The sequence below is a fragment of the Astatotilapia calliptera genome, chromosome 6, assembly GCF_964374335.1.
Source record: "Astatotilapia calliptera chromosome 6, fAstCal68.1, whole genome shotgun sequence".
Lineage (NCBI taxonomy): Eukaryota > Metazoa > Chordata > Actinopteri > Cichliformes > Cichlidae > Astatotilapia > Astatotilapia calliptera.
The window spans coordinates 12,759,686-12,903,864 of NC_137427.1; the positions used below are offsets into that span (position 1 = coordinate 12,759,686).

The 144,179-nt window shown below is 40.2% G+C and overlaps 4 protein-coding genes and 5 long non-coding RNA genes across 18 annotated transcripts; 3 read left to right on the top strand and 6 right to left on the bottom strand.

The window, feature by feature from the left end:
- Positions 1–24,983: 24,983 nt before the first annotated feature.
- On the top strand, positions 24,984–25,343 carry LOC113024591 (uncharacterized). Its single transcript, XR_003272687.2, has 2 exons — positions 24,984–25,106; positions 25,271–25,343. It is a non-coding gene; the product is annotated as an uncharacterized LOC113024591 (long non-coding RNA).
- Positions 25,344–31,725: 6,382 nt separating this feature from the next.
- Positions 31,726–32,085, top strand: LOC145429393 (uncharacterized). Its single transcript, XR_013909627.1, has 2 exons — positions 31,726–31,848; positions 32,013–32,085. It is a non-coding gene; the product is annotated as an uncharacterized LOC145429393 (long non-coding RNA).
- Positions 32,086–42,810: 10,725 nt separating this feature from the next.
- Positions 42,811–50,690, bottom strand: LOC113023912 (N-acetylneuraminate-9-phosphate synthase-like). Its single transcript, XM_026170372.2, has 6 exons — positions 50,458–50,690; positions 50,135–50,350; positions 49,595–49,694; positions 45,062–45,216; positions 43,753–44,019; positions 42,811–43,559 (listed from the first exon to the last, which is right to left on the bottom strand). The coding sequence occupies exons 1-6, from the start codon at positions 50,587–50,589 to the stop codon at positions 43,374–43,376; spliced, it is 1,056 nt and encodes a 351-aa protein (XP_026026157.1). The 5' UTR covers positions 50,590–50,690; the 3' UTR covers positions 42,811–43,373.
- Positions 50,523–96,469, top strand: LOC145429209 (uncharacterized). Of its 2 annotated transcripts, XR_013909433.1 has the most exons (3): positions 50,523–50,761; positions 79,848–79,939; positions 96,345–96,469. It is a non-coding gene; the product is annotated as an uncharacterized LOC145429209 (long non-coding RNA). The 2 variants fall into 2 exon arrangements; XR_013909432.1 differs by lacking the exon at positions 50,523–50,761 and having other exon boundaries at positions 79,813–79,939.
- LOC145429394 (uncharacterized) lies at positions 61,852–62,283 on the bottom strand. The gene is made up of 2 exons (XR_013909628.1): positions 62,073–62,283; positions 61,852–61,926 (listed from the first exon to the last, which is right to left on the bottom strand). It is a non-coding gene; the product is annotated as an uncharacterized LOC145429394 (long non-coding RNA).
- Positions 69,234–69,665, bottom strand: LOC145429288 (uncharacterized). Its single transcript, XR_013909531.1, has 2 exons — positions 69,455–69,665; positions 69,234–69,308 (listed from the first exon to the last, which is right to left on the bottom strand). It is a non-coding gene; the product is annotated as an uncharacterized LOC145429288 (long non-coding RNA).
- LOC113023913 (N-acetylneuraminate-9-phosphate synthase-like) lies at positions 77,292–80,805 on the bottom strand. Its single transcript, XM_026170373.2, has 6 exons — positions 80,563–80,805; positions 80,240–80,455; positions 79,826–79,925; positions 79,209–79,363; positions 78,223–78,489; positions 77,292–78,029 (listed from the first exon to the last, which is right to left on the bottom strand). Exons 1-6 carry the CDS (start codon positions 80,692–80,694, stop codon positions 77,844–77,846), a joined length of 1,056 nt encoding a protein of 351 aa, XP_026026158.2. The 5' UTR covers positions 80,695–80,805; the 3' UTR covers positions 77,292–77,843.
- On the bottom strand, positions 91,856–104,505 carry clta (clathrin, light chain A). Of its 4 annotated transcripts, XM_026170374.2 has the most exons (7): positions 104,217–104,500; positions 103,532–103,560; positions 102,373–102,490; positions 101,720–101,831; positions 97,205–97,258; positions 94,436–94,471; positions 92,389–93,047 (listed from the first exon to the last, which is right to left on the bottom strand). In XM_026170374.2, the coding sequence occupies exons 1-7, from the start codon at positions 104,392–104,394 to the stop codon at positions 92,876–92,878; spliced, it is 699 nt and encodes a 232-aa protein (XP_026026159.1). In that variant the 5' UTR covers positions 104,395–104,500; the 3' UTR covers positions 92,389–92,875. The 4 variants fall into 4 exon arrangements, with proteins under 4 accessions (XP_026026160.1, XP_026026159.1, XP_080158525.1 ...); XM_080302399.1 differs by lacking the exon at positions 94,436–94,471 and having other exon boundaries at positions 104,217–104,502; XM_080302400.1 differs by lacking the exon at positions 97,205–97,258 and having other exon boundaries at positions 104,217–104,501.
- Positions 104,506–113,055: 8,550 nt separating this feature from the next.
- gne (glucosamine (UDP-N-acetyl)-2-epimerase/N-acetylmannosamine kinase) lies at positions 113,056–138,595 on the bottom strand. Of its 6 annotated transcripts, none has more exons than XM_026170379.2 (15): positions 138,441–138,547; positions 127,532–127,555; positions 127,354–127,425; positions 126,968–127,116; positions 125,714–125,960; positions 125,009–125,216; positions 124,770–124,922; positions 124,451–124,663; positions 123,822–123,909; positions 121,897–122,107; positions 121,660–121,789; positions 121,351–121,572; positions 120,395–120,577; positions 118,049–118,165; positions 113,056–115,016 (listed from the first exon to the last, which is right to left on the bottom strand). In XM_026170379.2, the coding sequence occupies exons 1-15, from the start codon at positions 138,441–138,443 to the stop codon at positions 114,781–114,783; spliced, it is 2,256 nt and encodes a 751-aa protein (XP_026026164.1). In that variant the 5' UTR covers positions 138,444–138,547; the 3' UTR covers positions 113,056–114,780. The 6 variants fall into 6 exon arrangements, with proteins under 6 accessions (XP_026026164.1, XP_026026162.1, XP_026026165.1 ...); XM_026170377.2 differs by lacking the exon at positions 138,441–138,547 and adding an exon at positions 131,310–132,167; XM_026170380.2 differs by lacking the exon at positions 127,532–127,555 and having other exon boundaries at positions 138,441–138,595.
- Positions 138,596–144,179: the final 5,584 nt, after the last annotated feature.

The following is a 144,179-nucleotide window of genomic DNA, read 5'->3' on the forward strand; positions in this document are numbered from 1 at the left end:
TGCTATAAATGTAAACATTCATTCCTAACATGAGAATATGCAGATATTTTTGCCTTTACATGCAAACAGTGCATGGAAGCATACAGATAGAGCACCTTAAGCTGCATTCTAATTCTGAAGTACAGACATGTTCACATTTAATTTGCTTTATTTGTGCAAATTATGCAGAGGAATGACAATTCCGCTCTTCCCATTAATTTGACCAGATACACACCTTATCTTCATTTAAGCCCATATTTTCTTCCCTTATTTGTTGTTTCTCTATCTGTTCACATCACCTGTCCAATTTCTTTCTACATTTTCTAACCCTCTCTTTCTGGCTGCCTCTATTCCAACAGTTTTGAAGGTTATTCATTCTATCATGTCTGCCAAGATGCTGTCATCTTCCTTCACATCCACTTTGATCTTCTTGCCCACTAGGTTCTGCATGTTCTCTGGAGGGATGCCCTTTGGCTCACCAACCTTCACGGCAAACATGTCGGGGCTGAGCACTGTACCTTTGGAAATGGCCACCTTAGCTATCACTGACTTGCCCAGCTGTGTAGAAAACAAAGAATACAGAAATCACAGATAGATTAACAACATATAAATACTAAACATTTATCATTTTTATGGGAACAACTTGATCTATTTCACAAATAAGGTAAGAATTCAAACTGAAGAGGCATGCTGCTAACAGAGAAATTGAACAGATGATTCAAATTCAGATTGCAAACGACCAAAGCATTCGAGTTGCGAGAGGACAGGAAGTGGTTACTGCTGTATGTTGTACTTTATACACCCGAAGTACCGCCTCCACAAATTTTTTTTTTGGGCACATAGGCAAGAATTCTTATTTACTTATCCCTACCTTAACCTACACCAGATTTTTAACATTTTTCATAACACCAAGTTTGAACACTTAATTATATTTTGGTTCATTTCTGTATTTATCAGGGATTCTATAATAAGCTAAAAAAATTAAATAAATACTAACAGTGATTTTAATGGTTGTTGGCTTTGTTGTAGCCAATGAAGTTATCAGACGGAAGGTCACATGCTTGAATGATTGAATCCAAATATTTTCATTTTATTTGAACAAAATATTAAAAAAGAAATTCAAAAATGAATTTTGCACAACTGATTTTCCATCATTATCAGAGTTTTTTGAGCCACAATATGCTGTCTGCAATATGCACTTTAAATGGGAAAACAAAAATGAATTTTGTTGATGTTTTCATAAGTCGTGAATGTTATTATAAAACGTCCTCTATAAGTCCTCTTCAGCTAAACATTTTCATCAGACACACTTTTCACCACCTTAGGTGTACTATAACATAAAATTCAAGAATTACAAATAAGAAAAGAAATTTAGTAATTCAACAAAATGCTGATAATGTTTGACAGATACATTTCATGGTTTATTAGAAAATATGAAACTGAATAAGGTTACCAATAAATGTTGCAGTACTGCATTACTAAATGCTTTTGATTATGCCATATCTTAGGGGGGTTGCATCATAAATGTTCAACAATTTTGCGATGCTAGTATTTAGTGATAACAAAAATGTGCAATGTTTCCAACACTTTTGGAACCTACAGATCACTAGAAGCAATTACATCAGAGTACCGACTGCTTTAATAGTCTTTTAGATATTCATCCTCAAACATTTATGAGTGTTTAATGTGTGAAAGAAAGGCCAGTGGGTCAACTGACCATTTCTCATAAAAGTATATCTTAAAGTATTAGATACATGAAGCTAAAATTTCACAGCACTCATACATGTTAAAAATTGATACCATTATTTTTATGCAAATTTGAGACCGTTGAGCAGATGGCATGTGCTGCGATGGAACGCCTTTTTTGAAAAGCAAACAAAACTTTGTTTTTTACAGTGTATTCACCTCAAACAGACTGTTAAGTGGACAGCTGCATTTGCTTTTGGGTGTAGTAAACATATACCTTAGATGAAGAAAAGAGTTTATGATATGCAAATATTTTCCCAGTTTTATAATGGTTGTACCACTTGACATGCAATGCAACTGTCTATAATCTGAATTCAGCTATTTAGATCTATATTTGAGAGAGAGGTCCAAAATTCAACCAGTAATAAAGACCCCTCTGGATAGTAAAATATACTTTGCATTATTGTTATCTTTTTACTTCGAATTAAAAGTCTCATATGGCAACATCAATTTCATGACAAAATGCTTGCTTATTTTAATTATATCAACAGCTTTAAAACGGCTTATTTTTACATTTATATAAATTATACACATTTATTTAAAAATGAAATATTATATATAAAACATAATATAATAAGAAAAATAAAATAAACAGCTTATATTTTAAAATTACTATTATTATCACTTAAACACAATTTTAATACTCTCCATTGTCTTACTTTACATGGGCTGCCTCACTGTCTGACATGTTAGGGGATTTAGATATCAAAATCTGAAAGAATTTTATAAATGCACTGAAAAATTATTCAAACTAAAAATGTTTTATAGGTTAAACCCCTAGAATGTTTTGCTTGAAGTGAATTAAAAGTATTTATACAATTATGCATATCAGGTTATGCTATAAATATATGGAACGCCAGGACTGCCATAATGAATTAATTAAATACACCATTAAATAATTAATTAAATGTGGCAATAATTAATTACAATTGGAATTAATTAATTAAATAAATAGTTATGACACATGTAATTAATTAATTATTGACACATTTAATTAATTATTTATGTATTTCACATTTTAATTAATTATTGACACATTTAATTAATTAATTATTGACACATTTAATTAATTATTTATGTATTTCACATTTTAATTAATTATTGACACATTTAATTAATTATTGACACATTTAATTAATTATTTAATGATATATTTATTTATTTCATTTTGGCAGTCCTGACGCCTGGCTCTCGTCATGAAATAATTTTATCTGTCAGCCTCACCCATCAAACTCAGGGGGCGGGGTTAACGCTGCCCATGCAGCTTCTCTAACATTTGATTGGTTGCCGTGCAAAGTAAGTCAAAACAGGTCGATCCTAGATAATCGATTGCTTGTGTAGACTTGGGGCAGCCAGTTATCCCAGAATGCAGATCAAATCACAGGCCGTTTTTCTGTCACCAGCTACACTTTTAACAGTGTTTTAGCCGCGAATGTCGCGCCTTATGTCTGGTCAGGTTGTCAACATAGAACATGTTTGCAAAAGTGCTCAGATGTTTTCAGAGATTTCACTAGCTCTGCTAACAGTTAGCATGCAGAGCGCACCGAGGGGGTACATTAACCGGTTTGTTTACATATTCCACTCTCCGTGTTCCACATGTTGCATTCGCAGATTCTCATTTTCACCGAACGATCGTCTCTTTCCGCCTGGTCTTGTGTCTCTGTGCTTCTGTAACATAAAGAACGAGCTGACATTTTTCTCACGAAACCAGCGATCAGCTCAGCAGACCCTCAGTTTACCTGCATGCATCCTCCTCCTCATCTGTCAGCTGTTTAACACCTGCTGCTAATTCAAGAAACACGCCTAGTTACCTGGTGATAGTCACAGTTTAACTTCACAAGATAAGTAAATATAGTATTTTCCCCGAGCGCAGAGCTGCTGGAGCTTGTTTCCTTACAGAGCACTTTATAGGCGAACAGCTTCATCAGCGGCTGATGTCCAATCACCAGCACACAGCTTTCAAACCTCAGCTGAGTTTTAGCTCTCAGTGGTTAAACGCTGGACTTCATTCACTCAGGTTCTGTCTGTCGGGTCACGTTTACTTCGCTGTTTTATTTACAACTGAGCAAATCGGTTTGGCTGAGGTTAAAGTTACGTTTCATAACTGCATAGTTTCACAGACGTTTAATGAACCACTGGCACATGTGTTAGACTGAACTATCATCTAAATATCATCTGTTTTTTAATAGTTATTCAACTGTATTCTAAGCACCAGCTGTCTGTTAGAATGTGATTTTTTTTCTCTCTCTGTTGGCAGAGGTATAAAAATGCGCAGGAAAATCTGACGTGCATGGCGAACTTCACCGACGATATTTAGGGAGGAATAAACACACATCAAACATAAATGAACCATTTGCCTGTCTCCATAATTGAGAGCATTTTCTCTTCTTATGTCAACACTCTCTCTCTCTCTCTCTCTCTTTTTTTTTTTTTTTTTTTTTGCTTTTTCGGTCATGTTATGTTTACCTGTCAAAGGCTTGTTACAAACTATGAAACACATCGTGCAGACTTCTGGATGTTAGAAGAAAACGAATACTGCTCATGAATGAGACTAAAGGCAGGAAGGTGTCCTTTAACACTTACACCCCCGGAGAGCAGTCATTTCGGGGTAGTACCTTAGACCCCCGCGGAGTCATCATTTTGCGTTTCTACCTTTAAAAGCCGGAGAGCAGTCAAATGCTGGAAGTGGAAGCTAAATTGGCTAGTCATTCATATGTATATTGGGTCGTTACCTAGGAATTCTGGAGGGAGGGGATTGGGGGAGAAATCAACACACATGAGTCTAGGTCCTTTGTTGCTGACATTTATTGATAAAAACAGTAGTTTCATTTCATGTTATTTCCTTTTTCATTTCAAGCAAGGAAGTGGATGTAGTTAGTAAGTAAGATATTTCAGACATTATTCTGACACAGAGGAGGAGATACTGGAATTATAATTAGTATCTATGCATGCATTTGTGATTTTGTTTGACCTTCCCATTGCTCACAATTTGAATTTGTTCACACTGCAGATGAGTGTCTCAGTCCCCAAACAAGCTCTCTTTTTCGGTGGAGAAGCAGTCTCCTCATCCGCAGTGAGTGTGGAGAAATCAACACACATGAGTCTAGGTCCTTTGTTGCTGACATTTATTGATAAAAACAGTAGTTTCATTTCATGTTATTTCCTTTTTCATTTCAAGCAAGGAAGTGGATGTAGTTAGTAAGTAAGATATTTCAGACATTATTCTGACACAGAGGAGGAGATACTGGAATTATAATTAGTATCTATGCATGCATTTGTGATTTTGTTTGACCTTCCCATTGCTTACAGTACAAAAAACCAACCATTTGTACACATATGTACTAATAATAATAAAAAGTGAGTGCAACACTGCAACCCATCACCCCGTCGTTCAGTGGTCGTTGATCAGTGGTCCATTGTGGCACCATTCAGAGCACTGGTACAATAGTACCAGCAAGATATGGGAAGACATTGCAAATGTACTTGGATTTTAGGTTGCAAGCCACCCAAAACTTGATCCCAAACTTGTCAGGTTTACTTGCAAACACTTGGAGTGTTTCAGTATGCCATCTTAGGGAGAACTCAACACACATGTAGGTCCTTTGTTGCTGACATTTATTGATGAAAATAGAAAAAAAACCAACCGTTTGTACACATGTTTACAAATAATAACAAAAATTGAGTGAGTACATTACAACATTTTCAGCAATCACTCACAATCCTGGCACTGCCACGGTATCTGTCGCCTGCATTTACCACATGTGTACCTGTAGCAGTGAACACATCGCACAGTGGCCTGATTTTTTTTGCATCTGTGTTTGACCTGACACGTGGCCCTTTTTCCAGGGCTCGGTGTGGAGGGTTGTGTCCGAAGCAACTGTTCTTTTCTTTCCTTCTTCGCAGCTACATGAGAGTGAGCCAATTCGGTTGCAAGGGCTACCAGGAAGTCCACCCGTCTTTCCTTCGTCCCGGTGCATTCTTGATACAGCACATGTGCATTCAGTGCTGCCATGTCAATCATGTTATAAAACACGGCAACTGGCCAGCGCCGTGTTCCTTTGCGGACAGTGTACTCCCGAACCATCTGGTCCATCACATCCACGCCACACTTTGTCTTGTTGTAAAGGGTGACAGTGTTTGGCTTCCTTTTGGTAGTGTTTTCGGTCTGAACCACGCTGTGCATGCTGCTAAGAATATATACTGTCTTCTTCCGTTTGGCCGCATACGCCGTCAGCGTGGCGGCAGAGGTTGAAAACACCTAAGAAATAAGATAAATTGTTAATTCCATAGCCCTTTTACACACAATGAAACACATAAACATAGAACCACAAAAGACCTGCAACATACCTGAGTGGTGAATTCATTGCGATCTGTCTGTCTAGTGGATTGAGGAATTTCCCTGCGAATCTTGTTGACTGTGCCGAGGATGGTGGTTTTCCGTCTAAGAAGTTTTTGCGCAAGTGAAAGCGATGTGAAAAAATTGTCAGTGGTAACATTTCTGCCCTTGTCCAGGAATGGTTCCATCAGCCTCATAACTACATTTTCGGAAAGTCTCTCCCCAGTGGGACGATTGGGGTCCTTGCCAAGATATGGGAAGACATTGCAAATGTACTTGGATTTTAGGTCGCAAGCCACCCAAAACTTGATCCCAAACTTGTCCGGTTTACTGGCAATATACTGCAGGAAACTGCACCGAGTTTTTGATGGGAAAAGCTGTTCATCAACGGTGATATGTAGACCAGGGTTGTAGCACGTGATGCAGTTGGTGACAAATGATCCCCACACACTGGAAATTGCTGCGAACTTATCAGTCTTTGCTCGATCACAGCGGGTGGACTTGTCATCAAAGCGTAGGTGTTGCATGATGTCTTGGAAGCGGTTTCGTGCCATAGTTCCAATTATCTGTGGGTTTCCCAGGTTTGCTGACCAGCAGTCATTTACAGATGGAACCCTGTAAACCCCCCGCAAGATGACAATAGCAATAAATGCCATTAGTTCAGGGAGGTCCATGAACCAACAAACATGCTCCGTTTGCTGTGCATGTTGAATAGTCCATTCTTGAATGCTACGAAGCATGTCAAGAGTGATGAAACACAGGAAGCTCTGAAGGCGACTCAAGATACTTCTCCTGGCCTTAGCCGTTGGCTCTCCATCTGCAGCGTACGGTTCTATAGGGGTGAAAGGGAGACGGGTCCCCACATGTTCTTCACGCCACACTGTGCCATCTTTCGCTGTCTCAGTCCCCAAACAAGCTCTCTTTTTCGGTGGAGAAGCAGTCTCCTCATCTGCAGTGTGAACAAATTCAAATTGTGAGCAATGGGAAGGTCAAACAAAATCACAAATGCATGCATAGATACTAATTATAATTCCAGTATCTCCTCCTCTGTGTCAGAATAATGTCTGAAATATCTTACTTACTAACTACATCCACTTCCTTGCTTGAAATGAAAAAGGAAATAACATGAAATGAAACTAACCGGAAGACTGATCAGACAGCTCTGAGTCCGAATCCGGCTGAACTTCTAGGTCTTCTCCATCCGAGTCACAAGGGTCGACTTCCGCCAGGATCATTTCCAACGCCTGCTGGGTGGTGAGTCTTCTCTGCATTTTCTTTCCTTGGAGAGGAGGTCCGTACACCACAGGATTCTTCAGGGCAATGAAGGGTTAGGCTAAGTGCAGTGAGATTGTATCATATATATACCCTTGATCACAATTGATCAGTGGGGTCAGGTCACACTGATCAGCGGGGTCACACCCCCGTCGTTCAGTGGTCGTTGATCAGTGGTGCCACAATGGACCACAGAACGACGGGGTGACGGGTTTCCTGCAGTATATTGCAAGTAAACCTGACAAGTTTGGGATCAAGTTTTGGGTGGCTTGCAACCTAAAATCCAAGTACATTTGCAATGTCTTCCCATATCTTGCTGGTACTATTGTACCAGTGCTCTGAATGGTGCCACAATGGACCACTGATCAACGACGGGGGTGTGACCACATAACAATGCAACCCGTCACCCCGTCGTTCAGTGGTCGTTGATCAGTGGTGCCACAATGGACCACAGAACGACGGGGTGACGGGTTTCCTGCAGTATATTGCAAGTAAACCTGACAAGTTTGGGATCAAGTTTTGGGTGGCTTGCAACCTAAAATCCAAGTACATTTGCAATGTCTTCCCATATCTTGCTGGTACTATTGTACCAGTGCTCTGAATGGTGCCACAATGGACCACTGATCAACGACCACTGAACGACGGGGTGATGGGTTGCAGTGTTGCACTCACTTTTTATTATTATTAGTACATATGTGTACAAATGGTTGGTTTTTTGTACTGTAAGCAATGGGAAGGTCAAACAAAATCACAAATGCATGCATAGATACTAATTATAATTCCAGTATCTCCTCCTCTGTGTCAGAATAATGTCTGAAATATCTTACTTACTAACTACATCCACTTCCTTGCTTGAAATGAAAAAGGAAATAACATGAAATGAAACTACTGTTTTTATCAATAAATGTCAGCAACAAAGGACCTAGACTCATGTGTGTTGATTTCTCCACACTCACTGCGGATGAGGAGACTGCTTCTCCACCGAAAAAGAGAGCTTGTTTGGGGACTGAGACACTCATCTGCAGTGTGAACAAATTCAAATTGTGAGCAATGGGAAGGTCAAACAAAATCACAAATGCATGCATAGATACTAATTATAATTCCAGTATCTCCTCCTCTGTGTCAGAATAATGTCTGAAATATCTTACTTACTAACTACATCCACTTCCTTGCTTGAAATGAAAAAGGAAATAACATGAAATGAAACTACTGTTTTTATCAATAAATGTCAGCAACAAAGGACCTAGACTCATGTGTGTTGATTTCTCCCCCAATCCCCTCCCTCCAGAATTCCTAGGTAACGACCCAATATACATATGAATGACTAGCCAATTTAGCTTCCACTTCCAGCATTTGACTGCTCTCCGGCTTTTAAAGGTAGAAACGCAAAATGATGACTCCGCGGGGGTCTCAGGTAGAAGCCTTCTTGACTTGACTGCTCTCCGGCTTTTAAAGGTAGAACGGTAGAAGCTGGGAATTCCAGTGTTAAAACTAAACATGTTAATAGGACCTCCCTGTTTATATCATAGTTTATGATATAGCACGTGTATTTCAGTAATAGCCTGCTGAGGCCACTATACGTGCTGGCCTCATATCAAATGTGAAGGCAGACTGAGTCTATGTTTGACGTTTGTTTATATCTAATCTTCCTTTTCAAACATTTAAACAGCAGCGAGTCTGCAGCTGAGGGAATACAAATTCAAATTGTCGGAACAGGTTTGCTCGTTTCTTGGATTCATTTGGTGATTTATTAAATGTATAACTGTGTGGTGGGGCGTGGTCTGCGGTGCCGTGCAGGGAGGGCGGACGCACCTGCACGGCATCCTTAATCACGCCCGCCTAGTTAAAAACACGGGGACTGAGGGGTTTGGGGGTGTTGTGGTGTGGTGAGATGTAAATAAAGATGACTCTGAACGTTGCTCCGTGGTCCCGCCGTGTCTTATTCACGCCACAAACTGTTATTCTAATCTGCTGCTGAGTCTCTTACACTTTTCTTTATGCTGTATATTTTCACGTCTCTGGAATAGTTGGCAGTTAGATAGTCAGCTGGGAAACTTTGTTAACTCATGGAGCTGAGGATATCGTGGATATGCTGACCTCGCTGCGTGGTGTACAGAGCGAGGTCAGCATGATTAATATTCACAATAAAAATATTAGCCGAACATCATGAAGTCTGTATGTGTTTCATAGTGTCGAACAACCTTTGTACAGTTAAAGCCAGCAGTTACTACATGACGGAAACACCAACGTTATCTCTTTTATGTGTTTATACACAGGTCACGCTGATTACTGAACAAAAACCCAAAGATCAGATGTTAAACAGATTTATTTGCTCTCTCTCCTCCTTAAACATGTTTTTAATGTTAGTTATAATTCAGAATTGGCGACTGAAACACGTAGGACACATAAGAACATCAGGAAATAAAACACCGATAAATATAACCTCAGTAAAAGAAGTCAGCGGGGGTTACTACAGCTGTGTACCGGGGCCTGCGCTTTGTCGGTGGGATTGCTTGCGAGGCGAGCGGGTCTATCCCACGCTTTGCCGTGAGACTGGGCAGACATCTCCGAAATCATCGAAACACTTTTGCAAAGAGGCTGTATCTTGACAAACCGACCAGACACATGAAGATTAAACCACTACATTCTCGGCTAAAAAAAATATTAAAACGGTATTTGGTAACACACAAACAGGGTTTTTCAAAGCTCAGTTCTGTTAGCTTCCACATGCCGGTTGTTGTGTGCTAGAAACAATGGCCACCAGGCCAAAGCAATGGTTTTGACTCGATCAGCGTTAACCCCGCCCCCTGAGTTTGATGGGTGAGGCTGACAGATAAAATTATTTCATGATGAGAGCCAGGCGTCAGGACTGCCAAAATGAAATAAATAAATATATCATTAAATAATTAATTAAATGTGTCAATAATTAATTAAATGTGTCAATAATTAATTAAAATGTGAAATACATAAATAATTAATTAAATATGTCAATAATTAATTAATTAAATGTGTCAATAATTAATTAAAACGTGAAATACATAAATAATTAATTAAATGTGTCAATAATTAATTAATTACATATATCATAACTATTTATTTAATTAATTAATTCCAATTTTAATTAATTATTGCCACATTTAATTAATTATTTAATGGTGTATTTAATTAATTCATTATGGCAGTCCTGGCGTTCCATATAAATAACGATGACAAGGTTGAAATGTTATGCTTTAACACCAGTCTAAAACCTGCCACAATTGAAACCATGCCACATGAAATAGTAGCAAACTGGTGTGGCTTTATATTTGCCATTAAATCAAACAATAAGATAAGCTTATCTTGTCAAGATTTTTTATGTGGACCTTTAACTCTTGAAATTAGTTCCAGGAAAGACAGGCTATTCGTGTAAAGGACTAATGCAACATATGCGAATCTGTGGCGGGGCTTCGTCTGCGGTGCTGCTGGTGGACGCACCTGAGCGGTATCGGCAATCATGCTTCGCCGGCTTAAAGTCTGAATTGGGTCTTGCTGCAATTGTTGTTTGTTGGTGATGTGCGCGGCTGCAAGCTGCAAAGCTGCAGCCGATTGTAAAACAGCAACTGTAAGAATAAAGTGTATGTGAAAAGTGTTACCATATAGTTGGGTGTGCCGTGGTATTGTTACAGTGGTGTCAAAACCCAGAAGCGGGGCACGCAGACCCAGGACCGGGGCAGCCTGGGAAGGAGCTAGCCCGAATGGTGACCGAACTGGCGGCTGCACAGAGGGAGCAGGAGGAAGTGTTGTGCTGCCAGCATGAAGAACTCCAGGAGTGTATCGAGCGCCAGATGCAGAGGATTGAGAATCTGGCGGCTCGGCTCGCGGCCACGATTGCTCCGCCACCGGCGCAGCATACATCACCAACATATTTCAAATTCATGGCACTTCTGTTATTATAGTACATGTGCAGTATGTCAATGTCCAAACTGAAAGGTAGGATGGGAAAGAAAAAATAAAGAAAAAGGAACAGGGGAGAAAAAAGGAAGAATGCATAATAAAAGCATAGAGCAAAAATAGAAAAGTGCGGGCTTTTTTTTTTGTTGGTTTGTTTTTTTACAGGGATTTAAATGCACATGTTGCATTCAGCCCTTTCCAGGAATAACCTTCCCTTCCTCGAACTAATTTCAAAAGTTGCAGGCACACACAAAAGTGTTGCAGAGATAAGCTTATCTCAAGGTTCAAGAAGTTTATTGTCATGTACACAGCCCAACACAAATGGTTACACAGAGCAATGAAAGTCTAACTAAAAGCAAAGTATTAAATAGGTAAAACAATGTGTGGGTGTAATAAGAATTTAAAGTGCAAGTAGTTGCAACACTGTCACAGTGATAATATATACAGAGTATGCAATATTAAGATGTTTATGTAAAAATATATACAGAATTGCAGATTTACAGTTATGGATAATTAGTGAGGTTGCTATTCACCTCACTGATGCTGTTAGGAATCTTGGAGTTTTTATGGATAGTTCCTTCAAACTGGATAAACAGGTGTCTATTGTGGTAAAAAGTAGCTTCCATCAACTATGCCAAAAATCTAAGGCTACAGGGACCACTACAGGGAGTGCAGAATTATTAGGCAAGTTGTATTTTTGGGGAATAATTTTATTATTGAACAACAACCATGTTCTCAATGAACCCAAAAAAACTCATTAATATCAAAGCTGAATGTTTTTGGAAGTAGTTTTTTGTTTGTTTTTAGTTTTAGTTATTTTAGGGGGATATCTGTGTGTGCAGGTGACTATTACTGTGCATAATTATTAGGCAACTTAACAAAAAACAAATATATACCCATTTCAATTATTTATTTTTACCAGTGAAACCAATATAACATCTCCACATTCACAAATATACATTTCTGACATTCAAAAACAAAACAAAAACAAATCAGCGACCAATATAGCCACCTTTCTTTGCAAGGACACTCAAAAGCCTGCCATCCATGGATTCTGTCAGTGTTTTGATCTGTTCACCATGGTCAAAGGAGCTTGCAAAGAAAAGCGTCTGGACTTCTTTAAGTTACTTGAAGACGTTTCACCTCTCATCCAAGAAGCTTCTTCAGTTCTAAGGTCAAATGGTGGAGAGTCCCAGATATAAACCTAGTGGGAGTAACCCCCCACAGAGGGACAAACGGACCCCCTGATGATCCTCTAATCACCTGAGCCAAGGTGTGAAACTGGGTGTGGGTCCCAATCAGCCAGAGTTTCGGGTGTGTTCATTGTGAAACCTGGCCCCACCTTATCATGCGAATTCCTGAGGTCAGATGGCCCAGGATGTGAGTGGGCGTTAAGGCGTCTGGGAAGGGATCTCAAACTGGATTATAGATGGCAGAGAGTTGGTGTCGTAAACCCCCGCCACTGTTCAAAGATGGTCGCTCACAGTGGACATAGATGGTAATGGTAAATGGCCTGTATTTGTATAGCACTTTTCTAGTCCCTAAGGACCCCACCGGGCCCTCTGACCACCACCAGTAGGCAACGGGTGAAGTGTCTTGCCCAAGGACACAACGACCAAGACTGTCCAAGCCGGGGCTCGAACCAGCAACCTTCCGATTACAAGGCGAACTCCCAACTCTTGAGCCACGATCGCCAGATGGCTTCGTTCACTCCTCTTTCAAACCATCTGTCCTCTCTGTCCAAAATGTGAACATTGGCATCCTCGAAAGAGTGTCCTTAGGATGCAGATGGACTGCTGAGTCTTGTCCTGTGGAGGTGGCTCTTCTGTGTTGTGCCATGCGCTTGTGAAGTGGCTGTTTGGTCTCTCCAATGTAGAGGTCTGGGCATTCCTCGCTGCACTGTACAGCATACACCACATTGTTAAGTCTGTGTTTTGGCGTTTTGTTTTTCGGGTGAACCAGTTTTTGTCTGAGCGTGTTGCTGGGTCTGAAATGCACCGGGATGTCATGCTTGGAGAAAACTCTCCTGAGTTTTTCTGATACACCGGCTACATAGGGGATGACAATGTTGTTGCGTCTGTCCTTCTTATCCTCCCTCGCTGGTGTCTGGTCTTCTTTTCTGTGCCTCTTTGCTGACTTTAAGAATGCCTTCCCAGACGCCTTAACGCCCACTCACATCCTGGGCCATCTGACCCCAGGATGTGAGTGTGTGAACTCACCCGAAACTCTGGCTGACTGGGACCCACACCCAGTTTCACACCTTGGCTCAGGCGATTAGAGGATCATCAGGGGGTCCGTTTGTCCCTCTGTGGGGGGTTACTCCCACTAGGTTTATATCTGGGACTCTCCCCCATTTGACTGAACAGGGTGATCCGAAGGGCCAGCTCTGTTCTAGGATGCCCTCTGGACCCAGTGGAGGTGGTGAGTGACAGGAGAACGGCGGCTAAGCTGTCATCCCTGATGGACAACATCTCCCACCCCATGCAGCAGACTGTGACAGCACTGAGCAGCTCCTTCAGTGGGAGACTGCGGCACCCACGGTGTGGGACGGAGAGATTTCGCAGGTCTTTCCTCCCCACTGCTGTCAGACTCCATAATAAAGACTTTAACTGATCAAGCACACACATCCATACATATGCAATAATACTAAGTGCAATAATCCTTTCTGTCATCGTTGTATTTTTACTCAGTTGTATATAGTATTTGTATTTGTATTCTATTTTTATCTTATTGTATATTTATTTTATTTTATTCTACTGTATATAGTATTTTATTCTATTCTGTACAGTTGTGTACTGTATTTATTCTGTTTTTTTGTTTTTTTGTTTTTTTTTTCCTGTGTGAGTCTTTATTGTCTTAATTGGAAAACTACAGAGCCTTTTTTTTAAAAACTGATTTTTCATGTTGTGAGAATAGGACACATTCTGGGCGGGAGGTCTGTTCACTTTTTTTTTGCAACTAACTTTTATATCTGCTCATTAGATGTGAAGTTAAAATCCACAGCTAGTTAGCTTAAGTGATCAAAGACTGGAAAATTAGTGATGCACCAATTGCAATTTTCTTATCTGATTCCAATTTCCTTTTTTTTTTTTTTTGGCCTGTCCCGTTTGGCTCTTTTGCCCTCAGAATTGTTGTCTAAAGGCAAAGAAAGATGCCCAACGGATTTACTTTACCAAACTGACCATCCCAGCCTTGCCGTAATGGTCCATTTGATTCACCTTTTATTGTTTATTTTATTTTCACTTACTGAATACGGGACAGACTTGACTGGGGGAAAGAAGGGGAGAAAGAAAGAGGGAAAGAGAAACAGCTGAGAAGAGGGACGGGGGAGAAGGGCAAAAGACAAAAACCAACAGAACGGGCAGAGAAAAAAAAATGCATATATCAATCACCTGGGTCACCTGCTGAGAAAGAAAAAAGAAAGCAAGCAGAAGAGAACAAGAGTAATAGAATAAACAACATCACAATGATATATGGGAATATGACAGTAAATACTAAATGTTAAACATTATTGTGCAGCACAACAGAACACAGTGTGCTTTGAGGTAGGAGCCAGAAAGGGTGTAGTTTGTGGGTGTGATCACCCGTGTGTACACCTGTGAGCATGGACGCGCTTGTTTTTTGTTTTTTAAAAGGTTCCTTCATGTAATAATCTGCTAGAGGGTGTGGGGGGGCCACAGCCCCGTCCTCCAGGGCATGAAGCAGGTGTGGAGGAGATCAAAACTCCAGACATCCAGAGGCCCCCAGAACACAAGAGACCAAGGAAGACCAACAGAGGGGCAGCTGCGCCACTGTCCCGGAAAGAGCTGAGGAGAGTCCCAGATGAGGGCTCACTCAGCAGCCGCGGAGCAGAAGCCAGGGGGAGTTGCAGTGACGCGCCCGTGAGCTCCGCCGGCAGCCAGCTGCGCCTGAGTGACCGAGCCCCAGGCCGAGAGGCCGGGGGCACCCCACCTCCGAAGTGGCCCGAGCGAGCCCCAGGCTCCAGGCCCCGATAAGCGGCCGCCAAGGAGTGAGCCGGTGTGTACCTGGACGCCCATCCCCGGACACAAAGAACCACCAATGCACCGATGTCTGAGGGGGTCCGCCACTGGCAGGGGAAGTGGTGGTAGGGGGAGATAGGCCTCCAAACCTTGGAGGGCCTGAGATGTCCCCAGAGAGGTGGCGCCTGACACCCAACCTGACATATAGACACAGATATACAGGGACATACAGATACAAACATCCATTCCCACCCTCATGCTCTCATATGCACTTACTCCACACTCAACCAACCTGGAGACAGACATAAAGAGACGTTGTACACACGATCACACTCCCCAAGCGTACTCTACAAACTGGGTCTAGGTGCCCTTGCCCCTGGAGGGGGGAACTGCACCCAGACCCAGGTGGTGTTTCCCTTTTCCCTGCGGTGGGGGGAGGCAGACTGCCCCGACTCCGCAGCAGCAGGAAGGCTCCACACTCCAGACCGCAGTCGGACGGCCAACTCCTCCTCCTAGCCCCCCTGCTCCAGCAGGTCGCAGAGAATGGGGGTGAGAGGGGTATTCTAATTTTTGCCTCATAACTTTTGCACTGTCCACTCCTGCTGTGACAAAACAAATTTCCCACGTGTGGGACTAATAAAGGTTATCTTATCTTATCTTGACCTTAGAACTGAAGAAGCTTCTCTGATGAGAGGTGAAACGTCTTCAAGTAACTTAAAGAAGTCCAGACGCTTTTCTTTGCAAGCTCCTTTGACTACGATGACCTGGATGACTGAGAACCATCACAGACATCTGTTCACCATCAACATTGCGTGCAGCAGCAACCACAGCCTCCCAGACACTGTTCAGAGAGGTGTACTGTTTTCCCTCCTTGTAAAGCTCACATTTGATGATGGACCACAGGTTCTCAATGGGGTTCAGATCAGGTGAACAGGGTGGCCATGTCATTAGTTTTTCTTCTTTTATACCCTTTCTTGCCAGCCACGCTGTGGAGTACTTGGACGCGTGTGATGGAGCATTGTCCTGCATGAAAATCATGTTTTTCTTGAAGGATGCAGACTTCCTCCTGTACCACTGCTTGAAGAAGGTGTCTTCCAGAAACTGGCAGTAGGACTAGGAGTTGAGCTTGACTCCATCCTCAACCCGAAAAGGCCCCACAAGCTCATCTTTGATGATACCAGCCCAAACCAGTACTCCACCTCCACCTTGCTGGCGTCTGAGTCGGACTGGAGCTCTCTGCCCTTTACCAATCCAGCCACGGGCCCATCCATCTGGCCCATCAAGACTCACTCTCATTTCATCAGTCCATAAAACCTTAGAAAAAACAGTCTTGAGATATTTCTTGGCCCAGTCTTGACGTTTCAGCTTGTGTGTCTTGTTCAGTGGTGGTCGTCTTTCAGCCTTTCTTACCTTGGCCATGTCTCTGAGTATTGCACACCTTGTGCTTTTGGGCACTCCAGTGATGTTGCAGCTCTGAAATATGGCCAAACTGGTGGCAAGTGGCATCTTGGCAGCTGCACGCTTGACTTTTCTCAGTTCATGGGCAGTTATTTTGCGCCTTGGTTTTTCCACACGCTTCTTGCGACCCTGTTGACTATTTTGAATGAAACGCTTGATAGTTCGATGATCAAATCAAATCAAATCACTTTTATTGTCACATCACATGTGCAGGCACACTGGCACAGCACATGCGAGTGAAATTCTTGTGTGCGAGCCCCACAAGCAACAGAGATGTGCAAACACAACAACACAAACGAGCAAAATACAAGAATGGCCAACCTGAAACTAATAAATATATGTACAATATATAATAGTGTATGCATTTCTGGATGTGTATACTAAATATTTTCCTACGTGTGTGTGTGTGTGTGTGTGTGTGTGTGTGTGTGTGTGTGTGTGTGTATACACACATTTTTACAAATTAAATAGTAAAAAAAAAAAATCATGCTTCAGAAGCTTTGCAATTTTGAGACTGCTGCATCCCTCTGCAAGATATCTCACTATTTTTGACTTTTTTGAGCCTGTCAAGTCCTTCTTTTGACCCATTTTGCCAAAGGAAAGGACGTTGCCTGATAATTCTGCACACCTGATATAGGGTGTTGATGTCATTAGACAACACCCCTTCTCATTACTGAGATGCACATCACCTAATATGCTTAATTGGTAGTAGGCTGTTGAGTAAGACAACATGCATGAAGAGGATGATGTAGACAAAATTTTTGCTTATTTTGCTTGTTTACATTATTGTATTTTGCACAACTCTGTTGCTTGTGAAGCTCGCACACAAGAATTTCACTCACATGTGCTGTACCAATGTACCTGCACATGTGATGTGACAATAAAAGTGATTTGATTTGAAAATACTCATTTGCCTAATAATTCTGCACTCCCTGTACTGTATGTGTATGGTTTGTGTATTTATACACAAGCACTCATATATATTCAAATAATTAAAAAAAAAAAAAGTTCATTTACCTGCTACTACCACACACCAAATCCAGTCGTTGGTACTTGCTGGCTGGTGTAGCCACTAGGTAACAAAAGCTCAACACTGCTCCTAGCATCCTGGAGCACTTCTGTTGTGTTTTGTACATGTTTTGGAGTTTTTATCTCCTTTTGTCAAGAGATTTTCTACATTATACAATATAACCAAATCTCTATAATACAATATAATCAAGTGTGCCTTATGTTTTATGTGTTCATATATTTTCACATAACCAAGCTTATTGTTAAAGAGAACATAATGCATTCCTTACTTCAGTGTGTGATGTCAGATAAGCATGATATACTTCTGCATTGTTATTTTCAGTGTATGTGTGCAAGGTCAGATAAGCTGAGATAATGCCTGACCTCTCCCCTTTCTGTTAAAAGAGGAAGTACTATGTAAACTTACTTTCACTATAAATAAAGCAACCGAGCCTGCACTCGGTGTGTGTGTCTTCTCAGAGGCATTCACCCGTGTGCACGTTTCTAATACTCTCTGAGTCGGTCTGCAGTGTCTTATTTCTCTTACTTGTGTTTGAACAAATGTCTACCCCTGACACCTTTGTCTCTAGGGGCCACCGTAAATATACTTTTATTTATTCACTCCACATAAAATGTAATAAATAAATCATATAATACAAAAACCAACTAGTCACAGTTCAACTTTTAACTATTTAAATTTTCAGCTTTTTCCTTTTAAACAAATTTAACATGAAACACAAAAACTCGCTGTCTCTTTCTCTCTCTTTCCCTCCGGCTCTGTTCCTGTGCTACTGCGAGTGTAACCACCGCCTTTCCCCCCTCTGCTCAGCGAAAACACAATGGCCGTGAAGCAAAAAAAAGAGAGAGAGAGAGGGTGAGAAAAAAAAAAAAAATAAAATAAAATAAACACGGCTCCCAATAAGGAGCTGGCGCCCTTTGTTCACTTCAAAGACCCGATTCTGAGCAGTTTCGTTCGCGACCGACACTAATCACTAATTGTGACACACTGGGAACATGTCCAGGCTGTACCCTGCCTCTTGCCCAGTGATGGCTGGAAGAGACACAAGAAAATTGGGACAGAAAATTCAAAAGGTACTTTAAAAATTAATGGATGGACCTGACAAAAATCTATCACTATTGTTTTTTGCATGGAATGCCTGTATGACCGTTGTATGATTGTAACGGTCACACATTATCACACAATTTAACATCTAAACATAAAATCTGAGTGTAGATACTGCTCAACAAAAACACTGGTTTTGTTTAGTCTTTCATTGTCAGGTTCCTTCTGTCCAAACAATAGTACCTTACAAAGCTTTGTGATAGTGTAATGTCATATAAAATTTAAGGAATGGATTTAACTAACTGTTGAGCTAACTGTTCTGTCTAATTTACTGAGAGCAAGACCTAGACTCTTAATGTTTAAAAAAAAAAAAAGGAAAAAAAAGGACATTTAAAATGGTATCTTGATTTTCTTTACTGTACCTTTCCAATGTGACAACACCGTCACATTGGAAAGGTACAGTAAAGAAAATGAGTGACATCAAGAAAAGAAGCAAAGTCTGGAACCATTTCAATCTTATTGACAAAACAAAGGCAGAGTGTAGAGTCTACAAGAAAATTACATCATATAGAGCCGGCTCCACAAACAACATGCACAGGCACCTAAGAACTGTCCACCCATCAGTGCAATGGGAAGAAAACGCAGTCAGTTGAGTGTGATATTAATATTTCTAAATGCCAACCTTTGCCTTAATTAAAGATCTGGGCGTTCTTTTTCCCCCCCCTGTTTTTCCATATTTTAATTTAGATTTTATTGTGTTGTGGTTTGCAGTGTTTTGTGTTGTTTCACTTTAAATTTGTCTATAAGGAAAAAGCTGAAAATTTAAGTAGTTAAAAGTTGAAATGTATGAAACGTGAATAGTTGGTTTGTGTATTTTATAATTTATTTATTACATTTTATGTGGAGTGAATAAATCAAAGTATATTTACAGTGGCCCCTAGAGACAAAGCACGTACAAACTCCGGAGCACGTACAAACTCAAAAACACAACAGGAGTGCTCCAGGATGCTAGGGGCCATGTTGAGTTTTTGTTACCTAGTGGCTACACAAGCCAGGAAGTATCAACAATCAGATTGGGTGTGTGGTAGTAACAGGTAAATGAAGTTTTTTTTTTTTTTTAATTATTTGAATATATGAGTGTTTATGTATTAATACAAAAACAATAGACGTATGAATTTCAATTGTGTAATTTAAGTTATCTAGGTAGCTCTGTTTTGGAAGTTCAGTTAACGCTAGAAATGTGTTTTGGAGTTTGTACATGCTTCGTCTCTAGAGGCCCCCATAAATATTTATATATAAACATACATAAAGAAAACCACATTTTTTTACATTACTAATTCCTTTTGTGCATAATTTTATATTGTTGTTGATAATTAATTATTTAAAGCAACAAAACAACCTGAAGAGCCGGTTCGGAGCCAAAAGAGCCAGCTCTTTTCAGTGAGCCGAGCCGAAAGAGCCGGTTCTCTAAAAAGAGCCAGAAATCCCATCACTAATTACTTCTCAATGCACTCTGGGTAGTGACGTCTTACGGCTGCACCGCATCGAGTTCACAGTTAGCAGCGCACTGGAAATGGCTTCTGTTCAATCTTTCCAGTTTGAACCAGAGCAAACCGAGAGAGAGGATGAAAATAGTCAACCAGTACTTAGTTTAGATCAGTGGTTCCCAAACCTTTTTTGCTAGGCCCCCCTTTGTTTTACAAGAAAAATGTTTGCGCCCCCCATTACACGAGATGAATTGCAGAATGGCAGATAGAGACAAAATACTGTCAATCTGACAGGTTTTACACGCTTACATACACGCTTTTACACGCGCAATTACTGCCCCTCTATTTAGAAAGGCAGAGGCGTCACGGTGTAATTATTTTACATGTAGTTGTTTTTTTCCTGTGTAATAATATTCAACATTGCTATCAATACATTTTCAAAAAATGCCTCTCTGTGTAAAATGGGTTTAAAAACATAAACAACAATAGGATTCTGTTTGTCCGTAATTTAGACAGGAGGAACAAATCGTGGCAGGATCAGTCTGATATTATTTGTATCCCACTGTAATATAAAGAGCTAACATCTCCAAAAAGGCAGGAGTATTTAGTCATTACAACAAGTGTTTGTGAACTAAAAATCAAGAATGTGGGATACTGTTTGTCCGTGATTTGAAGAGCCCAACGCGTGCTCCCGACGAACTGAAACCCAATTATGCAGGGGAGACCTATCTTGGCACTTGTGCAGCCCTTGTTAACCTCCCGGTATAGTGCTGGTCTACCAAGTCGTAACCAGGTCACTAATAGGCAAGTTAATTAATACCGCTACACTATTTAAAAAAAAAAACAAAAAAAAAAACAGGTTAGGTGAACGAAAGCGCTTATACTGCCGACAACCAATACATGTCATCATCCCAGAATGCATTGTGCGCGAAAAAAAAACATGGCCGCTCCCACGGCTCCAAAATAGTTTTAAACAACAAAGATTTAATGAATAACAAAACAATTGTAGTTATTCTCAAGTATGTTTTTATGTAATGGAGATAATTTGTAACATATTTAGAGTAACTTGTCATAGTCGGGGTTTCTTTTAAGAAGGCATGCTAAGCCAATTGACCTTTATAACAGGCAAGGGTAGCACTCGTTTTGGCTCTGTTTTTTTCCCCATGCAGAAAACTGAAACATTTTTATTTTTAATAATACAACCTATTAATGGTATAACCATAGAGGAAAATAAATCTTTAAAAAAGCACCAGAGACTAAACTATTTGTGAAGAGTCAAGTACAAAGAGCCCAAACTGCACAGTACTAGAGCAGAACAATGTCAAAATTTATAGAAATGTATAAATTAGGGCACAGTAAAGAAAACATGAGATTTGTTTTATACATTGTGGATCTGTAGCTGACAGTTGATACCTCATGACCTTAGGCTAAGGTCTTGCAATGTTCACATTGTGACAGTTTGTGAATAGTTTGCTTTGTCTTTCATTATCTAAGAAAGCACCATGAGTAGATGTCACCAAGGACAGTGTTAATCTGAGTGGTGAAACTAAAGGCCATGAAATATTTGGGGAAATTCCTAACACCTGCCCTAACCTAAGATCAATAAAACTTTCATATGCAACTGTCGGTTTCCTGCCTCAACAGGGAGAGTGAACCTTCATGTAACCGCAACATTCCCTTTTTTACTACTACTATTACATACTACAATAAAAGCACATAATCTGTCATTGTGATGACTAAGCGCACACCTTGATCACATTGAGATTGACCACTTTAGGGTCCAAAGGGTAGGCACTGGTGTACCGCAGGAAGGTGGTGTTCTGCTTGCGCTCCTTGGAGACACAGTGTTTGGTTTCCATGGACTGCATCCCAGTGGAAATCACCATAGGTCAAAGATAAGCAACGTTTAACACCCAAAGAGTCATTTGGACCATGTTTCTATGGAAAAGAAAACACCGGGAGCCGCAAATACTTGTTGACATCTAAAATAAAAATAACTGTATATATTGGGGGTTTTGTTTTTTTAATCTTTATGCTTTGTATAAACAACTATAGTGTTCTGCTTATGAAATTCACAAAGTGCTACAGAGAAAATTAAAAGTTATTTATGTAATGAACACATTTTGAACTCTTAAAAAATGATAACAACAAAGTAAGACACCCAGTCGAAAGTCTCTTTTTAAAACCCTTGGAGGGTCTTAAGGACATTTATTGTCCTTAGGCCTAAAGGTGGATGTCTTTTTAAGGACCCTCCAAGGGTTAATTAATTAAGAAGCTGAACTTAAATTATCCATGTATCAAACAAAAAATTGTTGTAAACCATCATCATTATATCTCCTTTGGGCTTTCACAGCCTGTAGCGGAGCCTTGACCTGAATTTAAAAAATATATATTTGGAAAACAGCACTATGCTACTAAAAAATTAAACATAAATATTTGCAAAATAACTGCATAAATATTTATTTTACCTGGTTATTGTGTGTGGTGGGGCGTGGACTGCAGGGGAGGCGGACGCACCTGAGCGGCATCTGCAATCACATCTCGCCGGCTTAAAGTCTGTATGTGTCGGGCTGTGAGCTTGAAAGCTAAAGACAGCTGTGTGCACAGCAACTGTGTGAGAAAAGTGGTCAATAAAGAGATGCTGCTGAGCGTGTTCGTGCAAACATCGTCGAGTCTACCGTGGTATGTTTACAATGGGACTTTTGCCCCTAAACCTCTGCGCACACAATCTGCAAATCGGGGCTTTTATCTTTACGCAGGACTGTAAGCTGTCATCTGTGAGGTCTGAGCAGTGTTTGTTTTTAACATAGTTTATGGTGGAGAACAGCTACTTACTTTGTGGATCTGAACATCAACAATCCACAAATTAGGCATACTGATAGGCAACTCTCTGCCCAGGCATCATAATATATTCTAGTTTCATCAAATATTTTTCTTTTGTTACATTTCTCCATACAAATAAAAGAAAGTATTCTATTTATGTATTATAAGATTACAATGATCTAATTTAGAACTACAAGTAAAAAAAAAAAAAAAAAAAAAAAAAAAAAAGAACCAGACACTTCAGTTAAATACTTAATTTATTTTTCCAAACCACGCCGAGCTGCAGTATAAGGACTCAAGAGTCGGATGTGGCGCCTGCCATAGGTGGTCCTGATATTATAAGATGTATTATGTGATTCAGATGAACATGGGTGTGTACTTAAAATAATAAAAATTAGCCCATCATAACAGAGCAGACAAGAGAAGATTTGGGTGGTATTTTAAAAGAAATAAAAAATTCAGTTTTGCAGTATTTGTAATTTAGCTCTACATCTTACTGTTGTACTTCTTAATGCTTCACACTTTTTCAGCTTTCACATGCAGTCTACATCAAAGATAAGAGGTTTTTGTTTTTCAAACCAAGAACTACTCTCACAAGGTGGGATCAGCTATAAAATGCGCTTCAAACTGCAGATTTGTTGTTTCCCCACGTCAGTTCAGATAAGATTTGAGGTTTTCAATGAAAAGCCTTGTACCTTTTTTGGCTGTTTTTTCCAGTTCTCTCTCACATACAGCTCATGAATGAACTCCACAGCTATCTATAGATATCAGATACATGTATACACACTGAAAAATTCACACATAACAAAAAAAAAAAAAAAAAAAGCTATGATGGAGTATATCTGGTATAATGGCTATGTGTCTCGGCACTGAGTGTTTAAATCTCTACTAGTTGTACTTCTAGTTCTACTGGAAGGCCTGAACAGTATTCTGCAAAAGATATTGCCAATATCTTTCACAGTTGTTTAGATAGATTATGATTTGTTGACTGCATAGATCATTGCATAGGATTTACATCATTCTCAATAAATTGTGTGATTCATTGTGCTGTATGGATTGGGATTGTTATCTTGGAAGTCACCACAACGACCAGTACAGAGGTGCTTCAACGTAGGATAAAAGTAATTATTATCTTACTCAGTTGAATATAGCATTTCTATTCTATTGTACATAGTATTTTATTCTACTCCATTCCAGTGTTTTCTAATTTCTGCTACATAACTTTGCACTTTTGCTAACGAAACAAAATTTCCCACCTGTGGGACTAAAAGATCATATTATTCATTCATTGAATTGCATTAAACCTTCTTGTCCAGGAGGATAATCAACACAAACCATATATTTAAAATTCCACCCACAACACAGCAGAACCTCTTGACTGCAATGGCTTAAGTCTAAAGGTTTTTCCTGTAGTTTGGATCTCTGTATTTAAAACATGTTTTCTTTCATTGCAGCTTTAAGGAATATGGCAGTGCATCAATACTCAGTACCATACTGTCCTCTGTGGGTTGAAGTGAAATTTGCTGCACACAGGATTCATTTTTTCTTGTACCTCATCCATGCCAGAGGCTGTGAGAAAGATGCCTGTGCTGGTTTGTACACATACATGAGAGACACAAGAGTTCTTCTTTACAGATGTTTACTGTACTCCTTTTAACATACACAGGTATAACGTAGAACTGGTGAACATAAATGTACAATAAAATTATATTTCAACACTAAAACATCTTACAAAATTGTAATGTTATGTGCACATTGAGAATTTTAGCATCTCCTAGTGGTTAGCTTGGAGACTGCGGTCAAGTGAATTTTTATGTGGTTTGGCTTGTATTCCTATTGGATGTTTAGAGTCACATGAGTGGGGTGATACAGGAAGAGTTTCCTATTGGATGTTTAGAGTCACATGAGTGGGGTAATGCAGGAAGCCATTTTAGTATTGGGATTTGGACAATAAGGCGTACCAGAAGTCTCCCTGTTTAATCCTTAAGCATCCACCTGTGTTATGCCATGGAGAAGCATTGTTTGTAAGTTTGAATTGTGTTTCATCTTTATAAGTAGTGAGTGGTGTATATTTTATCGATTTTATGCATATTTGGAGAGATTTATATATAAATGCCTAGATCTGTTCGCCATGTGAAGCAAATGCATAATTCTTTATTGAGCATATTTCTTTTTGTATTTTTTGTAGTTTCACAAGTTCTGGGAAATCACTGTAAGTTGTACGTTGATGAAGACAAACAAGTAAACAGCCCTCAACTTTACTTTCACGCCTGACTCATCATTCAACGCTTTCAGTGCTTACGGCATATGTTTAGCTATCTGTCACTTCGTGTACCAGAACCACGCACGCAGGGGACAGAATAGTGAAAAAACAGCATCACACCAGGGATAATACAGCAAGTCTGGATAGCAGAGACCGCTAACGCTCATTAGTCTTCCTGCCTTGTTTAGTTGTACCTTGCATGCCGAATAGTCATCATGGACAATAAGCCAGATACAGAAGATCAACAGAAGACTAGCTCTCCAAGAACATCTGTGAAGTCATATGTGACTAGATCTGTTGCTAGTTCTTCTAACAGCTCCTGCAAGTCTTCTGCAAGCCTAGCAGCTGCTAAAGCACGTGCAAGAGCTGAAGCAGTGCGTGCTCGCTCCACCTTTGTCAAAAAAGAAACTGAACTCATGGTGGAAAAAGCCCAGTTGAGAGTAGAAGAGGCACGCATGGAGGCTGCTCTGGCCACACTGAAGCAAGAGAAAGAAGTTGCAGCGGCTTTAGCTGAGGCGGAGGTTTTGGAATCAGCCGTAGCAGAACTCGGCTCTAAACAAGATCTCAGGGCAGCGGACATCATAGGAATTCCCCCTGACTCCACAGAAAAAAGAACAAATGATTATGTTGAGTGTCACTCAAGAATGCACTCTAGTCAGCTGTCGTTGCCCGGCCTTGAGTCCCATATCACCTCCAGTCGGCCACGCGATTTCTCTCATGCGCCACCACTCCAGGACAACGAACTGAATCCCATTCGTACAGCCATTGATGGACTGAGCTCCACTCCAGCTCGTGTCAAGAGCCATACTACCTTTGAAGAAAATGGTATGAAGCATCCATCTGCTCAGAATTACCCTGGGATTTATCCATGTAGTGTCACCCCCCTGCAGGAACCTCAACCACACACACATCCTCTTAGAATGCAAGCAGCGCAGCCCTCTGCTCTGAACCATACCGGCATTAATGACTTTGCTGTATACATGGCTCGCCGGGAACTTGTGACATCCGGGATGACAAAGTTTGATGATCGTCCAGAGAATTATTGGGGCTGGAAGTCTACCTTCATGAACATCATTGAAGGGCTAAAACTCACCTGCAATGAAGAGCTTGACCTTCTCACTAGATGGTTAGATCCTCAATCATCTGAGCAAGTCAGGAGAATCAGAGCTGTTCATGTCAATGACCCCGCTGCAGGGCTCAGGATGGCGTGGATGCGACTTGAAGAGAACTACGGGTCTCCTGAAATAATTGAGAAAGCTCTGCTGGACAAACTGGAGAGATTTCCTAAGATCAGCAACAGGGACCCTCTCAACCTGAGAGAGCTTGGTGACTTGTTAAGGGAGTTGGGGTCAGCAAAGTTAGAAGGTTGTTTGCCTGGGCTCGCCTATCTGGATACCTCTCGCGGCATTAAACCAATAGTGGAGAAACTGCCGTATGGCCTTCAAGAAAAATGGATGACACAAGGCAGTGCGTACAAGCTGCAAAACCAAGGCCAGTTTCCACCATTCTCATTCTTCACTGACTTTGTCTGCAAAGAAGCCCGCACTCGTAATGATCCAAGTTTTGCATTTAGCTCATTTGGGATGACGACAGTGAAACCAGAAAACTCACCTAAAAGGTACACGCATTCCAGGAACCACGTCTCATCCAGCAAAACAGAGATTACATCAACATCTGCCATCAAGCCCACAGAGTCAGCTAGCAGTAAGTTGGATGTGGACAGACAGTGTCCGATTCACAAAAAACCCCACCCTCTCAAGCGGTGTAGGGGCTTCCGAGCTAAGACACTGGATGAACGCAAAACGTTCCTGCGAGATAGTGGAGTTTGTTTCAGATGCTGCTCCTCAACTGAACACGTTGCTAAAGACTGCAAAACAATTATTCACTGTAAAGAGTGTAACAGTGACAAGCACGTCACAGCACTTCATCCAGGACCAGCTCCATGGGCTGTCAAAGACCCTGAGGATGAGCATGGCGGGGAGGAAGATGAAGCGGCTTCTCCTGACATAATCTCCAAATGCACAGAAGTGTGTGGAATTGCCAATAACTCCCGCTCTTGCTCTAAAATCTGTCTCATAAAAGTGCATCCTAGAGGACAACCAGAAAGATCTATAAAAGTCTATGCCGTACTTGATGACCAGAGCAATAGGTCTCTTGCTCGGTCCAAATTCTTCGACCTGTTTGGCCTCAAGGGTAGCGATTCTCCCTACACGCTGCGCACATGTGCGGGAGTCACTGAGTTATCTGGCCGAAGAGGAGTTGGATTTGTTGCTCAGCCATTGGATGGACGTCTCAGCATTCCTCTTCCCACACTTATTGAGTGTAGCCATATCCCAGATGATAGATCGGAGATACCTACTCCTGATGTAGTCAAACACCACCCACACCTAAAGTCTATCACTCATCTCATCCCTGAACTTGATCCAAATGCGCAAATTCTCCTTCTGCTGTTACAAGTCCATAAAGTGAGAGACCAACGCAACGGGCCCAATAATGCACCCTATGCCCAAAGACTGGACCTTGGCTGGGTCGTAGTTGGAGATGTCTGTTTGGGTGCAGCTCACAAGCCGAAAGCAGTTAATGTCTACCGGACTAACGTTCTGGAGAATGGGCGTCACTCTCATTTCAGTCCATGTCCCAGCCACCTAGTTGTGAAAGAGAAGCTTACAACAAGGACAGGCATAAGACCTCTCAACTCTCAAACCCTGTCACACTTTCATCCTCTGGACAGCCTGTTTCAGAACTCTGATGATCATTTACTTGGCAACAAAATCTTCGAAAGAACAGAGAATGACAATGAAGTTGCCCCATCTATTGAGGACAAACGGTTCATTCAGTTGATGAATAATGAGATGTTCATAGATGATGCTAACAGTTGGGTAGCTCCCCTTCCCTTTCGCATGCCAAGACCACGGCTGCCTAACAACAGAGGACAAGCTCTGACTCGTTTCACCAGTCTCTGCAAAACTCTAGAAAGGAAACCTGAGATGAGGAGACATTTTCTGGCTTTCATGCAGAATATCTTTGATCGAGATCATGCTGAACCAGCTCCAGCACTCAACGATGGAGATGAATGCTGGTACCTTCCCAGTTTTGGCGTCTATCATCCACGCAAGCCTGGCCAGATCCGAGTTGTGTTTGATTCAAGCGCTCCTTATCTTGGCATCTCCTTGAACGATGTGCTGTTGACAGGGCCAGACTTAAATAACACTCTGCTGGGAGTCCTAATGCGGTTTAGGCATGAACAGGTAGCCATCACAGCAGATATTGAGCAGATGTTTCACAGCTTTGTTGTCAGGGAAGACCACAGGAACTTCCTCAGATTTCTGTGGTTTAAAGACAACGACATCACGAAGGAAGTTGTGGAATATCGTATGAGAGTCCATGTGTTTGGCAACCGCCCCTCTCCAGCTGTGGCTACTTATGGGCTTCGGAGAGCAGCTTTACATGGAGAGGGCGAGTTTGGGGAGGAGGCAAAGGAGTTCATACACAGGAACTTCTACGTTGATGATGCACTCAAGTCACTGCCATCTGCAACAGCAGCTATCAGTCTTCTCAAGGCAGCCCAAGGCATGCTTGCCATCTCCAACTTGAGACTTCATAAAATAGCATCCAATTGCCTAACTGTCATGCAGGCTTTCCCATCAACAGATCATGCAAAAGACTTGAAAAATCTCGACCTGGACAAAGATTCAACTCCTTTGCAGAGAAGTCTTGGATTAAGCTGGGACCTTGTGAATGACACTTTTACATTCCGTGTTGCCAAGAGCGAGAAGCCATTCACCCGAAGAGGAGTTCTTGCAACTATCAATAGTTTGTTTGATCCACTTGGTCTCGTAGCTCCCGTTACTATTCATGGAAAGCTCTTGTTGCGGCAGCTCACTCGTGACAGTAGTGACTGGGATGCTCCCCTCCCGTCTGAAAAGGCAACAGAGTGGATTACCTGGAGGGATTCACTGCAGGATTTGGAACAGTTTGCAATCTCCCGAGCCTACATTGCTACGTCCCTGTCCACTGCACAACGTACAGAGATCCATATCTTCTCGGATGCTTCCACCAAGGCCATTGCGGCTGTGGCATATCTCAAAGTGGAAGATGTGGAAGGTAAATGTCATGTAGGTTTCATAATGGGGAAAGCCAAGTTAGCCCCCGTGCCATTCCACACTATTCCCAGGCTGGAATTAGGTGCTGCTGTTCTGGCAGTGGAAATTGCTGAGCTGCTTGTGAAAGAGCTGGACGTTAGTCTTGATAGTCTGAAGTTCTATACTGACAGCAAGGTGGTGCTGGGGTATATTTACAATGAAAGCAGGAGATTTTATGTGTATGTCAGCAACAGAGTGGAACGGATAAGGATGTTCTCATGCCCTGAACAATGGCAATATGTCCACACTGATGAAAACCCTGCAGATGTTGCCACCAGGTCAGTGCATCCAGCTCGTCTCTTAAGCACCAACTGGCTTACAGGTCCACGTTTTCTGAGACGTTCTGGGGACATAGACTCAGGTAAAGAAACATCCTATGACCTCATTGATCCAGACTCTGATACAGAGGTCAGAAGCCACATTACTACTGTTGCAAACCCCCATAGGAGTATGGGGTCGCATCGATTTGAAAGATTTTCCATGTGGCAACCCCTTGTCAGAGCTGTGGCCTCCCTAATCCACATCGTCCAATCCTTCAGGTCTGAGAAGGATAGCAATGGGCAAGACTGCAAAGGTTGGCATCACTGTTTGAAGCCACACAAAATGGATACACTGTCGCAAGCAAGGCATACCATTATTGGATGTGTACAAAAGGAGACATACCAAGTGGAAGTGTCTTGTTTGGAGAAAGGCGAAATAATTCCCAAAAGCAGTCCTCTGAGGAAGCTCAGCCCAATTCTTGATGATAGCAAACTTTTAAGAGTTGGTGGGCGGCTCCAGCATGCTTCAATCGAGACACATGAAAAGCATCCTCTCATCATTCCTGGCCGCAGCCACATAGCTACTCTACTTGTAAACTACTACCATGAGCGGGTTCACCATCAAGGCAGAGTTTTTACTGAGGGAGCTATCCGCACGGCTGGCATCTGGATTGTAGGGGCAAAGAAATGTATCTCCAGAAACCTGCACAAGTGTGTTACATGCAACAGACTTCGTGGTAGACCCGCAGAGCAAAAGATGGCAAATCTTCCACCTGATCGTCTTAGCACTGAACCTCCATTTACAAATGTGGGCCTGGATGTATTCGGTCCCTGGAATGTCTCCACCCGTCGCACCCGAGGTGGTGCCGCAAACTCTAAAAGGTGGGCAGTACTCTTCACGTGTTTAAGTGTTCGTGCTGTACATATCGAGCTCATAGAGTCAATGGACACATCGAGCTTCATTAATGCTCTACGGCGGTTCTTTGCTATGCGTGGTCCTGTGAAGATGATCCGCTCTGACTGTGGCACAAACTTTAAGGGGGCTTGCAGAGAACTTCAAATTCTCCTACGGGATGAAACCGATATCTCAAGGTACCTCAGTGAGGAAGGATGCACATGGCTGTTCAACCCACCTCATTCTTCCCATATGGGAGGAGTATGGGAAAGAATGATTGGGGTTTCGAGACGGATTCTTGACTCTATGCTTTCTCAGATCAGTCCCTCGCATCTCACTCATGAAGTGCTTTCGACCCTTATGGCTGAAGTAGGAGCGATAATAAATGCAAGGCCTCTTGCTCCCATCTCAAGTGATCCAGATTCACCGTTTCTTCTGACTCCAGCAATGATCTTGACACAGAAGGTCTGCACCCCTCTTGCTCCTCCAGGATCATTTGAAGCTACAGATATGTATCGTCAGCAGTGGAAACGTGTTCAGCACTTGGCGAATACATTTTGGGAGAGATGGAGGCGAGAATATCTCTCTACTCTTCAAAATCGAAGCAAGTGGCAAAATAGTCAGCCCAATGTCAAGGAAGGGGACTTGGTGTTGCTCAAAGACCCTCAGGTAAAAAGAAATCAGTGGCCAATGGCTCTTGTCACCAAGGCTTACCCAGACAGCGATGGAAAGGTCAGGAAACTCGAACTGAGGGTCACGAAAGGAGGTACCATTAAGACCTTCTTTAGACCAGTAACCGAAGTAGTGGTACTTTTGTCTATCTGATTATCTACCATGGACAGTCAATGTGCTGTTTTCTTTAGCTGATTGAACTGCTAAGAAATTGATAGTGGTATTGTGTTCAATACCAGGCGGGGAGTGTAATGTTATGTGCACATTGAGAATTTTAGCATCTCCTAGTGGTTAGCTTGGAGACTGCGGTCAAGTGAATTTTTATGTGGTTTGGCTTGTATTCCTATTGGATGTTTAGAGTCACATGAGTGGGGTGATACAGGAAGAGTTTCCTATTGGATGTTTAGAGTCACATGAGTGGGGTAATGCAGGAAGCCATTTTAGTATTGGGATTTGGACAATAAGGCGTACCAGAAGTCTCCCTGTTTAATCCTTAAGCATCCACCTGTGTTATGCCATGGAGAAGCATTGTTTGTAAGTTTGAATTGTGTTTCATCTTTATAAGTAGTGAGTGGTGTATATTTTATCGATTTTATGCATATTTGGAGAGATTTATATATAAATGCCTAGATCTGTTCGCCATGTGAAGCAAATGCATAATTCTTTATTGAGCATATTTCTTTTTGTATTTTTTGTAGTTTCACAAGTTCTGGGAAATCACTGTAAGTTGTACGTTGATGAAGACAAACAAGTAAACAGCCCTCAACTTTACTTTCACGCCTGACTCATCATTCAACGCTTTCAGTGCTTACGGCATATGTTTAGCTATCTGTCACTTCGTGTACCAGAACCACGCACGCAGGGGACAGAATAAAAATACATTTCACAAAAATAAAACAAACATGACACTTTGGCCTGCAAGTGGACAAACCGGCGTATTTGGAAACTAAGTACTTATTTCTTTCTTGGCTTGATATTCAAAGGCTAGACCGTCACTATAGCTGTGTCTCAATTCAGGGGCTGCATCCTTCAGAGGACCTGGCCTTCGCGGTCTACATGGGCCAGGACCTCTGAAGACCGAGAAGGCTGGAAGTGTGAGGATGTGAAATGGGACGGTCTAGCCTTCAGATTTGCATCACTGCTGTAATAAACTCAGCTGTTGGCTCCTTGCTATATAAAATATAACAGGACATTGGAGTAAATTCTCTACCATCTCACACTTCTGTTTAATCCGTTTTCTGTTTGACATTTTATTCAGCTGTGTGAAAACTAACTTTAATCTCAGCCAAACAGATTTACTCAAGAATAAATAAAACACTGAAAAAAGCCAAACAATAACATTTTTAAGTTATTTAAGTGATTTATATATCATGTTTAACTTGAGTAGCAAAAGACGCCGTGGGGTCTGAAAACATTACTGATGAGGCACTCATCAGTAATGTTTGTATAGTGTGCCTAAAATGTTGCATAATTTTACTGAAAGATCTTTTACTTTGTGGTAATCTTAGATGAGTAGTTTTATGGACAAAACCCACCAGGTCATTCAGTGTTCCCTTAGTGCTAATCAGTGTTGGTCAAGTTACTTGAAAAACGTAATCAGTAACTAATTACTTTCCCCAAAAAAGTAATCCCGTTACTTTACTGATTACGTTTTTCAAAAGTAATTAATTACTTAGTTACTTTTGAAAAAAAAAAACCCACATGATTTACAACCTGAACAGGTGATAAAGCGATAGATCTCTCAGCCCAATTATACTTTTTCTGCCTAATCCATCATAAAAAATGTAATCAAATGGAAAAGTCTCTTTTTAAAACTCGTTTTATTAGTTTTAATCTTTTAGCTTTATGCATCAAGCAAACATTAAATTATATGCAACATTCACTCACTGGAAGAAATTTGTTTAACATTTGAACCTATTTTCTGCACAAATCTACGCCCTTGGTTTAGATACCTTGATTTCCTTTACTTACATTGTGAAGCCGGTGGCGTCCTCCCAACACCCGCTCTACATCACTCCTCTCCGGCACCCACCCACAAGGGCAGCGCTCCAAACTCCGCCCGCCTCTGCCTTAGGCTCAAGCGTGTACCAGGGCTCTCGTTTCCTTGTCCTCGGGTCTAGCCGCTGGCAAAATATCCTCTGGTTCTGCTCATCTCTGTCTCAGCCCAGGACGCCGGGCCTTCCACAACCTGCCACCACCACCAGTCGCACTCCACTCTCTCAGAATGTCCTCTGTCCTCTCACCTCCCAGGCTGCCTCTTTTGGCTTCTGTGCTGCTCCCCACGACAACTGCCTGCCACCAGCTACCACTCCATTTCTCGCCTTCTCTCTGCTCTGCCAGGCCCTTTTATTCACCTCTGTGCCTTCCGACTTTTACTTCCTCTAGATAGTCAAGTTTGATCGTCTTCTCGGCGCTCCGCCAGGGCCGTGACCGACCCCGGGAAGGCACAGGTATGTGCCTTCCCAGGTATGTCCAATTAGTGATTAGAAGTGGGCGGAGTCTCAACAGTGCACATCAACAAATATACGCAGTTAGAACATGCAATCACTGCAAGGATAACAACACTGAAAAAGAAAGAAAAAACGCAGAGCACTGCAACACATGCATAACAACATATGCAAAGTTAATACGGGTCAATTGCGCCCGGGGCGCAACTTCCTTTTTTTTAAAATCCAAAACAATTTGGATACTTTTCATCGGTCCCCTCCCCAGTCTTACAAGGCGTAACATGTTGCTGGCTGAGTGGCATCCAAAAATAAATGTGGGTTTTATAGATAATTGGATAACTTTCTGGGGAAAACCTTGTCTTGTTAAGTGAGACGGAATCCATCCCACTTTGGATAGAGCAGCTCGTTTTCTAAAAACCTGTTGAAATTTATTCTGTGGCACCAAAGAGTAAAACAGTTAAATGTGGACTATTAAACATGGGGTCTCTCTCTTTTAAGTCCCTGTTGGTATATGATTTAATAATTGATCAACATATTGATGTACTCTGCTTTACAGAAACCCAGTTACGGCACCATAATTATATTTGCTTAAATGATTCCAGACAAAGTTTCAATTAATTTGAAAGCCGAATTCTTAACCTTGTCCACCCTAACAAGATGTATTATGTAGCATAGCATAGCATAGCATCTTTATTTATAACGCACTTTACATCCAACAATGTTGACCAAAGTGCTACAAATATAAAACAGAGAGGAAACAGTTTAAATTACATATAAAATATCTTAAAATTAAAAATAATATAATTAATAAGAAACGTATTAAGAGACATCAACAAGTCCTGCTGTGCTAAAAGCCAAGGTAAATAAATATGTTTTAAGACGTGATTTAAAAACAGATAAGGAAGGTGCCTGTCTAACATGTAAAGGCAACTCATTCCACAATTTTGGTGCTGCCACAGCAAACGCCCGATCCCCTCTGAGCTTATTAGTCCTGGGCACGCTTAGGAGGAGCTGGTCTGCCGACCTGAGGGACCGGGAAGGTATGTATGGATGAAGAAGCTCAGAGAGGTACACAGGGGCAGCATTGGACAAACATTTAAAAACAAATAAAAGCAGCTTAAAATGGATCCTAAAATGCACGGGCAGCCAATGAAGTGAATATAAAACTGGGGTGATATGCTCATATCTACGAGTGCCAGTTAAAAGGCGTGCAGCAGCATTCTGGACTAACTGCAGTCGAAAAACAGAAGATCGACTCACCCCAAAATAAAGAGAATTACAGTAATCCAGCCGAACGGTTACAAAAGCGTGGATTACTGTTTCAAATTGCTGTCTCGTAAGAAAGTGCTTAATTTTGGCCAGTTGCCTCAGATGAAAGAAACTAGACCTTACAACCAACCCGATCTGGCTTTCAAGCTTAAACTCAGGATCCATTTTAAAACCCAGATTAACAATCTCTGGTTTACAGAATGATTTCAGGGATTGCAAATCAACATACGGAACAGCAGTGGAGGCAGGTCTGAACACCATTACTTCAGTTTTAGAAACATTAAAACAAAGAAAGTTTAGCGCCAACCACGACTTGACGTCCTCCAGACATATTTGTAAACGATTTACAGACGACCCATCTTTCTTTCTAAGAGGAACATAAATCTGGCAGTCATCTGCATAACAGTGAAACGAGAGTCTGTGTTTTCTAAAAATTGAGCCCAATGTAAGTAAATAAAGTGAAAACAGGATAGGGCCCAGAATGGAACCCTGTGGTACTCCATGAGACAACGGAGCACGGGAGGACTCACAGTTTCCTAAGCGAACTGAAAAGGTTTGTTTTGTTAAGTAAGACCTGAACCATTTCAGAGCCACACCTGTTATACCGACACACTGCTCCAAACGTGAGATTAAAATTTCATGGTCTACAGTGTCAAATGCAGCAGTTAAATCGAGTAAAATAAGAATGACACTTTCACCAGAATCACATGATAAAAATATATCATTAAAAATTCTTAAAAGTGCTGATTCAGTGCTATGCATTGCTTTAAAACCAGATTGAAAAATCTCCTGAACATTTTGTGCATTCAAGTATGAGATCAATTGGTCATATACAATATTTTCCAAGACTTTATGTAAAAAGGGCAGCTTAGATATTGGTCTAAAGTTCTCAAACGCTGTGTTTGTATCTAGCCCAGGTTTCTTAAGAAGTGGTTGCACAATTGCCAGAGGTGGGACCAAGTCATTGTTTTGCAAGTCTCAAGTAAGTCTCAAGTCTTTATCCTCAAGTCTCAAGTCAAGTCTCAAGTAATGTCAGGCAAGTCAGAGTCGAGTCTCAAGTCACTGGTGTAAAAGTCCGAGTCAAGTCACAAGTCTGAAACTTTGAATTTAAAGTCCTTTCGAGTCTTTAAAAAAAAAAAACGAAAAAATAATGTTGCAGTTATGCTAAATGTAAATATTAGACCATGTAATTTTAAAATCTGTGTTTTTCTCAACACATGACAAAATAGTGAACTTAGAAAATATACACAAATTGTGAAATTGCACCTCTTTAAAATGCAGCTCAATTAAACCTAGCTCCAAGAATAATTTTCACCGACAGTTCTGAGATAAGCTGCATGTTATTCTTGGATGCGGTTGTAGGACCAGCTTTAAAATCGCATGACAAAAATATCATACACATTAAAAAAAACTGCATCACCAACGTAGCCTGGACAACATTTGCTAGTTAGATGAAGTCAGCTATCTCATCTTAGCATATTTATATGCATATTTATAATTATACGGTTCTTGGAGTGAGTGCACACACTCATGAAGTTTAGTAACTTCAGGTCACTGCAACAAGCCCAGGTACAGTTTACCGACGGATGGGTGCAGGACCTTGAAATGCACCGTGTAGAACGAAAGACCATCGTACGTATCATAAGTTTACCAGTCTCACAAATTGTCGTCATAAATACACATTCCTTAACCGTTTATTAATAGGACCTTTGAGCTCAACGGTAATTAATTAGTAGTGGAAATAATTTCTGGTAGCGTTACAGAAATGTAGCAGTGACAACAATATTGTATGCTGTAATCACCGCGCGGATAGGAGGCGGCTGGCTTGACCGCGGCTCACAAATGACGGCTCACTTTACCGCAGTCTGTAATCGCACTGGGCAATTAGTGATACAAAAAACTTGTTTTATCCTGTGAATAAAAGTATATGTTTTTGTCAATGTACCATAATAACAGAAGCGAAACGCAATATTGTGTCAGGACAATTCACTATTTATGCACAATAAATAAAGGAGCATAGCGCGACAATTTCTGTTCAGCGCCAGACTTGCTTGTAACCTATATCACTAATTATGTTATGAAAATGACGTATTAACTACTAAAAAACACTGACCTTCGTGTAAATGCTTGGAGCAGACTAACCTGTGAGCTGGAGTGTTCTGGGACGTTATATTTGATCTTTGAATGGCTGCAATCCAGGCCATCCGTCGCGTCTTTGTTACTTCGGAAACATGGCTCGAACAATTTCTCTTCAACGACGTAATCCGATAACAACCGATCTCTTTACCCGTCGGCTTCCCGTGGCTGTCATGCGACCGGCTATTGCAGTTAATAATACAACGGCTTCTTGACATTTTTGTGTTTCTTTTTATCGCTGTTTAACTGATTTTAATTGAAAGCCTGCGTGCGCTAGTACCGCTTGCCACGAGTTCCCAGAATCCTTTGCGGTTCTACCCGTGAATGACGTCACATTTTCAATCTCTATATAATATGCATGTAAAATTTTATATTTGGGGTAAAATATCAAGTCTTTTCAAGTAAACCGGTTCAAGTCCAATTCAAGTCCCAAGTCATTGGTGTAAAAGTCCAAGTCAAGTCACAAGTCTTAGAACATTTTTTCAAGTCAAGTCTAAAGTCATAAAATTAATGACTCGAGTCTGACTCGAGTCCAAGTCATGTGACTCGAGTCCACACCTCTGACAATTGCATCTTTGAAATTCTTTGGAACCACACCTGAAGTAAGGCTGCTATTTAAAATGGTTAAAATAGTTGGACCTATGGTAGAAAAAACTTCTTTCAGAAAAAGGGGAGGGATAGGATCATAAGGTGAGCCTACAGGCTTTAAATGATCCACCACCTCCTGTAGCTGAGCAAGAGTAACCGACTCAAACTGTTGAAAGACAGCTGAGCAAATTGGAAGATCAGAGGGGTCAGATGTGGGCAAAATAATCTGCGCCCTAGCCGAGGCTACCTTGTTTATAAAGAAGTGCAGAAACCTTTCACACATTTACAGCGCTAATGCTTTAACGTGCTAACACGTTGACATTGTGCAGCCCCACGCACAGGGTGATCCGCACTAACTCGCTAACGGAGATTTGCAGCGTTATGCAGTTATGGCATTAACGTCATTTTAACGAGAGTAACGCTGGCAGCACTAATATTAAGTAATTCATAGTATTCAGAATACGTTACTCTCATTAAGTAACTTAACGGAATACGTTGCAAAATACATTTTGGGCCAAGTATTCTGTAATCTGTAGTGAAATACATTTTAAAAGTAACCTTCCCAACACTGGTTGTAAGGTAAGTGAGGTTCTTGTGATCTGTCACTATAGTAGGCTACTCGGCTCCCTACAGCTAGTGATGCCATTTCTCCAGCGCCAACTTCACTGTGAGCAGCCTCCGATGAGTCATGTCATAATTATGTTCTGTATGGGCATCTTATGTTTTGTGTTAATTCATATTTTGTATTAGTTCTTAGGGTTTGGTTTTTGTGTTTAGTGTTTTATCAGCCCTACCTGTGTCTGTCCTCTGTGCTCTGTTCGTGTCCCTGAGTTTGTGTTGTAAAACGGTCTGTGTGTTTCCTGTTTTACTTTGAAGGTTTGTGTCTTGTCTTGTGAATTAGGTTCAGCTGTGCTCCCCTCCTGTGTGTCATTCCCTTATTACCATGTGTGTATTTATAGTGTGTATTTGCCTGTGTTCCTTGTCGCATCGTCTGCATTACTCTGTGTTACTCAGTGTTTCTCTGCATATCTCTGTCCCTCTCTACCCCTCTCCGCACTGCTTTCTCCATGTCTTTTCTGTGTACCTTCATGAGTTATGGTTTTGTTATTATTAGCTTTTCCCAGTTTAGGTTTATGTTCATTTCTGCCCTCGCCATGGTTATTTTTCACTGTAAATAAACTCACTTGCACCTCTGCCGCTGTCTCCTATTTGGATCCTCCTTCTCACCTCCACACGACTGCTGCCCCAGCTGTGCCACCACCTGGGCATGACACAGAGTGTCTCTCTGATTTCTCAGACTTTTTATCTGATAGTGCTCAGCTCAGATCCATGCAGATGCTAAAAATGATAGCCTCAACACAGCACTTAATCTGTTATTAGACTTAATTGGCTTTTATCAAAATGTAAAAGAACCCACACACCACCTGATAACATTTACATTAACAATAATTGATTACAAACCAGTGGAGAGTAGATTTCTTCACAGACTATGTCTTTCTGAAAGTGTTGTAACTGAGTTTAAGAAAATAATTTGCATGCTGTTATCACTGTCAATACCCTGTACCAACACAGAGCAGAGCAGCTACCTGAACACTAAAACAGAGGTTGATTATGTTGTTACTGATTTTGCCTCCTCACTACGTATGACACTGGATACTGTAGCTGCTGTCAAGAATGAGCCTCAAATCAGAAGTACCTGACTCCCTGGTATAATTCTCAAAAATGTAGCCTAAAGCAGATAACTAGTAAGCTGGAGAGTAAATGGCGCGTCACAAATTTAGAAGGTCATCATTTAGCCTGCTTGTTGTTTTATAAGAAAATCCTAGAACATCTTACTATTCGTCACTGATTGAAGAAAATAAGAACAACCCTAGGTTTATCTTTAGCACTGCAGCCAGGCTGAATAAAAGTCATAGCACTGTTGAGCCAACCATCCCTTTAAATTTAACTAATAATGACTTGTCTGTCAAGGTTCTCAGTCATCCAGGTCATGAAGTTGCTTGAAGACGTTTCACCTCTCATCCGAGAAGGTGATAGGGTGGGGTGGGGCCTCACATATGATAGGGTGGGGCTAGGTTTCACAATGAGCTCACCCAAAACCTTGGCTGATTGTGATCTACACCCATTTTCACACCTTGGCTCAGAAATTACTCCTATCCATCTCACAGATGTAACATTATCTACAGCTACTCTTTCTCCAATTGATCTTCCTGAGTTAACTTCAGTAATTACTTCCTCCAAACCATTAACGTGTCTTTTAGACCCCATTCCTACAAAGAAGTTCTGCCATTAATGAATGCTTCAATCTTAAATAGGATCAACCAATCTCTAATAATCAGCTATGTACCACAGCCTTCAAGGTGGCAGCAGTAAAACCACTGCCTAAAAAGCCATGTTTTGACCCAGTGGTCATAGCTAATTATAGGCCAATCTCCAACTTTCCTTTCATGTCAAAAATTCAGAATCTGATTATTTTTTCAAGTAACGAGTAAAGTAAGGGATTACTTTTGAAAAAAAGTAATTAGATACTGTTAATTTCCCATAAGCACGCTGCAATGATGCGTTACTAAACTGTGATTTTGTTTCTGAGAATGTCTCATGATAATGAAGTACGAGCGTGCGACATCCGTGGTAGCAACAGATGTGTGTAGATCAACAATGCATAATAGGGAGTGTGGGGGAGAGTACGACCATGCAGCGTTTAAAGCTTTAGAGTACCAAAAAGTGATAAAAAAAACATTGGTGTCCGCTGTACACTCTGCGTGGGAAGAAAACTTCTTTCTACAGCGAAAAATTTCCAACACATCATAGAAAAAATACAGACTAAAAGTGGTGTCAAGCTGCCCCAGAGAAAGTGATTTGTAAGATACCTTGAGAGAGAATACGATATAATAAACTCTAATTTGAAGGCTACACTCTGAGAGGTAGACTTTGTTTCCACCACTGCTAACATCTTGACAGTAAATAATAAAAGTTTTATGGGTGTAACATTTTACTGGATTCATTCCACTTAACACTGCAACAAGGTCACCCTAGCATGCAAGAGAATCAGAGGCAGCCATACCTATGATGTAAATGGAGCAGAGATTCCCATCATATGGACTTCAAGGTTGCCACTGTAACTGTCAATGCATCCAATTTTGCCAAAGCATTTAGAGTATGTCAGCCCTGGATTTGGAGTCTGAATCTGAAAATGAAGAAGGTGATGACGATGAATCAACTTTTACTGATGTCATAGAAGCTCTTTCAACCTCATCTGGTTATTCACAGTTTAGCCGCCCTCCACAGTACAGATGTTCATCGCACACAATAAATCTGATTTCAACAAGTTGACAAACATCTAAATTCCCGTGCAGACAAAAAGGCTGTATATAGGAGTAGCATTGCAAAATGCTCTGCTCTGTGGCCTAAAGCATGTCAATCAACATTAGCCTCTGAACAGGTGGAGGAAGTCAGCTGCAGGAAGCTAATGGTACCCACATCCAAAAGGTGGAATTCCCTTTTGGGGCCATTGCCAGAATCATCACAATTCCCTTGAATTAACTTAATCCCCTGTGTCTAAAAATGAGAATTAAGTGCCTTAACGAAAGGAAGTACAAATTCTTGAAAGAGTACTGCACTGTGATGAAGTCCCTGACAGTAGCTCTGGACATCTTACAAGTGGATGAGTGACCTATGGAGCTTTACTACCAATACTCACAAGCATGATGTCAAAGACACTTGCCCTGAAAGATGACCCTCTCTAGAATAACCAGATGTCATTGTAAAGGTAAGATTGCTTTGAGTGGATTTGTTGAATTTATTAGTCCATTCATGGTGGGCGGATGTTACCCTTTGTTTTAAGCTGTGTGTGCAATTATAAGACAGAATAAACTAAATATCCACCCCTTGTTAAATATCAGGGATATTGATCATCATTAATCATGAATATTAATCATAATATCAACAGAAGCCTCAACAAAATTTAAATCTCATACAGTATTGAGAGCACAAAAGATGGTTTAGGGCAGTAAAACCTACAAAATAATTACAACAGCTAATTATATAGTAAATTATTGTTATTCTTAGTTGCATCATATTGTATGTTACAGGCAATCAAGACTTGTTTTGATGCTGTTCTGGATAGCTAAGAAGGACTTCTCGCAGCCGCCACTTGTCCCAAGTTTAAACTTCCTTGACTGAGAGATGACTGTTGGAGAGAGCATGTGAAGGAAGAAGGAAAGATGAAGGAACTTCTCACAGCAGAGTGTCATAAAGTTGCTCCTGCAACTGACAATGTTTATGTGTCCCAACGGCCAGCCAGCCCAGCCGGAATTGACTTGTTTGAATTTGAGAACCAGCCCTCAGTGTATGATCTTGAGATTCTGAATCTGTTCCCAAATCTCATAAAGATGTACATGCAATACAACACTCCAACTCCATCCAGTGCACCAGTGAAATGGCTGTTGAGTTTAGGTGGATTGGTGCTTTTCTTCGAAAGGTACAGACTATTTGATAGAAGGTTTGAGAAGCATCTGCAGATGCGATATAATCACTGTGATATAATCACCAAAAGAAAACAATAAAGCATAGGTAATTTTCTGGGTAGCCACAAAATGAGACTGTATCAACAGCCTGAATGTAGCATGCAATAGCATTTTCTGTTTTGTTAATTTGGTAAAGTTTGGGGGCAGCACGGTGGTTAGCACTGTTGCTGCCCAGCAAGAAGGTCCTGAGTTCAATTCTTTCTGTGTGGAGTTTGCATGTTCTCCCCGTGTTTGCATGGGTTCTCCTCAGGTACTCAGGCTTCCTCCCACCGTCCAAAGACATGCAGTTTGTGGGGATAGGTTAATTGATTAATCTAAATTGCCCATAGGTGTGAATGGTTGTCTGTCTCTGTGTGTTAGCCCTGCAACGGACTGGAGACTTGTCCAAGGTGTACCCCGCCTCTCGCCCTATGACGGCTGGGATAGGCTCCAGCGACTCTGAAAAGGATAAGCGGAAGCGAATGGATGGATGGCTGGATGGATTTCAGTGTTATTTGTAAACTGTTAATGAACAATCAAGAATACAGAGCTCTTTAAAGCCTTGTTTATTTGAAGTATTAAAATTACAGAAACATTTGATTACAGTTATAGCCCACATGTGACACCTGGATGATTAAGAGAAATTGTATATGAAGTCCCCTAGATGATTTCACAATATTTTTCCTGACACATGCGCTGCATACATATAGGTGTTTTGTATAATTGGGAGAAATTGTGTCAAACTGGATTAGTATGACAAATATGTGAATCTTATCACTGGTTGAGAAACTCTGATAGATGTCTCAATTTGGACAAGGCTGGTAGTGTGAGTATTTCCTCATGAAAGGCCTGTGGCCTTAAGAAAAAAGTGTTTACATTTATTCAAATTACATAAAGGTCATATAACTGCCATGTAACTTCACCCAGACATATGTTTCAAGTTCAATAATATTCACATTTGTCTTATCCCTCATTAAATGCATCATATCCCTTTCTGTTCACAAATGACATCATTATCTGTCCATTTTCTAGCTACCTGCCTATGTAACTCTATTTTATTTTCTACCCTTCTCTATTTGCCTGCCTCTCTGTCCCAATAGTTTGGGAAGATCCTTTATTCTATCATGTCTGCCAAGATGCTGTCATCTTCTTCAACGTCCACTTTGATCTTCTTCCCCACGAGCTGCTGCATATGTTCTGGAGGGATACCCTTTGGCTCACCAACCTTCACTGCAAACATGTCCAGGCTCAGCACTGTTCCTTTAGGGATTTTCACCTTAGCAATGACTGACTTGCCCAACTGGAGTAGAAAAAGAATAGAAATACATAAAAGATGTATTTTAATCCAGCTCATGTACGTTTTGCAAATTTGCACAGTTATGGATGTTCAGTGAACTGAAGAGGGTGGACGTAAACACAGTTAACAATGACTGGTTTGATAGTGTTATGACATGATAGAATTTCAAAACTCAAGTCAAATGACTCAAACTGACCTTATCATGGCAGGTCTTCTCGCATGGTAACATTTGCTTGACTGGTGACCCCATTGCTGTTTCCACCAGTCGTATTGCTCGGACCAGTTCTGCCAGCTCAGAGGGCTCCAGGGATGCCTCATGGTCGTTTCCCTTCCAGGTCTTATCCAGGGTCACATGGCGTTCCACAACTTTTGCTCCCATCGCCACAGCAGCCACAGTGATGTAGATCCCTTTCTCATGACCAGAATATCCAATTGGAACATCTGGAAATTCCTCCTGGTATTTCTTTAAAAAAAAAAAGGAAAAAGAAAAAAAAAAACCTATAGTATTACACAGACTAAGTCTGAGCATATTAAAGTCAAATGTCTTGTATTGCCCAACACGATCACTGGTTTTCATTGACAGGTGTCTTTGCTCCAGAATCAGCATCTACTTTGTGATTGTGTTATATGATACTGTAAAATCATATATCATTTAGGGGCTGGATTTGAAAGTAATTGTTCAGCTAGCTGTTGTGTACTATAAAACTGCTATGGTTTATAATAATGTGCCATGAAATGCCCGGTGCACTGGCCATTTGTATCCTCTGTATACTACGGCAATGAAGCTTTCATTCATGATATACGTTAATAATTATGTTCTAAGCATCTGTGAAAAACATTAATGTAGTTTGTCAACATCATCTGTCAACGGTGTTGGGGAGAAATGGAATATATGTACCGGTGTTACGTATTTAAAATACAAAATACGAGTAACTCTATTCAGTTACAGTTGCTATTTTAAAAGGTGATATTCAGAATACAATTATTTTGTTGAAATAAATTGATTACACAGTGGTCTTATACAATCATATGTGAGAAACAATATGATTGTATGTGAGAAACAATGCAAAAATATTTTCAATTACATTTCATATTGTTTCTGCCTCTTTTGGGAACGTCCATCATGATCCTGAAAGGATGTTTTTCACTGTCTACCAGTCTAACTAAAAAATAAAGTTGAACAATTATGTACCTGTAAGTGTTAACACTGGTTACTAATTGGATCTGTGTGATGTTCTACAAGGGAGTCACATCTGATACATCCCAGTAATTATAAAATCTGAAGTGGAAAATCAATCCTAAAATGGCAGTGGAAACTAAAGTGTCAAGTTCATAGGGTGGGTATCTTTTTAACATGTAAACTAAATTAGACAAAACAAAGGCAGAACACACAGTCAGAATGAATTACTGTATTAAAAAATGTAAAAAAGTGGGGAATAGGGGCATATTGATTTTTTCACCATAGTTGACCCAGAGGAGATGATGATGATGTTCATTCGTCTTACCCTGATCACACTGAGGTTGACCTCTTTAGGATCCAGAGGGTAGGCGCTGGTGCACTGCAGGAGAGTAAATTTATGGTTGTGCTCCTTTACTGTCTTGTAGACACGACGTATGGTTTCCATGGACTGCATCCCAGTGGATATCACCATGGGTCGCCCTGACATTGATAGAGTTGATATATATGTAACCGAACAGACTGAAAAAATGGGATAATAATAATAATAATGGATTGCATTTATATAGTGCTTTTCGGGACCCTCAAAGCACTTTACAATTCCACTATTCATTCACTCTCACATTCACACACTGGCAAAGGCAAGCTACAGTTGTAGCCACAGCTGCCCTGGGGCAGACTGACAAAAGCAAGGCTGCCATATTGCGCCATCGGCCCCTCTGGCCAACACCAGTAGGCGGTAGGTGAAGTGTCTTGCCCAAGGACACAACGACCGAGACTGTCCGAGTCGGGGCTCGAACCGGCAACCTCTGATTACAAGACGAACTGCCAACTCTTGAGCCACGGGATGTCATTAAAGTAAAGCAGGGCATAGACTGTGCAATTTTTTCAGTCGCGTTATGCTGGGCTTACACTGTGCGATTTTTGGCCCATTTGGGCCGATTTTTGAGTCGTGCGACCATTTTAGTGATCGGCCCGATTTTGGCCTTCATCGTGCGTTGTGCATCGTGTAGTATACGTGGGGTAATGAGAAGCGATTAACACCTCACGACCAGCTACCGATCATCAATTGCTTCCTCACGACCGTCGTGAGGGTGTTACTAGTGTGTGTGTCTGTCGCGAACGAAACGGCTCTTCGAGCCGGGTCTTTGAAGTGAACGACGCGAGCCGTGGGTTTTTTTTTCTCTCACCCTCTCTCTCACACTTTTTTCTGCTTCACTCCGAAGCACATTAGACACATTAGAAAGGTATAGTAATCATCCACAACTATTTTCAGTTGCAGATGATAAAGGATTCAGAAAGTTTATTAATGCAGGCCCATATGACAGAGAATATACATCTTCTTTCTGTTTTCATATTTTAATTTATATTTAATTGTGTTGTGGTTTGCAGTGTTTTGTGTTGTTTCACTTTAAATTTGTTTAAAAGGAAAAAGCTAAAAATTTAAATAGTTAAAAGTTGAAATGTGAATAGGTGGTTTTTGTATTGTATGATTTATTTGTTACATTTTATGTGGAGTGAATAAATAAAGGTATATTTACGGTGGCCCCTGGAGACAAAGCACGTACAAACTTCAAAACACTTAAAAACTCCAAAACAAGTACAAAAGAAAACAGAAGTGTTCCCATAGGCGCAGTTTTGAGCTTTTGTTACCTATGGCTACACAAGCCAGGAAATACCAATGACCGGATTTGGTGTGTGGTAATAACAGGTAAATGAACAGGGGTTTTTTTCAATTATTTGAATATATATAAGTGCTTGTGTATAAATACACAAACAATACACATATGCTTTCAATTGTGTAATTTAAGTGATCTAGGTAGCGCTGTTTTGGAAGTTCAGTTAAAGCTAGAAATGTGTTTTGGAATTTGTACATGCTTTGTCTCTAGGGGCCATCGCATATATTTATATCTAAACATATATAAATAAAACCACTTTTTTTTACACTAGTAATTCCTTTTGTGCATAATTTTATATTATTGTTAAAAACACACACACATAAAACATATTAAGGATTGTACATTGACATAAAACTGTTGTCGGAACCATACTGAATTTCACCAGAGAAACACACACATACATGAAGAGAGAGAGTATGCATAGTATGCACACGGATACCAAACAACCATCATTATTCGTCATACAATGAGAACAGGACAAATCAACAACTGACAATGACTAATTAATATTAAAATCTGTAACATAATGTATTGTTTGGAGTTTAGTCTGTTACTGTTACTATTTTTTCTTAAACCTTCTTAGACCAACTGTAACCCACATAATTTCCTTGGGGATTAATAAAGTATTCTGATTCTGATTGTTTCAGGATACATGACCTGCCATTATCTAATGACACATCTGCTTATCTGTATCTTTTGCTCGTTTCTCCTCCTCTTCTTTTCTCTTTTTTCTAAACTGAGCGCCTGATGGCTTTGAACTATTCTTGTCCATCTTCCATTGGTTTTAATTTTGCATTCCAGCTCTGTCACCGTTTTAGGGAACGTGTTTAGTTTTAAAGTAAGTTTCTGGGCATTTCCTGCCTTTCTGGAGGGATTATATTTCACTAAAAAACGATCTAATATGCATGTCCACATAATTATGCATTATTATAATTATAATATATTAAAAAACACACGCTGTATTTTAAAGAACATACATTAAGAAGCAGATTATATTAGATTTATATTTTAAATAAGACAAAAGTTGGATTTTACAGCAGTAAAATTATTGTATCTCTACAGTTTAAAGATGTAATAAGCTTTGCCCCTGCACAGAGTGGATAGTGAAACAAATGGAATCATCATAAATACATTATTTCATATTTATTACTTCCCCCTCCTCATTGCTTTATTATTGTAGCTCTAGTAATAAATAATAATGTAACGATTCTGGATCAGCACCGTGATGCCCATAGTATATACAGTATTCTGAAGAAGGTCTAAAATGTCACTGTGTGCGCGTGCATGTGTGTGTTTTATGTATATAGATTTTTTTTAATTATTACTCATGATATAACATTGTCCAGACATAGCTGGTAAGGACATGAGGAGGAAACAGCAGGAGCTGTGTGAGGCTACTAAAGGCAGGGCTATAACATTTTTCTGTCATCATTTATTATAGATTAAGTGCAAGAGTTGTTAGGTGTGGATAATTAGATTATAGTTTATTGCAATAACAAGTTGTGCCTTGTTCTCAGATAGACAGCAAGTGGAGAGTGATATATGAAATGATGGGATGGAAGGAAGAAGAGAAGCAAAGAGTGATTCACAGGCAGAGCCTAAATTATTTCTCACAGTTTTTTGTTGCCTTATGGTTCCAAGCGCTGTCACCAATCTTTGCATTTTGTTATTATCTCATGACACTTGTTTAATCAGCTACCATCTCTCCTATGGACATTTTAATGTCCACAGTCTCACATCAACACAGCCCTGCCCTTCCCATATTAGATTCTTGATGAATGTGTGTTGTTGTTATTCAACCTGGTTCAATGTGCCCCTTTTTAACTTTGAGCACCCGTCCCTTTAAACCTCTCTGCACGGCCCTGGTTCACAGATTCACTTTGTCTAGGGTTTATTTCTGGGATTTCTCTCTATATACTGTACTGTAGCGGAGATGAAAATAAAGTTTACTTTGACTTCAGCAGTAAGCAGGCGCACCGAGGGCTCTCGCGCTCACTTTTCGCGTATAGAATTTCGAAAAAACATCGGTGCAAATTATAAGTCTGTAACATAATGTCTGGTGTTTTCGTGTTTGTTGGTTGTATTTTGTTTTATTTTGTGAGTTGGCTATTAGATGTTGCTCCAGCCAGCCAGAGAATCCCCCGCCACCCCGCCCTCTTCTCCCTGTGCCGCAAGCAGCAGGCGCACCTCGCAAACGGAGGGCGCCCTTACTCCCGGCAAATGGGCGATAGAAAACCGATCGGTGCCTATGCCATTCCCAATATGCGCTGGCATGACGTCGGGGCAGCATCAGTGCGAGCATTTTTTTTTTTTTTGCCGATGCCTGTGATGCCGCCCAGTAGCGGTTTTAGATACGGTCAACACGGGCGGTTGCCCAGGGCAGCATCGTGGTGGGGGGTGGCATCACGGGCAAAAAAATGTGGATTACAGTTGCTCCAAGAAGAAATTGTAAAAAATAGTAACAGTATCAGACTAAACTCCAAACAATACATTATGTTACAGATTTTAATATTAATTAGTCATTGTCAATTGTTGATTTGTCCTGTTCTCATTGTATGACGAATTATAATGGCTGTTTGGCCGTTTGCATACTATGCATACTCTCTCTCTTTTCATATGTGAAAAAACATGCCACGTAAGAACAGAGACTGTGTGTGTGTGTGTGTGTGTGTGTGTGTGTGTGTGTGTGTGTGTGTGTGTGTGTGTGTGTGTGTGTGTGTGTGTGTGTGTGCGCATGCACATGGATGTATGTGGGGCGCCATGGGCCGGGGCACACACACACAAACACTCAAATTAGCATATATGGTCAGGCCTTTTTTTCCCTTCAGCTTGTAGAGACACATTCTCATGCATGACATCAGCTCACTGATTTTACACTGATGATCTGAATCAATAATTGAATAGAAAATAGCCACAAATAGCTTAAAAACTAGAGAACCGGTGAAGGAGACCATTGCTATTGTTTGAAATTTATCGCCGTTGTTACACTTTTAATCCTGCCCACTTTTATACCTGTCCAATGCAGTTTCTCATTTTTCTTTTCGTTCTTTTTTTTTTTTTTTTACAAAGGACCACACCCACCTTCTTACACAGTGTTTAACTCACTGCACACTGTCAGTTTCATGTTTCCTTAACATTGAAGCAAGAGTGCTGTTGAGGTGTAATACAACAAAGGCCTGTACCTTTTCTGGCTGTCTTTTCCAGATATGGGAAGTTGTTTGCATCGCAGGACGCAACTTTGAAGAACGGCACATCCAGCTCATGGAGAAACTCCACAGCCATCTATGAATATCAAGGTAATTGAGGCACAGAGTATCATCAGTGATCTGTGATATATGTACTGTTCTATGTGTTAGTTATTTAGCTACATTCATGTAAAAAAAATGTAAACATTCTATTAATTCTGAATTTTCAGGAAAGAATGAAAAAAAAAATCACTTGGTACTTGGCAGGTCTTAAAATTAGGTAAATACAACCTGATATTTAAGGAACAAAATATGATGTGGTAACTGTGAAGGTCATCTAATTCACTTCAGTTTGATCAAAACTCTCATTAATCGCTGATAGTCTATGCATGGTGACATTATCATCATATAAGACAACACTACACTACACTACACTGTACGTTTTGTTCTAAGTTTTGTTTATCAGGTTAAGAAAAACAGAAAGGTATCAGAAGTAATAAAACTTTAATGAAAATCATGGTTATTTGCAGCTCATACCTCATCCATACCAGAGGCGGTGAGAAAGATGCCGATGTCATCTGCATACTTTTTTAGTTCCCTGTATTGATCATGACTGAACTCCAAGTGACGCTTGTGGTCACCGTACGTTTTCCCCCAGGAATGCTTTGAATTGTAGGGGCGCTCCAAGGCTCGCTTGCTGAATTTGTACTCTAATTCACTTTTCTGGAATTTGGCACAGTCAGCACCACAGTCCTGTTGAGAGAAGAGATGAGAAGAGATAGCAAGGCAAGATAGTGATTTTACAGCCCAAATATTTTTTCATCATCATTCACAGGCAGACTATCACATCCTAAATTTACCTTTGCCATCTTGATCATTTTCTTGGCAATCTCAATGTCTCCCTGGTGGTTTTGTCCAATTTCAGCAATAATGAAACATGGATGGGAGCCCCCGATCATTCTGCCAGGACACAGTTCAAACTGCAGAGACATAGTGGCGACAGAAAGTTAACAGGCTAAAATTCTGAGTGGAGTCAAATTCACAGTTGAATCTCAAATGACGAACGCTTCCAGGTTGAAAGTAAGAGGAAGATGCTGTTGGATGCACTGTCTTTTATAGCCCTATGATGACCCACCTCTGCAACACCTGCAACATGCTTTTCAGGTTTGACTTCATGTTTTTTGTTTGATTAATCCATGAGAACTATCATTGAATTGAATTCCTTGCTTCAACCACTTGTCACGTTTATCTAAGTCAGATTTTGATCCTGAAGTCAGATCAAAATGCAAATCTCTTCATTCCATGTCTCAACACCTAAAAGTATCAACTAAAATAATAAACTGAAAATGTTACGTCCAGATCAAAATGATCAACTTAGGTTTGCAGAGCTGATTTTCTTTTTGCAGTAGTGTTTTTTTTTTTAAAGATGGATACTCTACTTTCTTTCTAATTCTTTTCATCTTTACATCAACTGATGTGCAAGTTGCTTGAACTGTAAAGGCACATCACCAAATGTGCAGCCAACACATGTATAAATACTAACAGTGGAGACCTGTCTAGGTTTTTGTGTAACTTCTACATAAAATCACACATAAAAGAAGTATAAAATATATGTTAATCCCAGATATTATTATATATCACTGACATACAATTTTCTAGTTTCTTGAAGTACTTTGAAAATTATCACTACTACTTTCTAATTTTGCTACTTTTAATTTCAGTATTTTTTATAACATTTTAAAGTATGCTAGGTTTATACTTAATTACAAATATTTACAGATAGTGTGCTCTGTGGTTTTGGGTTTGACTCTTGACTTGAATTCCAGAGTAGGGTGAAGAAGCATCACAAAAAGAAAATACCTACTGGAGTTATTTACAGGTTTAACAAGACACAAATTGTAGGTCTCTTTGTGATTCTTGCAAAGGAGAAACACTTGGTAACGACAGAATCTCAGCTAGGAACTGAAGCGCATTGTGTTGCCAACAATCTGCTGATTCGATAACTGCAAAGTTCCAAAACTCTGACAGTAACATCAACACAAAAGCTATGTGCCAGGACATTCATGGCATGGGTTTCCAGAGTCAAGCAGCTATTATAGGTGTAATGTGTAGCTGGCAAAGTACTTTTGTAGTGTAGTTCCTCATTTTCTTGGCTTAGAGGTAATTACTGGCAATTGACTAACAAGCAGCCTCATGCCCAATAGAAACCTGTTCTCTTGCTTTTCCACAACAACATATATAGAGAGCACTGAATTTGTATTTGGCTGCGATTCACTGGAACTCTTGATTTGCATTTTACAAATGTCAATCTAAATCAGGGGTAGGGAATATTAGTCCTCGAGAGTAGTGATGGGATTTCCGACTCTTTTTAGAGAACCGCCTCTTTCGGCTCGGCTCACTAAAAAGAAATTTTCAGCTTTTTCCTTATAAACAAATTTAAAGTGAAAGAACACAAAACACTGCAAACCACAACACAATTAAATATAAATTGAAATATGAAAACAAAAAGAAGATGCACATTCTCTGTCATATGGGCCTGCATCAATAAACTTTCTGAATCCTTTATCATCCGCAACTGAAAATAGTTGTGGATGATTACTATACCTTTCTAATGTGACGTTGTTGTCCCTGGCTTTCTTTCTCTCTCTCTCTCCCGCTCCGTTCCTGTGCTACTGCGAGTGTAACTACCGCCCGTCCCCCGTCATCCCAGGGCAAAGCACAAGGCTCGTGTGCAGAGTGAAGAGGAAAAAAAGTGCGAGAGAGAGGGTGAGAGAAAAGAAAAGAAAACCCAACGGCTCGCGATAAGGCTCGCATCGTTAACGTCAAAGATCCGGCTCTAAGAGCCATTTCGTTCACGACCGACACATCACTACTCGAGAGCCATGGTCCTGCAGGGTTTAGATCTCACCCTGGGTCACCACACCTGAATCAAATAATTTCTACCAGGCCTCTATTCTTACTCTGGATGACATTATCTTGGCCTCCAGTATCACTGTGAGAGCATTTCACTTACAGACTGCAGGCTTACTTGTGGTTCCTAAAGTGTTTTAAAGTGAAATGGGAGGGAAAGCCTTCAGCTTACAGGCCCCTCTTCTGTGGAACCAGCTCCCAATTTGGAAGAGAGATACCCTCTCTACTATTAAGATTAGGGTTAAAACTTTCCTTTTGACAAAGCCTATAGTTGGGACTGGAGCAATTGACCCAGAATTCTCCCTTAGTGACAATGCAATAGGTGTAGGCTTTTGGGGGCTTCCCATGATGAATTGAGAGCTTCTTCTTCAGTTGTTGTTGTGATTTGAAATTGTACACATAAAATGTAATAATAATAGAAATAATAATAACAATATAGAACAGACTGTCTGGCTAGTCACCTTGAAAAGTACTGGAAAGAAGAAAAAAACATTTTCTTTGTGTGACAAGAATGACAAGAATCACATTGGGTGGTGACAACAAATACTTTTTGTATTTCTAACCTATGACATTTTACTAACTATGTCATTAAACTGTCATGCCTTGGCTTCTTGTCACAATCATTTGAGCCACTGTCAGAGAAAGAAAACATTTAAAGCCTAAGTGTAGTTTGCAAACTATACTTTTTATCCTCTAAAATGTTTTAGTCTTTTTAAAGAAAAAAGTTTGTTCTATTTTGTTCTCTGAAACCAGTGCTGAGTATGTTGTGATGAGTGATTGGAGGTGATCATACCACACATAATCTATTAAAGCTTGTTTCTGTTTGCCAGTGTCAGTTTGATATTTCAATGTCTTGATCAGAATTTTCTGTCCTGAAGCAAACTTGTTAGTCTAGTTAGGCTGCATATCCATTCTTTAAGTGATCACGCGATGAACCGTGCTTCTGGGCCCAAACTACCCTGCGTTTATTAAGGTCTTTGTGTTTTTAAAATGTTTTAATGCTTTGTATCTTTTCCTATTTAATCTCAACAAGCCCTAAAACCAGTAAGCAATCACTGTTGGCCTCTGTCAGTTTTTATTACCTCTATTCTTTTTACAGTTCAGTTTTTAAAACCTTACGACGTAACTACAGCCCAGCATGCAGCAGTGAATTAATGACTAACCTGGTAATGTAGATGGATTATCTCAGTTGTTCTCCTGACTGAAGTTTCGTCCGTTTACAGCGTCCTGTCGTGCGATTGCATTTGTCCCTAACCATCAGGAACCCCACGTTAACGTTTATCGAGTGGAAAAATGTTAGCATCCTCCAGCTTCACACAAGGGAGTCTAAGACAAAATATACTGACGGCATCGATGGTTTGACTCATCCAGTGGAGCACAAATTGGGTGTCATCAGGAGTAGAAATGGAAATTAATAAGAATTTAGTAATTCTCATTTCATTATCAATATCACTTATCAATTCTCATTCTTACTGGTTTTGCTTTGAGTCACCACCCTCTCTAAGCAGCTTATCAAAGATATAGCAAGAAAGATATTCTTGCAAATGAACTTCTTTCACACGTTTGTGAATGTTGGAAGTATTACCGTTCTTTTTTGTGCTCAGTGTTAGGGTCATTACTCAACAAAAGTTATTATTACACATATCACACAGAATACCTTTCCAAAAGCAATGGCGTACATCTTTCTCTAAAAATGACCTCAAATTAATTATCTCATAATTACCAGTTAACAGTATAAATGTAAATACAGTGCCGTATGCCAACAGAAATCCCTATCCTGATGAGTAGATACAAATGATTTTTCTCTTAGTATTATTAAATCTGTTCTTTTATTCTTTTACTGGACAGAGAGAAGACGACTCAGTTAGTCAAAGTATTTATAATTATTTTATTCAGTCATCTTCCGGAAGAGAGACGTGCACAGCCAAAAGCCATTTACAGATCTCTGGCCTTAGAAGCCAAAATGTGTATATATACTTAGTCATATGCAGTGTTGGGTAAGTTACTTTAAAAAAGTAATTAATTACGAATTACTTAGTCAATATTGTATTTAAAATATTTATCTAATTACTGTGTCAGAAAAGTAAGTTAATTGCTAAATAAGTAATTTAACTAAATACTCCTTAAATTGGCAGCACGGTGGCACAGTGGTTAGCACTGTTGCCGCACAGCAAGACGGTCCTGAGTTCAATTCCACCATCAGGCTGGGGTCTTTCTGTGTGGAGTTTGCATGTTCTCCCCGGGTTCTCTCCGGGTACTCCGGCTTCCTCCCACCGTCCAAAGACATGCAGCTTGTGAGGATAGGTTAATTGATTAATCCAAATTGTCACTAGGTATGAATGTGAGTGTGAATGGTTGTCTGTCCCTGTGTGTTGGCCCTGCGACAGACTGGCGACCTGTCCAGGGTGTACCCCGCCTTTCGCCCTATGACAGCTGGGATAGGCTCCAGCGCCCCCCGCGACCCTGAAAAGGATAAGCGGAAGCGAATGGATGGATGGATGCACTTCTTAAATTCCCTATAAACCTGTAGTGGACAAACTTTTTTAATTAAAATTAAACTCTTTAAATAATAAATTTTTTTTTTAAAAGACGGAGACTCTACAGTACGCAGCGGTAGCATGTCTTCCACAATGTAGCCTGCAATCATTTTTTAAGCTCACCTACAGATGCTTTCTGTGCTGCTGAAGTAAAATCAAGTTTTGCCTGCTTAGCAGGAGTTGCTGCGGTGTTACCCATGGATGATGAACAAGGATCACTCAGAAGTGTTCGTCTATGCTTTCGTGTCAGACGCTTCAGTAGATTACTCGTGCTATTAACAGCAGCCGATAGTCTTTTCTCCCCAGGACATAGCTTACATATTACTGTAATGTTATTGTCTGCTTGTTTTAGAAAAGGGAAGAGATGTCCATTTCATAAAACAGCCACTAGCTTCAGCCGAGTCTGACATCTTCCGCTTTAGAATACGACTATGCAGCAAACTGGCACGAAATGACGTGGATGATGTTAAAGCAGCAGAGTTTACTTCTACGTTTAGAAGATAAATTATTGAAATTAAATAATGATATTCAGCGAGTTTAATTATTTTACAGTGTAACGCAAGTACATTGTAAGTAACTGTAATTAAAATACCTAAAAATGAACAGTAATTAGTTACTCTACTTTTTCAGTGGAAAAGTAATTTAATTACAGTAACGCGTTACTTAGTAACGCATTACACCCAACACTGGTCATATGTCACACAGTTTCAAACAAAACAACTTCTTCTGGCCTAACTTGGTGTGGGTGTGTGTGTGTGTGTGTGTGTGTGTGGGTGGGTGGGGGGGGGGGGGGGGGGGGGCTTAGTTCCACTTTTTTTCTGTCTGCATGTTCCTGTTCTTATTAATATGCCTCTGCAGCTCTGCACAAGACTTCCTGTTTTTCAGTCTGGCTGAGCACTTGGTTTGTGAGTCAAAGCTGGCCTTGCTTTAAACAGGCCTTTATTATTAAAATACATAAAACAATATGATCAGAAAATAAGTACTAAGAATATATATTTATTCTTTAACAGTATTTAGATATGAAGACAAAATACTTGTGTTATGTCCCCTGGCTAGTTTAGGGGGTTTGGAGGGACGAACATGAAGGTGGATAGTGAAGGAGGAGCCAAGATTATATTTTTAAAAAGGTTTAATTTAATGCTAGTGATGAAATTTGGGTTCCGACTGAGGTATAACTTCAGGGAGAGCCAAGGCCAACATAAACAAAACATCCCTGATGTGAAAATAAAATAAACGTACCTAACTCCAAAGAAAACAAAATATACAACCTATAACCATACCTAACAACACAAACAGGATTAAACAGGGTGTCAAAACAAAAGGCAGCTCTCCCCTACAAGCAGTCTGAACATGAAAACGAAAATGCACATACAAGTCACAAAGGCATGGTGCAACTTCCGTGATGTGGAACTGGTTTGGTGTTTGTCCGTCAGATACACAACAAAGCACATTTTTTTGCAGAACATGCAAGCGGCCGTTGTTATTGTCGTATTTGTCGGACTAAGATGCTCTTAAATCTGGGAGTAATCTGGGTCCCAAACTCCGTATATTTGACTTCAGGTCAAACGAACACTGCAGCATCACTGAGCGTTGAAAACTGTCTAAATTCTTTGATCTTTAATAAAACGATCAGCATTGCTGCTTTACCAGGTGTAACTATAAAGTTTAACTTCCAGGCATCCATGAAAACAAAAGTTATTACATTTAACGGAGTTAGAAGTTAGCAGGAAGCTAGCGGAAGTTAGCTCGCTAGTTTCGCTAGTTACCTAAGCATGATATTGCATGTTCTGACTGAGAGATTTCTGAAAAAATTCAAACGTACAGCTCTGCTATCACTTTCAACATAAATGAAGACAGGAAACTAAACAGCAGTGACGTTTGTAGGGTTACTGAAGTTGGGCTAGCTGGTATATAATGATGTGCTACGTGATCGCTAGCGACACAGCTATGTTAGCATAACATAAACAGTGAAGCTGGAGGACAAACACTAACACTTTTCCACTTATAAAAGTTAACGTGAAGGTTCCTCATGGTTAGAGACAAATGCAATCACATGGCAGGATGCTGTAAACGGACCAAACTTCAGTCAGGAGAACAACTGAGATAATCCATCCACAATACGAGGTTAGTCATTAATATACTGCAACAACATGGGAATAGAGCAGCTGCCAGAGAATTCAACATTAATGAATCAATGGTACAGAAGTGGAGGAAGCAAGAAGAATGAGTTTAATAAAGTTTGATTTATCTGACTGCTTTGTTTCGCTTAATGTGCCTTATAATCCCGTGTACCTTATGGTCCGAAAAATGCGTACTGCACACTGCAGTTTAATGTTGCAAAGCACCTCTTTTTAACTTCAGTGGATATTATACATGGTTATGCTCAGGATATGTCAGCCCATTTCTACTGGAAATGCCTTTGGGTTAAACTTTCAGCAAGGAATTTGCATTTGCACTGTTACATTTTTATAAAGCTTTAATGTACATAAAAACCAGCTTCTTGTTTACGTGAAAATAAATGGAAGGTTGTCTTTTTGCGCTAGTAATGTTGTGGAGTTGTATTTTGTCTCGCATCAATTATATCGTCAGTTATATCGTTATCGCAAATTTTCAAATATATATCGTGATAAATATTTTTGGCCATATCGCCCTGCTCTATACAGTACAATAAAATAGAATAAAATATACAATAGGCTAAAAATAGAATACAAATTCTATATACAACTTAGTAAAAATACAACTTTGTAAGAAAAGAGTATTGCACTTGGTCTTATTGCACATGTGTGGGTTTGTGTGGGTTTGATCAGTTGAAGTCTTTGTTGTGGAGTCTGACAGCAGTGGGGAGGAAAGACCTGCGAAATCTCTCCGTCCCACACCGTGGGTGCCGCAGCCACTGAAGGAGCTGCTCAGTGCTGTTAGAGTTTCCTGCATGGGGTGGGAGATGTTGTCCAACAGGAATGACAGCTTAGCCACCATTCTCCTGTCACTCACCACCTCCACTGGGTCCAGAGGGTATCCTAGAACAGAGCTGGCTCTGCAGATCAGCCTTCAGTCTCGTCCTATCCCCAGCTCTCTGCCGGGGATAGGACGAGACTGAGCCACCCCAGCAGACCACACCATAAAAGATGGCTGAGGCCACCACAGAGTCATAGAAGGTCTTCAGGAGTGGGCCCTCACTTCAAAAGACCTGAGTCTCCACAGCAGGTACAGCCTGCTCTGACCCTTCCTGTAGTGTCAAACTGGACTGAATTATGAGTCCAGTCCAGTTTGTTGTTCAGATGAACACCAAGGTACCTGTAGCTGTCCACAGCCTCGATGTCCATACCTTGGATGTTCAGTGGTTGCAGTGGAGGATGTTTGTGCCTGCGGAAGTCTACCACCAGCTTTTTGGTTTTACTAGTGTTGATCTGGAGGTAGTTCAGCTGGCACCAGTACACAAAGTCTTGGGTCAGTCCTCTGTACTTCTTGTCGTCCCCATCAGTGATGAGGCCAACTATTGCAGAGTCATCAGAGAACTGGGCAGAGTTGTGGGAAAAGGGGCGGGACCAAGCGATTCTGATGCTGACACTGCATGCGTGGATGAGGACGCTGACACTGAAGCTGCTGCTGCAGGCAAGGATGAAGCGGCAGACGACGGCGTGGGAGCCACAGGTGGTGGCGCTGCAGGCAACGCATGGGAGCCGCAGGTGGTGGCACTGCAGGCAACGGTGATGGTGGGACGGGCTCTTCGGACCCCTCAGCAAAAACAGTCACAGAACCAGCAGGCACAGGGGCCTTTGGCACACACAGAGCAGAACCAGCAGGTTTGGAGACCCCTGGCAGACACAGAACGGAACCAACTGATACAGAGGCCTCTGGCGGGGACAAAACAGAACAAGAAGGTGCGAATGCCTCTGGCAGGCACAAAACTGAACCAGCAGGTGCCGGGACCTCTGGCAAGGTTGACGCTGGACTGGAGCCGAGCAGCACATAGGTTTGATTCAGGCACCGACAGCAGGGTGCAGTCCTCTGCTGGCTGAAAGAGTTCGCAGAAACTCCCAACAGAGGGCGGAGGTGGCTGAGTTAACTCTCCCGGGCTCTCAGCAGAGAATGATTGCTGAGAGGGTTTTGAGTTCTCAGGTAACACGGGTTGTGCTAGCTTCTTGGTCTCCAGGGGTCCAGAGTCAGCTGAGGGTTGAAGCTCAGCCTCTGGGGAGGCCCTGGGGAGAGTTATAGTCTCTAGAGAAGCCAGATTTCGAGGGAACGACCGTCTTAATGAGTGCATCTCTTTGTTTAGCATGAATTAGAGATGGCACGATACCACTTTTTTATGTCCGATACCGATACCGATATCATAAATTTGGATATCTGCCGATACCGATATGAATCCGATATAGTGTTTTTTAATCAACAAAACTGTTTTTTAAATATCTTGCTGCATTTTGTATAAGTTCATACTCAAGTTTAAAACAACAACTACACTAAAGCTATTCTGTTATTAAACCTGTATGCAAAAAAAAAAAAATTTCATAGTTCAGCAATACTGATCAATCTAATAAACTTAAACCTACACCATCCTCCCTATTCTGGTATTTTAAAGAGTACTTAGCATAAATATTAAGCAACCTAACTAATAGGGTTCCAACTCCCAGCAACAACAAAAATAAATAAATAAAAAAATAGGGAACCACCCCTCACGCTCCACCTCATGATGCTTAATCGACGTAATCAACCTTAATTTGATGCAGTGTGAAAAAAAAATGCACAGAAATCAATTATTTTTCAAGAAATATTAAATAGATTCAACATCTTTCTTCAACAAAATTGCAGACTGCACAGATGGTACCTTCCCAAAGGAAAAAGTACTATAGCTTACTAGGAGATATATATATATATATATATATATATATATATATATATATATAATTTTTTTTTTTTTTTTTTTAGACTTAATAGTTACTATATACAGTAATGGACTTCTATTCATTTTGCATCAAATTAAAACTTTGGCTATCAGATAATTATTTATTAAAAGCTAGACATTTTAAATGAGAATAAGAAAGAAAAGTATGTCTTCTGCCCCCTTTTCCCTGTTCATGCCCTATCGGCCCCCCTGGCTAAACTTTGCTAGATCCGCCCCTGCACAGTTACCAGCGTCAGCTACGTAGAAAAAGATCCTGGAGTAGAAAGTAATATTAAATAAATTCTAACAACAGCTGATCAAGCTTAAACGTGCTGCTGTTGTTCAGCCGCTGGTTTCCTCTTTCTGGTGCAAAGTGGGCCAAAAGCAAACTAGAGACAGGGACTCGCAACAGAAAAGCCGATCAGCTGATCATAATTGAAGTAGCAGCCGGAGAGCGAGAGGCAGTCGCTCGTTAAGCTTAACGCAGGAATGCTTTACAAACATTCAGAGATGGACTTACACACTTGCTTTACTTCTCTCGGGGATAACTTTGTTGGAGATGAAATGCCGGGTTGCTAGCGAAGCTCCAAATGCTATCCAGACCACCGACAGGTCCCGCATGCCACAGCCGCTCTATCACGACGTGCTAACGTTCTGAGGTGAGTTACGGCGTGTTGCAAGTTTTGTGAGGTGCTTTCGTGATATTTAATGGATCGGATTACATTTTTTATTTTTCTCCGATATCCGATCCAGTAATTTAGGTCAGTATCGGACCGATACCGATACGTAATATCGGATCCGTCCATCTCTAGCATGAATGGGTGAAGAGCGTGGCTCAGCAGGAGACTGGGCTGCTGAAGGCTAAAGTGCTGGTTGAGGTGAGAATGAAACTGGTGGAGGAGCAGATGATTGAGCTAAGGGGTAGCAGGTACACTGCAGACTGAGCTACAGGTCGGGCGGCTAAGTGGGCTAACGGCTTTGCTGAAAGCAGTAATGATGGCTGTAAAGCAGGTGGCGGAGTGGAAAACTGAGCTGGCGGCTGCTGGGCAGCTAACTGAGGTAAAGACAGCTGAGCCTGAACCTGAGCTGATGATCAGAGTGACGGTTGTGTAATAGTAATATTCCCCGGCTCAGGAGGAGCAGAATACACACCGTCTCTTAACTCCAACGCAGCCTCAGGAAAAACAGTTTTTGACTTCCCCGGCAAAAAAAAAGTTTCTGGAATGATAGTTTTTATATTCCCAGGCTCCGAAAGAGCACAAGCAGAAGACTCTTTAACGTCCAAAGAATGGGAATAAACAGCATCTGAACTATCAGTGTCATGTCAGCTGAGACGGTCTTAAAACCTCTAAGTTCAGTTTTGCCACAGCCTGAAAAGTCAGATATGGGGTTGTCAGCTAGAGGAGAAACTGGCTCAGGGTAAACAAAGTCCGTTGAAGAAAGCTCCGTGTTCTGCCGCTGCTGTGTCGCAGGAAGCTCATGCAGCTTCACAGCGAGCTCCTTTCGCTGCTGCTGTGGCTGCTGCGACTTCAGCATGGAGTACTGGGAGCGAGCAAAGGCTGCTAGCTCCCGAGCTTGAAGAACCTCGCGGGCTTCGTGCAGCTCATCCAACGCAGGCAGGCAGGATTGGACCCAAACGCAGGACTCGCGGAGGCAGAGGTGACCTTAAGAAACTTGGTTTATTACAGTAAAATACTACAGAAAACTAACTGAACTGGGAAAACAAATAAACTAACAGGTAGGCAAACGGAACACACAGAGAGAATGAGGGTGAGCAGACGTTAAAGACGCGACAGAGAACAAAGGAAACACAGGGGAGTAATCAGGGAATGGAAAACAGGAGGGAGACACAGCTGGGAGGGATTGGGCTAACAAGACAGGAGGCAGGTAATGTAGCTCCCGTTAGCCACCACGCGGACAAGTTCTTGTTTACAGATGATTTATTCAATGTTCGGCGACAAGATCACTCAGCGTCGTCATCATCATCATCATCGTGAGAACTACCCAAAGAAAACAATTGCAATAAGCAACATGTTTACAATAACTCTTATCACAGTAAATCCAAACAATAAAGGTATAGACACATAAATGCCCTTTTATGGCACTTTCATTGAAACTGAAATTAACAGAGGCACCCTGAACACACCTCATTGCCTGCTGTAGCCAAACGGGAGAAAGTCCGTTCTTCGCGCGAGCCGCTACTCCTCTCAACGGTGAGTCCACAATTGGGTTTAATTTAACTTAACTTAACTTATGTGTTCTTTAAAACTTAAGTCCAGTTTAAAGCAGTAGGACGATGCAGCTGAACTCACAGAGCGCCATGCTTCTCTGCTCTAGTGTCACCACAAACTCAGTCCGTGCTGCACGTTACTTCCGCTACCACCAATTACAAAACAAAGTTCCACAATTAAAGGAAACTTACAAATATAAACACAAGAAAAACATTGGAACACTTCACTGTTAGTTACACTCCCACCAAATCACCTGTGATTTTCCCATAAAACGTAACATGTATGGATATAACAAGAAATCACATTTAACATTAATTGAACTTGTGGATTGGCAAAGTGGCTCTTCAATTAGCCTCCAGTAGAGTTACAGTCTTTTGAATAGGTCTCTCCAGATAGGTTGGTTTTGTGGTGCGCCTTCCTCTAGCATCTAGAGTTGAGTCACTGATCAACAACCTCACACTTCTCACCTTTCCATCCTGTCCCAGATAGACATCTATGATCCTTCCCATCTTCCATTGACTACGTGGAGCAGAATCATCCTTGAGAAGCACAATATCATTGACTTTCGCATTTCGTCTTGCTCTGTTCCATTTTTGTCTGCTCTGAAGATTCAACAGATATTCCCTTTTCCACCGTTCCCAGAAGCTGTTGGCTAAGAACTGTACTCTGCGCCATCGTTTTTGCAGGTACACATCTTCCTTGATAAACTTTCCAGGAGGTGGGGGAATAATGCTTGACTTCATTGTCAGAATGTGGTTAGGTGTCAAGGGTTCTGGACCAGATGGATTGTGCAAATGCTCTGATGTTAATGGCCTGCTATTCACAATTGCCATAACTTCGTAGAGGAAGGTTCTTAACGAACTGCTGTCGAGCCTTTTAACTGCTTGGTCGAGAACGGATGCCAGAACATTACGCACGGTGCGTATTTGGCGTTCCCAAACCCCACCTTTATGACTTGCAGATGGTGTGTTCATAACAAACTCACATCCAATTTTCTTGAGGTTCTCTCCATCCATCTCCTTCATGGCTTCAGCGAACTCGTGCCTTGCACCAATGAAATTGCTGCCTTGATCACATCGAATTTGCCTGACACTTCCACGCAATGCAATAAACGAACGCAAGGCATTGATGAATGCATCAGTTGTTAAGTCCTCAAGCATCTCAATATGTATGGCTCTTGAGCACATGCATGTGAGTAAAAGCCCATAACGCTTAAGCTCCTTTCTGCCATCCTTGACATAGATAGGCCCGAAGCAGTCCATCCCACAATATGTGAAGGGTGGAGACAACTCCGTGCGTTCTTGTGGGAGGTTCGCCATCCTTTGTCCTTCAGTGTTCCGTCTAAACTTCCTGCATTTTGTGCAGCTGTAAATATGAGAGGAGACTGCCTTACTGCATCCAAGAATCCAAACACCATTGGCTCGCAGCTCGTTAACAGTCATACCTCGACCTTGGTGCTGCACCTTTTCATGATGATGCTTGATGAGCAGTGTTGCCAAATGGCTTCCTTTAGGAAGGATAGCTGGGTGTTTCACATGGGGGTGAAGACTGGACATTGTTAAGCGCCCTCCAACCCTGAGTACACCCTGCTCATCAAGGAATGGGTTTAATTTGTGCAATTTATTTGCCTTGTCAATTGCCTTGATTTGCCCATTAAGCTTGAGACTCTTCATGGTTTCAGCAAGGTGTGTTGCTTGAACCAGTTTGATGAGAAAAACTTCTGCCTCCTTACGCTCCTGCAAAGTGGTGGGTTCACTAAACCTTGGTTTGTGGCCTTTAGCTGCCCTTGCTCTGCGTTTCAGTATGGCTACAGCTTGTACTGCTCTTGCCCAATCTGAAAACCTTTCAAGACGATCTAGCAGTGACCTCTCTTCCCTTGAGTGAATTTTGTGGACATGAGTCTTTCGTAACTCTGGGTCATCTTCTGATATTTCTCCCACTGTGAACACACTACTTGGGAGGTTTAGCTGCCACAGAAAATTTGGACCTCTAAACCAGTTAGATGCCTTGAGCTGTTCTGCTGTCTGTCCCCTAGAAGAGTGGTCAGCGGGGTTGTCTTCTGAAGCAATGTAGTTCCATTGGTCAGGATGTGTGCTCTGCTTGATACGTTGGACACGGTTTGCTACAAAAACATGAAATCTCCTTGCATCATTGTTGATGTAGCCAAGGACAACCCTTGAATCAGTCCAAAAGTATTCCTGCAGGCCTTCCATTTCAAGCTCTCTCTGGAGCATGTCACTTGTGCGCACTGCCACCACTGCTGCAGAGAGCTCAAGTCTTGGTATAGTTGTTACCTTTGAAGGAGCTACCCTTGCTTTCCCCATCACGAGGGAACAGTGCACTTCTCCCGATGCGCTTATTACTCTCAGGTATGAGCACTCTCCATAACCTGAGGCACTGGCATCTGAAAAATGATGCAGCTCGTATTTCACAACTTTGCCAAAGCTTCCTGGTAGGTAGCATCGTTGTACCTTTATGGTTGCTAGATCTTGCAGTCCTCTCAACCAGGATTCCCACTGGGGCAGCAGATGGTCTGGAAGAGGATCATCCCAACTAACTCTCTCGAGACACATTTGCTGGAGGATTTTCTTTCCTAAAAGGATGAAAGGTGCGACAAAGCCAAGCGGATCAAACACCGAGGCCACGGTGGACAATACCCCTCTTCTGCTCATGGGTTTTTCTTTCACCACCACTCTAAACTGGAAATCATCTGATGTGACACACCATTGTACACCAAGGGCTCTCTCCATGTGTGGTTCATGAAGAGCCATATCCAAGTTGTTGGCTCCTCCAGCACACTCTTCCTTTGGGATTGATGACAACACCTGCTTACTGTTGGAAATGAACTTATGCAACCTTAAGTTGCCAGTGTTGCAAAGCTCCCTTGCTTCATTCACTAGCTGGATTCCCTTTGCTTCGGTGGATACACTAGTCAAACCGTCATCAACATAAAAGTTTCTTTCTATGAAGCGGACGGATGCTTCGCTGAAATTCCCCCTTGCCATTGCAGCAAGATGTTTGAGGCCATAATTAGCACAGCCTGGAGACGAAGCAGCTCCAAACAAATGAACTCTCATGCGATAGACTGCTGGCTGTGCTTCTAAATCTCCATTCTCCCACCAGAGAAAGCGGAGGTAATCTTGGTCTTCTGCCCTCACGTGAAATTGGTGGAACATACGTTCTATGTCACACATGATTGCAACCTTTTCCTTGCGAAACCGACACAAGACACCAACAAGGGAATTTGTCAGCTCTGGCCCAGTCAATAGATGATCATTTAAAGATGTCCCCTGAAACCGGGCTGAACAGTCAAAAACAATGCGGATTTTCCCAGGCTTTTGCGGGTGATAAACACCATGGTGTGGGATGTACCACACTGGGTGTTTGTGGAGATCAGCCTTGGGGATCTTCTCAGCATCTCCACGCGCTATGGTCTCTTCCATGAAGGTTTTGTAGTCCTGGTAATATCTGCTGTTTCCCCTTAATTTCCTTTCTAGGTGCTTAAGGCGATGGATAGCACACACCATATTGTCTGGCAAGCTCGGCCTTTCTCGTTTAAATGGAAGAGGCATCTCAATATGACCATCTTCTTTGTGTTTGATTCCTTGTTTCAATTTCGACAAAAACTGGAGGTCATCTTGAGAGAAGTGATTGTCCTCAGCAACTCTCTCATTAAAGTCACATTCAAGCGCTTTAATTATGTCAGATGAGATGACTTCCTTGATCTGTGTTCTGCATACATAGTGAACTTCCTGTTTGGGACTTGATGGAAGCTGAAGTTCCGGTGTCACTTGCCTTGTGATGACTTGATGACTCACTCCAATAGTGTCTCCACAGTCTACGTATGGGCTGCCATGTCCAATAATGCTCCATCCCAAGTCTGTTCTCTGTGCAAATGGTTGATTTTCTTCACCGCACACCACCTCTCTAGGAAGAAGTGCCTGAGAACAGTTGTAGCCAATTAGTAGACCAACATCACACCCTTGACGAGGAGCAATCCTATCTGCAATCTGCTCAAGATGGGGCCATGCCATTGCTGTCTCTGGTGTGGGTATGTGGTCTCTGTTCGCCGGAATGAACTTTCTTGTGTAGGTTGTAGGAAGAGTTATTTTCTTCTCTGAGTTGAATCCTCTAACTTGCAACCCAGAGATCCTTTGGCAAGCTACAACTTTGTTTGTAGAGGCCATAGTAGATAACTTTAGCTTGACCTGTTCCCCCTTTGCATTTAGAGAATCTGCTGCCTCCTCAAGAATGAAAGTTGTGTCACTTTGCGTATCAAGGAGAGCATACACAAGTGTTTCTCTGTCAGGCTCTTTCATCATTGAAACCCACACAGGAATGATTGTAGATGTCTGAATGTTGGTGTTGTCATGCTGAACTCTGTTGGATGTTGCTTCACTTATTGCTATAGCTTCTCTTTCTTCTAGCTGTTCATTGCTTTGTTCTCTGTGTCTAGCTTCCTGCCTTATTCCTTCAGTCTTTCGTGTCTTTTGTTCTCTTTGATCATCGTGTAAGCAAGTTGGATGCCTTTTCTGGCATGTACTGCAAGTGCTTCTGTACTTACAGTCTCTCGAGTGATGTCCAGGCTTTAAGCAACCAAAGCATAGCTTATTATCTTGAACAAACCTGTGTCGTTCCAATATTGGTCGTTCCAAAAATTTTCTACATTTGTACAGACTGTGGCCTGGTCTTTCACAAAACAGACAACTGCTGGCAGCAATCTTCTCATCAGTGTTTGTTGTTAGAACTTTAGCTGCAGGAGTCTGGTTTCGTTGTGGCTTGACCTTTTCTCCATCGCACTGTTTCAAGGCATGGAGTGAAGTCACAGGATTGCATGCGATCCTGGCTTCCCTTATGAGAAACTGCACAAACTGGCTAAAGCTTGGAAATCTGCCAGTCTCCTCCTCTATCGTCAACACTTTCCTATTCCACCTTGATGTCAACCAATCGGGGAGCTTGGAGAGGATTTTTTGATTCTCATTGCAATCATTAAGAACCTCTAGACCTTTAATCTGGCTTTCCGCAGCTTCACAGCTCCGTAGAAAGTCCACAAATTCCTGAAGTTCCAGACTGTCCTTGGAGCCAATTCTGGGCCATGCACTGAGTTTGTCTCTGAAGGCTTTGGCAATAAGGAAGGAGTTTCCAAATCTCTCATCTAATACTTCCCATGCTGCCTTATAAGCAGCCTCAGTGCCTAACAGGAAATAGTTTTCAACAGCCTTCTTAGCTGGTCCACTAACGTACTTGCACAAATAGTAGATTTTCTCAGAGGCTGGTATGTTTTTTCTTTCGATTAAAGTTTGAAAGGCAGCCTTCCAGTTCTTATATTTTAGCGGGTCACCACTGAATGTTGTCGGCTCTGGCATAGGAAGACGACTGGCACTAATAGAATCTGCTAATAACATGGCAAGTGCTGCGATGCCACCATCATGCTGTTGATGTATAACAGCTTGTTGTGGTAAGTGTAACTCTGGTGAGTTATGTATGTGACTTGTGTGCTGAAATCGGTCCCCTTCCCTTTGGCTTTCAGTTTTACATCCATGCAGTAACTGCTTAATTTCTTCTTCTGAATCTTCATCTTGCTCTTGCTCATACACTTGCATGGTTGCCTTAGCCACCCTTAACTGTTTGAGTGCTTCCAATCGTTCCAGTTCCTTGCGTTTGTCTTCCAAAAGCTTTCGCCTGGCAGCATTTTCAACCTCAAGTTTTGCTTGTAACTGTGCTTCTTCTTCCTCCATTCTTAAACGTCGTCTGCAGGCTTCAGCTGTTTGTTCTGCAATCTGTCTTTTATCTTCAGCCTCCAGCTGCAGAAGCTCTGCTTGCTGACACTGTTGTTCATGAAGGATTTCCAGTGTTGCTTGGGCTGCAGCCATTTTAGCAGCAGCTTCTTGTCTGCTCATGGATGATGCACTGGAGGACTTAGAAGCGACTCTTGATGCAACGTGTGACTGTTTGTATTGACTGGAAACCTGTGAGTGCTTACTGACGCCATATGATTTCTCAGACATTAAAAAAGATTCATCTACATTAAACTGTGGTTTGACTGGTGCCTTTCCTCTCAAACGTCTTTGTGCAGTCTTAATAACAGTTCTTGTTACCTCCTTGCAAGTATCAATTCTGCGGCGTGCATTGTTATCAGGAATGTCCACCTGACGCCAGTTTTCATATGCTGTGTTTAGTTCGCTGGAAGCAGTATTAATGTTGTTTATTATTGCTTGCAGCTCTTCATCTGAACAATTGTCAGAAATTGAATGGTTAGCATCCTTTGCTAGAACCTTCCACTTTTCGTACTTGATCTTAAAACTTTGCTCCAACTCCTTAATCCTTTGGTTTAACATTCCTCTTCCCTTTTCAGTTAAGGTTCTTGACCTCTGGCTTTTACGAGGTGGGTTTTGAATTTTTTGTTGCGCACACTTACTTGTTGATGGATGAACATCTGATGTTACTCGAACTTCTTGTGGACCATCTGTATTTTGCAGAGGAGAACTGCACAGTGGAGGGTTTTGCTGAGGCCTGGTCACAGTCTCTGCCTCAGGATTGTCACTCAGTTTAGAGAGATTTGTGACTGACATGTTAGGCTAAGTAAAGGAGTCTGATAACATAAAATAACACTGCTTATAGCTTGTAACAAACTTGGTTACTTCCTTTGAATAAAACCTTGCATAAAATCCAGGACTGCTTTAGTAGCTTATTCTTATAACCCTTAAACACATGTCTGAAATCACTAACAACCCTTAAAGACACATATTTTTCAAACTCATGATCAATTGTAAACTTGAACCTTCTTGCTTGCAGCTACAATGAAGCCACTTCAGGACACCCTTATTAACACTTTAAAGCATCCAAACTTGCAAATGGTCTTCAGGTTAATTTTCTGCAGCACACTTGAGAAGATCAATATGTCCTTTCTTTGAATTGTTAGGATGAGCAAACCCGTTCTTGGCTTCTGGCAGGAGCTTGGGGACCCTTGTAGACACGCTAGAGATGACTTATGTTCCTTTCTTTCTCGCCCACTCACAAGGAGCAGGCAATGAGTTCTCACTGTAGCTCCCGTTAGCCACCACGCGGACAAGTTCTTGTTTACAGATGATTTATTCAATGTTCGGCGACAAGATCACTCAGCGTCGTCATCATCATCATCATCGTGAGAACTACCCAAAGAAAACAATTGCAATAAGCAACATGTTTACAATAACTCTTATCACAGTAAATCCAAACAATAAAGGTATAGACACATAAATGCCCTTTTATGGCACTTTCATTGAAACTGAAATTAACAGAGGCACCCTGAACACACCTCATTGCCTGCTGTAGCCAAACGGGAGAAAGTCCGTTCTTCGCGCGAGCCGCTACTCCTCTCAACGGTGAGTCCACAATTGGGTTTAATTTAACTTAACTTAACTTATGTGTTCTTTAAAACTTAAGTCCAGTTTAAAGCAGTAGGACGATGCAGCTGAACTCACAGAGCGCCATGCTTCTCTGCTCTAGTGTCACCACAAACTCAGTCCGTGCTGCACGTTACTTCCGCTACCACCAATTACAAAACAAAGTTCCACAATTAAAGGAAACTTACAAATATAAACACAAGAAAAACATTGGAACACTTCACTGTTAGTTACAGGTAAAACTGAACACCCTGACACCAGACACGAACTTTCAAAGTAAAACAGGAAACAAGAAATAAGGATGCAGACTGACACTGATCTAAATCTAGAATAATAATCAAAATAGCACAACTAAAGAACCAGAACATAAATCATAATACAGAAATATACCAAAATATAAGAAACTGTAAAAGCGGGGTCAAAATGACCCAGAACTGTGACACAAACTTTGATGTAAATGCATTAAAGTCACAATCCTTGCTGAGGGGGGGGAAAAAAAACTTTAAATCTTTGTATTTTATTTTATTTTTTCAGCTTAAATATCAAACTAACGGTACTTTTTGTTGACATTTTTGCTTTCTGTCTTTCCAACCTTTCGAAGGAACAGTTGGATTGCTTAATATTGGCAATTTATATTTTTTGGCTATTTCTGGCAATAGAGTGAAAAACTTTCATAAGGGGCTTGTTTACATTACATTACTCCTATTGACAAAGCACAGAAGAGCTGTATAATACAAAACATGTTTTTTTATCCAAAAGTTCATATTTACAGTAAATTATTGGCAGCTGTTTTAGCCAGAATGTCGTCTGAAAAATTTAGCTCCAACAAATGAGGCAATAAATATAATAGGGCTGATTGGCATAAAATTTACATTCTATGACTTTTTGTTATAATTTGTTCGAAACATTAATGAAAAACCAGTAGAGACAATGATTAAATTAAACAGTTAATATTAAATAATCAAATTAATGACTAAAAAGGCACTGATCTAATTAATATCAAACTTAATACAACCAAAACAAATAAGTACATAATAAACAGTCAAATAAAATTTAAAAAGCTTGATACTTGCAGTGGTTGACAAAGATTCTTTTTATCCAGACTTGATAGTAGAGGGCTTTCAAAACAGTCTCTGATGGTGTCTGAGGGATTGGAACAGGTTTTGGATCCAATGTGTTTGAGGAGTTGCATGTTGTTCTTCTGATGCTCGGTGTAGATTAGCATTCTTTCCTTGCAGTCTGAAAGCAAATACAAAGCACAATAAAGCAAACTGCCCATTTCAAAAACAAATAGACATGTATCAAGCATAAATACAATCTTACATTTAATAGAGCTGACCAATCGTATAATGATTTACAATTGTGATGCATTGCAATGCGGACAAAAAGCATTTTTAATCCATTCAGAAGAAACTAATCCATTATTAAATACGGTCCTGATCAAAAATTTAAGACCACTTGAAAAATGGCAAAAAATCATCTTTTGCATGGTTGGATCTTAACAGGGTTCCAACAACATGCAACAAGCAGAAATGGGAGGTAGACAACATTTAACTTACATTTAACAAACTTAAACTGAGACAGGCTGTTTTACAGCTGATCAAAAGTTTAGGACCACATGCCTTTAAAAGGCCTAATCTATGCAAATATGTGGATTCATTGTCATTTTCTGTCAGGTAGTCACAGAAAATGACAATGATGTTCTGATGCCAAAAGCAAAAAAACGTTCCTTTTTGAACGTGGTCAAACTGCATAAGCATGGTCTCTCACAGCGTGCCATCGCTGCTGAGGTGGGACGCAGTAAGACAGTCATTTGGAATTTCTTAAATGATCCTGGGGGTTATGGAACAAAAAAGTCAAGTGGAAGACCCAAAAAAATCCTCAACCCAAATTAAGGCCATTAGTGGTGATGACTGCAGCAAACAGCATCTGAGACTGAAGGGCTTCAAAAACAAATTCTCTGATGAGAAAACAATGTAAACTTGATGGCCCTGATGGTTTCCAACATTTCTGGCGTGACAAGCAGATCCCACCTGAGATGTTGTCTACGCGCCACAGTGGAGGGGGCGCCATAATGGTCTGGGGTGCTTTTTCCTTCAGTGGAACAATGGAGCTTCAGGAGTTGCATGGGCGTCAAACGGTTGCTGGTTATGTCCAGATGATGCAGAGAGCATCCCTCATGACTGAGGGCCCTCGTCTGTGTGGTAACGACTGGGTTTTTCAACAGGACAATGCTACAGTGCACAATGCCCATAGGACAAGGGACTTCTTCCAGGAGAATAACATCACTCTTATGGACCATCCTGCGTCTTTCCCTGATCTAAATCCAACTGAGAATGGACAACAGTTCCAGACAGTAGATGCCCTTCATGTGGCCATCTTCACCACTTGGAGAAGATGCATTGGGATATTGAATTGTATCGTTGACATGAAAATTGCAATTGAATTGAAATGCAAGTAGGGCTGGGTACCTAAACACGATACCTTTTTAGTACTGACTGAAAACATTCAGTAGGTATAGATACAGAAAAAAATAATATTTTTGGCGCAAAATTTACTTTTCTAATTAAATCTCTGTTATTGAGCCTCACAGGTCCTTTTCTTCTGCTGCTGCACATCACATGCCAGCAGTGGCTTCGCACATGTGCGATTCATTTGCAGTCTGGATGCAGTGGGGCAAAAATCATCTGTTCCATCTTCCACTTTGTCACCAATTATGAGAGACAAAAGCCTTAAAAATTTCGAGTTTGTATTAACTGTCCTGAGAGTTTGTTTGAGGACTGACCTCACACGGCTTTAAAGGGGTATCAGAGTCAGAGTATTTAAACTGTTTAATGCTCCAATTCAGAATGGAATGGGTGAACCAATCTTTTGTTTTTCACAAAAAAATTAAGAAACAGCGCAGCTTCATATGACAAAATGCCGTAATAGTCAGGATGGCAGAAGCAGGTCACAATGAAATACATAACCCTAAATAAATCAAAAAGGTACATTGTCTTACCTGCTCCTGGTAAATTAAACAGGTGTTTGTTTTACAGTAGAGCTAGCTAAAATCTTAAACCTGCTGCATTAGCATGAACTTTCCAGAAAACTAACAGGACTGAAGGCAAAGCCTGTGACAGAGGAACACTTTCAACGCAACAAGAAAACTGACCAAGCGAACTATAGTTACAGTTGATATTTCATGTCTAATGTTATACTTGCATTGAAATAGAAGGTTGTTGGCAGTGGCGGTCCTAGCCTGTTTGGCGCCCTGGGCAAACACTCCCTCTGGCGCCCCCCCCCCCTTACTATGCAAATGCAAACGGAGGGCGCCCTTACTCCCAGCAAATGGGCGATAGAAACCCAATCGGTGCCTACGACATTCCCGATATGCACTGGCATGATATCGGGGCAGCATGAGTACGAGTAATTAATTTTTTTTGCCAATGCCAATGATGCCGCCCCCCACCATGATGCCACCCCGGGTAACCACCCATGTCGCCCGTATCAAAAACCGCTATTGGTTGTTGGTTCAGTGCAGGGTGCTGCTGGTACTCCCTTGCTAAGCTGAGTCAGTCTGGACCGTTAGAAGTGGCACTGTCTTGGTTTGGCGGACTACACGCCACCAAGGAGTATTGGTGCCCTCTGCTGTTGCAGTACCTCACAGTCAGACAGCTATCTCTTTGTGACAATAATAGTACCCTCCTCGTCTAAGCTTCTTCTTTTTTTTAATGTAAAGGTAACGGTTTAGACACGTGATGCAATATCTCCAAAATGTGCATATAAATGAGACTTTTTAAAGAAACTGATTGTTACAGCTTTAATAATATACTCTTTGACTGCTCTTGACCTTGCAAGCTACACCAGTTATTTTATTAACATTATTTCATTATTTTTTGGGGCATTTCATTTTTATCAATTAATTTTAATTTCAGCAGGTGGTACCACACTCAAACAGATTGAACAGTGGTAAATTCATGATTTAAATCTCCTGTTCCACCACATCCCAAAGGTGCCCTTGGTTTGGGATCTGGTGAATGTGGAGGTTGATGGAGTTCAGTGAAGTCATTGTGATGTTTAAGAACCCAGTTTAACATGATCACAGTTTCGTGATATGGTGCATCATCCTTCTGGGAGTAGTCATCAGAAGATGGGTACACAGTGGTCATAAACGGATAGACATGAATGGTGGAAGTTCGAGGAGAGGAGTAAGCAATTAACTAATAAGAAAAAATATGTTTAATGATCAAACCAAGTTAACTGATGAATCCCCGAGATTCTAAATTTGAATGTATTTTTTTTTTTGCAATGATAAGGAAGATTAAAAAACAATCACTTGTGACTCATGCTGTGCATTAAAGGGTTAAAAAAACACTGTAGGCGAAGAAAGATACCCAACGGATTTACTTTACCAAATGGACCATCCCAGCCTTGCTGTATTGGTCTATTTGATTCACCTTTTATTGTTTTTTTATTTATTTTTTTTATTTTCACTTGCTAAGTACGGGACAGACTTGACTGGGGAAAAGAAAGGGGAGAAAGAAAGAGGGAAAGAAAAACAGCGGGGTAGAGGAACAGAGATAAAGGGCACAAAAACAAAAAACTAAATAAGCAGACAAAAAATACATCTATCAATCACCTGGATCACCTGTTGAGAAGGAAAACAGAGAAAACAAGCAGAGAAAAAAAAGAGCAATATAATAAACAACATCATTGCGATGATCTATGTGAATATAACAGTAAATACTAAATATTAAACATCATTGTGCAGCACGTAAGATCGACAGCGCACAGTGTGCTTTTGAGGTAGGAGCCAAAAAGGGTGTAGTTTGTGTGTGTGAGCACCCGTGTGTACACCTCTGAGCATGTGCGCGCTTGTATTTAAAACGTTCCTTCATGTAATGATCTGCTAGAGCAGGGCTGCCCAATCCCAGTCCTCGAGAGCTACTATCCTGCAGCTTTTAGATGCATCCTTACTCCAACACAGCTGAATCAAATGGTTTGATTACCTCTTCAGCATGCCATCGTGTTTGGCAAAGGCCTGATAACAAGCCATTCATTTGATTCGGGTGTGTAGGAACAAGGATGCATCTAAAAGCTGCAGGACGGTAGCTCTCGAGGACCGGGATTGGGCACCCCTGTGCTAGAGGGTGTGGGGGGGCCATAGCCCTGTCCTCCAGGGCATGAAGCAGGTATGGAGGAGATCAAGGCTCCAGACATCCAGAGGCCCTCAGAACACAAGAGACCAAGGAGAACCAACAGAGGGGCAACCGCACCACTATAAATTAATATATTTTCAACATAATAGCAGTGTAAAACTAAAATATACAGAAATTTAATATAGATATTACAATCATTTAATCATTTTTGATTTAATGGTAATTTACCGTTGCCATTTTACAGTTATTTGGGGTAATTTTTACGTACATTTCTTACAGTTTACATTTGCATAATGACTGAAACCAGCCCACTGAAGCAACAATGGGCTGGGAGGTCAAACAAAGGGCACTTTGGCTGAAGGGAGAAGTGCAGCTACCTGACTGAAATTGATGATGAAGGAACTATAAAAATTCCATGTTCCATGTTCTTAGTCTTAGTTTTGCCCACTTTAGTTTTCCTAAAGACACATGTTCACTAAACCAAACTGAGATCTTTGGAATTTTGTGTCTTGGTACATGGAATATGGTATGTCCCATCAGAAAATGAGCACACTGTGGTCATAAAGGGATGGACTTAATCAGCTACAATACCCAGGCTGTGGTGGATAAATAATGCTCACAAAGATCTCAAGGTGTGCAAAGAAGTACCACCTACACTATTTTATCATCAGTAGCTAGTGATGTGCGGATCGATCCTGAAATATCGATTCCTCCGATACCAGTCATTTATGTTCTAGAATCGATTCTCACATTAAAATATCGATATTTTTAGTAATTTAGGGTTAATTTCTAGTTTATCATTAACAGCAACACAGTGGAAAGAAACTATAACATTCGGATTGTCTACATTCAAAGGAACTACTTCCTCTTCCGCCTATCATAGTCATGTGCGAAATACGGCTGTATAAAAGGCTCGCAGCCCCTTGGCGCGCGCACTCACAACAATGGCTGAGCCTAATTGTGCGGACGTATTTTACCTCCACAAACAGCTGAGACATGGTTTGCGATACATGTGGCAAAAAAGTGCTCCAAGAGTGAGGTGTTGTGGCTATACTTTCCCAACCTTGAGATCTCAGAATTAGGGAGACAATCAAAAGGGCACATTTTACAGGGTTTATTTATCGGATAAAATACGTTAAATGTCACCGAAACAGCGGGGATGTCCAAATTCAGAGGCTGCTTCCACCTGAGGACCCGCCCTTCGCGGTCTAAAGAAGTACGTCTTGAGTTCCCTCGGTGGAGTGAAACTCAGCCGTCTGCTCCTTGCTATCTAAAATATAACCGGGCGCTGGCGTAAACTCTCGACCGTCTCACACTTTCTTTAATTAGTTTTCTGTTTGATGTTTATTCAGCTGTGTGAAAACCCCGGAGGAACCCTCCCGAGGGATTAATAAAGTTAAATTTAATTTAATCTAATCTAATAACTTTAATCTCAGCCAAACCGATTTACTCACGAACAAACAAAACACTGAAAAAGCCAAACAATAACATTTTTAAGTTATCAAAGTGACTTATATATCATGTTTATCCCGAGTAGTGAAAGCCTGCGGGGGTTTGAAGACGATGTGTCGATCGGCTCAGATAATTGAAGTTTACACAGCTACATTCTCACCTGAAAACATGTTAAAAGTTGGGGTTTTTTTGCGACCCAGAAAGAGAAATAAGAGTAATATTAAAACTAAGTAGCTGCCGCCATTGTTGGAAACTGGAATTGCCTCGGCCACGCTATGAATTCTGCAAAATGGTTTTTCAATTTTGTTGTCCAGGTGGAAATTCGGGAGAATGGTGGCTCCGGGATTCTCCCGGAAAAATCGGGAGGGTTGGCATGTTTGGTTGTGGCAACATCACTAACCTTGTCAAACACCTCAGAGTAAATCATATCACAGAATATGAGGCGCATATGTTGAGACGAACTGAAGAGGAGGAGAGGGACAGGTGCTGCTAGGGCGAGACACACGTCTCTCACAGAGTCCTTTAGTGCTGCAGGCAGGCGAGGTGTTCAAATAGCGCACAACTTCAGTTTTTTTTATTTCCATATGATGAACTCTGCATTATTAAGTGATAAGAACAAGTAATCTGATGTCCTGTAATCATTATGACGCTATAATTTGAGATACAATAAATAAAATACGTTTTTTTGTATAAAGTATCGGTATCGGATCAGTATCGTCGATACCACCCTGAAAAGTACTTGGTATCGGAAAGGAAATCAGTGGTATCGCACATCACTATCAGTAGCAGTCTGATCCATTGAGGAGGGATGGCTCTATGCTTTCGTGTCATTTACTCCCAAATCTGATCCTTCCAAATTTTGTTGCAGAAATCAAGACTCAATAGACCAAGAAATGTTTTTTCTGTCTTTTGATATATAATTTTGATGACACCTAGTTTGTTAAGAATGCAGACAAATCGGAAACATGAGGACAGAAAAAGATATGTCTTGCTAACTAATTTATTACACTACAACAACAGTTATTTTAATTTTGTCTTTTTCTATATTTTTAATGTTTATTTTACATTTGATCATTTTACAATTTATAGGCTCCTTTAGTTAAAGGAATGTCTCAATGTTGTTTGTAAACTGTTGATGAAAAGTCAAGAAAACAGCTTCCTAAAGCCTTGTTTATTTGAAGTATTAATATTACAGAAACATTTGATTACAGTTAAAGCCCCACATGTGTATATGCAGTCCCCCAGATAATTTCACAATAATATTCCTGACACATGCAATACATGCATATGACCATCCTGTGTAACTAACCATAGCTTTTTTTGTTATGATTCCATCCTGGAAAAAATAGGCAGGGAGAGAAGACATCAAACTAGCGAAGAATGAAAAATGTGGCCTGTGGCATTCAGAAAATAGCCTATGACTGCATACAGAGTTGGCATCATGATCTAATTTCAATATACATCTACGTTCTAAAGTGTTTACATTTATATTATTACATTTACTCAAATTACATAAAGACGTAGATTTCAAGTTCAATAATATTTATATTTGTCTTATCCCACATTTAATTTACCATATGCATTTCACTGTTCACACATGATATCATTTTCTGTCCATTTTCTAGCTACCTGCCTATCTTACTTCATATTTATTTTCTACCCTTCTCTATTTGCCTGCCTCTCTGTCCCAATAGTTTGGGAAGATCCTTTATTCTATCATGTCTGCCAAGATGCTGTCATCTTCTTCAACGTCCACTTTGATCTTCTTCCCCACGAGCTGCTGCATATGTTCTGGAGGGATACCCTTTGGCTCACCAACCTTCACTGCAAACATGTCCAGGCTCAGCACTGTTGCTTTAGGGATTTTCACCTTAGCAATGACTGACTTGCCCAACTGGAGTAGAAAAAGAATAGAAATACATAAAAGATGTATTTTAATCCAGCTCATGTACGTTTTGCAAATTTGTACAGTTATGGATGTTCAGTGAACTGAAGAGGGTGGAAGTAAACACAGTTAACAATGACTGGTTTGATAGTGTTATGACATGGTAGAATTTCAAAACTCAAGTCAAATGACTCAAACTGACCTTATCATGGCAGGTCTTCTCGCATGGTAACATTTGCTTGACTGGTGACCCCATTGCTGTTTCCACCAGTCGTATTGCTCGGACCAGTTCTGCCAGCTCAGAGGGCTCCAGGGATGCCTCATGGTCATTTCCCTTCCAGGTCTTATCCAGGGTCACATGGCGTTCCACAACTTTTGCTCCCATCGCCACAGCAGCCACAGTGATGTAGATCCCTTTCTCATGACCAGAATATCCAATTGGAACATCTGGAAATTCCTCCTGGTATTTCTTTAAAAAAAAGAAGTAGAAAATAAAAAAGCCTATAGTATTATTGTCTGCTGCACGCACTGCCTCTTTGTGTACCTGTAACTGTCATACAATACAATGCTAAGACATACACAAACAATTTAATTTAAAATCTAAACACAAGTCTGAGTATATTACAGTCAAATGTGTTGTACTGCCCAACACAATCACGGGTTTTCATTGACAGGTGTCTTCTCTCCAGAATCAGCATCTACTTTGTGATTGTGTTATATGACACTGTAAAATCATGTAACATTTAGGGGCTGGATTTGAAAGTAATTGTTCAGCTAGCTGTTGTGTACTATAAAACCGCTAATGTTTATAATAATGTGCCATTTACAGTGCACTGGCAGTTTGTATTCTCTGTATACTACTGCAATGAAGCTTTCATTCGTGATATATGTTAATCATTAGATTCTAAGTATATGTGAACATAAAGGACAGATAGGAATTGAATTTAGACTAGTTTATGTTGATCTGATTAGAGCAAATCCTTGACTCTTGGAGTAAACAAAATAGTATCTGCTGAACCTATTTCCCACTTCAAATCTATAACTAATAAAAAGCTAATATAGCTGATACAATCATATGTAAAAACAATATAAAAATATTTTCTCGTACATTTCATGTAGTTTTTGGCATATTGATTATTTCACCACATTTTACCCAGAGGAGATGATGATGATGTTCATTCATCTTACCCTGATCACACTGAGGTTGACATCTTTAGGATCCAGAGGGTAGGCGCTGGTGCACTGCAGGAGAGTAAATTTCTGGTTGTGCTCCTTTACTGTCTTGTAGACACGGCGTATGGTTTCCATGGACTGCATCCCAGTGGATACCACCATTGGTCGCCCTGACAATGATAGATTTGTATATATGTAACCCAACAGACTTATTAATAAATGTAGTTAATATTTTAAGCAATAAATAAAACATATTAATAATTGTTTTATTATAGGTAAATAATTCACAATTAATTATTTATTAACCTTAATTACACATAATTAATTCATATTTAAAATGTATTATGTCATTATTTTTATACTCCCACTGGATTTATACAGCTACATGTTGAAATAGTCTGCAATACAAACAGCAAACAAACTTCCATTTACAGCTCGTCTAATCCTGCCCACTTTTATACCTGTCCAATGCAGTTTCTCATTTTTCTTTTCGTTCTTTTTTTTTCTTTTTTTACAAAGGACCACACCCACCTTGTTACACAGTGTTTAATTCACTGCACACTGTCAGTTTCGTGTTTCCTTAACATTGAGGTAAGAGTGCTGTTGAGGTGTAATACAACAAAGGCCTGTACCTTTTCTGGCTGTCTTTTCCAGATATGGGAAGTTGTTTGCATCGCAGGACGCAACTTTGAAGAACGGCACATCCAGCTCATGGAGAAACTCCACAGCCATCTATGAATATCAAGGTAATTGAGGCACAGAGTATCATCAGTGATCTGTGATATATGTACTGTTCTACGTGTTAGTTATGTGCCTACAGTATGAAAAAGAATGTAAACACTATTAATTCTACATTTTCAGGACAGAATTTGAAACTTTCATTAATTTCTGATGCTCTGTGCATGGTGAAATCATTATCATCATTTTTTGTACATTTTCTTCCAAGTTTTGTTTTTTTCAGGGCTACACATACATTACCGCATCAAAAGTAATAAAACATTTAAAGTGAATGTTCCTGATAATACATAGTTATTTGCAGCTCATACCTCATCCATACCAGAGGCGGTGAGAAAGATGCCGATGTCCTCTGCATACCTTTTTAGTTCCCTGTATTGATCATGACTGAACTCCAAGTGACGCTTGTGGTCACCGTACGTTTTCCCCCAGGAATGCTTTGAATTGTAGGGGCGCTCCAAGGCTCGCTTGCTGAATTTGCACTCTAATTCACTTTTCTGGAATTTGGCACAGTCAGCACCACAGTCCTGATAAGAGAAGAGATGAGAAGAGATAGCAAGGCAAGATAGTGATTTTACAGTTCAAATATTTTTTCATCATCATTCACAGGCAGACTATCACATCCTAAATTTACCTTTGCCATCTTGATCATTTTCTTGGCAATCTCAATGTCTCCCTGGTGGTTTTGTCCAATTTCAGCAATAATGAAACATGGATGGGAGCCCCCGATCATTCTGCCAGGACACAGTTCAAACTGCAGAGACATAGTGGCGACAGAAAGTTAACAGGCTAAAATTCTGAGTGGAGTCAAATTCACAGTTGAATCTCAAATGACGAACGCTTCCAGGTTGAAAGAAAGAGGAAGATGCTGTTGGACACATTGCTACTTATAATCCTGGGAAGGCCCGCCTCTGCAACACCTAAATTTGCATGTTATTCAGGATTGACTAATACACCTACTGTTTGTTTTTTGTTTTATTTTTTTCTATCCATGAGAACTAGCAGTGGTCCGTTTCTTCTGCCCAGATAGATCGTTGAGGATGACTGGATGATCCTGTATCTAAATAGGTCATTTAACAATTTCTGCCAAATTTCAATCAGGCACCATGTTTCCTCCATAAATGGTGCTGGTCTTGATAGTGTGGAGTGGTCCTTGTTTGTCATCATTTCTACAGTTGAGCCTTTGTGGTTCTGTATATGTTGCTGCAGTTTGGGATAATCTGTGTAATCGCTTGCTGTGTGGTGTATGAATGGCAGAACAGATAGAAACAGAGGCTACAAGCCTGATTGCACGACTGAAGCATTTTGACGCAGTTTGTTACCAGTTTGTTAGCTAAGCTCTGGCTGGTGGGTTGAGATTGACATGCACTAAGCTCTATCATTACTCCGGGTTTCTGGTTCGCTTTGTGTTGTGTTAGAATGCCATCTGTGCAGATGTGTACAAAAAACTAAAGTTGTATTAGCAGTATGCTACAGGGATTTATGTCCTGCATGCATTTTCCATTCTACTATTTCACTCTTGTGCTTTGTGCAATAAAAAACAAAAGACATGCATAAGGCATGCATTTTGCTGAAGCAAAAAAGAAGTTTATTTGGCAAAGAATATATTGACAATGAAGTCATTAAGTGCCAAGTGTTTAAGTTCCAAACAGATAATTCGTTTCAGAAGCTTTCTAGGAAGAGGTGTTGCCTTTTTTAAATCATTCAACAAACCAATAAGCCACGTGTACACAAAGAACGTAAAATCTAACTGACATGACAAGACAAACAAATAAATGGAAAATAGAAAGTTGTGACACCACACCTACAATTGTCATGCTTGTCATCCCATATGGAAAAGATATATATAAATCTTATAAAGTTTGTATCTGTCTTGTGTGAAATTTGTATGAAAAGCATATAAGAGTGAAAACAGATATAAGATCCCTTGAAAAATGATATAATGAAACTTGTATGTTTTGGATACTTACTAAAACAATGTATGAAAGTAATGAGAAAGTGGCCACTTTCATGAGTAAATCATGTAAGCCTTATATGATTTACTCATGAAAGTAATCACATATAAGTGTTTGGAGATTTGGAGAAGGGTGGCAGATGTAATTGGCAGGTAATGTTTAAAAAAAATTCTACCAACCGTTAACCATAATCCAATAACCCTATAAACCTAACAACCGAATGCACTTTTAACTCTTATTAGAATGAGATTTTAACCACTACGGTGCAAAGTTTTTAGATACTGCGTTGATAAAGTACAAGAGATACAATCAGTCAGTGTTTATTCAGCAGTCAAGGACATCAATATTTACATACCGATAGTATTTTTACTGACATGTAGTGCACATATGTTTTGGGCAAAAACATTTTTGAATATTAAAATACGAACATTTGTAACAAACAATTGACAAATTAGCCAGTTTCAATGTAAAACTTTATCTGCCTGTTAAAAAAGAAGATCATCTTCTCACAAACTGGTGTTTGATTTTGAAACAGGAAAAAAGTGGGGAAACAACTGAAAAGACTAACATTTGAATAAAACCTGAAAGCAAGTAAATACTTTCTATGCTGCCTTATGGTAAACTTTGGTAATATTGATGTATAAAGAACAACACTGGCTGATGATGAAATACAGTTAGCTGGCATGGTGACACTGCCAGTATTAACCTGCAGGGCTGGACTGGGACAGAAAATCAGGCATTTTGACTACAGACCGGCCCACCAGGTATTAAAGCCATAAAGACTTTGACTGAAAACAAACGCTGTTGTGACAGTGATGTACACTGTCTTGTTGGTATATGTATGATTTCTATACATTTTACGTCAGATAAAAACTTTGGTTGTAAGATTTAGATAATTATTTAATAAAAGCTAGATATTTTAAATGAGAATAAGAAAGAAAAGTATTTCTTTGTGTCCCCCTCTCCCTGTTAATGCCCTACCTGCCTCCCTGGCAAAACTTTGCTAGACCCGCCGCTGCACAGTTACCAGCTGTCAGCTACTTAGAAAAGGATCCTGGTGTTATTTGTCTCTCAGAAACAGTCCATAACTTCAACTCATTCATGTCACCTAAAAGGTAAACCTGTTTCTCCATCACCTGTTCAGCTCTGATGATTCAGTAAGGACATCTCCTGGTTTCATCTTCATGTTTCCCTCTCACCACATATCCAAACCGACATCATGACCAGCAGCTTTACAGCTGTGGCTCCAGCAAACATCAGCTGATATTAGAAATTAATATTAAATAAATTCTAACAACAGCTGATCAAGCTTAAACGTGCAGCTGTTGTTTAGCGCGACATCTGCTGGTTTCCTCTTTCTGGCGCAAAGTGGGCGATAAACAAACAAGAGAGAAAAGCCGATCAGCTGATCATGATTGAAGTAGCAACAGGAGAGGGAGGGTGAAAGGATGAGAGAAGAAGAGGCAGCTGTGCAGCAAAGACACAGAATAACTCCAGCTTTGTGTCTTTTTTTCATTATAGCAAAGGTACGGGACAAACTGCGTCTCTTCTTGTAACGGAGGGAAGGTGATTCTATTTCCACAGTGTTTTTTCTAAAGGAAGGAAACCTTCCTCCAAACGGACAGAGCAGTGGAGCCGCCAAGGGAAAGCACACGATTAAAAAACTGTATAATTAAAATATAATTTATTATATTTAAATAATTAAAAATGCAAAATGAATTAAAACAACCTTGGCCAAGGGGTAACACAATAAAAATCAATAAAACAGAACATTAAAAGTCCAGTGGCATCCGCCACGATATAAAAGTCACAAAGAACTAAAAAAGTCCAGCGAAGTGATGTAAAAGGGAAACCCAGCGGAGTCCTCGCCTTCCTCCCCGCATTCCGCGTCCTGGTACGCTGAAGAAAGGGAGGGAGCGGCAGTCACTATTCTTTTCGGCAGTTTTCATTCAAAAAAAGGGGATAAGTCGAAGACTTACCCCGGGTGGGCAGAGCTCTCAACTCCGCCCGCCGCTTCTTTAAAACTGCAAATTGGCACCAGCTGTCTCGCCGCCTCTGCTCTCCCACAGTGCACAAGCTGGGCTCTCGTTACTACTGCCGTCTGCCTGTTCGCTCCGCGTCCCTAGTTGCTGGTGCTGTCCGTCCTCCCTGGAACGCCAAGCTCCAACCCGTCTTATGTGTCACTCTTTTCGTGTCGCTCTCAAACCTCATGTCAGGCCTCATGTCCCACGCCATGTGTCACGCCTCTGTGACTTCACTCTGAAGCCTCACGTCAGGCTTCTCAGGCCTCATCTCTTAAGCCTCCGTGTCACTCCAGGCTCTCGTGGGTTCCCGTGACACTTATGGGTGCCTTCATGCTTCGGTCCTCTCTTGCCTCTCGGTCGAACTCCTTCCTGTGGTCTGCCAGGCCCTCGTATTGGCCTCTCTGGGATCTCTCGCAGGTGTGATCAGTTTATTATCAGGTAGGGGCGGAGTCTTTCCAGGACAAGTCACCAAATAAATACCATTAAAACATGCAGTAAAACTCATAAAAATAACCCAATGTACAATATTAAAACATTAAAAAGGTAAAACACAACAAAAGCATGCACAACAAAAAACCTAGGTAACTTGTCTCTCTCCACCACGTGACATTCTCAGCTCAATACCAAACGCGTAATATTTTCTCTGAATGAGGGACCATTCCATTTTTTTTAAGGAGCCGTTGGCAACTCTACTAACTAACCTTATGAATAAAATAAAGTTCACTATCAGTAACATCATAGCACCCACCCAGCTGTACTGTATAAAAACTCCGTCAAGCTGGCTAGAACGCAGTACGAGTTATTGTAACTGACGGTAAAAAGTCAGCACAACGAAAATAAACTCCACCTAAACTTGGTTTATATCTGACCCAGATAGACTGCAGGTCATAACTTCTTACCTGAAGTTCAGTTCACCTGACACTCGGACCGGCGGCTGCCTCGGGTCTCTCCTCCTGCCTCCCCTCACCTCATCCACCTGCTGGCCTCTGTGGAAGCCCCGCCATAGCCACCACCAAACAACATCGACCTGCATCTGGCCAATCCACCACCTCTCATTGTTCATGCCATTACAAAAAAAAATAAAAAATAAGTCACCGGGCAAATGCCCGGTATGCCCGATGGCCAGTTACCCTAACCCTAACCCCACTATGTTAACCTGCAACCAAATCTGCAGCTCCATACAGCAATGTTACGACTTAGATTATATCTTATAACTCATAACTCTTATGTTAGCTGCCCTCAGTAGCATACTGTCTGAAATATTCCACGGCTGCAATAATTCTTTTAGTGTTATTTTTTCCTTGGTATTCTAATTTCACCGAAGTTTACTAAACTCAACAAACTTAATATTACTTACCGGGACATTTATTCTGTCCTCATTCTCTTTCACCGAAAAATTGTTTCCTGCAGTGCCTCTTTCGTGCTTGGCTCTCCTACCTTTACTAACGTGATAGCGCAGAAGCCGATGCTGCATTCACTTACACTCGGATATCTGAGTTTCACCGTGAAAACATAATCGTACATTTGATATTTGATTGAATTTTATTGTTTTGCCTTTGTGGTGGCACCTGGGGTGGCCAGTCTGGTTGGGGGGTGGCCTGTGCCCCCCCAGGCCACCCCGCTGGACACGCCACTGTCTATGACTCCCATATAACTTCAAACTTTGAAGCTTCCATTATCATTGTCTTACAGGACAAAGAAAGAATGCCACTAGGAAACCAAAAAATGTTTACTTAGTTCAGTTGCTCTGTTACTTTAATGCATCTCTATGACTCCCATATAACTTCAAACTTTGAAGCTTCCATTATCATTGTCTTAGAGGACAAAGAAAGAATGCCACTAGGAAACCAAAAAATGTTTACTTAGTTTGTGAAGTTTCACTTGTATTATTGACCAAGGGCGTAGATTTGGTTTTGGCATTGGTGGGGACGGATGATCCAACCACCGAACCCTGCCCTGTTTCTTTTTTTCCTTTTCGTCTTTGCTTCTTGATAATAAAAAAAGGAGAAATATACTTGCCTACATATGCTATTCTACATGCTTTTAAACCATTTAAAATTACAATTCATAGTTTTATATGTGAATTATATAATGTTAGGTTATTATTAAACAAATGACTGACTAAGTATTTTATACTTTAGTTTACTTCAGCCATATTCCATATAAATGAGATATCATACAAAAATAAAAATAGCTTAAAATACATTCATGAGAATAAAAGAATATGACTTTAAGGACTTAACAACATTACTTCAGTTATACTACACCAACATCTCTTATACATTAGCACTAAGGGAACACTGAATGACCTGGTGGGTTTTGTCCATAAAACTACCCATCTAAGATTACCACAAAGTAACAGATCTCTTAGCAAAATTATGCAACATTTTAGGCACTATTGCCCCTATCAAGTCAGTGAGCTGGGATGTTTTACTCTAAACATGAACTACTGTTACAGCAACAGACATGGACTACTGGTGTCCCACACAACAACTCAATGTCCACTATGTGAAGGAGCCAAACACATGCCTTCTCCTCTCATTAACTGAGATAAACTGCTGGCATATTTGTTTTACATCTATACTGTCCAGTCTCTCCTGGTGGACATGGCAACACGTTATTCATGGTTACATACAATTTTAGACTGATGTGGGCCAAAGCCTAAAACGATGTGCCGGAAGTTTGCTGTTCTCCCCGGTTCAGATATTTGAAGTTTGCACAGCTACATTCTCGCCTGAAAAAATTTTAAACGTTTATTTTGCAACCCAGAAAGAGTAATAAGAGGGGCACTGAAATTCGGGATTGTCCGAGAAAAAACGGGAGGGTTGGCATGTATTGCCTTGCATAGCCTGTAACGTTATTATGATGGACAGGTTTTATGAGTGAACTTGACTTTAAGTGACTTACAGGTTTCTTTGAAAAATACTTTCTTATATCCAGGTTCTTTTTACTGCCATCCTTGCAGCGCAGCATTGCCGCTGCTAAAACTAAACAGAGCTCCCTGAAAGGCACAGCCAATCACATTGGCCATATTTGTCACATGATATAGGACTCCAGTAGAGAACGTAATTTAACTCTTCACCGCTGGGTGAATGAGACGTTGACAGATCGCTTTTTTTTCTATCGGTTTTGTTTTTCTTTACTCGAAGAGATCAAATTATTGGTGGGGACAATTCAATAATCGCTGGATATTGGTGGGGACATGTCCCTTCCGTCCATGCCAAATCTACGCCCTTGTTATTGACCTTATGAAAGGGTCTAATTCAATCTATGTTGATACCACGACGGCTTTTATGGTATTACATTATTATATTCCACTATAACAAAGCCTTGTAGGTTCTGTTGTCCAGAGAGTAGGCACCTGCCGTTGCAAACAGCACACCATTTCAAGCATTAGTGATTGTAATAGATTTTTGCTCAGCCATCAGATTTAACAGACCTAGTCTGATCAATTCAACTGATGGAAATCGTATTACTTGTCAAGCATGGGGGAATACATATAAAAATGTCTATAATTCTCAAACAATACCTGAAAGCTGAGTTTTCACTTCAGGCACAACTTACTGTCTGTGTTTTTTACTCTGTACACCACATACCAACAAAACTACAGAAATTATGTCTTTGTGTAAACTGTAAACAAAAAGCAAAACAAAAATATCCTACACATCTTGTATTTACAATATAGGACACATAAAACATATCAAATTTTTAAACTTTAAACATTTTATTGGGAACCCAATGTAAGAGAAATATGCTTTCTAGTCCCTGTCAGGACTCTTGCTGCAGCATTTTGAATTAACTGAAGGCTTTTCAGGGAGTTTTTGATAATAATGAATTACAGTAGTCTAGCCTGGAAGTAATAAATGCATGAACTAGTTTTTCAGCGTCACTCTGAGACAGGATATTTCTAACTTTAGAGATGTTGTGGAAATGGAAGAAAGCAGTCTTACATATTTGTTTAATATGTGCGTTGAAGGACATGTCCTGGTAAAAAATGACTCCAAGGTTCCTGACAGTGTTACTGGGGGTCAAAGTAATGCCATCCAGAGTAAGAATCTGGTTAGATACCATATTTCTTAGATTTTCAGGGCCGAGTACAATAACCTTAGTTTTATCTGAACTTAGAAGCAGAACATTATAGGCCATCTAGGTCTTTATGTCATTCTTGCAGTTTAACTAATTGGTGTGTGTTATCTGACTTCATGGATAGATAGAGCTGGGTGTCATCTGCATAGCAGTGAAAATGTATGCTATGCCTTCTAATGATACTGCCCAAGGGAAGAATGTATAATGTAAACAGAATTGGTCCTAGCACTGAACCCTGTGGAACTCCATAATTGACCTGTGAAAAGGATTCTCCATTTACATGAACAAATTGGAGTCTATTAGATAGATATGATACAAACCCACTGCAACGCAGTACCTGTAATACCTACAACGTGCTCTAATTGCTCTAATAGAAAATTATGATCAACCGTATCGAATGCTGCACTAAGGTCTAGCAGGACAAGCACAGAGATGAGTCCACTGTCAGAGGCCATAAGAAGATCATTTGTAACCTTCACTAAAGCTGTTTCTGTGCTGTGATGAGCTCTGAAACCTGACTGAAACTCTTCAAATAAACTATTCCTCTGCAGATGAGCAGTTAGCCGTTTGACAACTACTCTTTCAAGGATTTTGAGATCAAGGGAAGGTTGGAGATTGGCCTATAATTAGCTAAGACTGCTGGGTCTAGAGATGGCTTTTTAAATAAAGGTTTAACTACTGCCAGCTTGAAGGCCTGTGGTACATAGCTGATTATTAGAGATAGGTTGATCATATTTAAGATTGAAGGATTATTTAATGGCAGGACTTCTTTGAGTGGTTTTGTAGGAATGTGGTCTAAAAGACATGTTGATGGTTTGGAGGAAGTAATTATTGAAATTAACTCAGAAAGATCAATTGGAGAAAAAGACTCAATGAATATCAATGGTACTAAAAGTAGCCACACATCTTTGAGATTATTATGAGTATTTTTTTTCTCTAATGGTTAAATTATATTTGTGAAGAAGTTCATGAAGTCATTACTAGTTAACACTAAAGGAATAGTTGGCTCAGCAGTACTCTAACCTTTTTTTTTTTAGCCTGGCTTCAGTGCTAAAAAGAAACCTAGGGTTTTTCTTATTTCCTTGAATCAGTGATGAATAGTAAGATGTTCTAGCTTTACGTACGTACACACACACACACACACACACACACACACACACACACACACACACACACACACACACACTAAATATAAGACTTTTGGACGCCTTTTAATACACATTGTATTGTGATGGAGCTTAAACATCAGTCTCACACAATTTGAGACTAAACTTACAATAAAACAACAACAACAACAAAAACATACAGAGTATTAATTTTCAAAAGTAAGAATGCACTCTTTGCAAGTGTACATAAAGTTGGTTTAGTTTAACATTAGAACCACAAAAGGGGGTAATTTGGCATTTATAAAAAAAAAAAAATAAAAAAAAAAATCCTTTTACCTCTGTTAAAATAAAACCATCATCTCATATTCCTACACAGGGCTTATTCATCAAATACTGAATTTCTAGGGGTGCTGAATTTTAAACAAATATTTTGACATGAAAGATGCTATAACATGAGCCAGAGCTAGACAGATGTTATAGATAAATAAATGTATACGTTATAGTATTTAGATTAAAAAAAAAAAAAAAAAATAATAATAATAATAATAATAATAATAATAATAATAATAATTAACTGCCAAGGTGAGCATGGGATTCTGAACTACAGGGAGTGCATAATTATTAGTCAAGTTGTATTTTTGAGAAATAATTTTATTATTGAACAACAACCATGTTCTCAATGAACCCAAAAAACTCATTAATATCAAAGCTGAATGTTTTTGGAAGTAGTTTTTAGTTTTAGCTATTTTAGGGGGATATCTGTGTGTGCAGGTGACTATTACTGTGCATAATTATTAGGCAAATATACATTTCTGACATTCAAAAACAAAACAAAAACAAATCGGCGACCAAGATAGCCACCTTTCTTTGCAAGGACACTCAAAAGCCTGCCATCCATGGATTCTGTCAGTGTTTTGATCTGTTCACCATCAACATTGCGTGCAGCAGCAACCACAGCCTCCCAGACACTGTTCAGAGAGGTGTACTGTTTTCCCTCCTTGTAAATCTCACATTTGATGATGGACCACAGGTTCTCAATGGGGTTCAGATCAGGTGAACAAGGTGGCCATGTCATTAGTTTTTCTTCTTTTATACCCTTTCTTGCCAGCCACGCTGTGGAGTACTTGGACACGTGTGATGGAGCATTGTCCTGCATGAAAATCATGTTTTTCTTGAAGGATGCAGACTTCTTCCTGTACCACTGCTTGAAGAAGGTGTCTTCCAGAAACTGGCAGTAGGACTGGGAGTTGAGCTTGACTCCATCCTCAACCCGAAAAGGCCCCACAAGCTCATCTCTGATGATACCAGCCCAAACCAGTACTCCACCTCCACCTTGCTGGCGTCTGAGTCGGACTGGAGCTCTCTGCCCTTTACCAATCCAGCCACGGGCCCATCCATCTGGCCCATCAAGACTCACTCTCATTTCATCAGTCCATAAAACCTTAGAAAAATCAGTCTTGAGATATTTCTTGGACCAGTCTTGACGTTTCAGCTTGTGTGTCTTGTTCAGTGGTGGTCGTCTTTCAGTCTTTCTTACCTTGGCCATGTCTCTGAGTATTGCACACCTTGTGCTTTTGGGCACTCCAGTGATGTTGCAGCTCTGAAATATGGCCAAACTGGTGGCAAGTGGCATCTTGGCAGCTGCACACTTGACTTTTCTCAGTTCATGGGCAGTTATTTTGCGCCTTGGTTTTTCCACACACTTCTTGCGACCCTGTTGACTATTTTGAATGAAACGCTTGATTGTTCGATGATCACGCTTCAGAAGCTTTGCAATTTTGAGACTGCTGCATCCCTCTGCAAGATATCTCACTATTTTTGACTTTTCTGAGCCTGTCAAGTCCTTCTTTTGACCCATTTTGCCAAAGGAAAGGACGTTGCCTAATAATTATGCACACCCCTTCTCATTACAGAGATGCACATCACCTAATATGCTTAATTGGTAGTAGGCTTTCGAGTCTATACAGCTTGGAGTAAGACAACATGCATGAAGAGGATGATGTGGACAAAATACTCATTTGCCTAATAATTCTGCTGTCGAGGCTGTCATTTTTAGTATCTACATGGATGCTAAAATTGCCCAAAATAAAGATTTTTATTTGAGCTGAGCACTAAATCAGATGAAGTCTGAGAAATCAAACAAACTCTGTAAGGCTCAGGTGGACAATAGATGATTACAAATAAGACTGGTTTTTGAGTCTTACATCTGACTGAGGAGCAATTACAATCTGCAACTTCCACATATGAACACCCAAACCATTTTGAACAGAGTTCTAAGTAAAATAGTAAAATCTGTCTGTTGAAACTTATTCATCTTGTGAGCATGAGAATATGAGTTTAAGACTTTTACATCATTGCGTTCTGTTAACGGTGTCACAATAATGGGGGGGTTGTGTACTTTTGATAGTGTAATAGTACATAGGTGTTCATATCATTTAATAGCAGGTAGACAGTTTTGTGACCTTATAAGGTTTTATATGACATCGGCATGATGTTGCAATGTCACCATTGTTGCAAAAAATAAAAATGTTGATCAATACATTTACATTAGATGACAGTAAAAAGGAGTCTTCAATGTGGTAAAGTTCATATAAAAACATTTAATGCAAATCTGAGATCGTTTTCCCCTTAGTTTGATGAAATATCGAGTTATACTCTGACCTCAAGATAGATTTAAAAAAAAAAAAGAAAAAAGAAAAAAAGGTAAACAAAGACTAGATATTCAATATGAAGTTGAAGGACAGCAGAACAACATCTTTAATTTACTTTTTATTGTTATTGAAATCAAATGGACATCGAACAAACATGGTCAACCAACATCTGGCTAGGATCTAGTTCTCTTTAAACCCACAAATGTCTAATTTCAGTGACATAAATGTTTTATATAATGTATATATATATATATTGCCTTCTGTATATGTACATAGGTACAGGCATCAAGTACATACACTGCTGAGGTTTAAACACACATACAAATAGGTCACATTTATTGTAATGACTGGACTTCAGTTCCTGACTAGGAGGGGGAGAGGCTTTCAAAAGAAATGCATAGTTTAACACAATATGCCACAAGCAGGCTCTACACACAGTTCAAAGTACACACATTGAAATTTGGAGTTCTGTCTGAAGAGTTTGGTCCTTCAAATCAAAATCAGAAAGAAATACTTTGTACTGGACATGCTGCGGAAAGAAATGTGAATGAAACCATTTAATATCAACCCTCAAAAGTAAAAATATTAATGAGGCTGACAGATTAACAGTGACAACACAGCGTTATAGGAATGATATCGGTGGGGGGGGGGGGGGTTTGGGGGCACATTGTAAAGCACTGTAGTGTAGCTGCTGGCCCAAACAAATGTCAGCCCTTCCCTTTTAGTGTCCCAACTCACCACCCTTGCACAACTGTCACACACACCATGAGACCTTGTGTAGATCTGTCCTTGATTTCATTTTTACTAAACAACAAGGGAAACAAAGTCTTGACTGATTTATTAAAGAGGTGTATAGGTAAAATCTTTAAGGGGCAGAAAATAGTGAGCAGGTACATCAAGGCTAATCTTTCCAGCCCTGCCAGGAAGAAATACATCAGGGTAAGGCAAGTGACTATACCCTGTGAGGTGGGGGAAACAAGGCTGTGCATGACTGACAGATATAGACACAGGGGTGTAAGTGCCCCTTGATATCAGAATACAAATGGAGGGGCATGAGTAGTTGGTTTCGTTGACGTGTCATGGAAAAAGATGATATGGAATGATTTCCCGAGCAGCCTTGGGTGTCTAGCGGACTAGTGGGGACTGCTTCAGGGAGATGAGGACCGAACGCATGCGGGACACATCCTTAGCCTGCTTGCTGGACTTGGGATTAAAGTCACAGAGCCGTGCCACCCGCTCCCACTCTGTGCCTGGGTTGTTCTCATCCAGATCTGAAATCATGGCTTCCTCAGCCGCCCTGTAAGCATTAAAGGAGGAAAAGACAGAAGAGCGAGCCCATCAGTGTGTGAAGTCGTAAGATACACAGCTGTGCAGCCCTGAAGAAGATCTCTGCTGACTAACATCACATACAAGTTCTTTAGACAAAGTCAGAGGCGCCAACAGTGAAATTTTGACTCAAGTTCTCAGTTTTGGTTACACTGAAATTGAACTTTAAGCCTGGCATTAAAAACTCAGTTTTTCCATCTGATTTTGTCTGGGTTGGACTTTTTTAGTTCAGCAGCGTCTACCTCAGGGCTGGACAGTCCAATCACTACACACAAACATCCATCTATCTTTACTCCCAAAACTGAGTAATCAACAAGGAACAAGCTTTCCCGGCTACATTACCTGTGGCATGCCCCCCACTTTACAGAATACAGCAAGTCACCTGTATATTCTACTCTCAACATCAGGGGGAGATATATACACAACAATGAGATATCAAGCTCAAGCCAAAAACAACCAACCCACCCCCCAAATAATAATAATAATAATAATAATAATAATAACAACAATAACAACAATAAATTAAGAAAAATGTGTTTCTGGCTGGATAAAATTGCTGTTCATTAAGGAACTCAACAAGAACCAAGTATAGTGATATGTAGTTATCTGTATACTTGTCCTTGATTAATAGGAACAGTAATACATGTTCAGATTTTTAATCAAGCCTAGCAGAAAAACAACAAAACGAAAAAAAAAAATGCATTAAGCATGCATTGGCAAGCAGAAAAGCGGGGTGTTTCAGCTGTGGCAAGGAATGCGCTGACGTTGAAATTATGTGTCTCAAATGCCAAACAGATAATTAACTTTAAAATATTTAGGCACGGGTGTGGGTTCATTAAATCCATCAAAGACCAAAAAAAGGCCTTTACAAAGATTACTTATGTAGTTAAACAAATGCAAACAAGAACAAAAACAAATTAAAATAAATTAAATTGATCAGTTCCACTATTACAAGGCAATTTGAGATTCAAGCCACAGATATGGCTAAACTCTTGTGACACCCCATCCACAAACATGAAACTCAATGCTATTCTTTGGTTCTACTTAAAAGGATCTTTTGTAGTCTCCACCCCACCTGAGCTAATAACTTAAACACAGTACACAAAGAAAAATAGGGCAGGTGAGAAGCTAATGAGCATTCACTTTCACAACCATCTACAATACACAAGGGACTAGAAGGACCACAACATCACAGGAGGAACATTATACCAAACTCTAGGCTCTGGATCTAACTCTTGTGCTATTCAACTGGGTACCTCTGCAATGCACTATAAACACATACACAGACAGAACTGCATCTAACCCCTGTGAAAATGATAAAGTATTTTGAAATTCTGGGGTTTTATATTTTTACTTAACTGGTCTAGGCGGTAGCAAGGATGGTTAATATGTGTGCTTTAAGGTGCATAGGAAAAGAAAACAGGGAGAAACAGTTTCACAAGTCAGAATTTAGGAGAGAGAGAAAGAAAGAGAGGGGGGGGGGGGGGGTGAAATAAAAGACAACAAAAATGAGCTCAAATGCAGATGTTTAAAGTCAGCATGCAAAAGCAACATTTTTCTTTTGGCTTTATTTTCCTAAAAATGAAAATGATTAGTGTGCAGCCTTTGGTTTGCTAAACTGAACTGATCTTCTATGTTTTCTATAAATAAAATATCAGCTTCTCAATCTGTAATAAAGTTAATAAATTTAACCATCTGCATCATCTCAGTAATCTGATCTACAGAGTCCAACAGCTCACATTTTTCATGAATTATAAACACACAATGTTCCTACATTTGCAAATAACACTCCAATTCTCACTTCCTCCAAATAGTAGGTATAGAGTGACACCAATCAGATGGAGGAAGACGGAAGTGGAGCGATTAAGATTCAGTGTCATTCTGCATTACTAAGACTAAAATTTCATTCTGTGTTTAGGTGAGTACAACAATAAGTTGGAAAGCTCCACGGGTGTGCACATTTTGAGAAAAGGACTATTCAAATAACACAACGACAGCGGTAACATGATGCTAATTTTCAGATGAGCAGCTCAACAAGAAAGAAACTAAACACTTTAAAATGCTGGAGGCAATGTAGGAATAACAAGAGGCCTGGAATTTCTTTACATGAAACCAGGTTTTGCACCAATCTAAATTCTTACATTTGGCAACTAAGCTGACAGCAACAAAACGTGCACACCACAATGAAGGCTAATGGATATACCCAAGTAATTTGATAGCAGAACCAAAGGCTGCACAGCTCAAGCTATTCGATAGCTAGCTGGGCGTATCAGCAGGTCATCTTAACATTCTAATAAAGCATGAACACAGCTCAGTTTGAAGCAGTTGTGTATCCACGATTTGATATCTTCATATTTCTTATATATAAAAAATAAATAAATAAATGCAATAATTACTACTGCCTGGAAACGAACTCCAGGCTCATTCAGCATTTAAGAAAAAACCTGGCATGTGTTTCTAAATAATTACGGTTTTCTTAATCATTTATAGGCTGATGTTTATATAATACTAAGAAACCTCAAAAGTACCATTGTGAAGTGAAATGATTTACCGTCTACACAAAGTTTGCTGCTTCAGTTTAGCAATTTCCTTCTTTGCCGTGAAAACAAATGAATACGAGAGGAAAAAAAGCGTTTGAAAGTTTCAAATCTGAGAGAAGGACAGATTTCCTATCCTGAAACAAACATAATTCATGGGGAAACGGTCAACGGTATCAAAAAATTCTTTAACCGTGAGTGTCAGGAGTGTGAAGATATATCCGGCCCTCGAGGCCTGGAGTTCAACACTCCTGGCCTATGGCATTCACCCAATAAAGAATGCTACCATTGTTTGTTTGTTTGTTAATTAGTTAGTTAGTTTATTTGCTTGTTTTAATCAATTTTAAATCATGCTTTTTATTTGTTCTTGTTTCTAATGTCTCTGTAAAGCACTTTGAATCACCTTGTTGTTGAATTGTGCTATACAAATAAACTTGCCTTGCCTTACCAAAACATCCTGCAACAGCAACTTCTTCCAACCACCCAAGAACAGTTTGGTGAATAACAATGCCTTTGCCAGAATGATGGAATACCATACCATGAGGCCAAAGTGATAACTAAGTGGCTCAGGGAACAAAACATTGAAATTTAAGGTCCATGACCAGGAAACTATCCTTAATCCAATTGAGAACATGTGGTCAATCCTCAAGATGTGGGTGAAAAAGCAAAAACCTGCTAACTGTGACAAACTCCAAGCAGTGATTATGAATGAATGTGTTGCCATCACTCAGGATTTGGCCCAGAAGTCGACTGACAGCATGCCCGGGCGACTGCAGAGGCCTTGAAAAAGAAGAGCCAGCAAATATTGACTCTGCATAACGTTGATGTAATTACCAATAAAAGCCTGTGAAACTTATGAAGTGCTTGTAATTGTACTGGTTTACATCACAGAAACAACTGAGAAAATTTTTTTTTTTAAAAATTCTAAAAACAATGAAGCAGCAAACTTTGAAAACCAGTAAATGTGTCATTCTCAAAACTTTTGGCCATGATTATAATATATGAGATTAAGGAAAAGAAAAACCACACACAATTGCTTCAACCCATCTCTACATATCTTACTTGTAAGTAAAACAAGAAAACCAACATTAATAAAGTTGTTAAGTGGAAAAAAACCCAAAACATTTTCATTAATTTTTTACGCAGTTGGTTTAAGCAGGTGTTAATTGTTAGAAATTTATGAAATGCATTTGGATAATGAGTTGCTGAAGAGAATCAAAGAGAAATGAATGAGAAATTAACATGGGCACAGTTGTGAAAGTATTCATTTGATTTCCATGGATGTGATGGCATGCGTTACTGAAATATACCGACAGGCATCAAACTCACAAATGTCATGCAGATGATATGGATATGGAGTTCAAATTATAAATGCAGTTTATATTTGGAAAAAGTTCAAGCTGGATAGGTAAAGTAACGATTATGAATCCAAGCACTTCAAATGTATGACTGAAGGAGAAAGTAACACATGGCAGCAGAAAGAAGGTAAACTGATGCTCTAAGAGATATGTGATGTCAATGGCTGTTGACAATGGGGGAAAAAACAAAACAAATAAACAATAAGAGGAGGATGTTAGTTGGAGCAACATACACATAACCAATGAGCTCAGAGAAGGGTTGCTTGTAGAAGTCTTCATCCAACACCCTGGACAAATATCCGCCCAAACGACAGAGCAGCAAGAAGGCAGGAGAAAAGAGAGAAAGTGGTAAAAGGGAGAAGAGGAATGGAAACAAGCACTGCAAGTTACCGTACAATAATATGCTTAGGAATATAACCAATCAGGTGTTTGATCAGTGTCAGAGGGATTTAAAGACTGTTTAAAGAAAGTTTTACATCTTTAATGCCATTGCACCAGTCATGCACAACACACTTTTAGTTCTTCATACCTCTCACATTTTGAATACTTGACACATTTTTAACTAATTAGCCTAACAGTGGAATCTCTTAACCCAGTATGTTATAGCTATAACAATAAGCGTAACCCCACATCAGTGCATGCAACGCTGTAAGAAAAATCATGTGACAGGTGAAACAGCTGCTGTGCTGAACAGCAGTGCAGTGTCTGACACGTAAGCGCAACTTTTGAATCATTCGCATTTGTGCTGAGGAGTAGACGAGACCACTTTAAGTGCCATTTGTGCTTTTAAATTTTTGGCTTGTCATCACCCACTACACAAAGGGACCATGGAGGAAAAAAGAACATTTTTCCAATCTGGGATCGTTTAACTCCCGCCCACATACACAAGAAAAAAAAAAAAAAAAAAAAAAAAAAAAACATTTGTGCATTCTGCATTTGACATACTAATAATAATAATAATAATAATAATAATAATAATAATAATAATAATAGATTGGATTTATATAGTGCTTTTCAAGGCACCCAAAGCGCTTTACAATGCCACTATTTTTAAAACCCATTACCCTGTTCTACACCTTATACGTTTCTGAAGCCAGAATACGGTAAAAGGAGCTCTGCAGATTACCTCGAAAACTGTTAGTCACCCACAGGATGTGTCGTGAGATGTCATGACCTTTAGTAAATTACCTGCATCAAGTCATGAATGCAAAAGTAGAGATGCACCGATTGACCGTTCATAAATTGGAATCAGCTTATTTTCAGTGTTTTACACCTTGTCTGGTGATCAGTCAGACTCCCATATGACCGATTATAAGCCAGTCCTTTTAATGTACGTATGACTCACATACAGCAGCACAGGCTATTAGTTGCACACCTACCCACATGCTACACTGTTAGCACGGAAGTGAGATAAGAAACAAGGGTGGCTTAATCAAACAAACAGAAAACAAAAACGTTCAGAACAACAAATCTAAAGAGATATTTAAACATGGACATTTTAAAGAAACTAACAGAGGAAAAGTAGCTAAAGCTATCCAGAGCTCAGAGGCAGCCTGAGGATGAGCAAAGGATCAAAGCGGTTATGAGGAAAATTACAGAGAAAAAGAAGACAATGTCTTGTTATCTGGTGAAGTCATTTCAGGTAAATGTGGGTGTACAACAGCTTATTTTCAGATAATTATTTATACTGCACTGAAGTAGTTTAAATTTAAAAAAAAGATCCTGTAATTGTCAAGTTTATTGACAATTACAGTTTATTTTACACGGAAGAAAGGTGGAGTTTTGTTTGTAACTGTTGTCAGTTAAAAGCCTGCAAAAATCAGTAACGGCAGATTAGAAAAATATCTAAACTGACCAAGAAAATTGCAATCGGTGCATCTCTATACAGAACCCTCCTGTGATAATAAAAGACACAGTAAAAAGTGTTTTCACCTCACAGGAAATATTTGACTCCATTTGTTTTCCTTAAAATATCACACATTAGTTATTAAATTTCCTGAAATAACAGCAAATTGCATAGACTTGTCTTAGGTATAGGTAATTTTAATGACTGAAGACATGCAGTGAACAATAACTCCAGTGTCTGGGAAACTTAATAATGAGGAACCCCGACTTACGAAATAAATTCATTCCAGAGGGTCTTTCGTAAGTCAAAATTTTCGTAAGTCAAAATTTTCCATCGCCTTTTGAGTGAGACTATGCTGGCTGAAGACGAAGTTCTTGGTGGAGGAGGACCTCGCTCATACAGTGGGGCAAAAAAGTATTTAGTCAGCCACCGATTGTGCAAGTTCCCCCACTTAAAATGATGACAGAGGTCAGTAATTTGCACCAGAGGTACACTTCAACTGTGAGAGACAGAATGTGAAAAAAAAAAAAAAATCCATGAATCCACATGGTAGGATTTGTAAAGAATTTATTCGTAAATCAGGGTGGAAAATAAGTATTTGGTCAATAACAAAAATACAACTCAATACTTTGTAACATAACCTTTGTTGGCAATGACAGAGGTCAAACGTTTACTATAGGTCTTTACCAGGTTTGCACACACAGTAGCTGGTATTTTGGCCCATTCCTCCATGCAGATCTTCTCGAGAGCAGTGATGTTTTGGGGCTGTCGCCGAGCAACACGAACTTTCAACTCCCGCCACAGATTTTCTATGGGGTTGAGGCCTGGAGACTGGCTAGGCCACTCCAGGACTTTCAAATGCTTCTTACTCCTTTGTTGCCTGGGCGGTGTGTTTTGGATCATTGTCATGTTGGAAGACCCAGCCTCGTTTCATCTTCAAAGTTCTCACTGATGGAAGGAGGTTTTGGCTCAAAATCTCACGATACATGGCCCCATTCATTCTGTCCTTAACACGGATCAGTCGTCCTGTCCCCTTGGCAGAAAAACAGCCCCATAGCATGATGTTTCCACCCCCATGCTTCACAGTAGGTATGGTGTTCTTGGGATGCAACTCAGTATTCTTCTTCCTCCGAACACGACGAGTTGAGTTTATACCAAAAAGTTCTACTTTGGTTTCATCTGACCACATGACATTCTCCCAATCCTCTGCTGTATCATCCATGTGCTCTCTGGCAAACTTCAGACGGGCCTGGACATGCACTGGCTTCAGCAGCGGAACACGTCTGGCACTGCGGGATTTGATTCCCTGCCGTTGTAGTGTGTTACTGATGGTGACCTTTGTTACTTTGGTCCCAGCTCTCTGCAGGTCATGCACCAGGTGCCCCCGTGTGGTTCTGGGATCTTTGCTCACCGTTCTCATGATCATTTTGACCCCACGGGATGAGATCTTGCGTGGAGCCCCAGATTGAGGGAGATTATCAGCGGTCTTGTATGTCTTCCATTTTCTGATGATTGCTCCCACAGTTGATTTTTTCACACCAAGCTGCTTGCCTATTGTAGATTCACTCTTCCCAGTCTGGTGCAGGTCTACAAAACTTTTCCTGGTGTCCTTCGAAAGCTCTTTGGTCTTGGCCATGGCGGAGTTTGGAGTCTGACTGTTTGAGGCTGTGGACAGGTGTCTTTTATACAGATGATGAGTTCAAACAGGTGCCATTCATACAGGTAACAAGTGGGGGACAGAAAAGCTTCTTACAGAAGACGTTACAGGTCTGTGAGAGCCAGAGATTTTCCTTGTTTGAGGTGACCAAATACTTATTTTCCACCCTAATTTACGAATAAATTCTTTACAAATCCTACCATGTGAATTCATGGATTTTTTTTTTCACATTCTGTCTCTCACAGTTGAAGTGTACCTCTGGTGCAAATTACTGACCTCTGTCATCATTTTAAGTGGGGGAACTTGCACAATCGGTGGCTGACTAAATACTTTTTTGCCCCACTGTATTTATCAATAATTTCTTTGTTTCCATCGAGAGCACTTTACGCTTCTTCTTTTCACTTGCAGAAAGTTTTTTCGGCCACATTATGAATGAACGATAGGCTAATTGCAAACGAAAAGCACACGAAATAGCGCACTGCAACAACAATACGTCTTTCACGTGAACAGCGAAACGCAAGTACGAAAGCCAAGGAGTTTCACATGATTTGGAAGGCATTGTGAGCATTCTGGGCTCAGCCAGCAGATTTCGTTACGCGGGCATTTTGCTGTACCACGGGCAGAAATATTGCAGTTAAGTGCCTTCGTAACTTGAATTTTTCGTTAAATGGGGTCTTTGTAAGCCGGGGTTCCACCGTATTTTTTGGACCATAAGGTGCACTGTCGATGAATGGGTCCATTTTCATACATAAATCGCCCCAGATTATAAGGTGCACTGTCGATTTTTGAGAAAATTAAAGGATTTTAAGTGCGCCTTTTAGTGTGAAAAATAAGTGGAGGTCAAATAGCATTTTAACTAAAAAGGTGGTGAAAAGCCACATGAGATTTCCCCTTAGAGAGAATGGATTTTCTTTAAAATATGAACCTGTAGACAACTGAAACAAAAACTGATGCCACACACAAATGGGGAGACCAGCATACTGTGTTTCTTGAAATTCAAGGATAGGTTATTCCGATTCTTCCTGAAAAAAAAAACATATGGATACAAATTTCAGTAATTAGTTGTAAACTTACTCAAGGATACAGAAGTTGAGTGACCGGATGGCCATCATTTCTTCCCCTGCCACAACCGACAGATCTACATTCTTTTTAAGCTGGGATAACTCACATATCCCCACAGTCTTCTTTCATTTTTATTGATCTTCCATCCTGTTTCTATGCGTTGACTATCATTGACTACAGTACCTGTTATTGGTTTTGGTTTTCTCCAGCTGCTCATTCTGCCTGGCATGCCATTCCTCCAGCTCCACCTTGGCCTTCTCCTTCCATTCCGTCTCCTGCTGGCGAGAGTTAGCATCTGCAGAAGTAAACGCAAAAATACAGAAATCACGCTCAAGAGCAGAGACTGATAAAAGAATAAACATCCCCAAAAAGATGATGAACATAATGATGTGAAAGGAAACAGGGACAGAAATAATTGGTTAACACTGTATGTGGAATATCCAGTAAAGGAAGGTCATTTACACAACAATATTTCAATAAAAAAATCTGCGATAATATTTCTGATGATACTTGCATACAGTGACACAACAAGACAAGTTGATGTTACAAAAGTGGCTAGATCAAAAACTATTAAAAAGGTACTAAATGTCATAAGGATCTAATGCTTAGCGATCAGAGATGCCTGGGGTTCACACACTGTCACTCACAAAGTAAACCCCTTGCATTGCTATAGCAACGGTATTGCAACATGATAATTTATATCATGTAAAAATTGTTACCAATATTATCGTTGACAATGTGATATAGCACAGCCCAAATCTCCACCTTTACTTATCACATCTCACATATCAGTGTTCTGTCCTACCCTATAATAAAGTGTTCTTCTGGGTGCTTACCTAGCTCCTCCAGCCTCTCTCTTTGCTCCTCCCTCCACTTACGTAGACTTTCTGGTTCAGCCTGCAGTCGGTCTGCATTAGAAATTGCTGCATAGGCATCTGATGGACCATTGCTTTCCTGAGAAAGGAGCAAAATGGTAAGCACAGTTTTATCAATATTTCCAATGATTTGGCTATTTATCCATTCATGTTCAGTGTTTCATTTTTCTAACCCGTATGTGAAAGTTGTCATTAAAGTGGAATTGGCTTCCGCACCCCCACACCCCAATACGCATAGCGTACATGTACTCTTAGAAGATTCTCTCACTGACAGGAAAGGAAGAAATGTTGCAATGACAGCACAGGAAAAGGAAGCTGAAGTGACTAACAGACAAATATTCAAAAGCTCGGCTACTAAAAATCACTGTTACGATGTTAAAAGGAAATTAGTATTTTCCAATGACGCACACAGTGAAAATTCAGCAGAATTGATATATAAACATCTCTTGAGCAAATCTTAGTATTCAAGTAAATGAATTTCAAGGATAATTGCTGTTTGTTATATTTATATAACAAACAGCAATTATCCAGGAAATCAAGGAACATAACTAAAATGAAATGTGTCAAGAAGCAAAGAAGTTTAAATCCAAACATGAGAATCTTCAATGTCATGTTTTTAAACTGATGCTAGTAAGCTGTACAGAGTGAAATGTTTTGTTTTTTTTAATAAATCACCCCCCTTTGATCTTTACTGAAGGCCAATTGCCTGCCATCAGGCACTACTTTGAGTCACTGAACTGGTTGCAGGTCATCCATGAGCAGCCATGGTGCTGAAAGTCTGCAGTCTTACCAATTTCAAATAGGTCTGTACCAGAAAAGGCCCCACTCATTGTTGTATATCAATGCATCTGTGGGCCCTGTACTATGAAGCAACTTCAACACACTGAGATTATCTTTTTGTTTTGTAGATTCAAATCCTTCTTTATGGTGCAGGCATTTAGTACAGACCATCCTTTTCATCCCTCTATTTATTCTTCCTTTAACACTATACGTTAGTGCATACACAAACAATAATTTCTGTATTAAAAGATTTTAATCCTTTGTGCACTTATACACACAAAACACAGGAACAAACACAAGGTGATTTCCAACATGATAACTAAAGAGCAGATGACATTACCCCATGAAGCTCTCCATTGATGGCACCATCTAAAACAGGTAGAGGTGAGACTGCAGTTAGAAATCAAGCAGACAAATTAAGGCATAAACATGACAAAACATCTTGAAATATTAAATGTCCTAAAAGAGATTTTTACCATGCCTTGAACTTGTCTAATGGAGCACCAATTACTGTTGCTAAATGCACTCCTGTTTCGTAATAATGGATGTCAGCATTTCTGACCAACAATTCCTACAACTGAGGCTAGATTGGAGGAAATGAGTAAGTCATGAACAAAGGTTGTTAAGCTGTGCCCATTTCCTAAGTGGCTGACACAAACTGCTGTAAATGTAGCCGCAAGCAATCAAGTTAATTGGAAAGCAATGAGTGGCAGTGCCAGCAGCAGTAGCTTATTTCAGCATAAAATAGCATGTATTAATAAAGGACTTCAAGTTTCACCTGTACGTGTTCCTTGTGAGTTCAAAGTAATCTTACACAGGTTAATATCAACGCTAACCATGTCCACTTGGCTAATCTGCTAGCTCAGTTAGCCTTAGCTTTAGTGTCCGTTCAGGGCCAAAATAGCGTCTAGATTAACCGCATGTTGAACGTTTAGTTACACGTACACAAAATCCTCTATCACTAATGACGCCAAACAGACAACATACAGCGACATTTTCTTCGCTTGAGGATAACAGCCACGCACCGTTAGTGTCTCCTAGCGAAGAGGGGACATCTCCACTGTCCAAGATGCTGAAGCCTTCGTCGTTTTCAATGCCCGCAATTTCGCTTTCCTGCTGGGCCAGGAAAGCGGCAGCGGGGTCCTCCTCCGAGCCGACACCGTTTCCAGCACTGGGCGCGTTCAGCATGTCAAAATCGTCCATGTTGTCTGTAGTGATAGAGGGATAAAACTGTGAAACAACGAGCAGGTGTAGCACCACTGAAACCGATTAGACCAGCAGGAAGAAGGACGAAAGGGGAAAACGGTAAAAGCTGGCGTAGCGGAAACAGCAGAGTAACCAATCACAAGCAAGAATGGATTACTGGCAGTAGTCATGGCCAATCATGTAACAACTTTCTCATAACGGGACCAATCAAATATTTGAAAGCGTTTCATGCGGATCCCATGACCTGCTGGGTGCTGTTGTCAGAAATAGAGAAAAATCTGCAGTATTTTTTTTTTAATCTGCTGCACGTTTAACACACAACTGTTTGCATAGCTATGATTGGGAATTCGTCAGATAAGAAAAATAAAATTAAAATTTCAGCATTTTTTTCTGTTTTATTTCCTCAGGTTTTTCGTTTACCCTCTAACTTTACAAGGCCTGTCATTGATTTAACTCCCTGATATTGCTTAACCCTTATATTGGAAAATTGTCTTGAACTGTCTTATTCGATCACAGACCGTTATTCCAGTTATTTTAGTCTTAGGACTAAGACTTCTGTCGTCTTCTGTCAAAAAGTTTTCCAGCTTCCTCTTCATAACCCTGGCAGCAGTTGTGTCCCGCCCCAGTATAATTCCGCGCTGGTTAATTATTTACAGTTCTGACAGTATCAAAGGGCTCAGGTGGCAAGCGTTCACCTGACTCAGGTTATATAGCTGGGTGCAACTGCTCTTTTAAAACAGGAATACTATCGGAGTTACTAAGGGAAGACTTAAACTATTAGTTTGTTTATTTTTATAGTAATTGAAAGATAACATTCAAAGAAGTTCAAAAACTCCACCACAACTGATTTGAATTACTAATACATATGCTGAGTGAACTGTACACTACTGAAATATGAATTACTTTACTGACAAAAGACTATATTATCATCGCCATGACTTCTCCATGAAAAATCGCCCTTTACAATGCTTTTACCTAAATTAATATTATGCTGCAATTTACTGTATCAGCTAGGCAACTCCAGGCCTCGAGTGCCGGTGTCCTGGAGGTTTTAGATGTGTCCATGATCCATCACAGCTGATTTAAAGGGCTAAATGACTCCTCAGCATTTCTTTAAGTTCTCCAGAGGCCTGAAAATGAACTAATCATTTGACTGGGTGTGTTAACCCAGGGTGCGATCTAAAACCTGCAGGACACCGGCACTCGAGGCCTGGAGTTGCCTACCCCTGAGCTAAACTCACAGTATTCACAGTTTCACAGGTGATAGCTTTGCACAATAGTCGCAATCTCTTAAACAATACATTTAAGACAGTCAGTTATGTTTGTGACTACAAGCTGGTATGCCCCAAACACCCCTATTTAACTACTGTTGCAATCTACATTATGTAAGTATTTGCTAAACTAAGTAAAGATTTTTTTAAAAAGTCCATCATTATTTTAGACAGGAAGCCTCTTCAAGCACATTCACAAAAATTAACTGCTACAACTACAAAGCATGAATGCGATGATGGAATTGAATAGTAAAACAATGGGCAATTTATTTACTACAAGGCAATCGAATCCAGTTTGTGTTTAGTGGGAGAAACCGTGCTGCTTGGTTCCAGAAAGAAGGCAACAGAGTCGTGAACCACATGACCTGTAGTGCAGCAGATCATCTAGCTTCTCCATTTAGGGGTTGCCACAGCAGCTCATCTCTTTCATCTTCTTCTGTCACACCAACCCCTTGCATGTCTTTGTTCACTACATCCATGCACCTCCTCTGAGGTCTTCCTTTTTTCTCATGACTGGCAGCTCTATATTTAACATCTTTTGCTCAGCGTATCCACTATCCCTCCGTACGTCCAACCCAGACTCAGCCTCGTCTTCCAACTCCTCAACCTGAGCTGCCCTTTTGATGTACTCTTTGTAAATCTTGTCCATCCTAGTCACTCGTGATGAAAATCTTAGCCACTGGAATTCTACAGGCTCCACCCCTGTCTTTTTGCTAATGCCACCTTCACCAAACAGTACATCAAAGCAGGTCTGACTACTATTTAGACTTTCTCTTTCACTACTGCTCCCCTGACACTTGTGCCCATCCACGTCACCCTGGCTGTACTCTCTTCTTCACCTCTCTTGCCCATTGTCCATTGCTTTGGATGGTTGACCCAAGGTATTTGAACTCATACACCTTTAGATCCCCCTTTTATTTGTGCAAATGTAATTGTTTTTCATTCCACTTCTTTCCAGGCTCTCTTCCACTTGCTCCCTTAAGATTACAATGTTGTCTAGAAACATAGTCCACTAAGACTCATGCCTCCTCTGTCCAATATGCTGAAGCCATCATTGTTTGACCTTATCTGTCAACCTGTATATGACAATTGCAAACAAGAAGGGGCTCAGAAATGACCCCATCTGTCACCCCTACCACACACCCCTCCAGTGTCTCTCTGTCCACAAACATGTCCTGCACCAGCCTCACATACTTCTCTGTCACTCTTGACTTCCTTATGTAGTACCACAACTCCTCTTTTGGCACCCTATCATTTGTGTTCTAAAGAACACAGGGTGGCCATCCACTATTTGGTGGTTCCCAGCTGCTCCAGCCTGCATGCCAAAGTATCCTTGGGAAAGATACTGAACCCCAATTTGCTCTGCAATGCTTTGATTCAGTAGTGTTTGATTGTGTACAAATGTTAGGAAGCACTTGGGCATAGAAAAAAAGCACTTGTATGAATGGGTGAATGAAGCATGTTCTATACAGCACTTTGAGTGCATCACTGGAGCAGAAAAGGACTGTATGAGAGACAATCCATTTACCGTTAGATCCACAAAAAATACATTGAACCTTCTGTATGTGCCTTCTTTAACACTTTCAAAACAAAAATTAAATTTGCAGTGGTCTTTCTTGGCATGATGCTTTACAGCTTCTCACTGATCATTGCCCCTTTTCTCAGAATGTGAGTCAAACCAGAAGAAACCAAAATGGCTTCTGGTCTATCCCCGTCAAGGGCCAGGAAAGGGGGGGTGAGCAATAATTAAGAACCAATTAGAAAAACAAGCCAAACAGGGTAGTTTGCATAAATTAAAGGGTTTATATATATATATATATATATATATATATATATATATATATATATATATATATATATATATATATATATATATATATATATTAGGGGTGCAACGATATTCGTATCGATATTGAACCGTTCGATACAGTGCTTTCGGTTCGGTACGCATATGTATCGAACAATACAAAATTTGTAATTTATTTTATCAACTTTCCTTCTGACGATGCTGTCTGTGTTGAGCGCTCTGTGAATCTGCGTTCGACTACTCCGCCTAGGCTCGACAGTGCAGCCTAGGCGGAGTAGTCGAATGCAGATTCACTGAGCGCTCAACACAGACAGCATCTTCAGAAGGAGCAGGGCAAGCTAGCGAGACAGAAGTTAAGCTCTCCTTGCAACATGAACCTCCCCCACCCTCATTCAGATCTGGCGTTTGGAATTATTTTGGTTTTCATGTGACGTATGACCCTGAAGGTAAGCGAGTCATGGACTAAAGTAAAACAGTATGTTGGATGTGCCATCCAATGCTCAATTACATGGGTGGGAACTAGTGTGTTAGCGCAGTTAGCTCGTTAGTGTGTTGGCCGTCTAGCCCCATGCACAAGGCGATCGGCGGTAGCTCGTTAACGGAGATTTGCCGTGTTGTGGCTTTAAGGTCATTTCAACGAGATTAACCTGAAAGCACTAGTGGGAACACAACGAATATGACTGCACATTTACGCCGACATCATCCTAGTGCAAAGACAAGTGGAAGCAGAAAAAAAACAAGCAAGCATGCTACTAACTTTAGCCGAGTCATTTAGACAGCTGTTAGCACATGATTCTCCTTATATGTTTAATATGCTGCTGAGAATATAGCCCAGAAGAAGCGGATAGTATAGCTTTTATTTTGGAAAGAGACATTTCTCTGTAATAAACTCTCTTTTCCAAAGATGAGTGATTCCTCAATCAGATACACGGCTCGCAATATCGCTAGCCCGACGTCCGGGGGCTAGCGATTTTTTCAGTCGGGCTACCAAAATCTATCTCTGCCCTGCCCGTCGGGCTATTGTAGGAAGGAAAAATATATGTCAATGCTTTTGCATTCTTTCAGAAATGTAGCTGGGTAATTATGTCATTGGCATCGGTGAGCCACTGTCAATATGTGACATATTGAAGTCGCGTTTGAATTTGCGCTTGTTTTTTGCTTTCACTTTGCAATTGCGCGAACTGTGTATAGAGAGCGACAGCACTGATCTGTGAGTGATGATAATTTGTGCACCAATTCCTCTGACATCGTCTTATTAATTGTTAGCTTACTATGCAAACATGACAAGTGAAATCTCCCGCAGCAAGCTTAAACATGTGAGAGGTGGATCGCGCAGAGAATCGCTGAGCTTATGTGAGTGTGTGTAAAAGCAGCAGGATATATATTTGACTACGATGACCTGGATGACTGAGAACCTTCACAGACAGATATATATTTTAGTTCTGCTGAGCCAAATAAGACAGGTCAGGGTGAAGAAGTGACAGCCAAAGAAAAGCTTACCACAAAACGGAGAAGTTATGACAAATCAGACTATAAGGCAAAAAGAAAGTGCAGCTTTATGGTTTCATGGACAAAACAATTTCTGTGGCTGCAATATGACGAGCTAAATAACCAGGGCTGCACATAAGTGGTCCACAGGTGCGCATTCGCTGTCAAAATCAAAAACACGCACAAGGGTTAGGGTTAAATTTAAAAACTGTACTTTTGAGTTAAAATATATATTTATAATGAACATTTTTTTTGTATCGAAAAAATATCGAACCGTGACACGAAAGTATCGAACCGAACCGAGAATTTTGTGTATCGTTGCACCCCTAATATATATATATATGTATGTATGTATGTATATGTGTGTGTGTGTGTGTGTTTGTATATATATATATATATATATATATATAGCAGCTGGATAGCGTAGTGGTTAGACTACACGCCTTTGGAACAGAGGATCGCTACAAGTTGAACAGCGACAAGGGGCAGTACCCTCCATGGAGAAGGAGGCTAGAGGGCAAGATCAAAGTAGCACGGAGGGAGGTTAGCCAACTAACGGAGTTGCAGAAAGGTGCGACAAATAAGGTGCCTAAGAAATACAGCAAGCTGTCCATACCTGAGGCCTCCTGTACATGGATGACATCAAGCTGTATGCCAAGAGTGAACGAGACATCGATTCACTGATCCACACTACCAGGCTATACAGCAATGACATTGGAATGTCGTTCGGACTGGAGAAGTGTAGTCGGATGGTAACAAAGAGAGGGAAGGTAGTCAGAACTGAGGGGATTGAACTACCAGAAGGCAACATTGCAGACATAGAGGACAGTTACAAGTACTTGGGGATCCCACAGGCGAATGGGAACCATGAAGAGGCCGCTAGAAAAGCTGCAACCACCAAGTACCTGCAGAGGGTCAGGCAAGTCCTGAGGAGTCAGCTGAATGGTAAGAACAAGATCCGGGCCATCAACACGTACGCCCTGCCCGTGATCAGGTACCCTGCTGGGGTAATAGGCTGGCCAAAGGAGGAGATAGAAGCCACTGACATAAAGACAAGAAAGCTCCTTACCATGCATGGAGGGTTTCACCCTGAGGCTGTACGCTAAGCGGAAGGAAGGGGGCCGGGGACTGGTGAGTGTCAGCACCACAGTCCAGGATGAGACAACGAACATCCAAGAATACATTGGGAAGATGGCCCTAACTGACCGAGTGCTCAGTGAATACCTCAGGCAGCAGAAACCCAAGAAAGAGGAGGGAGACGAGGAACCATCATGGAAGGACAGGCCCCTGCACGGTATGTACCACCGGCAGATAGAGGAGGTGGCTGATATCCAGAAATCCTACCAGTGGCTGGACAAAGCTGGACTGAAAGACAGCACAGAGGCACTAATCATGGCAGCACAAGAACAAGCTCTGAGCACAAGATCCATAGAGGCTGGGGTCTATCACACCAGGCAAGACCCCAGGTGCAGGCTGTGTAAAGATGCCCCAGAGACAATCCAGCACATAACAGCAGGGTGCAAGATGCTAGCAGGCAAGGCATACATGGAACGCCATAACCAAGTGGCCGGCATAGTGTACAGGAAGATCTGTGCCGAGTATAACCTGGAAGTCCCGAGGTCAAAAATGGGAGATGCCCCCAAGGGTGGTGGAGAATGACCGAGCTAAGATCCTGTGGGACTTCCAGATACAGACGGACAAAATGGTGGTGGCTAACCAACCGGACATAGTGGTGGTAGACAAACAGAAGAAGATGGCCGTAGTGATCGATGTAGCGGTTCCGAATGACAGCAATATCAGGAAGAAGGAACACGAGAAGCTGGAGAAATACCAAGGGCTCAGAGAAGAGCTCGAGAGGATGTGGAGGGTGAAGGTAACGGTGGTCCCCGTGGTAATCGGAGCACTAGGTGCGGTGACTCCCAAGCTAGGCGAGTGGCTCCAGCCGATCCCGGGAACAACATCGGAGATCTCTGTCCAGAAGAGCGCAGTCCTGGGAACAGCTAAGATACTGCGCAGGACCCTCAAGCTCCCAGGCCTCTGGTAGAGGACCCGAGCTTGAAGGATAAACCGCCCGCAGGGGCGTGCTGGGTGTTTTTTATATAGGTCACATATATATATATATAAGACCCAACACAAAGAGAAGCCTACACTACTATAGCAGCAACGAAAAATACCTCAGCAAACCCAAACTGACACCCAACTAACACTAGTCTCAAGGACAGATGCACAAAGGACACCTGAACACCTCTCTACTTTCAAGGCCAGTTCACACACTAACTAACCAAGTAGCTCCTATCCAGCATTTATATTGTTGGGCAGCTGATTGGGGACAGGTGGACACTGAAAAATGCATGGCAGCTGAATTCAACAGAGAGTCAGAATACACCGAAAACACCCACACAACAGAAGGCATGCTAAGAGCCTTTAAGAGCCTTTATGTCAGTGTGCTTGGATCACCAATGTCTGATAAGACACATTTCTTCTGTCCTTTGAAGTCGGCAGATCTTTCTTGGGGATTCCACCCCAACAACAAGTACTAGCAACAGTGGAAAGAAAAACACTCCCTTTTAACAGTTAGAAATCACCATCTAACAGTTAAAAATCTGGTGGCAGTAGCCTTTCACTGCGGCCAGTAGGGGGTCAGGGTAGGAAGGCTTATTTTTGAGGTCTGGGCCCGTATCCCTAAAGAATCTTTGTGCAAAAAGTGGCTCCTAGCGGCCAAATTCTAAGAAAATTCTCAGAGTCATGACGTTTTCTTAGAATTTCCCCTAAAAGTGACACGACAATCCCAGTTAATATAAAAGCTATTCCTCAAGATTCCTAACGCTTAAAAGGGCTCCTAAGGCAAGATCTGCTAAGAGCAGGGAAGAGGACTTTTAGTGGCTTAGGAGTTCCCCTAAGCAGCTGCACAAAATGGCCAACAGAAGAGGCAGGAGAGATGTCCTGCAAACACTGGATGACAGGGAATTATTGAGACGCTACAGATTGGATCGTGCAGGAATCATGTTTGTGGTGGATCTCCTTAGAGATGCAATTACTTCACCAACTCGACGCCACAACACTATTACACCAGAGACGAAAGTAATCACAACCCTGAGGTATTTGGCAACCGGGAAAATGCAACAATGCAGCAGTGATGACTTGGGTCTGCAATCACAGACATTGCTAAAAGCTGAGCCGTGTTACCCTCGTTAAGACCACACTGGACTTGTAACGTTGTGATTTCTACTTCATTAAGGACAGCCCCTTGAGATAGGCCATCTTGTTTTCAACAGGGTCCATATGGGAGTGAAAGTACAAAATATGTCAGCTAGGATATTAATATGAGCAAATAAGACACAAATCATTATTTGAACAGGGTGTAATGAGTTTAAGTTTTCACATATTTTAGATTCTAATGTTAGGCTATAACCCCTACAGCTTACTATTCATTTTCCAGATATTTTCTTGAATGTGAAATATTATTTACAATTACAGTCAGCATAAGATTAGAGTGTATAATTATGTTTATTGATTTGAGGGTACATCCTTTGCTCATTATCACCAAAAGCTCATTTCCATCAAACTTGTAGGATCAACCAATCACGGCTTTTGAAATGATGACTCATACCTAGCAACGGGGTCAACCACACCTCCTCACTAAGATAGGATTTTCCATCCATTCCTTGCTCAGAGTTCACTGAAAATGTTCTGGAATCACTTCTAAGCTAAAACTCCTGGCAAGGAATTTTTAGGTTAAGTTAGGAGCTCTCTGAGAGGATTCTCAGAATCTTTAGGGATACGGGCCCTGGTGGCTTTGAAAGGGATCATAAATGAGATGAAAATTGTTAGCTTGATTTTTTTTCATAGACTTACACTCTACTACAAGATGCACTTTCTTTCAACAACTGCCTGGCAGAATTTTGCATACATTTTTAGTGCAATTCATCTTTATATTTGTCATTGGACCTAACTTGTTAGAAGTTATCACCATTGGCTTTTTTTGACTTATTAATTCTTGCTTTTTCAGTCATTGATTTCATCAATGAGCAAAAAGAACAAAGGTGTAAAAAAAAACAGCCTCATATTCTCGGCAGTGAAACTTGCAAACGGTGGTAATTAAAAGTTCTTTATTACACAAATATCAACAGCCTTTTAGATTCAAAACTGGCTTAACTGTTGCTAGCACAGATTCAACAAGATAAAATAAACATCTTGGTCCATGTTGATAGCCACACGCAGTTGCTGCAGATTTGTCGGCTAGACATCCATGAAGCCAGTCTTCCCCTTCCACCACATCCCAAAGGTGCTGCGTTGGATTGAGATCTGGTGACTTTGGAGGTTTTTTTTTTACTACACTGGCGTGTTCATGAAACAAGTTTAAGAAGTTCTGAGCTTTGTGACGTGATTAGATATTTGCGTTAACAAGCAGATGAATCGGCGTAAAGTGTTCAGTGTTTGTTCGTTAATATTAAAACTGATCTGGTCAACAGATAGGAGAGGAGCCACTATCGAGTGCTCAACATTTGTAGGAATTCCTTCAGGTCCACTGGAAAAGCATTTCAGGTGAAAACCTCATAAAGACCTCAATGCATGTTTAATGCATAAATTAAACATTTATAAGTTTTAAAACAAAACTGAAGACATCAAAATTTGAAAATTAATAAAAAAAAAAAAAAGAAAGAAAAAATTGATTAAATAGGTGTTTTGCCTTCTAAACAGTAAATATTTTAATCTGGTCAAATGACACCTTAGATGTATACTCACTGTAACATTTCAAAGATGCAAAGAAAAAATGTTTGAACTGCTATGCAGTTTCAATTTTTCTTTGGACACTAACTAAAAAGTTGAATAATAAATACTTAATTAACTTCAGTCTTTTTCTTACAATTGTCTAAAACTTATTTTCTCGATGAATATTAAACAAACATCCACAGAAATGTATTTAAAACTTACAAATAGCATGTATTGTGCAATGCAGTATAAAGGTGTACATAAAAACCATGTTGTACATCTTCAGAAGAATAACATCTTCATAACAAGCCTGGGAAAAACTTAAACAAAACAAACAAACAAACAACCCCCCCAACCTCTTACCATACTATAGCATCCATAGATCCAAAGCAGTTTTAATCATGTTTATTATACACCAAACACCGACAACATTAAAACCACCTGCCTAGTACTCTGCATGTCCCACTTGTCCTCTAAATGGGGCAAAGGTCTTGTGGGTTGAATCTTTATAGTAAGGCAAGGCTGGTGCTGCTGTTGGGGACTACTACCACATTGTTGGGTATTCTTCATGTAAGTGAGTTGTAGTTTTAATGTTGTGACAGATTGGTGTATATTTAAAAGTTACTTAATACCATTTTAGATTATTTCATTCATAAAAAAGAAGAAGAAGAAGAACAACAACAACACACACAAAAAAAAACTAAAAATGTAAATTGTGTATGTTCCATACAATTGGAAATGCAACATCCGCACAAAATTGATAGAAAACTAAAGTTACAATAGAAAGAAAGCAACAGAAGCAAGATTCAGCTATAATTTGGTCACAAGGTTTCTATAAATAGACTATTCCATCCATCCACACCACAAGCACAGAAGGAAGGTTCTAGCTTGTACAGATAAGTTTTGGAGATTAATTCAACCTCGATACTATACAAAAGAGAATTAGGATTTCTGGCCCATGCACTAGACCCACTCCCACTTCACATGTGTTTCCGGATTTTAATCCGACTAACAGACTTCAACTTTGGAAAATAATAACTGTACTTGTATGTTTGTTAGACCACAGGGACAAAACTGCCTTGCAGGTTTTAATGATTTTGTTCTTTAATATATTCTTCTGGTTGCATAGTCTAACACCATGCTGGCTGCTCCAAGTAAAGCTGGTTCTTCCAAGTCTGATGTTACAACCTTGATGTTTTGGACAGAGAAGAGCGCTCTCTGCGAGATGACATGCTGCACTGGCGCCTGGTAGTAAGAGGCCAAGACTCCAGACAGAATCACCTGTGAAGGGTTGACTATGTGGAGGATGTTGATGATGCCCACACCCAGTGCAGTGGCGGCTAAAAAGGGTAAGAACACATAAGGAAGTTATATTTTATCTTTTTTTAAATATATCTTTTAAAACATTACCACATAATCTAAATAACAGGCTGCCTATTTCCATCTGTTTCCACGTGTATGCCAGGTTTTGAGATTTCTTTCATATAACAAAAGGGGTGTGTTATAAACGGTAACACACGGCTGTGTTAACCCCACAGAAAAACTCCTACTCAAATAATGCCTACTGTAAATGTAAGATGCCCAGTAATATGTCCACGAGTAATTTATTTATAGTATTGACTCTTAAGTTAAATTCAGGCTGTTGTGTACATGTGAAAATAAATCAGATTTAGACTAGAGATGGACCGATCCAATATTACGTATCGGTCCGATATGGACGTAAATTACTGGATCGGATATCAGAGAGAAATAAAAAAATGTAATCCGATCCATTAAATATTAAAAAAAAACACCTCACAAAACTTGGCGACATGGCGTAACTCGGCCCATAACCGTAGCACGTCGGAGCAGTGTGCTCACATGATAGAGCGGCTGTGTGTATTTGTAGCCTCAACCAGCATTTCATCTGTGATCCCAGAGAGAAGCAAAGCAAGTGTGTAAGTTCATCTCTGAATCTTTGTAAAGCATTCCCACATTAAGCTTAACAACTGATATATGGAGCAACTGCCTCTTCTCTCTCCCTCTCCTGTTGCTACTTCAATCATGAAACTGCTTAATGATCAGCTGATCGGCTTTTCTGTCGCGAGTCCGTCTCTCTTCTTTGTTTTTGGCCCACTTTGCACCAGAAAGAGGAAACCAGTGGCTGAACAACAGCAGCACGTTTAAGCTTGATAAGCTGCTGTTAGAATTTATTTAATATTACTTTCTAGACCAGGATCTTTTTCTACGTAGCTGACGGCTGGTAACTGTGCAGGGGCGGATCTAGCAAAGTTTAGCCAGGGGGGCCGATAGAGATTGAAAATGTGACGTCATTCAGGGGTAAAACCGCAAAGAATTCTGGGAACTCGTGGCAAGAGGTACTAGCGCACGCAGGCTTTCAATTGAAATCAGTTATACAGCGATAAAATGAAACACAAAAATGGCAAGAAGCTGTTGTATTATTAACTGCAATAGCCGGTCGCATGACAGCCACGGGAAGCCGACGGGTAAAGAGATCGGTTGTTATCGGATTATGTCGTTGAAGAGAAATTGTTCGAGCCATGTTTCCGAAGTAACAAAGAGGCGATGGATGGCCTGGATTGCAGCCATTCAAAGATCAAATATAACGTCCTAGAACACTCCAGCTCACATGTTAGTCTGCGCCAAGCATTCCCACAAAGGTCAGTCTTCTGTTGTAGTTAATGCGTCATTTTTCTTAACATAATTGGTGATATAGGTTACAAGCAAGTCTGGCGCTGAACAGAAATTGTCGCGCTATGCTCCTTTATTTATTGTGCATAAACAGTGAATTGTCCTGACACAATATTGCGTTTCGCTTCTGTTATTATGGTACATTGACAAAAACATATACTTTTATTCACAGGATAAAACAGGTTTTTTGTATCACTAATTGCCCAGTACGATTACAGCATACAGTATTATTGTCACTGCTACATTTCTGTGATGGGTACCAGAAATTATTTCCACTGCTAATTAATTACCGTTGAGCTCAAAGGTCCTATTAATAAACGGTTAACGAATGTGTATTTATGAAGACGATTTGTGAGACTGGTAAACTTATGATACGTACGATGATCTTTCGTTCTACACGGTGCATTTCAAGGTCCTGCACCCATCCGTCAGTAAACTGTACCTGGGCTTGTTGCAGTGACCTGAAGTTACTAAACTTCATGAGTGTATGCACTCACTCCAAGAAGCGTATAATTATAAATCTGAGCGTGGTGAAAGTTGGGCAGCACGCTAACGTCTTTTGTCCACTCTGTGTGCTCGTAAGGGTCTGACCCTTTCACTCCTTTGATTTTTTCCTCGTATCTTTTCTTTGTCTTTTCGTCGAGTCTGTATTTGTACGGACCGGCATTGTTCTCCTTCGTTTTGTACATTCCTTTTTTGGGGGGGCAAAGAAAAAGCAAGAATTTATTGGAACCGGAAAATGAACGTTTTGCGGTGCTGCAAATGCTTGCATTTGATGCGGTACTTGGATTGTTTTGCCACGAGTTCCCGGCATGCAATGCGCGAAAATCACGTGGTCTGTCAATCTCTATATGGCATTCACAGGGAAAAGGGGGCACAAAGACATACTTTTCTTTCTTATTCTCATTTAAAATGTCTAGCTTTTAATAAATAATTATCTGAATCTTACACCCAAAGTTTTAATCTGATGTAAGAAGTCCATTACTGTATATAGTAACTGTTAAGTCTAATATACCCTAGTAAGCTATAGTGCTTTTTCCTTTGGGAAGATACCATCTGTGCAGTCTGCAATTCTGTTGAAGGAAGATGTTGAATCTATTTAATTATTCTTGAAAAATAATTTATTTCTGTGCATTTTTTCCCAACCTGCATCAAATTAAAGTTGATTACGTCGATTAAGAATCATGAGGTGGAGGGTGGGGGGTGGTTCCCTATTTTTTTTTTCGCTGGGAGTTTGCAACCCTGTTAGTTAGGTTGCTTAATATTTCTGCTAAGTACTCTTTAAAATACCAGAATAGTAAGGATTGAGTAGGTTTAAGTTTATTAGATTGATCAGTATTACTGAACTATGAAATATTTTGGGTGCAGTGTATTTTTTACATACAGGTATAACAGAATAGCTTTAGTGTTGTTGTTTATTTAAACTTGAGTATGAACTTATACAAAATGCAGCAAGATATTAAAAAAAAAAAGAGTTTTATTGATTAAAAAACACTATATCGGATTCATATCGGTATCGGCAGATATCCAAATTTATGATATCGGTATCAGACATAAAAAAGTGGTATCGTGCCATCTCTAATTTAGACCACTGCTGAGGTAGAAATATTGTCAACCCCATTTTCAAGCTAGGTGAACCTACTATTCTCTACTATTTTCTCTGTGTCCTTTGTGAACTAACCCTTGGTCAGAACAGCGTCGGCTTTGGAGTTTCCCATTTTGGCTGCACTGATAAGATGTGCAGCAGTGATTGGCTCTGAGAGTTTCATATCCATCCCCTCCACCTTCAACAGATCCTCTGTAAAAAACAAACACACAAACAAACAAAAAACACATGGATAATGAACATGGATAATGATAAATGGAATGAAGCCACTTGAGACATACAACAAGAAGGGTTATGCTTAATTACTTCCTGACGTCGTTCATTCCTGTGCTGGATTTAAACTGACTTTACAGCTTAAGAAACAGGAACTAGCATTGCAGGATACAGTTTTATCTAAATAATACCAATCTCACTGTTTACCAGATTATCATGTGATGGATGACTGAGTTGCTAAACAAAAACTCAATAAATATATATTTGTTTAAAAAGATTATAGAATACAACATAAAACCATAAGAGTTGAGGTACAATTTTCTCTACCCCATCAAGAAAATACATGCCCCAATTTAAAAACAAACAAACAAACAAACAAACAAAAAAACCCACCCCGGCCTTCTGTGTAAAATGTAAATAAAAACAGAATACAACACTTTCCCAAACCCATAAACCCACATTTTACTCAAAACAGAAGATATAAAATCGTATCAAACATTTTAACAGAGTCACTTTACTATTTAATGAAAAATATTTGCTCATTTTGAATTTGATGCCAGCAACGCATCTCAAAAGTTGGGAACTAATTATACTAATATTAACTGGCAACAGGTCAGAAACATGATTGGGGATAAAAGGTTGACCACTCCATCTATCAATGCAGGTTAAATCTCTATCACTCAAAGAAGGAGCCATGTGTTAGCATCTGCTTAAAATTTCCTGGGTAAACACTACTTAGGCTACTTCTGTGCTTACATTGAACTTATGCTGTTTCAGTACTATTGCACTATAATGCTGATTGCTGCTGCTACCACTTAGTGTCAATACATTCACACTCTTGGGTAGGGATGGGTACCGGTGTCCGGTGCCATGATGGCACCGGTTCTGACATAAACGGTAGTAACCAGACAGAAAAGCAGCGCACATTTCGGTGCTTTATTTCGGTGCTTTTTTTTCCTCAGCTGTGATACACTTCTAGCCAATCATTTTACCTTTGCGAGGATAGTAGGCGGGGCCAGGTACGTACGTTCTTTTAGAGCAGAGCTACAGATTAAAAATGCCCAAAGCGAAGCGGTCAAAGTCTGGCTGTACTTCACAGCAAAAGATGCAAACTCATCAACCTGCAACTAGTGCTTTAAGGTGATACTGTCAAAGGAGGTAACACCTCGAATCCGATGAAACACCTGGCGACGTATAGCGGTTTTTTTTTTAAAAGCCGAGAAATGCACAGTATTTGATAGCTTGCTGCGAGACCTCACACCGAGCACATCTACTGCGGGTGGGTTGCCTGTTATTGGACCCGGATTTAGCAACATCCCCCAAAAACCCGAAGAGGAGAGTCCTGGCCCCTAGCCCTGCCAGTGTAGCAGAAATGATGACGGGTGATGATGGCAGCAGCAGCCGTTCTTCTCTGCGTGAGTAGCTTAACGTTGTTCGTGTGTAATTTACGTTGAGTAGGCTAACCACGTTATTATATTAATGCATGTAAGGTGAACTAGCAAACATCATCATAGCTACATGCGGCTGTCTTCTTGTTTGATGGCAGATACTCCCTTCACCCTGGCCAAAAAGGCTAAAATGACCAAAGAAAAAGTGGAAAACAGCTAAACATGAGAGGTTTTTGGACAAAGTTTGTGTTTTTTCCATTGTTTAAGCACTGCTTCCAGCCAAGAGTGATACCATATATGCCCCATAGCTGCAGAAAAGGCTAACATTGTTATCTTTCTACAAAAAACCAGCTAAACATGAGAGGTTTTTGGACCAATTTTCTGTTCTCCATTCTTTGAGCACCGGCACCGTTTCAAAAGTACCGATTTAGCACCGGTATCGGATAAAACCTAAACGATACCCATCCCTACTCTTGGATAGTCTGTCATCATGACAGCAGCATACAAGCAACATGGATATGAACCCTGCTCCTGACGACACTGACAAAGTATTTTCATTTCGTTAGAGGCGATCCTGCCAATGCTCTATTATAAAAAAAAAAGTTGATGGTGTAAAATTTAGTTGCACTTTCTGTTGCTCTGGTATCGTAAGAAAACTTGTAAAAGATTATCTGCTGGATAAAGATTTATTTTGTGTTTATGTTTTTGTGGAGAGATTTCAATTTTTACATTTTCAAAGGTTTCTAAAGCCAAGTGTTGGTAAGCGCATAGCCAATATCCACTATTCAAAAAAACAAAAAAAACAAAAAAAATCTCTCACCATCATGCAGTTTTTTGGCCTCTCTCTGAAGGGCCATCCCAGATGCATAGGCCTCTATACAGCCACGGCTGCCACACATACACTCTGGGCCTTCCAGGGAAACCATGATGTGACCCAGCTCAGCAGCACAGAAGGTACTACCATGGACCAACTCATTGTGATGGATAATTCCTCCTCCAATACCTGCACACAGAGTCAAAATATTTTTTACTTCCTGAGACTTAAATAACCAGACGATGTAATTTACAAAAAGAATAAGGCAGTAAATATTATTTCAGCTGTAAAAATCATCATCGCAGTTTGTTTGAATTCATACAGGTCTCACAGTTATCATTAGTGGTGCAACGGATCAAAAATCTCATGGTTCGGATCGGATCACGGTTTAAAGTCACGGATCGGATCAATTTTCGGATTAGCAAAAAAAGAAAAAAGACAAAAATTTAACATTTACTTATTGAAGTATTTTTTGCCTGTTAAAAACATTCACCTCAAGACTCATTCCACACAAATATTTAAAAAAAAATTATGGTACAATATAGGGCAGTATAGGGCTTTGTATCTACCACTCAATTCAATTCAATTTTATTTATAAAGCGCCAAATCACAGCAACAGTCAGCTCAAGGCGCTTTATATTGCAAGGTAGACCCTACAATAATGCACCATACCACTCATTATATCGCACTCCGCTGTGATATAATGAGCTGTCAACGTTGCTTTCCGTTGCCCTGGAGGTCCACCCATTTGTAGTAGTTAGGGCAACAGAAGATGCCTGGGACAGTTCAGCCACAACTTAAATCTTTTCCTGCTCATACATGCTTGGAACGATCTTGCCACTAAAGTGGACGCGAACGGGATATCATAGCGTGGCTCAAGCACGTTCATCTGCACCACTAGTTATCAAGCAAATAGATGAAGATCCTCATCTGAAAAACTTTAAAAAACAAAAACTTCTCACCTGTTCCTGTGATGACTGTGACAAAGTTCTCCACTCCTTTGCCGTGACCAAACTTCCTCTCTGCCAGTGCAGCACAGTTGCCATCATTGTCAACCCAGACGGGTAGGTGTAAAGCATCTGATATGGGCGTTCTTAGGTCCACAGAAGACCACTCCTGAATCAGCTTTGTGGAGTGAAGGACCACACCATCTTGGGGGTTTACACGCCCACCAGTGGACACTCCTAAAGAGCAGAAATAAATCTGAAATTGTTGTGCTGGGTTTTTTTTCCTATGTGTAAATGTGTTTTAGTATTAGTGTGTTTTCATACCGACACCAAGTATTCTACAGTTAAGGCCCACAGCATCCCGCATGGCATCATTGCACATCTTTAATATGAGTTCCATTCTGGCCTCGAAAGTCTTTGGATTGGGCTGGCTGTATTTCTTCACTATGGTGCCCTGGAAAAGTTTAAAAAACAAAACAGCAGAACAGACAAAAGCTTTTGAAAGTGAAAATGAAGAAACATTTAAAAAAACATTTAAAGTTTAGTGTTCATCCAGCCTACCCTCATGCAGACAATGGCCACTCTGAGGTTGGTCCCTCCCAGGTCGACGGCCAAAGCACTTTGTGTCTCTAGGATATGATCAATGTCCTGGGAAATCGGATCTTTCACAGGAGGGAAGCAGAAGGTCTTTTGGAGAGGCTCGTCCAGGTCAATAGAACGGAGAAACTTGAGAATACGAGGCACTGCGTTGCCATCACCATAAATCTTAGAACTGATTTAAACAAACAAACAAACAAACATATTTGCGTGTTTGCATATTTGCATATTTGCTAATATAAACATTTTTTAAAATTTTGTTTTGACTCCAAATACAGTTCAGTGCAACCCATTGTTACATTATTACCTTCTCCTGATTCTCAAACCTTTTTTTAAATTATGTCACAGACAGTGACTCTGCCATAACCCCTTTTTTAAAAATAATTTGGATAAAATCTGCCTTATAGACGAACAGTTTGGTAAAGTAACACAGTTTTCTTCTTTCTAAGACTGCACACAATAATCACAGACGTATATAACATTCACCTGCATGTCTATTGTTGGTTAATGAGCCTGACCTGATTCTGTACAAAACGTGTTATGTTAAACATACCATAGGATATACATTAGGGCTGCCACAAACGATTATTTGGATAGTCGACTAGTCACCGATTATTTTTGCGATTAGTCGACTAATCAGATCATCATCCATTGGACGTAAAACTACAGCTTATTGCACCAGCAGCATCTGCTCTAATATAACTATCATTAGCTTACAGCTTTAAGTGTTTAAGGTCTGTGCTAACTAAAAATAAAGACAAGATGATAGTTTATTAAATTTTAATGAAATTTGCAGATTGTTTCGGTGAAGTTTAATAAACTCCTTGCTATCTAAAATATAACAGGACACCGGAGTATATTCTCCAGCATCTCACACTTCTGATAATCAGCTGTCTGCTTGATGTTTATTTAGCTGTGTAAAAACTATAACTTTAATCTCAGCCAAACCGATTTACTCAGGAACAAATAAAATACTAAAAAAAAGCCAAACAATAACATTGTTAAGTTATCTAAGTGACTTATATATCATGTTTAACCTGAGTAGCGAAAGACAGCGGTGGGTTTGAAAACGATTTGCCAGGAGTCCGGTGTTCTCACGGCTCTAGTGAGCCTAGCCCCCGGCTCGCTATCGAGCTAGTGGGTAACAGACGTCTCTGAAAACGTCAGAGCGCTTTTGAAAATATGTGGTGTCTTGATAAACTGAGCAGATAATTGAGGTTTACACAGCTACATTCTCGCCTGAAAATATGTTAAACGTTTATTTTGTGACCCAGAAAGAATAATAAGAGTAATATTAAAACTAACTAGCTGCCGCCATTGTTGGAAACTGAGCTGGGCTGCGCTATGAATTCTGGGACACAGCTTCTTCTTCTTCGGGGTTTAACGGCAGCTGGCATCCTTGTACATGCAGTGCTGCCATCTTCTGTTTCAGTCCGTTATTACACTCTTAAATCCTACTACTTATTCCTGCGTCTTTTGGGATCTTACAAAGCTTCAAACGACGCGTCGACTAAATCGTGACTAGTCGACTAATCGTGGCAGCCCTAATATACATCTTGCCATTTCCTGCTACTTCTAATATCTTAAAGGGCTTTAACAAAGACAATTCATCAACTGACTCATTTGATAGATATGCAAAAAGTAAGTACTGGCTGGCAGAGGAAAAACAGGTCACACAACTTGAATGTGACAAACTGATAATGACAGACTGTAATTTCCAACATATTTTTGAAATCCTGTTCAACAGGACTTTAACTGGCACTGTAAGTAAAGTTACTGAAAATATACAGCAGTTCCTTCATTGAAAGAAGGCTTGGCAAATGAAAATACACAGTTAAAAATTTGGTCAAACACCCAGGAGACAAATGAAGATTGTACACTGGCCATACCAGGGGTATCTCTTTCCAAACTGCAGCTCCAGAGCATGGTAGATTTTATTGTGAGTGTCGGCATCTCTGACATGTAAAACATTTTCACCTGGGAGAAAAAAAAATGTCCTCAAGTTAATAAGAAAAACAACCTGAGACAGATTTAGCAGAACAATACAGCTTGGCAGGTTGAGGAAAATAACCTTGATGTTTTTGTACTATTTTGTCTTCCAGCAGCCTCAATCCTTTAAATGTTCAAGGACAATTAATTCATGTCCCAGTAAATGATTCTTTCCAGCTATACCACACATACTGACATTATATTACTCAATCATTAACATATACTAAAAAAATAAATAAAACATGAGTCTCAGTGGAGTCTTTTGGACTATGATGACCTGACTGTCTACTAATAGTGCTGGGTGTTTGTCTCCTGGAGATGGGATTGATAGCGGATATTATGGGAATAGTATGAGAAAGTTCATGATGGGATAATCATTCCCGCTGTAACTTGTTTTCACCTTTTCCTCTTGATATTGCGCGACTTAAAAAAAAAAAAGAAGAAGAAGAAAACGTTGCGCCTTTGTTTAGCTCCTGTGAAGCTTTGTATGAGATAAGCTCAGGGCAATTGACATTCTTGTTACACCTACCTGTTTCTCTGCCTGTTTGTCTTGTTCCCAGGTTAATGACAGGTGTGCCAAAGGCCCCAGCCTCTCGTACCCCGCAGCTGCTGTTTCCAATCATGCAGCCAGCATGTGACACAAGCTGGATGAACTGCTCAAAAGGAATGTGCTTCACTGCTCGGAAGTTTGGGTGTTGCTCAATCCCCTTTCTTCGCATAACACGTACCATCTCCTTACTTCCTGTTTATAGGAGAAATGCTTATGTTATTTTTCTCAACTTTTGTTTGAGTGTCCAAACCTTATTGAAAAGAGGACTTTAAAAACAGTAAGCACAGGTGGAGCTAACCGGCATCAATGTTGGGAAAGAGGATGAGAGTCTTCTTGTTGAAGGAAATCAACGCATCCAGCATCAGCCCATAGATTTTAATAGAGTGCTGGATGTTCGTCGTGACCGGGTGCTGCAATGCTACAATATAGTCACCTTCCTGGACCTTGTCATCTGCAAGATGCAAATATCACATAAAATACAAACGTAGACTTATTTCTCATTAAATAATTTTGTCCTGTGAATATATTTCTGCATACCCAACCAGCTTTTGATGATATCCATGTAGTCCTCTCTGTGATGAGACAATAGCAGCTTGTCATATGAAGGGCAGCCAGCAAGGAGGATACGAGAGTGGTCCTCACACATAGCTATGAGGTGCTGCTCTGCCATCCGTGTGCAGCAGGCGTGGTAATGGGCCAGTTTACTGATAGCATGGCGGATTGAGTCATCAATTGTACCACTAACCTGGAACAAGCAGCACAGGATAGAGTTAAAAAATAATAATAATACTGATGTAACCACCCCCATCCTCCAGTAGCTAGTGTCCCCTATGTTTTAAATTCTAGGTGACTCCCTTCTTTTGTTATCACAAGATTTTCAGAAAACCTGACCGCTGAACTTGATCTCAAGGTCAAGGTCACCAAAATTCAAACTCCTCTGGCATGTTTTTGAAGATGCACCTATTGTATGAATTAGATAACTCTAGGTGACAACTTTTGAGATACTGTTATGACATAGTTGGGTGTCCAAGCTGTCCACCTGCCCAGCCCATCAGCCTTTTACAGCTGAGGGGTAAAACAAAAAGAAGAAAAGATTCTGCACTGGCAGAATGCATAAAAAAAATCTAAGTACTTATGATGCAATATTGCCCCCATATTTTAATTTTCTTTTCATTGTGTGCTGCTTTCAAGAAATGTAATTGCCTCTAATGAAGGAGAAACTGTTCAACTGGGTTTCCTCACCTCTCCTCCCTCCAGGTGAAGTATTCTAATATTCATTAATGCTGCAGCAGTAGCCAAAGCGAGAGCATCGAAACGATCACCGTGTACGACCAGGATGTCAGGTTTCAGTCTCTGTATAACATCAGGGAGTTTTACAAGTGCCAGCCCAACGCTTTCCACCATGGCAGCCTCGTCCTCTCCTCTCACAATAGTGTGGAGCTTCGAGCCAATGTCAAAGTCGTCCTGCTCAATCATCCGAAAAGTGTTCCTGCAAAAACAAAACACTTCGGTAAGTTGCAAACAGCACAATGTATACTGAAAGTTCCAAATCATGGGATGGCAACAAAAGGTTTCATTTTTGCAATGTTTTTGAGATGCAAGAAAGAAAGAAAAAAGACTGGAAGCTTATTTTTGGAACTTGGCAATGTGAGATTCAAATTTTAAATGCTGACCAAGTTATCGGAGTTATCTTTTGCACACAAATATTGAGTGAGTATGGAAAATATGACATGTCTCTATGAATATTCTAGGCTTATATACTCGGTCTTGCTTAAAACATGCAGACCATTGTTATACTGTCTGTGCAGTTGTTTGACTCCTTTACAAATGTTCGAATCCCATCCGTTAGACACCAAAACTGGATAAATATCACAAATCTCTCAAATCTCAAACTCACTATTGATATCAATGTTTTTTTGCCGTCACTCCACAACTGTAATCTTTTCCTCAGCAACCAAACCCCATGAGTTGCTATGTAATTTTACTCCTAGTAAATCAGTTATGTGGTATGGATGCACTGGTGTCCTTCAACTCTTCATTTATTTTACAGGTCACCGAGCAAACAAAATGTTGTTGGCTCAGAGGGCGATCGTGGCTCAAGAGTTGGGAGTTCGCCTTGTAATCGGAAGGTTGCCGGTTCGAGCCCCGACTTGGACAGTCTCGGTCGTTGTGTCCTTGGGCAAGACACTTCACCCGTTGCCTACTGGTGGTGGTCAGAGGGCCCGGTGGCGCCAGTGTCCGGCAGCCTCGCCTCTGTCAGTGCGCCCCAGGGTGGCTGTGGCTACAATGTAGCTTGCCATCACCAGTGTGTGAATGTATGCGTGAATGGGTGGATGACTGGATATGTAAAGCGCTTTGGGGTCCTTAGGGACTAGTAAAGCGCTATATAAATACAGGCCATTTACCATTTATTTTGTGAGCATCTTCTGAAGGTCCACAATTGAAAAAGAAAAGAAAAAGTGGCATTTGCAAAGGAAAAAAGTTGGGTCGTCTTACCCGTAGTCATCAATGAGATGTGAACCAAGCACCACAACTTCCAGTTCAAAGTCTTCTGGGTGGGATTTGATCCCAGACATGATGGGGGCCAGCTTGGAATAATCTGCTCTGTTGCATGTTGCCACACACACCCTCAGTTTCCTCTTACACTAAACCAGAAAACAGTGTAACCACCACACGCACACAAAGACACACACAGACAGTTTTTGTCATTTTAATTTAGTATGCAAAACAAAGAAATACGTCTCTCAGTTATTTCACTGAGGTCTGAAGGAATATTATCATCTCCACACATCCTTGAATTTCAACTATATACTACATATGCATCTGCTTCACAACAACTATATACATTTTTTTTTTAATTGAGCCAAGACATAAAATCATACCTGATTTGACTCTCCCATCTTTTCCATTGATTTCTTCTCTTTGTTCCTTTGCATTCTCAGAAAATACTGCTCCTGGGGGAAAAATAAAAATGCTGTAGGTAAGATCAAAATAAAAATGTGTAAAACATTATCTTATACATTATTTTCTTTATACACAACACCCACAGATCATACTCACTTGGGCCTTCCAAATATTCAGAGGCTGAAGCATGAAAATAAACAAAACTACACTAAAAATGATTCATATTTAACATGAAGAACACACGCTAACACATTATTTACCCGACAGAAAACATGCTCTACAACAGTGCTTTACTTTACAAGGCCAAAGTGACGCACCTAGTAATGTGACGTAAGAAAACCTGTAGCACCAGCTATGCAGCTAATAACACTTTCAGCTTAACAGAAACACAGAAAGACGTATGCGAGAACTTTGGATTGGCAAAGACATAATTTATAGTACTTTTTAAATGTAAACTGTCATACTGTCTTCTGTGAGAAAAAATTTATTGCTCCTCTTCCATTCACCCATTATTCTGAATAAATACCAGATCCTGCAATATGTCATTTTAAAGGATTTATAGCTCCTCCAACATGATGATAGCTCTGTTTATTCACTAGACAATATTGCTTCCATTTGCTGCAAGGAAGAAACCATATCAGTTGTGTTTTACCAGTCTGTCTATATATTTAGGCAAATGAGGTATATCACTAATGCTGGTAACATATAATATTCAAGGTTCAAGGTTCTTTATTTGTCACATGCATAGTTATACAAGTATAACACACAGTGAAATGTAGCCTGACACGCTCCTCGACATGTGCAAAAATGTGTTGTTGTTTTTTTTACTACAAAGTTATCTGGATAAGCCAGAACTTTGTATTACATTTAGTTGGTCAAATTACAAAGTCTCAAAAAATGTCTCAAAAAATACTTTTTTAAAAAAGTCCAGGATAAGGTGGAGGAGGAGCCGTGGCATGGATGAAGGTTTCAAAACCCTGTTTGTCCATAATGTGCTTGAGATGTTCTGTGAAAGAGCTTAACAAAACTACAAGACAAACAATTTGGATGGCGTATAGAATTTAGTCCAAGTTTCTACATAGTAAAAACATATCTAAATCATAATTCTGCAACTCAGAATGACCAACCCTAAAATGTGTCCAGGTAGTTCAACTGCAACACAAATGCAGCCATAGACAATATAAGTATTAACAGGGGGGTAGTCCAGAGGCCATTATTATGAATCAGGATTTTGGCTTATCCAGATAAGCTTATGGTTAACCCGGGTTTTTTGTGCTATAAGATTAGAGATCAGCAGCAACAAATCACCACCTATTGACAAATTCATTCTTAAATGCAACTTTATTTTAAACTGCAGGAATTACAGTTACTAATCCACACTAAGAATGCCCGTTCAATCACTGAAATTGATATCACTTTTATCGACTCATTTATTAAACTGTGGGACAGTAAGCTTCAAGTTTTTAAATGGATCCAGTTTAAAATTTCAGAGCAATTTCAGAGGTGATGTGTAGCCATCACCTTAAAAATAAAAAGCAGCACTGAAAATATGCTAGGCCATACATTAATTAACTGGAATTAAAATGTTTATCTTACTGCTCTGCACGATAAATAACTAGATTTATGCAGCAATTTCTTCTGCCAGTGTTGCATTTTATAATAATAATGATTGGATTTATATAGCACTTTTCAAGGCACCCAAAGCGCTTTACAATGCCACTATTCATTCACTCTCACATTCACACACTGGTGGAGGCAAGCTACAGTTGTAGCTACAGCTGCCCTGGGGTAGACTGACAGAGGCGAGGCTGCCATATCGCGCTATCGGCCCCTCTGGCCAACACCAGTAGGCGGTAGGGTAAAGTGTCTTGCCCAAGGATGAAACGACCAGGACAGAGAGCCCGGGGATCGAACCGGCGACCTTCCGGTTACAGATACGCTTCCCAACCACGTTCGCCCCACTGGTTTTTATTTGTTCTTTATAGATTTTCAATCACCATTTGATAACTTCTGTAGAACAGCTGTCACTCATAGGGATCGTTTTTTGTGGAGGAGGTCATATGACCTGTGAAATACTCCTTTTAGCTTGGGTTAAGTTACCCTGGGTTAAACACTTTTGTGCGCCTGTTTATCCTGACTGCTAATGTAAAATGCCCTGGTTGTGATGATCTTGCCTTGTAGTACTGTCTAAGAAACATCCTCTGTGTCTTTCTGCTGCTTAAACAGGTAGTTCCAGATCCTGCTAGTCTTAAGGAAACAACCTGAACGATGTCATTTAAGGGATGCAATAGGCACATAAATGACACACCTAAAAACACAATAGTAAAAGATGAGCCTGTTCAAATCTTGACATTCATCTTCCTTTGTCACTAAAGATAAATAAGACCAATTTACATAAGGACATAAGGGGTAAAAGTTCCGAGCTGTCAAATTTGTTCTTAATTTTATCAATTTCTATGATCTCTGCCTTATAGAATAATGTTATGGTTACAGATTAGAGAAAAAAAAACAAGTTTGAATTCAATTCAGTACTTTATTGTCCCACAAGGGGAAATTTGTTTAGCACCAAGGGCAATGTATAGTGTATACACACACTATATCGTGTATACAATATAGTGTGTTAAATCTAAATAAAATCATAAATGGATGTTATTTAAATTATTTAAACCTATGTTTACATATAAAAATGCAAATAAATCGTGAAATTGAGAAAGATTTGAATATGAAACTACAACCAAGTTAGTCTATCGTTATACAATAATGTAACTAAAGCAGTGATGCTTAACATTTTCTTTTCCTTGGCATTTGAGTACAACGGTAAAGATGTAAACATTTCACTTGTTAGCATATAGCTCTAAATCAACAGTCTTGCTCTTGTCAGGTGCTAACACCATTTTAAAGCAGAAATCCTAAAACTTGAGCCAATATTTCTTCCACAGAACATACAGCTAGCAACTCACAGATAGTCAGTGTGTTGTTATCATTATGCTGCCTCTGTTGCAAACTTTTGAGTTTAATGGAAATAACACAAGAGAAACTAGTAAGCTAAGCATGGCCTTGAAGAAATAACTGCAGCTAGTCTATTGAAACCACATCTGACAATCAAGGTTTGAGACTGAGAAGCTGAAGTATCATAAGATGGTCCTACCCTGAAGGACAGAGCCATGAATCTAGCCACTGAGCTCCACTGAAAGTGTTTACTGGGGTCACAAATCAAATGGGTAGTAGCGCTATTTTCCATGTATAGCGTTCTACACAATCCACTTCCTTCTGCTAAAATAGCAGGTATAAGGTGTATCCACATTGGCTTCACTTTCAGGCCTGGACCACTACATCTTTCAAATATAGTATGTTTTCAGTAGCATTTTGTAGCTTTCCATCATTGCCTCCAAAATCAAGTACCTTGAAAGAAATGTGGATGATGTCTGTTGTTAACCGTTAAGTAATAGAAAAGCTGGTTTTGTTTTGTTTAGAATGAGGGCTTTGCTGCAGGAAAAGGCACCCTCACTTTAATTATTAAGAATTCAATCAGCTATCACAGCAGTGTGGTGCACCATGTTCTTCAACCCAATTTCAACCAAGTATTCATGCCAAGTGTTATATCTGTGATTTAGTTAAAGCAACATTAATTCTGGTGTTACATACACGGGTAAATCCTGTAATTTACCCTAAATTGTATTCAGCATGCGGTTGGTTCCACTCAAGCATCACAAGACAGCATCAGCAGCCAGCATTAAGGTGTGGGAGGGGGCAGGGATGCATGCAGAACGCAAAGGCAGGAATGACACAGCAATAGGAGGCAGACAGAGATGCTCAACGTACAGAAGGGAGAAAAGAAAATGAGCAGCAATAATCAGATGATGATTTAAAACAAACGAACAAAAAAAAAATATATGGAATCATGCTAAATGACAAAAAGGCCCATCTGACTTACGTGAGGACTTATCTGCACAGAACCCAGATGCATATCCATGCCACACCTCTACAGATTCTTGGCTAAAAAGCAATCTTTGATTGTTATTATTATATTCTTATTATCCAAGGATTTGTTTTTGCCGTTATCATGGACGTATTGAGGAACGAAGGGAGAGCATGCGCAACCCAGCACACAGCAGGAGAGAAAGGAAGTGAGAGAGGTAGCGCGACACAGACATAGAGCTGGGGGAGGAGCAGGAGACGAGGGTAGGGTTCAATTGAAATAATGCCAATGATTCACCGAGTATGTGACAGCAAACAATGAAGAACAAAGGCTTGGCACTTCATACTCTATATCATATGCCTCTAGTTATTATGACAAAATAAAGTAATTCCCTATTGCAGTAATAGACATGAAATTGTTAAGTGCTGTTTTTCATGACCCTGTTTAAAAAAAAAGAAAAAAAAAAACATCTATGCAATGTTAAACTAAAATGAAAACGCATAGTAATGATTTACTAATAATTTCAAAAAATATTAAAGCAGCTTTAAATAGTGTTTAGCTGCCACTGTACATTTAAAAGGTGCAAGAAAATACTCCAATTAATTCAGTGATTATCAAACCAAATCTGCTGTCAGCATGAAACTGAATTGAACTGCACAAACTAAATTGAATTACATTAATTAAGTCAATTTAAATGAATGATTAAAGGGGTCATAGTAGGGATAGTTACAGGAAAACATTTATGCACAATATATTGATACAATAACCACTACTGCAAATACTGACTTTGAATTTATACATATAAACATTAACTTTACAAATATATTTTTACCTATATTTTTTCAAAATACAAAGAATAAAAAAAAAAAAAGACTACAACATTATGTTTAACAAATTATTTGACAACTAATCTTTTAGTCTGTGTCACAGCTTACCTATGTCAGTAGAAGAAGAAAAACAGATTGAAATTTACCGTTAGGCCCTAACGATCCTTTTTCTCTCTCTCTGAATAATTAACGGTCATCAGTGCTGGGCCATGTGCCTAAAAACATGCAACATTCACATTTAAAGCAGCACGCTATTATTCCTATGAAGCTGAAAGTATTTATCAAAGTCAAATAGCTGGATACAAATACAACCTCGACTTGTAACTGACCAGTAGGGAAAGGTTACATTCAGTGGTGGGTCTAATTATTAACCTTTTGTAAGCAGACGTGTGCAACTCAGGCAATTCTTATGTTCAGACAGGTTTTGACCATTCTCCCTATAGGGCATGAGACTTGAGAGAGAATCATAAGAGGAGGCAACCATACTATAGTTTTTAATTATGTAGGGATGTCTGAATAAAGTCATGAATGAGGGACATTTCACAACTGACAGAAACGTCACTATGCATTGCATCTCTTAAAACGGCTTTAAGGAAGCAATGAAAACAGATATGTTTATGTAGTGAAAAATCACAATATCAGGATCTGCTGTCAGCATGAAACTGAATTGACAGCTCGTCCTTGCATCAACAGCTAACACTTTAGCATGCAAACACGCAAATATTATACCACTTGTAAAGGATCCAGCTTTGCCTGGGCCCAAGCTGACTGAAGATCAATAGGTGAAGCTGAAAGCTGCGTGGTCTTATACAAAAATTTGAACGTATCTTTAAAAAAACACGCTAAAGAGGAGTTTGAGAATCTAGCTTGAAATCTGTGTACAGTTCAAAAGCCAGTCATATCAATCACTGAATGCAACAGTGAACTCATCTCCAAATGTTAGAAGGTGTACAAAGAGATAACCGCTTATTTCTGAAATATATTGGTCTTTATGCTATTCAATAAATACAAATAATTCTGAATGTAATGTATTTTTCAATAAATATTGAAGCAGGACTTTCTTTTTATGCAAAATCAATAATATGCAAAGGCAGTGCTAAACAGCTAATATACATGCCACCTATACAACAAGCTTCCCAAGTTCACACAACACGTTAAAAGAAAAGGAAGTGTAACACATTGTTCAGTTGCTTTCTTAAACAGGTTTTTCTTTTTTGAAACATCTCTCACTGCCATTATATTGACCAAAGAAAGCACATATTCTGAAATAAAATTAAAAATAAAACAGTGGTGAACATTCCCAGGAGGGGCCAGCCAACCAAAATAAGAGTCTATTGTCAACTCATTCAAGAGCTGTTGACTGTTAACCTACTGATTCAAGACATCACTTATATAACTACAAAAAGTAAGTAATTTGTGTTTGGTCAATTATTTGTTTACGGTGACAATGCCTATTCACAGTATGTTTTACATTTGTAAGGAAAATAGATTTTTTTGGTTAAGTAACAGAGTTGTGTTGCACCGATGAAAATCACGTCAAATCTTCTGTGCTGAATAATACCAAAAAACGTATTCTGCTACTGCTATGATCTAAAGAGACTCAAGAACAATGTTAGTGACATTTATCAGTGTAAAAAGGGCTACAAAGCCATTTTTACACTTTGGGACGGCAACAAGCCATGGTGAGAGCCATTCTCCATAAATGGAGCAAACCTGGAACAGTGGTGAACATTCCCAGGAGTGGCCAGCCAATCAAAATAAGAGTCTATTGTCAACTCATCCAAGAGCTCACAAAAGAATCCCAAACAACTAAAGAACTGTAGGCCTCTCTTGTCTGAGTTACGGTCTGTGTTCATGAGGTAAGAGAATATTTCAGTTTTCTTATCTTGTGTTATTTCAACTCTTAAGACTTCTAAAGCATTTTTATTGTCTGATAAAGACTGGTTGCATGCCAGTGCACACACCCACTTACTGGCACAGACAAACCCTTGGAAAGTTGCAGTTGAACTTGGAATGTGTGTGCAAGCTGTTACATCATGTGTCAAAACCGTCCCAAGTGGCCGCCTACTCCCATAAGACTGAATTACTGTAGGAGTTCAAATTAAAACGGAGACAAATATGATGCACCGTACTCCATTCTGCCATACCGGATTGAGAGTCATAGTGCTCACTGGCTCCGTAGGACTTTGTTTATTTAAGTAGTTCAGGGACCTGCAGGATCCTGCTTCACTCAATTTGCATAGGAGTTCAAGGTAACTTAGAAAAATTATCTATTTACAGGGAAAAAAGTGACAGAACACTGAAAAATAGGAACAACAGCAGCTAAAATGTTCATTCAGATATATAAAGTCTTCATTAAAAAGCACAGAGGGAAGTACTTCCTGCTTTGCCCTAAGTAAATATGTTGCAACACAAAGAAATCCACACGAAGAACACTCTTCATCCATGACAGTAATCTTTGAATTTAAAAGTTGATCTAACTGCTTTCCTTTTCAAAGGTACCCAGTTTCTGTAGTTCTGTTGTGCAGTTAAAATGTTTCCAAAGACACAAATAGGCCAAAGTCCACACCAAATATTTATTAAATATGGCTGCCAAAATGCCAACAGCACCTTATTTGCAGTCTAGGCTTTTCTTGTATTACCAGTCTATGTAACACAATGGTATAATGTCAACCAGCATAGCACACCGTCTTCCAAAGAATAGGGAGCAGTCACAACTAAGCCCAGACGTAGTTACATGATTGCTTCTCTCCTGCACACTGCTCATAAAAACTGCAAATAAAGCCTGACAAAATGACAGTTGAGGACCTTAAAGACAACTACGATGTAACCTTAGTGACACTTCCATGTAAAGGAAATACTGAGAATACCATTACCAAACTTATGGTACTGTATAATGGTTATGACACATGATAGTTAAATATTTGACATCAGGGTTTGCACTGCCTCAACAAGCTGTCAATTCTATTAAGAACTATGCAAATACATTACCATCCGCATACAGCTGGAACATCCTGGTATACAAATTATACAGATCAGGTGTGCTGACTGACAAATAACACAAAAATAGCAATACAGAGTCAAAAGCAGCTCCCAGGTAAGACCAGGAGAGTAAAAGGGCATCATGGATAATCTGCATTTTTTTCCCATTAAGCTGACCAAGAACTGAATGTAAGGGTCTTCCTGTGTGGACATTGTTTTACACTGTGCAGCAAAGACTTGAACATGTTGTACAGAGATTTCCAGCCCACAGCCCACTCAGTAGCTCTCTATTTCTCTGTCCATGAAGCTTTCAGCCCAGAAATGCTCCAATTGCTGACAGATTATACCACATCCACTGTTTCAAGATTAGTTTCAATGTAGATGCACACTTATAAAATCAAATAATAAATTAATTAAACTGCTTTAATATTTAAACGTTATAATTTATTCAGCTGTTTTCAGCAGGCCAGTAAAAATATACATGGGCCAGTAAAGCACAGAGCCACGGACCCAGAGCTGTTATGTTGGATACAAAATTTTTACTAACATTATTTTTAAACATCTAAATCATCAGTACATCCGTTTTCTACAGCAGTAAACGTGGCATCAAAGCACAGGCCAACTGTCAGCACTGATGATCTTGTTCTACTCGCTTTTCTTCATGCTCTTTAAAAACACACAGACCCACCTACACACATGAACAAAAACACATACAAAAGAACGCACACCAAATCTTCCTCATACCGGAGACCGTCACAACACCTTTTTTTTAAGCTCCTCTTAACACAGAGGTTAAAAGCGCTTGAACACTGCTAGCATAATGGACAGACTTTTGACGGGGCTTGCACACAAACGCAAAGCAGGAGATGAATATAAATATATGCAGTAGATAAATGTGTTTCCAAACCAACTTCCTTCCAAGCCAAAGACTAGAAAATATGGTGAAAATATGGTGGTGAAAATATGGTGAAGCATATTCCATTCGGCTTCACCTGCACAAGTGCCAAGGTAGGTCTCCCCTGCAGAATTGGTTTTCCCTGCGTCGCGAGCACGCGCTGGGCTCTCCAAATCACAAACAAACAGTATCCTACATTCTTGATTTTTAGTTCACAAACACTTCTTGTAATGACTAACTACTCCTGACATGTTGGAGATGTTAGCTCTTTATACAGTAAAGTTACAATGGGATACAAATAATATCAGGCTGATCCTGCCACAATTTGTTTCCCCGGTTCAAATCACGGACAAACAGTATCCCACAGCTGTTTATGTTCTTGAACCTATTTTGCACAGAGAGGCATTTTTTGAAAAATGTATTGATAGCAATGTTGAATATTATTACACAGGAAAAAAACACAACTACACGTAAAATAATTACACCGTGACGCCTCTGCCTTTCTAAATGGAGGGACAGTAACTGCGTGTGTATATGTAAACGTGTAAAACCTGCAGATAGTCAGATTAACAGCAACAGTATTTTGTCTCTATCTGCCATTCTGCAATTCAGCTCATGTAAACAATAACGTGGCGCACAGCGTGACGTGAAAAAAAGGCACATACCTTTGACCTTGCGTGACGAACTCTGTATTCCTCGTCCGTCACGTAAACACAAAAAGGGAGTTTTTAAAAATCAAAGTTTTCAGTGATTCGAAACGCCGTTTACGTGTGGACGAAAGACCCAAACGCATAGAAACAGCTGCGTTTTCAGAAATACTCATGTAGGTGTGGACGTAGCGCAAAAGAGTTAGTAGTTTATTTTAGCACTACCTGTAATTTATTGCTTAATTATCTGCTTAATTGTTGTTAAAGAAGGGTGTGTGTGTGGGGAGGCCTAGCAAAAACTTTTTGGGAACCACTGTCTTAACATATTGAAGCATTCAAACAAGACCGAGTAAATACTGCTTGACTATAATTATCTACAAGGGTGGGACAGTGGTGGTGGAGCTTACATCATAAAACACAATCATAAATGACTCTTAAATATGCAGCAACTATTCCCATACTTTTTCTGAGCAAACAAAGCAATAAATCAGGAAATGTGCACACATCCTGCTTCCATCCTTCTTTACTGGTTTGCTATGTAATCACACCTGTTTGAATATATGCAGGAATACTTTATAAAGTATTACAATTTTCAATCCATTACACTCTGGTATTTTTATTTCACCTTTACATCACTCATTCATAACCCCGACCGGTTATCGCCAAAGCACTTGCTCATAGAGGGTCATATGACTGTTGGGGTTGTTTTCTGCTGTCTTCTTTGTATTATTGTAGGATCTTTACTTTACAATTATGATATTCATTCACTTGTCCTGTAAAGGCTTACACACAACATTCAGACATCTAAAAAATGGACAGAGTATTCTATCCAACCAACCATAATCTTCAAGTCATCCAGTTCAGACAAGTTGAGACGTTACATTAATACCACACTGCCATCTAATGTCGTTTTTAAGAAAGCAAGCTTTTTTAGGGCGGTTCTACCACTGGTGTCTTGCAGATGTGGTTACACTACTAACTGGAACTTTCATCCACACCCACCTGCTCAAATTACATCAATGCTCTTGTGTGGATGTTTTATAGGTGGCCGGCGCGATCGGCGCAACATAACACACTAAATGCCAACATTAACCATTATAATTTTTTTCAGTTGTTTTCAGGAGGTCAGTAAAAATATACACGGCCCAGTAAAGCTCAGAGGGTACAGGGACACCCAGTGACTGACCGTTAACTTAACAGCCCCTTACATAATGCCAGTTTGCAAGTGCATGCCCTAATTTCTATTTAAAAATTAATCACCACTACGTATCGCTGAACTCAGTTGCAGAAAGTCATCCTTCTGCAACCAGAAATATTTTTAGACTAGATAAAGATTAAAATGATTGCCTTCGGACTTTTCTAAACGTAAAATAATGTTTAAAGAATTCAAGACATGCTCGGGCGGGTACAATCGGACTAATTTGTTATTTTCGCCTTATGTTCAAACGAATAGCTGTCTCAAGGAAGTTTAACTGTTTTAAATGAGGGCGGCTGTCGCCTGGTTTAGCCAGAAACTTATGCTAGGGTTAGCTAGCACGTTAGAAATCAATATAGTAAATGAGCTAAGAGTGCTGCTAACACCAGCACACCCCTTACAGGGCGCTGTTTCCCAGTTTGAGTGAGTGACACTTTATCCGGACAATCCCCAAAAAGTGAACAAACGTTTCGGAGTGGCCTGACACTCCAAGCTAGCTATGGTTAGCTGGCGAAATTATACTAAAGTTCCGTGAAGTTTCCATCTGTGTAGCCATCATTTTAATCAGATTGCTGTGGAAATCCACTTACAGAAACTCACCATGAAACCTCCAGAAACGCCGTCCTCATCTCACGCTAAAACCATCGATGGCCACACTTTTTTTCTATTCCGCTTTTGGGTTTCTGTGATTACGTCCCCAGTACTGTACATTGGTGCTCTCACACGAGGGGGTTTCAAGCTAACACAAACATGAAGCAAATCGCGACGACACCAGATGCACATAGTTTGGACCTTCAAAATAAAAGCCAGAGCGCTCACTATCAACGCCTTTTACACGGCGGGACTCAACACAATCTGTAACAATACCGGTCGTGTGTGTGTGTGTGTGTGTGTGTGTGTGTGTGTGTGTGTGTGTGTGTGTGTGTGTGTATGTGTGTGTGTGTGTGTGTGTGTGTGTGTTATTTTACCCTTGTAAAGTTACTGTCCTAAAAACACAATTGTGCACGCTTTTAAGCTTTTGTTTTATTGAACCCTACCCGGAAGTGCTATTGGTTGAGTTTCCCCCCTAAGCTTTATCATTACTCCAGGGGAATGCTAAGATACGTCAAAAAACCTGGCAACAACGTAGAATTAAACGAAATTACGCATATGGATAACGCAGTTAGACTTTACACGTAGTCAAATATGGTGGGGGAAATCGGAATGCTGCACATCTCTTCTGGAAAGATTTGTACACACTGGTTATATTGTGCAAATGAAAACTGAACGCATGGTTTGGAATTGTTAAAAATGATTTAAAACTATGTTACAGTACATAGTGCAACACGCATGTTGAATCTAGAAACTGTAGCACTAGCAGGTTACAATGATTTAACCTTGAGGAAAACATTGCGACGACATTATTTCTTTGGGCATGAACCTAGTCAGCTAGAGAAACACATAAATGAATGTCTTTCTAAGCAGTACCTTTACACAGCAGTGTTTTCGTCTTGGATGCAGCCCCCACAATGACTGATGCTATTTTATAACTGCTGCATTGCAGAGTTCATTCCCTGAAAAGCAGGACTGAAGTAGCATGAACTGACTGCATCATGGTGGTTTGGATGGACCCTTAGAGGAAACTCAGCAGAGGGTGGAAAGACGTTTGAAAAGCATGAAAAGTGTATGACTGAGCACTGAACTGGCCTGTGAAGTCACGGAAGCAAGTAAAGGAGTGAGTGTGTGAAATGCATTAGGGGATACACTCATACATGCCCTCCCCCCTTTGCTCTTTCCTCCTCCCAATTAGCCTTAAGATTTCACAAAACACCCGGCAGTGTTGTATTGTGTATGTGTGAAATTATGTCGACCTGGTTCAAAGACTGTAATGCAACTGTCTATTACATAATGAACAATAAAATAAAAGATGATATTGCACTGTGTGAGAACATTACTTAAAAACTATAGACGACTAAGGTGTGCTCAGCTTTTGTACTATATCCAATTATGATGTGTATTCTGAATTAAACAGCCTGATAGTGGTTGGGTAAAAGCTGTCCCATGTGCTGTCACAACCGACATGGTGCCATCATTTTTAATATATTAAAAAATACTGGTGGCCACCAGTGCTATCCCTTAGCCTCCTAGTAGATGCACCTGTTGTATAAATGTGAAAATCCTGGATGATTTTATGAAAACTTTGACTTTGACCAAGTCAAGATCGCAGTGATTCTAACTTGTCCAAGATTTTTAGATGATGCACCTATAGTATAAATTGAAAATTCCTATGAGGCCTCATTCTCAAGTTATCACATTCATAAACTTTGGTGTGTACGCTGCCTGCCAATCCACCCGCCCAGCATGGTGAAAACAATACCCCATTAGACTTTTATGGCTGAGGGGTAAAAAAAATACCAAATGAGCCAAAACAGAAAACAGAAGCTGCATGAGAGTGCTTGCCTGTGTAAAAGAGCAGTCCACTGCATTCAGTGTCAGATTTACTTGTACCATTTGGCAGTTGAAGAGTTGCTGAGGAGCTTGGAAAACATGTAGAAAAATGTATCAAGAGAAAAAACTATATTCATTAAAATCATAAAATTTGCACAGATATATGTTAAATTAATCTCTGATGAAAAAATGTTACCCATTTAAACAAGTTTATATCAGTGTTTTTACCAGATTAATAAATTGAACACTGGGAAAATGTGTACATTTGGGTATTTTAATCCTGCACAAATGACAGCTTTTGATATCTGACAATGATTTTAAAAAGCCACCGAACATCTGCTGTAAATGATGGGAGAGAGAGAATGAGGGAAAATAGGCTTGAGTGACACAGTCATGTGGGGAACTTGTGACTGCATCATGTGGATGTGCTTTTGTGCATAGGCATGATTAAAGCTACAGTTCTAGGCTTAGTACCATTTCTACAGACCAACTCGCAAAGACAGTACCTTTCTTTTTACCTGTAAATGTAAAATCTTTATACAGTGAAATTGGTCTGACAAACAATTTGTTGGAGTTTAAACGATTTTAAAATTATGGTAACAAAGGACCAGCAAAGAAATGAGGGCCGTGAGCCCATTTACACATTACACCTCCTTCCTTATCCAGCTGTGAGCATGTGCTCCAGGATACCCACAAAGCATTTCTTTTTTCCTTAATCATACCACCTCTTCCTTTTATATCCATGCCATTGCAGGCTTGAGCATCTCTATGTTGTATTTCTCTTTGTGGCTAACCCAGTTGGGGTGCAGAAAGAAGCTTATCACAGTGGCTCTGAGAGATAACAGAGAGTGTCAGATTTCCTGAAGACAAACACCTACACGAGATCAGCAAAACAAACAGCAGACAAACAAAACCCAGATACACATGTTATCAGTTGTTATGGCCCATTGTCACTATCTGCTTTCACTGGTCAATACATCCCTCCAGGTGCATTAGGAATAAATAAAGGAAAAGAATCCAGAATTAAGCGTCAGACTTCTTTTGTCTGGAAAAAAAAAGAATGATGCCTGTTTTTTTTGTTTTTTTTTATTTGAGAGCGCTCACCGAAGAACAGGGTAATTTCCTTTTGAGAGCTGCTGACAGATTTGGAGCAGTTTGATATCTGGGTGTGAGCAGCCAGCACAGTAACACACAATATGCTCTCAGTAGTGGCTCGTTTTTAATTAGGGTGTTTTCCCCCACAAATTCACAATAAGCCCACATCAAAAAAAAATTTAAACTCACATTGAACCCAAAGTTTTCCCTAAGATGTTTAGTCAGAAATTTGTCATACTAAACCAGAGCTTGGGCTCAAGCATCAGAACCTTGAAGCCAACAGCAGTTTTACCAACTCTATTTGAATAGTGAGAGCAGGGTTTAATCAGCAGGTCAGTGGCACTGACAGGTAGTTAATCTGCAGAAGTGTTTGTATGCCAAAGAGGCTAGTGGTGACCAAGATGAGTTTAACAAACTGTTGCAGTTTTTCCCAATTTGATTTGGAGACTTTACTTGTTTGTTTCTTAAGAATGTGATGAGTATATGGGCAGTTGGGATTCCAGGAAAGTGGAGAGAGGTTGGTGGAGAGATGGCAGGTAAGAGAAGAAAAAGAAGGAAAGGCAGAAGAAGAGGTGGGAAAAGGAAGAGATAAAGATCTCCTATCTTAAAGAGTCCTATCTTGTTCTGGTTTTGTCACACATAAAATTGAACAAAAATAATCCTCATAACACATCTCTCATTTTAATCATCATTATCATAGCCGTGGGTAACAGTGCTAGAGGAGCTCAGCTCATATTTAGTCATTCAATGGGTTTTCCCCTCTTTACTTACGCTGAAACTATTTGCAGCACATTTAAAAAAAAATAAAAAACCTCTGCAGTTGCACTTCTTCATTTTGTCCACAGGGGAGCAGCAGCGCAGCCACATTGCTGCTCTCATAGCCATCATCGTGACTGCAATGCAAGCCAAGGTTTCTTTCAAGGGCACACATCATATCTGCAAAGTCACATGTAAAGCAGGGAGAGGCTGTATGGGCGTTTTCGGCTTATCACACAGACTATGCAGTAGGGCAGAGAATGCTGAAGCTTAGTCTAGACAGTCACTAAATATCTAATCACAAATCACTCACTGACACCTTGTTGTAGTTGCAAATATTCAAGGGCGAAACCTTAATTTCCAGTAAACATAAATTGCAAGCATGTAGGTTTAGCAGATAAAGGATGTTTACTAACATGCTGACATGAAAAAAAAAAAAGGACAGATGCATATATAACAAATGCATCTTGTTTTGCAAGAAATTCGGTTTTCAATCAAGGTAATGACAGACAGCATCCTTGCTGCGCGGCTTCTAATGAAAATCTATGTGCTATTACACATAGTGATGCATAGTAAGGTAGAAGCTGTGTTGTTCAACCTGAAAGGGCAGGAGAGCCATCATAGCTCTCCCCCAGTCTTACCTTTTTATAGTCATCAAATATGTATGGCCCCTCTGAGTGTGTATATATAATGTATTCACAGATCTCCAGCACACTGGAAACCCTGCATCAGCAGTTTGTGTGTGCATCTTCAGAATAAGACAGAAAGCCTAATCAATAAAATGATTCATGGAAGACCCATTCTGGAAGAAAGGCGTAGCGTGAGCGGCTTTGGACTGCTTGTTCTGAATATGTCAACAAAAGTGTAATGTATTTTCATTTTAATAGAATAGAATATCTTTTTCATTGTAACATGGAACATGTGCAACGAAATTAAATGTTTTTCTCAACAGTGTGAAGATCACAACAATCATGTGAAAACCTATATAAAAATATAAACTATATAAAACCATCTACGAGATGAAACCACACCAGGACAAACACAACCCTTCTATATTCTCCCAAACTACACAAATCTCTTATTGCACCAAGCACAATTATATGGATATTGTTTTTGCAGCATTTAATGCTTGTACTGCTCTGGGACCAAAATGGTTTTTCAGTCTTTTTATCCTTTTTTAAAAAAATTTTCAGTACTATCTAACTGACATTAACAATGTATCCCTTATGATGTCACTGCCCTTTGTTGAGGTAGCCAGACATGTATAGGTCATCCAGAGTAGGGAGAGGAGCAAGAAATTATTTTCCTGGGCTATATTGATAACCTTCTGGAGCTCCGTTATCTGTGCCGCTGTGAACAGGAGAACCACACACAGAAGCAATATGTTCAAATATGGAGCAGCAGTAGAAGGACACCAACACTCTTTTTTGCTCTTTCTGATGACCCTCAGGAAGTAAAGGAAGCTCTGTGGTGTTTATTTCCCCGAAACCACCAGAAAATGGAAGTCTGTGACTCTGTCCACATACACCTTGCTGATAAATAAAGGCTTAATATTTTTAATGTCTTCCTGAAGCTAATGAGCACTTCTTTAGTATTAGACATGTTAGAGATCAGGTTTCTGCCTCTGCACGACTGAAACAGCTGCTCCACCTCATCTTGATAAGCAGACTCCTCCCCCAAGAAATAAGCCCCACCACTGCAGTGTCATCTGGAAATTTGGTGAATGTTTTGCTGAAATCAGAGTAATCATATGTGCTCAGCACATAGAACAGACAGCATTGTGTGGGGCTCTAGTGCTCAGGCTTTTAACCAAATTTCACTGAAAATGCAAACATTTCTGTATATCTAAAAGCTTGTGCAATCATCAAAAAGAATAAAAAACAATGCTTTCTCATATATGGGTTACTAACAAAACTGAAATAATAAGTAAACTTAAAAAACTCTCACGTCCTAATTTTTAACTCTATGACTTCATATATTTTCTTATTAAAGCCTAATGAGAAGTGCATCATATTCCATGACTTCACTGTACTTTTGGGTCTCTGACATTTTGTGCAGGAT

What these genes read in the sequence shown, in the direction of transcription:
- LOC113023912 (XM_026170372.2), bottom strand. Translation starts at nt 50,589, where the DNA reads ATGTCTCTGCAGTTTGAACTGTGTCCTGGCAGAATGATCGGGGGCTCC. An exon ending in AAATGATCAAGATGGCAAAG is followed by an intron (nt 50,351 to 50,457) that starts GTAAATTTAGGA and finishes TTCTCTCAACAG; the next exon opens with GACTGTGGTGCTGACTGTGC. An exon ending in AGAAGACCTGCCATGATAAG is followed by an intron (nt 43,560 to 43,752) that starts GTCAGTTTGAGT and finishes TTTCTACTCCAG; the next exon opens with TTGGGCAAGTCAGTCATTGC.
- LOC113023913 (XM_026170373.2), bottom strand. Translation starts at nt 80,694, where the DNA reads ATGTCTCTGCAGTTTGAACTGTGTCCTGGCAGAATGATCGGGGGCTCC. An exon ending in CCGCCTCTGGTATGGATGAG is followed by an intron (nt 79,926 to 80,239) that starts GTATGAGCTGCA and finishes TGATATTCATAG; the next exon opens with ATGGCTGTGGAGTTTCTCCA. An exon ending in TCAACCTCAGTGTGATCAGG is followed by an intron (nt 78,490 to 79,208) that starts GTAAGATGAATG and finishes TTTTTTTTAAAG; the next exon opens with AAATACCAGGAGGAATTTCC.
- clta (XM_026170374.2), bottom strand. Translation starts at nt 104,394, where the DNA reads ATGGACGATTTTGACATGCTGAACGCGCCCAGTGCTGGAAACGGTGTC. An exon ending in AGAGAGGCTGGAGGAGCTAG is followed by an intron (nt 101,832 to 102,372) that starts GTAAGCACCCAG and finishes TTACTTCTGCAG; the next exon opens with ATGCTAACTCTCGCCAGCAG. An exon ending in CCTTGCTACCGCCTAGACCA is followed by an intron (nt 93,048 to 94,435) that starts GTTAAGTAAAAA and finishes TAATGCTTACAG; the next exon opens with GGCGGCTGAGGAAGCCATGA.
- gne (XM_026170377.2), bottom strand. Translation starts at nt 131,348, where the DNA reads ATGGATATGCATCTGGGTTCTGTGCAGATAAGTCCTCAC. An exon ending in TATCATCAAAAGCTGGTTGG is followed by an intron (nt 124,923 to 125,008) that starts GTATGCAGAAAT and finishes TGCATCTTGCAG; the next exon opens with ATGACAAGGTCCAGGAAGGT. An exon ending in ACAAACAGGCAGAGAAACAG is followed by an intron (nt 123,910 to 124,450) that starts GTAGGTGTAACA and finishes TTTTTCTCCCAG; the next exon opens with GTGAAAATGTTTTACATGTC.